This window comes from Lithobates pipiens, unplaced genomic scaffold (assembly GCF_037356315.1).
Source record: "Lithobates pipiens isolate NorthernLeopardFrog02 unplaced genomic scaffold, aLitPip1_a1.2 Scaffold_18, whole genome shotgun sequence".
Classification (NCBI taxonomy): domain Eukaryota; kingdom Metazoa; phylum Chordata; class Amphibia; order Anura; family Ranidae; genus Lithobates; species Lithobates pipiens.
This window is the reverse complement of record NW_027507758.1, coordinates 532,838,257-532,982,435: the sequence shown is the minus strand read 5'-3', so window position 1 is coordinate 532,982,435 and position 144,179 is coordinate 532,838,257. Positions and strand designations below refer to the sequence as shown.

At 43.2% G+C, this 144,179-nt stretch overlaps 1 protein-coding gene across 1 annotated transcript; it reads right to left on the bottom strand.

Moving 5' to 3' along the window:
- Positions 1 to 66,013: 66,013 nt before the first annotated feature.
- Positions 66,014 to 130,394, bottom strand: DDX1 (DEAD-box helicase 1). Its single transcript, XM_077488812.1, has 26 exons — positions 130,289 to 130,394; positions 125,624 to 125,675; positions 123,767 to 123,830; positions 122,249 to 122,278; positions 119,815 to 119,911; positions 116,889 to 116,936; positions 114,705 to 114,788; positions 111,461 to 111,544; positions 102,916 to 102,992; positions 101,330 to 101,402; positions 101,173 to 101,249; positions 98,765 to 98,879; positions 94,858 to 94,996; positions 92,188 to 92,248; positions 88,289 to 88,387; positions 88,075 to 88,164; positions 86,428 to 86,616; positions 80,550 to 80,601; positions 80,236 to 80,382; positions 77,723 to 77,814; positions 74,990 to 75,062; positions 74,843 to 74,915; positions 72,617 to 72,659; positions 70,067 to 70,162; positions 69,456 to 69,576; positions 66,014 to 66,455 (listed from the first exon to the last, which is right to left on the bottom strand). The coding sequence occupies exons 1-26, from the start codon at positions 130,302 to 130,304 to the stop codon at positions 66,325 to 66,327; spliced, it is 2,223 nt and encodes a 740-aa protein (XP_077344938.1). The 5' UTR covers positions 130,305 to 130,394; the 3' UTR covers positions 66,014 to 66,324.
- Between the last annotated feature and the right edge of the window lie 13,785 nt (positions 130,395 to 144,179).

Here is a 144,179-nt window from a genome sequence, read left to right as displayed (position 1 = left end):
CATTACTAGTAAAAAAAAAAATATTATTAAAAATGCCATAAAACTGTCCCCTATTTTGTAGACGCTATAACTTTTGCACAAACCAATCAAAAAACGCTTATTGCAATTTTTTTACCAAAAATATGTAGAAGAATATGTATCGGCCTAAACTGAGGAAAAAAATTGTTTTTTTATATATATTTTTGGAGGATATTTATTATAGCAAAAAGTAAAAAATATAGCATTTTTGTTTTCAAAATTGCCGCTCTATTTTTGTTCATAGCGCAAAAAATAAAAACCGCAGAGGTGATCAAATACCACCAAAAGAAAGCTCTATTTGTGAGAAAAAAAGGCCACCAATTTTGCTTGGGAGCCACGTCGCATGACCGCGCAATTGTCAGTTAAATCGACGCAGTGCCGAATCGCAAAAAGGGGCTTGGTCCTTCAGCTGCAAAATGGTCTGGGGCTTAAGTGGTTAAACCAAAAAACAATCTTTTATTATATTATTTTTCATTTTTTTATATATTTTTTATTTTATTATATTGCAGTTTAACAATTCTTAGATGTGACTGCTGCATTTGTTTTCTTTTTAAGGCTTTCTTTTCTTTAGTTTGATCTGGTGATCTAGCCAGGAGGTATGTTGTTTTTCAGCAGAACAACTGATAAAAATGTATTAGTGTCAATACAAACCATTAGTCCCCTTTCATACTGATGGACCGATCAGATCGGATGACATCAGATCGAAACGGACAGGCTGTCTGTTTTCATCTGACTGCCCCATAGAAGAGTGTGGGCTGTGCCTGTGTCCGCTCTGCATAGCGAAGCAAACACAGACCTGTCATCCACCTGGTCAGCGGGGATCAGTGGAGAGATCTCCTGCTAATGGAGTCCACCCCATTTGAAAGGGGCCTTTACCACTCCACGCCCATGCTATAGCCGAAAGACGGCTACAGTGTGGCGCTCAATTGGCAGGAGGGTGTCTCTGGACTTCCTCCTGCTTACTTCCCCGATGCGTGCTAAATTCTGTGTTGACCATTTCACACAGAGACAGCGTGTGAGGAGGGAGAGCGACCTGATGCAGCGTGAGTGTTAAAAAAAACTGAAAATACAGTGCCCCCTGTCCCCAGTGCCATCTGTCCCCAGTGCCACGTATAAGTGCCATTTGTTATCAGTGCCACCTATTAGTGCCATCTGTCATCAGTGCCTGACTTCACAGGTGCTTTGGGTGGGTAAGCCAGCACCACAACTTTTGAGAGCAATTTCAGATGTAAAGTTGGCCTCAGTCAAAACTGAGGCCAGATAGTTGGCTGCATTCTTCCTTAAAAAGTTGTGTAGAATGCAGCAGCACAACACAATGTGGTTCAGTTTATATTCAGCCAGGTTAATGGCCGTTAATGAAGAGACAGAACCAGCTTACCATTATGCCAAAGGCATTCTCCACCACTCTTCTGGCATGAGACAGCTGGTGATTGAAAACCATCTGCTCGTGAGATGTTCCCCCAGAGCAAAGGCCTCATCTACTACAAAAAAAGAAGTTGAGGCCCGCCACATTCTACTCAGGAGGGGGCAACCACAATGTGCCATTTTGTAGCTGCTGGTAGAACCCTGTCTGGGTGATGACTCCTCCATCAGAGTTTCTGATGTTCTTCCCAACGTCCAAGTGTAGAAACTCATAATTGGCCGACACCACCGCCAACATGACAATACTACAAAGGCCCTTGTAGTTGTAGTAATAAGAGCCAGAGTTGGGTGGTGGGATGATCCTCATATGCTTCCCATCAATAGCACCACCACAATTGGGAAAATCCCACTGGTGGTGAAACTGGGAAGCCAGTCTGCCATTCCTGTGGGTTTGAAGGAAACTGTGGAGTCAAACAAGAAAAAAATAATTAGTACTTTTGCACATAACATTGCAAACAGATTAGACACAAACATTCTTGGCCAACATAAGTATAACATTTATTGAAATTAGGGCAGCACAGTGGTGTAGTGGTTAGCACTCTCACCTAGCAGTAAGAAGGGTCGCTGGTTCAAATCCCAACCATGACACTACCTGCCTGGAGTTTGCATGTTCTCCCTGTGCCTGCGTGGGTTTCCTCCAGGTACTCCGGTTTCCTCCCACACTCCAAAGACATGCAGGTAGGTTAATTGGCTTCTGTCCAAAATTGTCCCTAGTATGTGAATGGGGACCTTGGATTGTCAGCTCCTTGAGGGTAGGGACTGATGTGAGTGTGCAATGTACAGGGATAGGGACGATTGTAGATACTCACTCAGGTTGAACTGGATGGACTGGTGTCTTTATTCAACCTAACTAACTATGAAACTTTTTAAAGACAAAAGTATAAGGTCAACTTATCATATTCCTCAGCCCCTCTGGTGTCCCATTTGAAAAATGGTGTGTGTGTGTGTGTGTGTGTGTGTGTGTGTGTGTATGGGGGGGTGGGTAGATGTTTGGTAACCCTCTCCACTTTATTGAGAGCTGAATGTGTTACTTTGGCCAGCCCCTCCTTACTTACACTATCGATAGCTCACTGGACAGGAAGTGTCATAATACAAAAATATGGATACGCACTATCCAAATTGAAGCACATTTTTACATTCTTTTATTACCTATCAAGATAATAGGAGACCAAAACTTTCAACAGAACCATTTTAAAGTATTCAGGCAGGCCCTTGCACTACATGCTTTGGTGAATTCATCCATAAATATGACCACAAAAGAGGTATATGGTTTGGCAAAGTCAGCAGATACAGTATTGGTATTGGTTGACTTAGCGGTTGGGGGGGTTTCCAAATGAGTTTGGGCCCCAAAAAAATAGCCTCTTGCACTCTGCCTGAATTTAAGCACAACAATAACATTTGTACACATTTTAGGGGGTGTTTAGGGTAAGCACTAACATGGAGCTGACTAAATACATTGTTAAGTTACTAGGCTAGGTGTGTATGGGCCCAGGATAGCGTGCTGGAGAGGTTAGTGAAGGCAAATATGCACGAAGGACAAAAAAGGAGCGTTATAAGCTTTTAGCATGCATGTGGACAAAGAGGACATTCACAGCATATTACAATAATGGTAATTATGGAATGAAGAAGTTAATACAATACATTATCAAACATTAAATACATAGAATGTGATGTTAAAGGATAAAACTTACCCGAATATAGTCCTTCTGCAGGACTTGAATGATGGCAGAACAGGTCTCTGGAATAATGATTCCCAGAGCCTGGGGGGAGATCCAATTCATGAACTTGAGGTCCTGGAGACTTCTCCCCATCACCAAATACCGCAAGGTGGCGACGAGCCTTTATTCGGGCATGATGGCTTGCTGCATGCATGTGTCCTGCTTATTAATATAGGGGGACAGCAAAGCCAATAGACGGTGACAGCAGGGGTCCGTCATCTGGAGATAATTTCTGAAATCATCAGGATTATTCTCCTGGAGCTCCCGCTGCAAAGGCATATGACAGAATTGGTCATGATTAAGCAACCAATTCTTGGTCCAGGAACTCATCCTCCCCCTGTTCCTGGACCGGACTTGGGTCAAAGCAATAACTCCAAGCCCAACAATAGTAGCAGGATCTCTCTGACGAGAACACCACATGGCTAGTATACGAACGCCCGTTGAGAATGCACTGAAAATCAGAAAGGACCCGACAAGCAGGACCTGAAATCAGAGAGGACCTGACAAGCAGGACCTGAAAATCAGAAAGGACCTGACAAGCACGCACTGAAAATCAGAAGCGAACCAAAAAGAACGCATTGAAAAACAGAAACGAACTGAAAAACAGGAACGAACCGACAAGCACAACCTGAAAAACAGAAATTAACTGACTGAAACTGAGGCTGAAAAGTGCAAATCGACACTCACCAAACTTCTACTAACAGGGCTGCGCATGACTAGTGAACTTCCTTTTTATCGGCTCGTAGTACGCCTAGTACGTCACTACGTTTGTATTTGTTGGCCAACATTTGTGTGACCATGTGTATTCAAGACAAGTTTGAGCCAACGCCCTACGAACAAAATTCCACGGTTTTGTTGGTGGAAAGTCTCATTGTGTGTACGAGGCATAATAAAAGAAAACAAATGCAGCAACTACATCTGATGATTGGTAAATAGATAAGCAGATAAATACTGTATATTATTATTACTTGCTTTCAATTTTTTTTTACATGTCTTCAGTTTCTTCCTGGTTTCTGGCCTAGAGGCAAAATGTTGTCATACATCCCAGGAATCTTCATGAGCATTTTTTTCTTTCATCTGGAGGAGGGGCTTTCTCAACTAAGTACACCCTCCTGCCTGCATGCCTGAGCTAAGGGGCATATGGATTCCAGGAAATAAATGCTACATGAATCATCTGCCCTTTCTCAAGAGGGCCACAGCTAGACATGCTAGAGGGGTGTTTTTAAAGTGATTTCTCAAAAAAATAAAACATGTAGGCATGAATGGATGGGCGAGTTTGCTTTGAATATTAAAAAGGAATTCAGCAGGGTTTTCAGATTGTGGTGCTCAGATGCAGTCAAGTTCCACTTTAAGCCTTTGTTTTGTAGAACATTTCCTAATGATGATATGGAATATGATAGAACATCATGCTAAAACATGCTGTCAAGACTATCAGATTTGCTTATGCATGCATTAGCGCTTTGAATAAAAACATGTAATCAGTGGGGTGTTACACAACCCTAAGACAGAGCAGAAGGAATAAGAGTAATGTTATGTATGATCTGAGCACTGCATTCCATCCAGGCTCTGTTCTGTATAATGTTTCACAATGTTCTCAGACTCTTTTGAACATTTGATTTGATTTGACTGTTGCTTAGAAACAATTACTTTACATAATCTTTGCATTGGCAATATACAGTATATGAATGAAATACATTAACAGCACATTCTTACTTATTATGCTCCACTTATATAACTTTAACATATTATATTATCAATAGAAATAAGGCGATAACAGCCTCAGTGCCACGTAAGTAGCTGCAAAAATATTCTGGGGGCCATGACACTTCTACAACAAATGTATCTTTATGTGGAAGCACTAATAATACATTAAGGGCCGGTTCACACAGCGAGGCGCGGCGAGGCGTCTCCGACTTGCCTCGCCGCGACCTGCGGGGACCTCAGCGGCGACTTGCAGAGGACTTCTGTATAGAAGTCAATGCAAGTCGCCCCCGAAGTCGCCCAGAAGTAGTACAGGAACCTTTTTTCTGAGTCGGAGCAACTCGAGTCGCTCCTCTCAGAACGGTTCCATTGTACAGAACGGGGGCGACTTGCGGGAGCGAGGCGAGGCGAGCCGTGTCGCCTCGCATCGCCTCGCTGTGTGAACCAGCCCTAAAAAAAAAACTTTGTAATGTATTTTAAAAAGTAATTTTCAAGTCTGTAGCTTTCACTAAAGTTCTCTGTTCACTTGCACAGTGAGTTACAAGAGGTGGATACCATACCAAATTAGGCAACTTACATTAGCTGCATTTAAAAATGTATTAACGAATATATAATATATGAATACATTATATTAACCTGGAGTTCAGCATTCAATTTTACTCCCTGTTAAGCCAATATCATGTAAATCAGGGGCCTCCAAACTTTCTAAACAAAGGGCCAGTTTTCTATCCATCAGGCTTAAGAGGGGCCAGACTGTGGACAGTGGCAGTAGAACATGTCCTGGCGTCGGTAACAATGCCCCGTCATTGGTGTCAGTCGGAGGAATAGTGCCCCGTCCTTGCTGTCAGTGGGAGTAATAGTGCCCAATCTTTGCTATCAGTTGGACAAATAGTGCCCCATCCTGGCTTTCAGTGAGAGAAATAGTGCCCCATCCTTGGTGTCAGTGAGAGGAATAGTCCCCCATCCTTGATGTCAGTGAGAGGAATAGTGCCCCATCCTTGGTGCCAGTGAGAGGAATAGTCCCCCATCCTTGATGTCAGTGAGAGGAATAGTGCCCCATCCTTGGTACCAGTGAGAGGAATAGTCCCCCATCCTTGATGTCAGTGAGAGAAATCATGCCCAATCTTTGCTGTCAGTAGGGTTACCACCTGTCCGAGATTCAGACCACCTGAAAGCCGGACACATTATTTAGACCAGACTATGGCTTCCCAGTGGGGTTGCTGGCTGCCATTGTGTAAGCTGAGAGTGTGTGTTACACTTTCTTTCACACTGCCCAAAGCCAGCATTAACAATCCCCCCCAAAAATGGGAGAGGAGAGAGTGCTCAATCTGCACCTTTTCCATCCGCCCCTACCCCTCTGTGTCTGCCCACACTCCAATCCCCGGCGCTGTGGCTCAGAAAAGGAAAGTGGGGGTGGGAGATTTAAAGTCCAGTAGCCTCAAATACATCCGATGAGAGGTTCTGACTACCAAGGGGTGAATGAGCTCACCATCCATCCATCCATCCTGTCTGTGACTGAAGTCTCCCCCTTCTCTCTCTGGTCTCTGAGTGAGTACACTAAGGCATATTAGGGCTCTCAGAGCACCCCTTACATCAGAGTTCCCCTTTACACCAGAGGCCACAGTGTTTCCTCTTACATCAGAGTCCTCTCCGTACATCAGAGTTCTCAGTGTTCCCCCTTAGATAAGGGTACCCAGAGCATCCCTTATGTTAGAATCCCCAGAGTTCTCCCTTACATCAGAGTCTGCAGTGTCCCCCCAGTGTAAGGAAACTCTGCGAGTTCAGATGTAAAAGGGGAACTCTGTGGACTCTGATCTAATAAGGGGACTCTTGTGATTAATTTCATTTGATTAGAAATGTTATTTAACTGCAAAATATATGTATAGTTTATGCTATATATAAAAGAAAAATTGCTGTGTACCGCTTCAGTGTTCGGGTTTCACTTGAAGAAAAGGTGGCAACCCTAGTCCTGACTGGAGTGTTTTATTTCCCAATCAGATGAAAGGGACTGTGTTGCTACTTGCTAGTTTTCTTTTTCTTTACTTGCTAGTAGCTCAAGGTCACTCTGTAGAGGCTGCAACCCTTCCCATGCCAGAAAATAGAATTATGTGATATGGAAGGGCTGCATGTAGGCAGGGCCAGTTCAATTCAGGGTATACTTACTCTAGTTTGGGCACTGCTAGAAGGCTTCAAGCTTCCAACAGACAAGCATGGACCCACACCACCAGAAGCTACAGTACCCTTTCTTAAACCCATGTTGCACACCTAGCCCCTAAAGCTGTAGGGTCCGGCACAAACCAAACATTTCCCACATCTTCCTGCTGGATCCTGGGGCATGCCTACTCTACTAGGTATAGGCCATAGAAAATGTGACTAAGGAGAGTTGAGTTCACTTCTGTCTTTTTCTTGCTTCTCTTTACTGATGTGCAACAGGCGACATTACAGTCTTTCAATTATTAGGATGATGGTGACAACTCCTGACAACAAACAGGTTTCTATTGACAGTGTCCATGATATCCCTTATCCATGCTAAGTCTAGCCCACCAGGACGAAGGCTTTTATGACATTTCTCAGCCAGGGAAGGCAAACATCGGAAAACACTATATCTATCTGCTGATAGCCCTAGGCATTCCCATAGGTGCTAAACAGAAAATACTGTACTTCCTTGCTTTCATGACACCTCTCACTTCTCCAGCCAACCCCATTACCTTGAAGCAGCACTGTGTAGACCCTATAATAAAGGGGAACTATTCAAAGTTGAAAACCCCTGTTTGTCACTTAATTCCCCCCTACACTTGTGGCTCCTTAGAAAATGTTTCCATTGCACCTCCTGGACTGTGATAGGCTGTCAGTCAATGGAGAATGGTACCGGTTATGCCAGAGGACCCCCCCCCCCCCCAGCTAGATTATATGACTGACTGGTACTATATACTGTGTTGTGGTGTATTGTATGTGCTGTGCCCAGAAAAGCTTTTATTTTGGGAAATAACTTATAAAGTGTAATACATTTAAAACAATAAGACAAAATTCTCTACTGGTATCTGCAAAGAGTTTCCTTAAAGTGGGTAACAGCTACAAGCTTCTAAATATCTGTAATTTCAGGTTCATTTTAAAGTGGCTGTGGCATGCTGAACACACGATTTTAATGTGTGATTTGATGTGACATTGGGTATGGGCATTATGCCAAGAGTGAATAGGAAGTATTTAGGAACCCTGGAAAAAGAATAATTTTTTTTTTTTTTAATGGCTTTTCTACAGAGTGAAATTGTTCAGTACTGTTTACAGAGAACCTATAATGTATATCCAGTAAGTACATACTCTGAATGATTACTCTGACATTTACACTAAACCTAGAAAAGACTTTCATATTTTCTATTCTTGCCGTTCCATATTCTGATTATTCTATTCCACATAAAGATTTTTTATGCCCATTAGTGATTTGGGAATGTTGTTTGCATTTTCTGCCCAAATGGAATCTAAGGTTCACGTTATTGTTTTACATTCTTTAGATATACACATAAAAAAAGTCAAGATCAGTTTAAATTTAAGCAAGCTTATTCATCGTTTTTCTTTTTGTAATTGCTTTATTTTCTGAAAGGTGCAATTCACAGTCAAACAAAAAAAAGGAAGAAACCCAGCATAATCGAATAACAATGCAAAACTCTCAATCAAGTACGCATGCCATATTGTTAGAACACAATATGAATGGTCAAGTAAAACATGTCAAAAATGAAAATGACCGCAGTGTACAAAGCCTGTATGGCAGATAGAGTAGCGATAAGAGAGACCAACAACATAGACTTGTGTGCATAAAGCTGTACAACTATATTTTAATAAAGTGATGTATTGTACCGGGAAGTGTGCAGCACCCAGAACTGAGCCAGGTAAACGGGAGGGGAGAAGGAGAGGTAGGGGGAAAGGGAGAGATAGAAGGAAAAGTACAGTTAGGGGATCAGACGTCCCATGTACAGAAGGAAAAGACCAGACATTAAAAAAGAAAGATAGAACCTCTCGACCAGGGAATAGGACTATGTCCAGGGGGTCAGCCAGGTTGTGAGCCCTCCTGAAGATAGGCATCAGTGGACACAAAGTGATGCCAAGGTCTCCAGGTGTCGCAGAAGGTCTCCTCCCGGTTGTGCAAAGTAGCTGTGAGGTCCTCTATGGGGGTTACTTACTAAAGGAAAATCCACTTTGCACTGCAAGTGCACTTGAAAGTTTTACTGAAAGTGACACTTGGAAGTAAAGTCGCTGTAGATCTGAGGGGGGCATACAAGGAAAATAAAAAACAGCATTTTAGCTTGCACATGATTGGGTGATAAAATCAGCAGAGCTTCCCCTCATTTCACATCTATCCCTTAGATTTAGAGCGACTGCACTTCCAAGTGCACTTGCAGTGCAAAGTGGATTTGCCTTTCGTAAAATAACCCCCCATGTCCCTAAGTTCATTCATTTTGGAAAACCACAAGGATTTTGACAACGGGTTCTCAAATCTCCAGCATAGGAGGATGTATGCCTTGGCCGCATTCAACAACTGAATTGTGAGGGAAGCCTTATATTTCTTAACCACTTAAGCCCCGGACCATTTGGCTGGCCAAAGACCAGAGCACTTTTTGCGATTCGACACTGTGTCACTTTAACTGAAAATTGACATCCTTTTTTCCACACAAATAGAGCTTTCTTTTGGTGGTACTTGATCACCCCTGCGTTTTTTATTTTTTGCGCTATAAACCAAAAATAGCGACATTTTTTTTCCTCAGTTTAGGCCGATACATATTCTTCTACATATTTTGGGTAAAAAAAAATCACAATAAGCGCTTATTGATTGGTTTGCGCAAAATTTATAGAGTCTACAAAATAGGGGATAATTTTATGTAATTTTTATCAATATAGTAATGGCGCCAATCAGTGATTTTTATCGGGACTGTGACATTATGGCGGACACATCGGACACTTCTGGCACGATTTTGGGACCATTCACATTTATACAGCTATCAGCGCAATTAAAAATGCATTGATTACTGTGTAAATGTGACTGGCAGTGAAGGGATTAACCACTAGGTGGCACTGTAGGCGTTAAGTGTGTCCTAGGTAGTGATTCTAACTGTGGGGGGAGGGGCTGTGTGTGACACGACAATGATCACCACTCCCAATCACAGGGAGCGGTGATCAGTGTCAGTGTCATTAGGCAGAACGGGGAAATGCTTGTTTACATTAGCATTTCCCGTTCTTCCTCTCCGTGAGACGATCGCGGGTGTGTGCGTGCTTGCAGAGCGCTTCTTAAAGGGCAACGTATAGGTACGGGATTCTGCCTGTACGTGTTCATCTGCTGCAGTATATCTTCGTGAAGCGGTTGGGAAGCTGTTAATAGGACGGTTCAAGAGATGCAACAAACAGGCTGCAGGGTTGCCCTCCAGGTTATTCATCTTTTTATTATACTAAAAACTTTGTTTTCATGTATAATGTGCAATTATCCACATACAAGGGGCAGCACTATTCATCCTGTTTCACTGCTAATTGAAGATAATAGTGTATTACTACTAACTGCTGGAATACTTGTTCCCTAAGCTTGCCACTGATTATCCTGCAGCCAGTTAAACGGTATTTCACACAGCCAGGTGCACACACTCTTCCACTAGTTGTCTCCAATGACCAGTGTAAGGGATTTGTTTTTATGTTTTTTTTGGAGAACTTGGATAGGAGAAGGGAATTAGTAGGATACTCTAAATGAACTATTCACAGGTGAGGACAACTCTCTCTGAAATACTGTGGAAGCAGATGATTTTCAGGACCATACAGGGTCTTTATGGAAGAATAAGTCCCTCAGTAGCAGAAAAGACTCAGTGGGCTTTGTCATTAGACTCAAGTCTTCAAGACACTAGCTAGTGTCTCCTTTAGCTCACACACCCAGTATGCTGACTTCTAGGACCAGAGGGAGATTTCAGCAACACACTCAGTCTCAAGGATCTCTTCAGGGTCTGTGCTCACAAAATGTCCAGGGACAGCTGGTAGCCTTCCTACTTCCAAGCAACATTCTATACCAGTGATACACAACCAAATCCATAGACTTTTTCCCTCAGTTTGCATAGGAACCCTGGGTTGTAGCTTGCAGGCTTCAGGCCCTGAGATCTGCAATCTGGGGCCACATGGCCTTCCACGCTGGGAAGGGGCAGCCGCCTCCTCCCCACCTAAACCTTTCTCCTCAGAGGTGGGCTGGACTGGAACCCTGAGCCCATGTGCTCCTCAGACTTAAAGTGATTGTAAGAGTTTGTTTTAAAAAAAATAAAGATAACAAACATATCATACCTCCACTGTGCAGCTCGTTTTGCAGAGTGGCCCTGAACCTGCTCTTCTGGGGTCCCTCAGTGGCTCTCGCGGCTCCTCCCCACATCAGATAACCCCCTGGGAGAAGCCCTCTCCCAGGGGGTTACCTTGCGGGCGCGTTCCCGAGTCCCGCATATAGCGTCCGTAGATGCCGAATGCAGGACTCGGCCCCGCCCCCGGTGCCCGCATCATTGGATTTGTTTGACAGCAGCAGGAGCCAATGGCTGCGCTGCTATCAATCTATCCAAACAAGAGCCAAGAACCCCCACCAGAGAGACTGAGCGTCCCTGTGGGTCAAGTTCTAGGGCTCAGGTAAGTAAAATGGGAGGGCCGGGGGGGCGGTCACTGCCTCTTAAACTGGCCATGCACTGTTAGGGTTCATGCATATTGCATCTCAAAGCTCAAAGAAGCGGCTCCTACAGGCTTTTGAGCTTTTTCGAGCCAGGAAACACCCCCTCCATATTAGCCAATGTGTTCATGCACACTATGGCTTTTTCTGGGGATTACAGGCATATGCTCTTACAGGCAGAAAACAAAACCTGACCAAACTCATGTTTTTGGGAGGCGCTTTTACGCAAAAAAGGTGCCCAAAAATGCATTAAAAAGCTCAAACAAGCTTGAAAACATACAAAAAAATAGGAAAAATTTGCTGAGGGGAGGGTTTGTGAAAGAAAATGCTTATGCTCAAAGAAGCTCAATAAAAACATGCAAAAGAGCACAAAAAAGCACACGTTTCTTCAAGATTAAATAAAAGCTCAATTGCTATAAAATGCATTTTTTTTTTATTGAGCTACAGTGTGCATAAGCCCTTAGAATTGTACAAAAATCTAATTGTGGATGCACATACTGGTGCTGCCAGGCTTCACAAACTGAAAAATTGAAAAATCGAAGGAGCTGGTCGAAAACAGTGACTGCAGTCACCCAGATGCCGTCATTGGTTCAGGTATTCTGACAGCTGTCGATGCTTTGCTGTCAGAATACAATAGCTGAGAGGGAAAATTCATCTGTCTAGCATGGATGGGGGAATTGAGTGATTTCTCTCATTCAGCCTGGCCGAACAGAGTACAAAGTGTGTACAGCCTGATTTGGTCAGGGCTTTCAGGTAATGCAATTTATTATCAATGCAAAGAAAGAAGCACTTTCTTACTCAAACCTATAATGTGCCTTTTGATTATTATAAAGTGTGCACATTGAAGCTCCAGACAGCTTAGAAATTGACGTGTGCCTGCCTCCCCTACCTCCAAACGTCCCAATTATTCTGTATATACATGATGGCCTAGGTTAGATGGGAGATGATACACCTGGAGAAAAGGAACAGCTTTGTGGGACCAGTCATCCATATTGAAAGGGGGTGGGGGGGTTCAGCTTTATAGAACCAATGTCACCTTGCTCATGTAAGGCAAAATAACAATGGCTCTTGTAGGGCCCTCTAACCCCATATACTCACCTTACCAGTGATCCCTTGCTGTTCCTTTCTCCTCCTCAGCCTGCATTGGAACCAGGAGCGTTGGTGACCTAGGGGTAGCAGGGGGGGCCGTAATATGACTCTGCCAGTTATGACAATGCTCGGGCTTAAAGATTGGTTGCTAGACCTGAGCACCATTACAGGTGATGCAGTAACATAATCCCCAATACCCCTTGTGTGCTGGGTATTGTGATGGCTGTTGAGAAGGAAGGAGCATTGTAGGGTTTCAGGGGTCGTGGAGGGGGACCTTCTTAGAGAAATCGTCACCCTACCTTGAATTGATCTACAGTTTTTAGTTGAGTCAGATCCCATCTACAGATTTGATACTAAGAGGAGCAGTCAAAGGCAGTCGCTACTCAGTAAACAGGGAGTAGAGCCAGTCCTGTATATTCAACTATCAAATATAGCTGCTCTCATGTAGCCACAAAAAACAGATTTTTTAAACATTGCATGCAAGAGCCTGATGAGGGCACCAGCCTGTCATGTGAGAAACAATAAGGACCTGCCAAGATTATTCATCTGAACCAATCAATTGTCACCCAAGCCCGCTTAGCCAGGAAGCATTGTTCAGGTTTATATAGGGGCCCACACTCACACAAAGTTTTCCTATATAACTATACATGGCTGCAATACGCTTCTAAAGTTAGGATAAGGCATGCACTAATACAGCGTAGCCACACAACCTCACATAAATACTGGATGTAGGATGTACTTGTGAGGTATGTTGCTATAAAACAAAAAAAAGGGGGAAGGTACGCATAGACATCCTTAAAATCAGGAACAGGGTGGATGTAGTCAAAATGGGTGTGCTATATATTGCTTATATTGCCTAGTCAAAGCCTAGTCAAATATTGCCTAGTCAAAGCCTAGTCAAAGCCCTCATTCAGTAGTCAGTGTAATCACATACCAAAGTCACTGCAACATTAATGCTTATGTACTGTGCTACCGTAAAAAAGTGTCAGGGCCCTGACACCTTTAGAGATGTTGTTTTGGGGCGGCTTTGCAGCTAACCAGGAACCCCTTCTTGTCAACAATAGTGGAACATGTTCTTTGGGTGTGAACGTGAGTCTCTGGAAATTATGTCAGTCAGCCATATCTTTTGTTGGTCTTACTGCTGCCACGTGGAAGAGGAGAAGACAACCCATGTGCATAGATACTGGCTGTAGAGCTGGGCACCACCCTGTGAGGATTGGATGAGCCTTTGCCTAAAGGTTCATTTGAGTCCCTTGGAGGTTTGTGTTCTAGAGGACATTTGCCCAGTGTAGTGGTTTGGAGGGAATAGATAAGCCTTTCTCAACCAGGGTTCCATGAAGCCCAAAGGTTCCTCCAGTGGTTGCTAGGTGTTCTTTGAGCATTAAGCAACTTCTGTCTCTCAGATGAGTAACCACTGGCAGCAATGATTTTTTTAGGTATCTGTAAGGAGGTGATTCTTCCAAATTACCACAAATGTAGGGAGCATTTTCCCCAGTGACCAGCATACTTATGTACCATATAAATGTGGATATAGTAATTATTAGCAGGGGTTCCCTGAGCCTGGAAAGTTAATTCAAGCATTCCTCCATATTAAAAAAGGCTGAGAAAGGTTGGAATAGAGCAGTGATGGCGAACCTTGGCACCCCAGATGTTTTGGAACTACATTTCCCATGATGCTCATCCACTCTGCAGTGTAGTTGAGCATCATGGGAAATGTAGTTCCAAAAAATCTGGGGTGCCAAGGTTCGCCATCACTGGAATAGAGCATAAGCCCCGCGCCATCCACGCTAATCCACCATAACTGTGAGCTAGTGTTTTTAATTGTTGTAGGCATAAAATCTACTAGTAATCTATGGTATTTTAGTGCTTTGGCACATTATATTTAAATCTTTGAAAACTGCACTGAGCACATAATTGTTTATTGCTGGACCCACAGTGAATTTTCTGCTGCAGACTGTTGTAAAGCAATTCTTAATATCCAACTGGTTGCTATAGGCAAAACAGATTATTTTTATTCTCCCCCAGCTTCGAAAAACTGTGCAGCAATGAAATGCTCTTTGGAATACCAGCATCCTTCTGGGACTTCCTATGCTGTATAATATAAATACATAAAATTTTGACATTGCTCATGCATGTAGACAGAAAATACGACGATACATGTCCCGGAAAGACAGATTTGCAATCAAAAGAATCCTGTTCATACAGACATAACTAAAATTCCACACCAGTAATGCTGTTTTCCTGATATTAAAAGGACACACCTTTATCAAAACAACAGCAATACATTTCCCAGACATAAAGCAAATGCCAACCAAAAGGTTCAACTTTTGCTGACGATAAGGAAATGTCTTCTGTATTAGCACATCACTACTTTATATTTTTACACAGAAATAGAAAATCATCATAGATCTTGTCATTTCACTGTATGTGGCTAAACGCCCTGCAAATAAGTTGTTTTTACAGTTGAAGCACTCCTATAATAGTAGAGTAGAGAAAAGAGTAAGAGAGAAAGACAGAGAGTATGATGAAAATGAATGAAAATAAATTTGCAAATAAAAAGTATATCTAAAGCCAGATGAGGAAACATTAAAACTCCTGTTGTTTGCCATTGTCTCCCATTGGGGAAATTTCCCTCTACCTTCTATCTGTAGACACAACAGGAAGTGAGAGGAAATTCCCTCTTACACAGTTGTCACTGGAACAAATGTGAAGATTTACTCTCTGTTCCTGTTCTGGTGACAAATAGAGAGAATACATTTTCATAATGGGGATGCAGACAACAATAAAGCACAGACAGGGTTTGAACTACTTGCTTTGCACATATCTTTGGCATTAGATACACTTAGAGAGGCTATCCCCTAGTTGGTTTGCCATCTTACAATGTGAATTATTATAAATTGCTCACTGGTAAACAAGATAAATTCAGAACTTTGAGGGGAAAGAGGCGTAACCTTGAAAACAAAACATACAACTGTGAACATAGAATATAGGATAAATTTCAAAGAGAACCTATGCCTAGGCTATGTTTAGCAGAATAAGTACAGAGTGACCTCAACTTGTGGTTTACTAGATACAATAATGCAAACCAAACTCAAGATGGCATAGAGCAGGGGTGTCAAACTCAATTTCATCGTTGGCCGCATCAGCATTATGGTTGCCCTCAAAGGGCTGGTTGTATCTGTAAGACTATATAAATGTATCCACTCTTTATCATATGAAATAATTGCATCAGCATTCGATTACTACTGGTCTTAATATTAATTTAAGACTTAAAAGGGTTGTAAATCTACATGTTTCTTCTCCTAATGCATCCTATGCATTAAGGTGAAAAAGCGCCTGGCAGTGACTGGCTTCCCAGCCCCCCCCCCGTTTTACTTACCTGAGCGCTAGAACTTGACCCACGGGGAATGAACTGTCTCTCTGCCTGGGGTTCTCGGCTCTTGATTGGATAAATTGATAGCAGGCGCAGCCATTGGCTCCCGCTGCTGTCAATCAAATCCAATGACGCGGACGCTGGGGCAGGGCCGAGTCCTGCGTTCGCCCTCTATGGATGCCGAATGCTGGATTCCGGAGCGTGCCCACAATGTAACCCCCTGGGAGAGCGTTTCTCCCAGGGGGTTATCTGATGTGGGGTGGAGCCACAAGAGCCACCGAAGGAACCCAGAAGAGCAGGTTTGGGGCCACTCTGTGCAAAACGAGCTGCACAGTGGGATAAAGTATGATATGTTTGTTTGTTTGTTTGTTTGTTTGTTTCTTTTAAAACTAACCCTTACAATCACTTTAAGCTTTGAAGATCAGGTGGAGACCAGCACAGAACCATCATATGTCAAGCATAAAGTGCAGGGTCTGGAGGGGGACCAGAGTAGGCCTGCAGTCAGCTGAATGCTGAGACCAGGAGAGGTGGAAACCATGGGGTGCTGCTGCTGCACAGAGAAGCACAGGATCTGGCAAGGGGGGGGGGGCTTCAGCTACAGGAGAGGTGCGAGGGCCACATGAAATGGCCTGGTGGGCCAGATGCAGCCAGCAGGCCTTGTGATTGACATGTGGCATAAAGCATGCATACACTGCAGAATTATGGTAAACAGATTATGGAAGTAGCACAAGGCAAGAGTAAAAGAGAGAGAGCACTGGCCCTAGTGTCACACCGTTTATTAAGAAAGATCTCCTGAGTCCAGAAATCCAAGCTGGATGTAAAGCAAACTGACAGTCTCTGTCTGATGGTCCACGAGCCGCCTGCTCTCAGCGGGGATTCTGGAATGCAGAGAGACTCCACATATGGACACGTGCACGTAAGCCTCAGAAGTCAGCTGATAATTGACACTTGGTGGTTGCTACGACTACACGTTTCAGAGGAAGTGGCATCCTTCTTCAGGTTTACCATGATTACTGCATGATGTCTGACTATATGGAAACTGCATCTAGATAATGCAAGAAATCCATATGTCATACGACATACAGTGTCTCCTCATTATATTTTGGTGACCCTACAATTGAAGCATCCCTATGTATTACATAGTTACTAAGGTTGAATAAAGACACCAGTCCATGCAGTTCAACCTGAGTGAGTGTCTACAATTGTCCCTATCCCTGTACATTGCACACACACATCGGTCCCTACCCTCAAGGAGCCCACAATCCAAGGTCCCCATTCATATACAAGGGACAATTTTTTTTGGACAGAAGCCAATTAACCTACCAGCATGTCTTTGGAGTGTGAGAGGAAACTGGAGTACCTGAAGCAAACCCACACAGGCACAGGGAGAACATGCAAACTTCAGGCAGGTAGTGTCATGATTGGGATTTGAAACAGTGACCCTTTTTACTGCTAGGTGAGAGTGCTAACCACTACACCACTGTGCTGCCCAAATATAATAGTATTGCTTGCTGTGCTTGGACATTTTTTTTGCACATATGATATTCACTTTTATACTGAAACCATCTGACCCCTTTGGATCACTGCTCTGGCACTGACCCTCAGCGCCCCCTGGCGACACTCAGAGGACAACTTACACTTTATTTTAAAACGTTGGGTATTTTTTCAAGACACATTTACCATCTCAAAATAAAGCAAATTGTTCCTTTTTGCTCATGTTCATGCACCCCTGAAGAAGAAAATACATTTTTGAAATGCGTTGGGTGTTTTCTATCATCATTCTTTGTTCGATTACTTTTTTGCCAATCCACCGTATCTAGTCCTAGTGCCCAACCTATTTTTAATATGTATTGTCAGTTTTTTGTAATTTTTGTATAACAATAAAGAATCTGTAAACTTTTACCAACCTTTCCAATCTTTTCTTTCTACTAATGTACTCTTTGACTCGTTGCCTAAAAAGTCCCGCTATGAGGGTGCTCTTCATTTGTATAATATAGGGATATTGCCACACCATCAGCTACTCTCTTCATTTTCAGCCGTAAAGGGTAACTCCACTTTCGAGGGGAAAAATAACAGCAAATAAAGAAAAAATAATATAGCAAATACAATTGCAACACGATTCATATTGCAATTGAATGTTATTAACATTTACCTTTCCTTTTCAATCTGCAGCTCTGTATTTTTCTGTAAAATGCAATGCAATATGGATACCTGGAGGTGTTCAGTATACAGCAGGGATATGCAATTAGAGGACCTCCAGCTGTTGCAGAACTTCAAATCCCATGAGGCATAGCAAGACTCTGACAGCCATAAGCATGACACCCAGAGGCAGAGGCATGATGGGACTTGTAGTTTTGTAACATCTGGAGGTCCGCTAATTGCAGATCCCTGGTATACAGAATGTGTACAGAACGCCCCCCTCCCCCCCCCCCCCCCCCCCCCCCCGAAACATAATTTCCTACTTGTGTGATTGGCTCACTGATTCTGCAACAAAGTTTGTTGAAATCCTTGTAATGTACATAGATTACACAGAGGGGAATGTTTTTTTCTCAACAAAAGTGGAGTTACTCCTTAAAGCTTTATAACCACTTTAAATAAATACAAAAAAGAAACAGCACTCAAAATGCCTCATCCGTAAATTTGTAAAGAAATAAAGAAAAAGAATTCCAAAAAAAGGAACCTTAAAGGCACAACAAACAATAGAAATATACAAAAATATTAGCATTTATTGAAATATATATATAATACAAACAACAGGGACATGAAAGAAGCATCGGTAAAAATCATATATACAAAAAGAATGTCCTTCTCTCTCCCAGGGGATTTTCATTACATTGCCATATCTTTATCTATCTTGCATAATAACAGCCCAGATCTGGATTCATTACTGTTGATATATAGTCAAAATTCTTTATTTTGTGGCTACCTCTGATTGAGAGATTCCTATATTTTCTGATATGAACAATCTATGGTTATATCCGGTCTTCTATGAGTATTCAATTTGATACGGCATCCCCTGTTTGAAAGTATCACACCTAGACACTCGTGATCATTGGTTCATAGGTGGTTCCTGGGTGTTGTTTGCCTGGTGATTCACTTTGACCTCATTGCGCTACCTTGCTTTTTCCCTTTTTCCCTTTTTTGGAAATTACTAAGCCCAGGTCTTATATTAATTTTGGCAACAAAAGACACAGTAGGGCTTATTTTTGGGGTCTTACCATGAAATGCACATTTTCTCTCCTCCTCTCTCTCCCTGCCTGTCAGGAATCCCCAGTGTAAACTGAGTTAAGATGTGTAAAATCCTATAATCCACTCTATTACAGTAGTATATAATGTACAATCTGTGTGTTTCTGTAATATAATTGCACCAAATACCTTTGTTTTAGCGTCGTTCTGCGTTTCTGTGACCCCCGGAGCTCTCTTCCCTGGAATTATATTACAGAAAAACACACATTGTATGTGTATTATATATTACTGTAATAGAGAGGATTATAGTATTTTACAAGCATTTTAAAATTGGGCTTAGTTTCTGGGTAGGGCTTATATTGCAGCCCTCCTGGAAAATAACATTAGGTCTTATTTTCGGGGTAGGTTTATTTTCGGGGAAACACAATAGAAGCCATACTTACAGTATTCCTCATCGCTTTGCACCGAGATATGAGCACCAGTAACTTCTGATTTTGATTGTACAATTAATGTGCATTACACTAGATCAGGCATCATTATATGGTAGACCATGGTCTGGTTCTGGACTCCAGCCAGCCAGTCCCCAACACAGGTTGTCCTCTTCTTGTGCAGTGATTGGTTATTAAGACTGCCAATGTCGTAACAACAAATTATGTCATGTGTGCGTCCAGTATCACAGGAAGATGGAAGTAAAACTTCCAGACCTGCAGCTTGCTCCACCCCTTGCCCTCTGCCTTGCCCATCTGCTGCTGAAAGGTATGGATGCATTCTGATGGGGACACCTGATGTAAGGGGGCCCTCTGTTGGAGACAACTAATGTAAGGGGGCCCTCTAATGGGGACTCCTGATGTAAGGGGGCACTGTGAAGGGGACACATGATGTAAGGGGGCACTCTGTTGGAGACACCTAATGTAAGGGGGCCCTCTAATGGGGACTCCTGATGTAAGGGGGCACTGTGAAGGGGACACATGATGTAAGGGGGCACTCTGTTGGAGACACCTAATGTAAGGGGGCCCTCTAATGGGGACTCCTGATGTAAGAGGGCACTGTGAAGGGGACACATGATGTAAGGGGGCACTCTGTTGGAGACACCTAATGTAAGGGGGCACTCTAATGGGGACTCCTGATGTAGGGGGGCACTGTGAAGGGAACACATGATGTAAGAGGGCACGCTAATGGGGACTCCTGATGTAAGGGGGCACTGTGAAGGGGACACATGATGTAAGGGGGCACTCTAATGGGGACTCCTGATGTAAGGGGGCACTGTGAAGGGGGACACATGATGTAAGGGGGCACTCTGTTGGAGACACCCGATTTAAGGGGGGCACTCTGTTGGAGACACCCGATTTAAGGGGGGCACTCTGTTGGAGACACCTGATGTAAATGGGCATTCTGTTGGAGACACTTGATGTAAGGGGGCACTCTGTTGGAGACACCTAATGCAAAGGGGCACTCTGTGGGAGACACCTGATGTAAAAGGGCACTCTGTTGGAGATACCTGATGTACAGGGGCACCCTGTTGGAGACACCTGATATAAGGGGGCACTCTAGTGGACTGGACACCTGATGGGGACTCCTGATGTAAGGGGGCACTGTGAAGGGGACACATGATGTAAGGGGGAATTCTGTAGGGAATACCTGATATATGGGGCACTCTGTTTGGGACAGCTGATGTAAGTGGAGACTCTGTTGGAGACACCCGATGTAAGGGGGCACTGTGTTGGAGACACCTGATGTAAGGGGGCTCTCTGTTGGAGACACCTGATGTAAGGGGGCACTCTGTTGGAGACACCTGATGTAAGGGGGCACTCTGTTGGAGAAACCTGATGTAAGGGGGGACTCTGTTGGAGAAACCTGATGTAAGGGGGCACTCTGTTGGAGAAACCTGATGTAAGGGGGCACTCTGTTGGAGAAACCTGATGTAAGGGGGCACTCTGTTGGAGAAACCTGATGTAAGGGTGCACTCTGTTGGAGAAACCTGATGTAAGGGGGCACTCTGTTAGAGACACCTGATGTAAATGGGCATTCTGTTGGAGACACTTGATGTAAGGGGGCACTCTGTTGGAGACACCTAATGTAAAGGGCACTCTATTGGAGACCCCCGATGTAAGGGGCACTCTAAGGGAGACACCTGATATAAAGGGGGACTCTGTTGGGGACTCCTGATGTAAGGGGGCACTGTGAAGGGGACACATGATGTAAGGGGGAATTCTGTAGGGAATACCTGATATATGGGGCACTCTGTTTGGGACACCTTATGCAAGGAGGCACTCTAATGAGGACAGCTGATGTAAGTGGAGACTCTGCTGGAGACCCCTGATGTAAGGGGGCACTGTGATGGGGACAACTGATGTAAGAAGGCACTGTTATAAAGACACCTGATGTAAGGGGGCACTGTAAAGGGGACACATGATGTAAGGGCCATTCTGTTGGGGACACCTGATGCAAGTAGGCACTCTTATGGGGACAGCTGATGTAAAGGGACATGGTGTAAATTGTCAATACATATTATAGAAGTGCTTGTACATTGCTTATTTTTTAATAGGTATAAAATTATTAGAAATATACTAGGATCTGAGACATGACACAAACATGAACTTTGAAGCCGATCTTGTTGAATTTTAATCCAATACCCCTGCAGTAGATCAAACATTCTCTTCAGTATTTTCAGTGGTACACGCTGCATTTGGACTTCTGATCAAAGTCCCGCTTCAAGCAAATGATTATTAATTGCTGTATAACTGACTCACCTCGCGATGGCGGATTTTATCTTAAATGCATTTAATGTAGACTAAAATGTCAAACTCAATCTGAATTAAATGAGCATTACCTTAAAACAGCATCAAGGATGCTAAAGTGATAAATAATTTGCCAACTCTAGAACATATTCCGACAATATGTCTTAGCTGTTGTGGAATCCCACAGTAATATAAATAACATTTACTACTTTGTTTTTCCTTATTTTGTAACAATCCTCTGGATACCAGGTTTCCGAAGAATCGTTTGGCTGTATTGTGAATGCCTGATTTGCTTTAAATTGCATGAAACATTAGCAATGAGAAGTCCCTGGTAAGGTCAGAATTCCAATAGACAAAAGTAAAATGAGACAAATCAGGGACATTGGTGGAAGGCTTCTATCATCAGAAAGTGATTTCTACATCCCACTAAGGAAAATTGCCTTGGGCTAGAAAAGAAGACTTTGCTTTCTCTTCTGCTAGAGAAATTTATTCCATGTATTTAGACTCCGTAAGAGATTTTTCTCTTTTGTAGCGATATTTAAACACATAATATATGGTCCCCTGTCTACCGGTAAGGCAAACACAGATCCCTTCCTATAACATTTCTAATAGGTTGGGGCCACCAATAATAGTTAAAGTGTCATTAAACTCACAGCCACAATAGTTTGAGCTTTCACTAAAAGCATGCAGTATATGTCACCTCACTAAATACCTTTTTCCCCTCTTTTTATAATTATCTATATGGAGTAATGCAGTAATTCCATATTTGTGAAGCATGAGATGTGACATTGGTGGTCTGGCAGTCATGTGACCAGTTAACAAAAATTGTGTGTGTGTGTGTGTGTGTATATCTCATTACATATCTGAGTGTGGATGCCTCCTTAGATCAGGATACCCAGAGAGCCTCCCTACTTACATTAGGATCCCTAGAGAGCTCCCTCCTTACATCAGGGTCCCCAGAGAGCCCCCCCTTACATCAGGGTCCCCACAGAGCTCCCCCTTACATCAGGGTCCCCAGAGAGCCTGCCTTTGCATCAGGGTCCCCCGAGAGCCCCTCCTTACATTCCCCAGAGAGCCTACCTTTGCATCAGGGTCCCCAGAGAGCCCCCCCTACATCAGGGTCCCCAGAGAGCCTACCTTTGCATCAGGGTCCCCAAAGAGCCCCTCCTTACATCAGGGTCCCCAGAGAGCTCCTTCCTTACATCAGGGTCCCCAGAGAGCCCTCCCTTTCTTCAGAGTCCCCAGAGAGCTTCCCCTTACACCAGGATCCCCGGATAGCCCCCCTTACATCAGGGTCCCCAGAGAGCTCCCCCTTACATCAGGGTCCCCAAGGAGCCTGCCTTTCTTAAATCAGGGTCCCCAGAGAGCCCCCTTACATCAGGGTCCCCAAAGAGCCTCCCCTTATGTCAGGGTCCCCAGAGATCTCCCCCTTACATCAGGGTCCCCAGGGAGCATGCCTTTGCATCAGGGTTCCCAGAGAGCCCCTCCTTACATTCCCCAGATAGCCTACCTTTGCATCAGGGTCCCCAGAGAGTCCCCCCCTTACATCAGGGTCCCTAGAGAGCCTACCTTTGCATCAGGGTCCCCAGAGAGCCCCTCCTTACATCAGGGTCCCCAGAGAGCTCCTTCCATACATTGGGGTCCCCAGAGCCCCCCCCCCTTACTTCAGAGTCCCCAGAGAGCTTCCCCTTACATCAGGTTCCCCAGAGGGCCCCTCCTTACATCAGGGTCCCCAGAGACCCTCCTTACATCAGGGTCCCCAGAGACCCCCCTTACATCAGGGTCCCCAGAGAGCCCCCTTACATCAGGGTCCCCAGAGAGCCCCCTTACATCAAGGTCCCCAGAGAGCCTCCCCTTACATCAGGGTCCCCAGAGAGACCCTCCTTACATCAGGGTCCCCAGAGAGCCCCACCTTACATCAGGGTCCCCAGAGAGCCCCTCCTTACATCAGGGTCCCCAGGCCCCTCCTTACATTATGGTCCCCAGAGAGCCCCCTTATATCAGAGTCCTCAGAGAGCCCCCTTACTTCAGGGTCCCCAGAGAGCCCCCCCTTACATCAGGGTCCCCAGAGAGCCCCTCCTTATATCATGGGTGCCCAGAGAGCCCCCCTTACATTAGGGTCCCCAGAGAGCCCCCCCCTTACAGCAGGGTCCCCTCCTTACATCAGGGTCTCCAGATGGGACTCCCTTACTTTAGGGTCCCCAGAGAGCCTCCCCTTACATCAGGGTCCCCAGAGAGTCATCCTCCCCTTTCAGAGGTTCCCCTGTACCTAGCTGGTCTCCACTGTGCACACCAACCCCCCAGCATATCTCTGTACCCCCACCTGAGAGTAGGTGAGAGGCAGCGATCGGCAGCTCTATGGTTCCCGTAGACCGCATAATCTTCCTGGGGCTTGTAGTTTTCTCTCCCACTGTATCCACTGGAGAGGGGAAGGGCCTCTTACCCGGGCATGTATCATCAAGAGTGTAGAAGCAGAACAACTCACTGAAGAGTGAAGCCCATACATGCCTGGGTCAAAGGCCCCTCCCCTCTCCACTGTATGCATTTGGAGAGAGAACTACAAGCCCCAGGGAAATCCTGTGGCTCGCGGGCACCATAGAGCTGCCGATGTCCTCCTCCCACCTCCCCCCTGCATGTTAAATGAACAGCCAGGGGTGCAGGGGGGGATTTCAGGTCTTTTGGACCCTCCACAGCAAAAATGACAGGGCCCAGTTGCAAGTGCGACTGCAGCGACCCCTATAGTTCCGCCAATGATCTGATCTTCATCTACATATACAACAGTAAACAAACACAATGTGCTTTTGAATTCCACCCAAAATTGGAATCTTCACTTATTTGTCTCCTCCCCCTCCAGTGCCACATTTGCCACCTTTTGGGGGGGCGGGGGAACGGGTACCTGTTTTTGACAGGTACCCATCCCCACTTTTGGGAGATGGCGCCATCCCTCAGAAGTTCAGCCCCCTCCTCCTTCCTCCGCCGGGCCAGTTAGAAAGCGCAGCATAGTAGGGAACCGGCTGTGAAGTCGAAAGCCTTCACTGCCAGCGTCCCTTAGTGGAGATGACGGCAGCAGCACCCAACAGTCAATCTGAAAATTGGCCAGGGTGCCGACATCACAGGCTCCCTGGAGAGGTAAGGCCGCGTACACACGCGGGGACTGTTCGTTCAACTTTGTCCGCTGAACAGTGTTTCGGCGGACAGTCCGCTCGTGTGTGGGCTTCAGCAGACAGTTTCAGCGGACAGTCTGCTGAACAAAGTTTTTCGGAATTTCCGAAAAACTGTCCGCTGAAACTTTGTTTCAGCGGACAGTCCCCTCGTGTGTAGGCTTGTTCGTCAAACTAAGTTCCGCGCATGCTCAGAAAGAATTTACACGCCGAAGGTTGCATTGCAGTGTATAGGACGTCGTTTTCTAGTCCCGTCGTACGTGCCGTTCACGTCATCGCGCACGGTTTCAGCGGACTGTTCGTTCGTCGTGTGTGGGCAAGTCCGTCCATGCTATTTTTGAGCGGACTGTCCGCTGAAACTGTTTGATGAACAAAGTTGAGCGAACAGTCCCCGCGTGTGTACGCGGCCTAAGTGTCCAGATATTAACAGTCAGTAGCTACAGTATTTGCAGCAGCTGAATTTTTTTTTCTCTAGGTGGAATACCACTTTAACCTCTTCCGGACCGCCCACCATACATATACTATGGCAGGGTGGCCCGGCTGCGCAAAATCACGTACCTGTATGTCATTTCCCGAAGGCGGTAAAGGGGGCACGTGCGCGATGCCGAAGTGCCGTACCTGCTGTGATTGGACCGCAGCCAGAACGATGCTCGCGCTGTGATCATGTCCGGTGACTGCGATGGCTGCTGCAACGCGCCGATCGTTCTGTGAAGAGACAGATCAGTGGTGTGTGCCTGTAAACAAGGCAAACCGCTGATCCGTCAGGGAGGAAAGGTGAGACCTTTGTGTTTCAGCTAAGCCTGTCCTCCCCCACACAGTTAGAAAACACCTCCCTAGGACATACTTAAACCCTTGATCGCCCCTGTTGCTAGCATATTCCCTGCCAGTGTCATTTAAATTGTGACAATGCATTTTTTTTTTTTTTAGCACTGATCACAGTATTGGTGTCACTGGTCCCCAAAATGTGTCACTTAGTTTCACATTTGTCCGCTGCAATTTCGTAGTCCCGCTAAAAATCGCTGATCGCTGTCATTACTTGTAAAAACAATTAATTTTTTTTTAAAAAAGTTCCTAAATCTATCCCATAGTTTTTGCGCAAATCAATCAATATACACTTATTGGGATTTTTTTTTTTACCAAAAATATGTAGCAGAATACATATTGGCCTAAATTGATTAAGAAAAATTTGACTTTTTAAAAAAAAATATTGGGAATGTTTTATAGCAGAAAGTAAAAAATATTGTTTTTTATTCAAAATTGACATTATTTAATTATTTATAGTGCAAAAAATAAAAAACGGCAGAGGTGATTAAATACCACCAAAAGAAAGCTCTATTTGTGGGGAAACAAGGACATACATTTTATTTGGGTACAAGGTTGCACGACCACGCAATTGTCAGTTAAAACAACTCAGTGCCGTATAACAAAAAAATGGCCTGGTCAAGAAGTGGGTAAAACCTTCCAGAGCTGAAGTGGTTAAAGTGATAATAAGCCTATAAAAAAAAAAAATGTATATATCACATCTAGGAATTGGTAAGCTGACATATAATGAATGTTTGCTTTTGCTTTTAATACCACTTTAAGCTGATAACATAAAACCAATTCTAATTTCTTGTGTTTTTACTAAACACACCCATTAACCACTTCAACCCCTTCATGACGAGGCCATTTTTTTTGCGATATGGCACTGCATTACTGATAATTGCGCGGTCTTGCGACGCTGTACCTAAACAAAATTGGTGTCATTTTTCCCCAGAAATAGCGCTTTCTTTTGTGCTCTAAACAAAAAAGGCCGCTAATTTAAAAAAATATATATTTTTTACTTTCTGCTATAAAACATACCCAATACAAAAAATGTAAAAAAAAAACGAATTTCTTCATCAATTTAGACCAATATGTATTCTGCTACAAATTTTTGGTAAAAAAAATCCAAATAAGCTTATATTGATTGATTTGGACAAAAGTGTCTACAAATTGTGGAATATAGTTTTTCAAATTTTTTTTTTTTTACTAGTAATGACGATGATAAGCGACTTATAGCGGAACTGCGATATTGCGGTAGACAAGTTGGACAAACAGCTGACACTTTTGACACTTTTTGGAACCAGTGACATTATTAGAGTGATTAATGCTAAAAAATATGCACTGTCACTACACTAATGACATTGGCAGGGAAGGGGTTAACATCAGGGGCGATCAAAGGGTTAAATTCTTAGGGAGTGCTTTCTAACTGTGTACTGTGGGAAGGCAGAGATCAGTGTTTCTGCTTAGCAGAAACACAAGATCACTACCTTCCCTTGTCACAGAACGCGATCTGCCTTGTTTACATAGGCAGATCGCCATTCTGCCTGTGCTTCAAACGATCAGCAGGTTCCAGCAGACATTGTGTCCACTGGACCCGCTGATTGGGTCCCACTGTGTCCAATCACAGCAGGAGCGGGTCGCCAGCAGCGCGCGAGCACGCCCCAGATCCGGAAGTGTAGAATCACGTATCTGTGCGTGATTCTGTACAGAGAGCAGTTGCCCTGCTGCAGTAAATGTGCGTGGGGGTGGTCGGCATCAGTTTATACATGCACAGTAAAATAATATAAATGGTGCACTATTCCAGTGCAACGCAAAGTGACTAAATGTAGTAAAAAAGTAAATATTATAAAAAGACAATATATGCCCAACAATTGTACTGAATACAAAGTGGTGTGTCTCAATATAGTAAGCCAGTGATTAATAAAGTGAACAATGATGATTAAGGTGCTTATAAGAAAAATATCAAAATAATATGTGTACACATCCAATAAATCTTTCAAAATGAAATTGGTGTCTGTGTGACTATTGATACAAAAACACAAAGTTTGTGCCCATAAATGTGATACAATGTATCAAATGCAATCTGTTCAGACAATCTCCTGTGCTGATATATAACACTGAATGTTGCAAGGTGTCTAATACATTTTACTTTAGGATAGTCTTCTGTGTTTTGAGATATGAAGTTCCATATAATAAAATTGGCCTCTTACCAGATATGATGAATCCCTATGACAGAGATCAAACTCATTGTGTGAATATAACCATTGGTATGGATGTTACTTTCCCAACTCTCTTATATTCATGTACTTCAGAAGAGACTTGGTGATTCAGAAGACCACAGCATTGGAGTTCTCCCATGGACCTTCAGGCCAGGTTCACACTGGTACGACACGACAGGAAAAGGGGTGGGAAAGGGGTGGGAACGAGCGAGTGCCCTCCCCTGAACCATATCAGGCCGCATGCCCTCAACATAGGGAGGTGGGTGCTTTGGGGCAGGGGGGGTTTGCCCCCCCACCCCAAAGCACCTTGTCCCCATGATGATGAGGACAAGGGCCTCTTCCCAACAACCCTGGAAATTTTCTTTTTGACCCTTTTTTTCAGGTTAATGAGTAGGGGTACAATGTACCCCACACTCTCTTACATAGGGTGGGGGGTCGGGATCTGGGGGGCTCCTTGTTTAAGGGGGAGTACAAATTACAATAAGCACCTTGCCCGCAGACCCCGATAACCAATAGCCAGGGTTGTCGGGAAGAGGTCCTTGTCCTCATCAACATGGGGGCAAGGTGTTTTAGGGTGGGTGGTGCAAACCACCCCCCCGCCTCAAAGCACCCATCCCCCATGTTGAGGGCATTCGGCCTGGTACGGTTCAGAAGGGGGATGCTCGCTCGTCCCCATCCCCTTTCCTGACCTGCCGGGCTGCATGCTCGGACAAGGGTCTGGTATGGATTTTGGGGGGCCCACGCTGTTTTTTGGGCATGGGGGTTCCCCATAAAATCAATACCCAACCTAAGGGCTTGGTGTGCTCTTGAAGGGGCAACCCCTGCCGTTTTTTTTTTGGCATATAGTTCCCCTTCAAGATCATCAGAACACAAGTTGCATTCCAAAGTCGGATCAGTTAAATCTGCAATCTGACTTTGATCCGACTTCATATTCAATGGGCTGGAGTACGATCAAAGTCGGACCAAAGTAGTGCAGGGACTTGTGTCAGACCAGTTAAGATGGCTCTCATAGGGAAACATTGATTTTCACACATCATGCAACATGTGCTCCAAATGTCGAAGTGTTTGTCGTACAAGTGTGAACCCAGCCTGAGCTGTATTATTTATCGGCTTGGATGTTTCAGGTGTATTGATTGGCAGTAAAAGGGTTAGGAAAAAAAAAATTGCTGTGGCAATGAAAGGGATAAAATATGAAAGAAGGAGAAAATAAAATTGTTTTCCAGCAGTGCCCGCTCACCACTGAGACGGCTGACATCTCCCCCCAGTGTTTCTTCTGAGTTTGTGGGCTCCGGTGCTGTGAGTGTCCAGAGCCGCACTGACTTTACTCTCGCATATGGGCACGGGAGTCGCCGTTCCTGGCACAAGCTCTGATGGTCCGGCACTGTAAGTGATGATGACATCATTGGCTGCATGCACTCTGAATATCTCCTAAACTGTGCAAGTTTAGGAGATATTCACAGTACCTACAGGTAAGCCTTATTATAGCCTTACCTGTAGGTACAAGTGGTAGTATAGAGTTTACAACCACTTGAATTGACTTTGACTGTATGCAGTATTTACCGAGCGTCTTTGCATTATCCAGTAAATACCGCATAAAGTAATAGTAAATTGATATTTTCAGAATCACATGTGGTATTTGGAAAAACACCTAAATACCCATAGCTCCCAACTGTCCCTGATTTCAAGGGACTGTCCCTGATTTGGAACAATGTCCTTCTGTCCCTCTTTCCTCCTCATTTGTCCATCACTGTGTTCTGATATGTATAGTTGTAAATAAAATGCACTATTTATCTTTCAATCTCCGTGCAAAACCTTTCATCCAATTTCTAAATTGCTGAATTTGTAAATTTCAAAAGCCAGTATAAAGGTAGTAGTGGTACAAAAAAAAAACTTTTGGTTTTAACTCAACTTTTTTTTGTATAATTCTCCTTTAAGGGGGCGTGGCAGGAGGTGTGTCCTATGTCTACCTGTCTTTGCTAATAGGTGTCCCTCACTCCCATTACAAAAAAGGTGTGAGGCATGAATACCTCATGAGATCTGTTTTTGTGAGAAAAAAAACCATGAACTATAATTCAATTGAACTATAACCTAAATATTATAACAAAGAGCTCTTAGAAGCAATTCTTGCCTCTACCATCAGCCTTATTTAAAGGCACACTATGTTCTTTATGATGATTTCAATGCTTGAGGTGGAGTTTAAGTATATTAACTAAGAGGCAGGGTTTATGTGGATTGACTGCTTTTGTCACACTCTGCACACAGTAAGACTCCCATTAGCCCACCACTCAGATAAAATTAATGATCTCCACGTCAAACAATGAAATCATTGTAAAGAATATTCTATGCCTCTGATTAGCATTGATGTTAAAGGCAAGCATTGATTCTAAGACCTCTTTGTTACATTATTTAATATATACAGTATGTCAGTCTTTATTACCTGTAGCACACTCTAGTGTGCTATTAGTGTAAGTGCAGGAAAATTTATGCCTGACTCATGCTTAAAGCTGTGAGTCATGGGTGCCGGGTAGTAGGCCTGGCATTGGGCTAAGCCAACCCTTAAATACGATTGAGTCATGCTTACAAGGGATCGGTGGAAGATGGAGTGCTGAGGGAACTGTCGGTGGCCCTTGAGGCGAACACCCTCGTCTGGGGCGGCATAGTTGGCAACATTGTAAAAAAATGTATAGGGACACTTTTTTGGCTGTAGGCAGATTCTTATTATAATTAGAGGGCATGGCATGTGTTTGCAGGCGTGACACAGCAAAAAAAATGCTGCGCGCTGTGAGTGCCACGTTGAGGGATAGGCGTGGTTTATGTTAAATAGTGGGTGTGGCTTATATGCACGTGGTTCAAATGAGGGTGTGGTTAGAGTCTGAAATGAGAGATGGAGAAAGAAAGGGAAAAGAGGGAGGGAGGGAGAGAGAAAGAAGGAAAGAAGGAGGGAATGAGAGAGAAGGAAGGAAAGAGGGATGGAGGGACAGCAGGCCCAGATCCTACACCACAATAGAAATGTGTATTCCAGAGTTTAACAAACTAGCAGATAAAGATAGTCCAAACAACTGGTGTTAGCGCTTCAATGATCCCAGCACCATGGTTGTTGTGGTGTCAGGATGATTGAAGTGCATTATTACTATTACTATTATTACATTGTAATATAGAATGAAATCATTCAACTCACCATAATCCAAAATCAGTGAGACCCCCTGCCACATTGCCTTCCACCAGATGCCATCAGGTGCCCTCAGCAGAGTCCTTCCTTGCATCAGGTGCCCCCAGCAGAGTCTATCCTTACATCAGGTGCCCCCAGCGGAGTCTGTTCTTACATCAGGAGTACCCAGAAGCAGAGGCCCTCCTTACAGATCTGTGTCCCTGGCAGCGGAGCCCCTCCGTACATCTGGTGTCCCCAGCAGTGGAACCCTCTTTTACATCTGGTGTCTCCAGCAGCGAAGTCCTCCTTTATATCTGGTGTCCCCGGCAGCGGAGCCATCCTTAGAGATTTGTGTCCCCCAGCAACAGAGCCCTCCTTCAGTGTCCCCAGCAATTTGGTGTCCCCGGCAGTAGCGCACTCCTTTACATCTGGTGTCCCCGGCAGCGGAGCCCTCCTTTACATCTGGTGCCCCTGGCAGCAGAGCCCTCCCTTACATGTGGTGTCCCCCAGCAGCGGAGCCCTCCTTACAGATCTGTGTCCCCCAGCAACAGAGCCCTCCTTACTTCAGTGTCCCCAGCAGTTGGCAGCAGCGGAGCCCTCCTTACAGAGTGATCTGTGTCACCAAGCAACAGAGCCCTCCTTACTTCAGTGTCCCTGGCAGTAGCAGTGGAGCCCTCCTTACAGAGCAATCTGTGTCCCCCAGAAACAGAGGTCTCCTTACTTCAGTGTCCCTGGCAGCAGCAACGGAGCCCTCCTTACAGAGCGATCTGTATCCCCTAGCAATGCGGCAGCTACAGTTCCCGGCAGTTCCTGGCTTTCTCGTGTGTGTGTTCAGTGGAGAGGGGAGAAGCTGATTGGCTGCCCCTCTCCACTGAACACAAGTGGCAATAATCCTCATGATGGCCATCTTTTTGTAGCCCGCCAGCTGTTTTTTACCTAAAACATTCCCGATTTTCCCGGGACAAAGGCAAAATCCCAGGAAATTCATTGGGACAAGCTCCGATCGGGACGAGGATCCCAAAATCAGGATTGTCTCGGGAAAAACAGGACTGTTTGCAAGTATGGGACGGTGCTCAGGTGCAGGCCTAGGAGGATCCTGACAACAGGAGAAGCTTGGAAGGGGTCTTCCCTGAGAGACAGCGGGAGCAAGAAGGACAGTGTGAGTACCAGAGCACTGTGCAGGGACTACAAGGGCGAGACTGGCACGTAGCCGGTCTCGCTGGAAGATAGCGCTGTGTTTAAGTCGTCTTTAACCAGTTGCCGACCGCTGCGTGCCAATTTACGTTGGCAGAATGGCACGGGTGGGCAAATGGGCATACCTGGACTGCATATATGACGATCCAACACTTAACAAATATATCTGTGATCGCCCTGAGATCATTTTCAAAGGCGCTGTGTCTCTACGTGACAAACTCACCAATAGCCATTATGTTCCCACCCATGGGCAGGGTACCCATGAGAAAGAGATCCACAGATGTGGCCATTGTACCTTCTGTCCATAGGTGTCCACGGGCTGTAGATTCAAACTGCCCAACGGGGAACTCTTTTATCCCCATTTTTGGGCTGACTGCAGCACCCTGCGTGTTTTACGTTGGTAAGACCATCCGCCAACTACACCAAAGAATAAATTATTACATTTATTCTTCTACTAATGGTAAGATGCACCGTCATGGTCCTAGCAGTTATATAGCAGGACCCTAGGGGAGGTGACTGGGATAAAAGAATATTGCAACAAGAAACCAAATGGATAGAACGCTTAAATGCTACGCATTTGCCTGGAATTAATGAACTACAATCCTATCTTTCGAAAAAAAATTATCAGAAACCCCAGGGTTCTATTGATCTCACGCCCAAAGAAAATCAAGCTATCTACCAGTTGGTGTCGCTCCTGGAAGAGAGCGATACCACTGATCTAATTGATCGGTTTGATTTACCTACTTTACTCTCTCTTCCGATTGACAACACTGGAAGGCGGACACAGGATTCTATTAAAGGGTCAAAATTTAAGAAAAAATCGATACAGTTCCCACCCCCCAATTCCAATCCTAATATCTCCACGTTTCTGAAGTTGGTTAATATGGAGATCGATAATCTCACCATTCGATCTCCAAGGTTAACCAATGTCAACACATCGGATAAGCAGGTTCTCAAAAAGCTAAGCGATAATACATTAATCACCATCAAGCCAGCCAACAAGGGGGGCAACATTGTCCTCATGGACAATGCCCAATATACATTTTTATGTGTTTAAAGATCTAATGAATAAAAACTGGTATAGGAAGATTACCAGAGACATTGTGGATATATTCCATCAGAAATATTATTCACTGATCGATTCAGCTTATAACAACAATTTCAACAAAACTATATGGGAGTATATTAGAATTAAATATCTGGTTGTAACCACCTTTTATTCTCTACCAAAAGTCCACAAGGACAGTTTAAATCCGACAGGCAGACCCATTATATCAAAGAGGGGATCCATTAGCGAAAAAAGGCAAGTCGATTGGTCGATGAATATTTGAAACCCCATGTTACAAGTCTACGCTCTTTTGTAAAAGACACCATTCACTTTCTTAAGATTATTGAAAATCCTGTGGTACATGATAATGCTTACAACATGAACAGAAACCAATTTAATCTTACTTTTACGATGTCCTCTAGCTGCAGTGAGATTTATTTTCTGGATGTACTGGTTTCGAGGAGTGAGGATGGTACGCTCTGCAGTGGCCTCTTTTGGAAGGCCACTGCGGGAAATACCATACTAAACGCTTCTAGTTTCCATCCACAGAGCCTAATAAGATCAATACCATACAGCCAGTACCTCAGGGTAAGAAGAAATTGTGCCAATCATGTAATCTTTAAAGTAGAAGCAGATAATCTACGTGAAAAACTTCTTCTTCGAGGTTATTCCGTACATCTTTAAAAAATGCTTTCAGACAGGCCACATCCCATACTCAACATAAACTTATCTATTCACAGAAACCTGAAAATCAGGATAATCCTCTTCGTATCATTAGAAAGTACTGTAATCAACATGCAGAAGTGAGAAAAATTGTGTCTAAATTTTGGCATGTCCTAACGATGGACTCCAATTTGGGTAGACTTCTTCCTAAAAGTCCTCTGTTTACTATTTAAAAAGCCACATCAGTGGCATCTAGACTAGTAAGGAGTGAATTCAAAGGGGATCATGACATGGAGCATTGCAAGTATAAAGGCACCTTTATGTGTGGGTCATGTGCGTACTGTAAATTTATGTATATATGTATTAATTGTTAATAAAAATCTATTGTTTATTTCTTATGATTGGTGCCTGGGAAAGTCTATTTTTTCCACTTTCTATATTTGATCAATTGACATTTAGGACGTGGCACTGCATTACCTTAAGCTCCCACAGTTCCATCCTGTGTTGGTGCTTTGTTAACTTTTTGATTCATGACACAATATCAGTTTTATTATGGGTTTTCCCTCTTACTTCTTTTTGTGCACTCGTAGTGGACTAAATTTAGAGGAGCTGACCTATCTGTTCCAGAAAGGTTACAATTGGTGGTTGTGTGTATCACTCTCTTTATTAATGTTTTATACGCAAAGTACAGAGCTTGACTGTTATCTTAGATGATGAAGTGGGCATGGACCAGTGAAACGCATCAAAGCCACAGCATGCATTCCATCGCCCACGTTTGACGGGGATGATGAATGATGATATATAATAGTATATCAAGTACTTGCAATGTTTACATGCAATATCGTTGTCTTCTTAAATGTCATATGTTTTTTAATATTTGTATAATAAAATATTGACCTTTTATAAAAAAAAAAGCATGTGGTCATTTTGAAGTCCTCTTGTCCATAGTTTTTTTTCTCTGTATATATAATTTATTAAAGGATGTGGTACCGGTGGTAAAAAATAACTAGGAGGTCTCCCATTGGATTGATTCCTCCCAATAGTTTCATTTTAAGGATTAGCCAATCTGGACACTGATTCATCTCTAGAACAGAGATCACGTGACCAAATGCCTAGGCTTTTATGTGAGCAGTAGAAACTGGAACATAAATGTTGTATCATCTGTAATACAAGAAATGACAGAGAAATCTCTAGCACGGTACTTGTACTTCCCTCTATTTTCCCCAAAAAAATAAAAATAGAAAATCCTTCTTTATTCTATGCAAAAGGGATTTTATTTGAAGTATTTGATTATTGTACTTTGTTTGCACCAGAACACATGTGGCAGACGAGGCGAGTGGTAGATAGTGGAGTGTGCAGCACAATAGAGTGTTCTGTCACAAGATGTTCCTGTGCTGATAGAATGTTCAGCGAACAATAGAAGAACCTTGACTGGCAGTAAACATGCATCAAAACAGACACACTGGAGCAAAGCAATTAGTCTTTTTCATATCACTAATCAGGCGAGAATGTCATCTTGTTAATGGCTCACATGAAAAGCTGTGTAAATAACACTGTTGACAAAACAATACCGTGGACAATTCAAACCAAATACAATGTAGCATGTCAGGTTTTTTTTGTTAGGATATAATACCGACTCTTACAAGATCTACACACAGGTAAGAATGCCAGATGCATCATACATGCTTTTTTTTTTCCTTTTGGCATATAAAGTAAACCACTAGAGTGGAATAACACTTCATGCATTACCGCAACACACATTAACGCACATAAGTGTATCTGTTACTACACAACTCTAGGAATTAAAAAAAAATTGTACTGCGTATGGTCAGAACGTAAAATCATATTATTATTTCCACATTGTATTTCAATTATTTTTCTAGCCTTCTTATTTAACCATTTGCCTACTGGGCACTTTCACCTCCTTCCTGCCCAGGCCAGTTTTCAGCTTTCAGCGCTGTCGCACTATGAATGACAATTGCGCGGTCATGCAATACTGTACCCAAATGAAATTGTTATAATTTTTTTCAGACAGAGATTTTGTTTGTGGTATTTAATCAACATTGGGCTTTTTTTTTTTTTCCTTATAATCAAGCTTTATTGAGGTTTTACAATCCAAAAGGTGAAAAAGAAGCACAAACAACGCAGTATACTTGCAGAATACGTACACAATTTGTAGTAACAGGCTCAGATGTACAGAATCTTTTTTTATAGCTAGACATGTGCATGGCAAAAAAAAATAGTGTTGTTTTGTTTAGATTCGTTAATCTAGTTATTTAGTTTAATTAAATTTGGTTAATTCGTTGAATTCGTATCCGGGATTCATATTCGGAAATCGTATCATGCCTTTTTCTAATTTTCTACGAATCTTCAGATTTTTGTTTTCGTTTCGAAACGTTCGAATTGATAAATTTTGAATTGTTTAGAATTGAAAACTTTTGATTTTTTTTTTATTATTCAAATGTGAACAAACAAAAGAAAAATCTTCATCAAATGATTACAATGATTCTTTTAATCACCTTTTGGCTTAACAAAAACAGCATTATTTCAAAATGGTACTGTAATGCCCTGTATACACGGTCGGACTTTCCGATGGAAAATGTGCGATCGGACTGTGTTGTCGGAAAATCCAATCGTGTGTGGGCTCCATCTGACTTTTTCCATCGGAATTTCCGACACAAAAAGTTTGAGAGCTGGATCTAAAATTTTCCAACAACAAAATCAAATCGTTTAAATTCCGATCGTGTGTGGACAATTCTGACGGACAAAGTGCCACGCATACTCCGATTAAATTATGAGACGAAAGCTATTGGCTACTGCCTTCTTTATAGTCCCGTCATACATGGTTTACATCACCTCATTCTGAATGATCGGATTTTCCGACAAGTTGTACGACCGCGTGTATGCAAGACAAGTTTGGGCCAAAATCCGTCGTATTTTGTCGTCGGAATGTCCGATCGTGTGTACAGGGCATAATACACAGTTTTTAAATTCAGCAATATGTGCGCAGTTAGAATTCAACAGGAGTTCTCTGTCAAATTTGATTCAAATTTCAGTCCGAATTTTGTTTCATTATTCGGAGCATTCGGTATGTTTATATTGTAATTCGAGTATTCGGATTTATATCCAAATCTCTGAATAATGAAAAATTTGTCCGAAAAATTATTCGTAATTAGTGATGGCCGAACGGTTCGCCCGGCGGTCGTTTCGCGGCGAATTTCCGACTTTCGCCGTCCGCGGGTTCGAACGCCTTTTTCCGTCGTTCGCCCCGGCGGACTTACGTGTTTAATGTATACAAGAACTTTAACCTTTCGTGACACGTTTATCATGTGTTACAGGACAACCAATTGAGACATGACAGCTCATGGACACTTGGACATTCCCCCTAACCTATAAATACACCCGATCCGGTGGCCATTTTACATTCTTTCTTCTGTCACTGTAGGGAAAGGATCCTGTGTGGAGTAGGGACAGAGAAAACGCTAGCTATTTGGTACACAAAAGTTCTTTTCAGGACTGGTATAGGTGTTAGGTCAGCAGCCTGAGTTTCTTTTGTCAGTTTAGATAAAGGGACAGAGCGCTGTATGCTGCTATTTTAGGGACAGCTCAGCCAGATTAGTCTTTCTTCATCATCATCATCATCATCATCATTAGCTGTTACTATCAGGTCCACAAAAGAGCTGTTCCAGCTAATCGTTCCAGCCTACTCTTTTTTGCCAATTTGTATAGGGACAGGCAGGAAGCAGTGTGTCAGGCAGTGAGGATAATTTTAAAGACTTGCTGTTACTATTAGTTCCACAAAGGTTCTTTTCAGGACTGGTATCAGTGGTACGGTAATAGGCTTGTACACGTATAATATTCTTTCTTCCAAATATAGAAAGAATATTATACTTGACTGCTGCCCTTCTGCTGCAGTCTGCTAATCATTCACAACTCACTTGTTCCACAAAGCTCTTTATCAGGACTGGTAACTTGGTCTGTCTAGGGTGCTACGGTACATAGGCTTGGGTGCGGTACAGTCTGCTGTTCTGTAAGGACCGCTATCGGTCCACAATACATAGGGTTGCCGTGCACTACTGCTGACCGCTGCCCTATACTGCAGCAGTCCTTCAGCGGTATAGGGACTGACGCACAGTCTGCTAAACACTAATACACAACCTGCTTGGTCCACAAAAGTTCTTATAAGGACTGGTAACTTGGTATAGGGTGCTACAGTACATAGGCCTGAGTGCAGTACAGTCTGCTGTTCTGTAAGGACCGCTATCGGTCCACAATACATAGGGTTGCCGTGCACTACTGCTGACCGCTGCCCTATACTGCAGCAGTCCTTCATTGGTATAGGGACTGACGTACAGTCTGCTAATCACTAACACACAACCTGCTTGGTCCACAAAAGTTCTTATAAGGACTGGTAACTTGGTATAGGGTGCTACGGTACATAGGCCTGAGTGCAGTACAGTCTGCTGTTCTGTAAGGACCGCTATCGGTCCACAATACATAGGGTTGCCGTGCACTACTGCTGACCGCTGCCCTATACTGCAGCAGTCCTTCATTGGTATAGGGACTGACGTACAGTCTGCTAATCACTAACACACAACCTGCTTGGTCCACAAAAGTTCTTATAAGGACTGGTAACTTGGTATAGGGTGCTACGGTACATAGGCCTGAGTGCGTTACAGTCTGCTGTTCTGTAAGGACCGCTATCGGTCCACAATACATAGGGTTGCCGTGCACTACTGCTGACCGCTGCCCTATACTGCAGCAGTCCTTCAGCGGTATAGGGACTGACGCACAGTCTGCTAAACACTAACACACAACCTGCTTGGTCCACAAAAGTTTTTATAAGGACTGGTAACTTGGTATAGGGTGCTACGGTACATAGGCCTGAGTGCAGTACAGTCTGCTGTTCTGTAAGGACCGCTATCGGTCCACAATACATAGGGTTGCCGTGCACTACTGCTGACCGCTGCCCTATACTGCAGCAGTCCTTCATTGGTATAGGGACTGACGTACAGTCTGCTAATCACTAACACACAACCTGCTTGGTCCACAAAAGTTCTTATAAGGACTGGTAACTTGGTATAGGGTGCTACGGTACATAGGCCTGAGTGCGTTACAGTCTGCTGTTCTGTAAGGACCGCTATCGGTCCACAATACATAGGGTTGCCGTGCACTACTGCTGACCGCTGCCCTATACTGCAGCAGTCCTTCATTGGTATAGGGACTGACGTACAGTCTGCTAATCACTAACACACAACCTGCTTGTTCCACAAAAGTTCTTATAAGGACTGGTAACTTGGTATAGGGTGCTACGGTACATAGGCCTGAGTGCGGTACAGTCTGCTGTTCTGTAAGGACCGCTATCGGTCCACAATAGATAGGGTTGACGTGCACCACTGCTGACCGCTGCCCTATACTGCAGCAGTCCTTCAGCGGTATAGGGACTGACGTACAGTCTGCTAATCACTAACACACAACCTGCTTGGTCCACAAAAGTTCTTATAAGGACTGGTAACTTGGTATAGGGTGCTACGGTACATAGGCTTGAGTGCGGTACAGTCTGCTGTTCTGTAAGGACCGCTATCGGTCCACAATACATAGGGTTGCCGTGCACTACTGCTGACCGCTGCCCTATACTGCAGCAGTCCTTCAGCGGTATAGGGACTGACGTACAGTCTGCTAAACACTAATACACAACCTGCTTGGTCCACAAAAGTTCTTATAAGGACTGGTAACTTGGTATAGGGTGCTACGGTACATAGGCTTGAGTGCGGTACAGTCTGCTGTTCTGTAAGGACCGCTATCGGTCCACAATAGATAGGGTTGACGTGCACCACTGCTGACCGCTGCCCTATACTGCAGCAGTCCTTCAGCGGTATAGGGACTGACGTACAGTCTGCTAAACACTAATACACAACCTGCTTGGTCCACAAAAGTTCTTATAAGGACTGGTAACTTGGTATAGGGTGCTACGGTACATAGGCTTGAGTGCGGTACAGTCTGCTGTTCTGTAAGGACCGCTATCGGTCCACAATAGATAGGGTTGACGTGCACCACTGCTGACCGCTCACCTATACTGCAGCAGTCCTTCAGCGGTATAGGGACTGACGTACAGTCTGCTAATCACTAACACACAACCTGCTTGTTCCACAAAAGTTCTTATAAGGACTGGTAACTTGGTATAGGGTGCTACGGTACATAGGCTTGAGTGCGGTACAGTCTGCTGTTCTGTAAGGACCGCTATCGGTCCACAATAGATAGGGTTGACGTGCACCACTGCTGACCGCTGCCCTATACTGCAGCAGTCCTTCAGCGGTATAGGGACTGACGTACAGTCTGCTAAACACTAATACACAACCTGCTTGGTCCACAAAAGTTCTTATAAGGACTGGTAACTTGGTATAGGGTGCTACGGTACATAGGCTTGAGTGCGGTACAGTCTGCTGTTCTGTAAGGACCGCTATCGGTCCACAATAGATAGGGTTGACGTGCACCACTGCTGACCGCTGCCCTATACTGCAGCAGTCCTTCAGCGGTATAGGGACTGACGTACAGTCTGCTAAACACTAATACACAACCTGCTTGGTCCACAAAAGTTCTTATAAGGACTGGTAACTTGGTATAGGGTGCTACGGTACATAGGCTTGAGTGCGGTACAGTCTGCTGTTCTGTAAGGACCGCTATCGGTCCACAATAGATAGGGTTGACGTGCACCACTGCTGACCGCTCACCTATACTGCAGCAGTCCTTCAGCGGTATAGGGACTAAGAGTTTTGTCACAGGGTCATTTAAAAAATGACATGCAGAGGAAGAGGCAGGCCCTTCCGCAGGGGTGGTAGGGGTAGGGCAGGAGCAACAGGCTTGAGCCAAAGTGGGAAGTTGCAGAAGGTGCGTTCAATTACTTTAAAGGATGCACCAGACTTGGTTGAGTGGCTCGCTCAGCCTTACTCTTCTGCACCCTCCTCATCCTCTCGATCTGCACCCTCTTCTTCACTCTCTGCTATGTGCACCCCCAAAGACACTACCACCAACAACACGACCACCACCACCACCACCACATACCTTCCGCTTGAGTCACTGGAATTATTTTCCGATCCATATCAAGAGGACATTTCTGATGCGCAGCCACTCTTGGTATTGGATCAGGAAGAGGAGGTAGCAACAAGCGCTACTCAGCAGTCTGACGCCAGTACCCAGATCAGCCCAAGGAGGAGGTTGGTCCCCGGTGTTGCTGCCTACTCTACTTATAGCGGTGGGGAAGGTGACGTTGATGATGACGTGTCTAGTGATGTCACGTGGGTGCCCACAAGAGAGGAAGAGGAGGGGAGTTCAGAGGGAGATATGGACCAGCAGATAGGGAGGAGAAGCAGCAATGACTTACATTGCACAGCAGGGACAAAGCAGACTGCAAATGTATCAGGAGCGAGTCATCGACCATGTACGGTCACATCTGGCGCTCCCAGGACACCGGCACATGGCTCCGCAGTGTGGGCTTTTTTTAACGTGTCCGCTGCTGACAATAGCGTTGCCATCTGCAATCTTTGCAGTCAACGCGTTAGTCGCGGTAAGCCCAATACTCACCTAGGGACGACCGCCTTAAGAAGGCACATGAGCAGCCATCACCGAGCCCAGTGGGAGCAACGGAACACACAAAGCCACACTGCAGGCTCTCACCGTCCAGCCTCGTCTTCTACTTCTCCTTCTCCTCTCTCCTCACAATTGTCCTCCACTCCACCTTCCATCACGCCAAGCTCACATTTTTCTGCAAAAAGGCAGGCTTCCGTGGGCCTAATGTTTGAGCGTAAAAAAATGATGACGCCGGATAACCCTCTTGCCCAACGGTTGGCGGCTGGCTTGTCAGAACTCATAGCCCGCCAACTACTGCCATATAAACTGGTGGACTCGGAGGCCTTTCGCAAATTTGTGGCCATTGGAACACCACAATGGAAGGTCCCAGGAAGGAAGTATTTCTCAGAGAAGGGCATCCCAGAGCTATATGGCCATGTTCAGCGGCAAGTGAATGTATCTCTGGCACACAGTGTCGGTGCCAAGATACATCTGACCACAGACACGTGGTCTAGCAAACACGGGCAGGGAAGGTATATCAGTTTTACTGCCCACTGGGTGAACCTTCTGACGGCCGTCAAGCATGTAACCCGTGGCACCCGTGTAGATTTGGTTTTACCGCCACGGATTGCATGCAGGCCTGACTCTTCTTCTCCTCCTCCTACTCCATCCTCCTCCCTCTCCTCCTCAGCTGCCTCCTCCTTTTCCGCTGCTAGCGTCTCTTCCACTGCACCGCCCAAGCTCCCCAGAACCTATTCCACATGCCAGGTGAGACGTTGCCATGCCGTGCTGCGTCTGTTGTGCCTGGAAGCAAAGAGCCACACTGGCCCGGCACTCCTTTCAGCTTTGCGTTCACAGGCAGATGAGTGGCTAACACCGCTCAATTTGACAGTTGGTAAAGTGGTGTGTGACAACGGTGCCAATCTGCTTAGCGCATTGAAACAGGGCAAAATCACGCACGTGCCGTGCATGGCACACGTCTTAAACTTGGTCGTGCAGCGATTCCTTGTCAAATACCCTGGGGTCCAGGACATCTTGCGGCAGGCAAGGAAAATCTCGGCCCATTTCAGAAGATCTTACACGGCCATGGCTCGCCTTGCTGACATTCAGCGGCGACACCATCTGCCGGTCAGACGTCTTATTTGCGATTGCCCGACGCGATGGAACTCAACCTTCTATATGCTTGATAGGCTGCTCCAGCAGAAACGTGCAGTTAACGTCTACCTGTATGAACTCTGCGAAAGAAACGGTTCTGGGGAGCTGGGTTTTTTTTCACCGCGCCAGTGGCTGCTCATGCGCGACACATGCAGACTTCTGCGGCCATTTGAGGAGATCACCAAACTGGTCAGTCGCAGCCATGGCGCCATCAGTGACATGGTACCTTATGCCTTCTTTCTGGAGCGTGCATTGCGTCGTGTCATTGATCAGGCTGTGGAGGAGCAGGAGCGGGAAGATGAGGAAGTCGCAATGCTGGATGAATTCCCAGGGGGGGCTACTCTATCTGAGACAAGTCAACAACAGGAGTCTGATGAGGAGTCAGAGGAGGATGGTGCCGGGGCGGATGAGCAGGAGCAAGAAGAGCATGCTTTAAACCTTTCTGGGATCCCTGTTGTGCGAGGATGGGGAGAGGAGAATGAAGAGGACGACATTATCCTGGATGATGAGCAGGAGCCAGGCCACCACACCGCTTCCACTTTAGTGCAAATGGGGGCCTTCATGCTCCAGTGTTTTAATAGGGACCCCCGTATAAAAAGCATGAGGGTCAAGGACCAGTACTGGGTGGCAACGTACTTAGACCCCCGGTACAAACACAAAATGGCGGAAATGTTACCGCCGTCGCAGAGGGCTGTCAGAATGCAGCACTTCCAGGCCTTGCTTCGAGAAATGCTGCATTCTGCTTTTGCGTGCGCTGGCAGAGGAGCAATTCCCACTCCCAGAGAAGGATTTGCGGGTACCAATCCAACAGCGCCTGCAAGAAGAGGCCGGTTTGAAGATGTGTTGGTGACTTCGGATATGAGGTCATTCTTTCAGCCGACCCATCGACAGGTGTCATCCGGATCCAGCATCAGGGAACGCCTAGACCGTCAGGTGTCCGACTACATTGGGTTAACGGCCGATGTGGACGCTCTGAGGAGTGATGAACCCCTAGACTACTGGGTGGGCAGGCTTGACCTCTGGCCAGAGCTTGCCCAATTTGCAATCGAACTGTTGGCTTGCCCCTCATCCAGTGTCCTGTCCGAAAGGACGTTCAGCGCAGCAGGGGGGATTGTGACCGATAAGCGTACTCGCCTAGCTCACCACAGTGTTAACTACCTCACATTTCTAAAAATGAATGAGGCATGGATCTCGGAGGAATTCAACACATGTGATCAGTAGACCATGTATATGTCTATAAACAATTTTTGGAATCAAGCACACAGACCTTCTTAATTCATTTGGCTCACTTCCCTGACCCAAAAAAGCACACCGTACTATATGCCCCTACCCTCCTCTTTGAAGAGGTTGAGCGGTGTCATATTTCTACTGGGGCTGCTTATTATGAGGGGTTCCCACCATCCCTGTGCTGTGCTGACTTCCTCCTGGGTGTTCTTATTATGAGGGGCTCCCACCATCCCTGTGCTGTGCTGACTTCCTCCTGGGGGTTCTTATTATGAGGGGATCACACCATCCCTGTGCTGTGCTGACTTCCTCCTGGGGCTGCTTACGGTGCTGCTGTCAGCGCTGTATGTCACGGAGCTGCTGTCAGCGCTGTATGTCACGGAGCTGCTGTCAGCGCTGTATGTCACGGAGCTGCTGTCAGCGCTGTATGTCACGGAGCTGCTGTCAGCGCTGTATGTCACGGAGCTGCTGTCAGCGCTGTATGTCACGGAGCTGCTGTCAGCGCTGTATGTCACGGAGCTGCTGTCAGCGCTGTATGTCACGGAGCTGCTGTCAGCGCTGTATGTCACGGAGCTGCTGTCAGCGCTGTATGTCACGGAGCTGCTGTCAGCGCTGTATGTCACGGTGCTGCTGTCAGCGCTGTATGTCACGGAGCTGCTGTCAGCGCTGTATGTCACGGAGCTGCTGTCAGTGCTGTATGTCACGGAGCTGCTGTCAGCGCTGTATGTCACGGAGCTGCTGTCAGCGCTGTATGTCACGGAGCTGCTGTCAGCGCTGTATGTCACGGTGCTGCTGTCAGCGCTGTATGTCACGGAGCTGCTGTCAGCGCTGTATGTCACGGAGCTGCTGTCAGCGCTGTATGTCACGGAGCTGCTGTCAGCGCTGTATGTCACGGAGCTGCTGTCAGCGCTGTATGTCACGGAGCTGCTGTCAGCGCTGTATGTCACGGTGCTGATGTCAGTGCTCTGTATTACGGTGCTGCTGTCAGTGCTCTGTATCTCCTGCACCCTCTTGTTTGCCTACCCTGGTCCCTGACCTTCCCTCTCCTCCATTGCCTTCATTAGCTCCATAGTCCTGAATTGTCAGAACAATTTCCCAAATAAAAAAAAAATGCTTGTAGTTATCGATCCCAAATTCACCTCATACATGTATTATGCTATTGTCCAGGTGGTGGGACTACGTGCTACCCCCTAATAATTACCCCGTGGCCGCAAATTCGACCTAAAGGTTTGCGAAATTCGCCTCCCATTGAAGTCAATGGAGCCCGCGGCGAACGGTCGTTTTCGCGAACGTTTGTGTCCGTTCGCGTTTCGCGTTCGCGAAACGTCCCGTCGGAAGTTCGTCCATCACTATTCGTAATGAAACGAACCGCACATGTGTAGTTATAGCTTGAAAACTAAGACATCAATACAGCCCAAAAAACAACAGTAACAATGTGTATTGGATGTGTTGTGACACCCAAAAAGAGAAAAGAAAAACAAAAGAAGAAAGAAAAAAAGGGGGGGGGGATGGGGTGGGGAAGAAAAAAAAGGGGATATTTATGCTAAAAACTGTCTGAAACTGGCTCTAGAGATAAATCTGGGAGTGAGTCTACAGGAAGTCATCAATAATTATCCATAGGAATATTAAGCATGGGGTCACACCTTCACAATTATGTGTCAACTATCTCAGTAGAATAATAAATCCAACCTGTCCAAATATCCCTGAATTTATCCTGTTGGTTTTTAATTGAGTGTGCCCAACGCCCTGCTTCCATGATCTTATCTACTTCTCTCTTCCAGTATAGTAGAGATGGGCAGAAATCTTGTGTCCAAAAACGTAGCATAAGCAAATTGGCTGCATTCAGCAAATGGGGAATAACACTTTTCTTATAGGATTTGCCAGAAGGTGAGATATCATGAAATAGAAATTGTAGAGGGGTACCAGTTACAAGTCTAAGGGTCAATTTCTTAAACCAGGGGGTGACAGCTTTCCGGAGGGCCCTAACCACTGCGTTTTTAATTTTTTTGTTAAACAAAAGAAGCCTGAAAAATGTCTTATAGGCACTGATTGGCAACACTTGTGGGCACTGTTGAGGCTGCACTGATCGTCAGGACACTGATTATCAGTGTGGATGTCCCCTGTTTAGAATTGCCGGTTATCGGCTCTCCTATCCTCACGAGCTGTCAGCGTGAGAAGAGGACTGACGATAACCAGCAAATACTGTTTACACTGTGATCAGCTGCGATTGGACACAGCGGGTCACATGGTAAAGAGCCACTATGATTGAATCTTTACCCCGATCACAGATCCCTGCCGAAGCGTGCCGCAGGTGGCGTGCAGTAGGTACGATTACATCCATAGACGCCCTCCCAGCAATGTGAGCCCGAGCTGTAGCTATCTTTTGGCTATAGCGCTGGCAGGAAGCTTTTTTCTTGAAGTTTGTAGCTCTAAAATGCTCAATAAGCCAAATTCCATTCATTTCAATGGCTCCTGTTCACATCTGAGCATTCAGTCCCCTGAAGCTCAAAAAGGTACATGAAGTACAAAAAGTACATGTTTTTTGTTTGTTTTGTTTTTTGGCAGATTACAAGCGTTTTGGCCCCATAGACCTCAATAGAAAAGCCTGACTTGACCGTTTTGCAAGTATTTTCTGCTCAAACAGCAGCTCTTCACCCTTAATTTCCTCTCCCTCTCCTCCCACGAGTGCTTTCTATTGGCTGAACAAAAATGCCTGAAGATGTAAAATGCTTGTAATAAGAAAAACGCCAGCAAATCAATATGCTCAGGTGTGAATGGAGCTTAAAAGCTCATGTCACACTTTTCAGGCATTTCCATTGAAGTCTAAGGGGGCAAAAACACACAATTCTGCCTGAAAAGAAGCTCATGCACTTTTTTGAGCTTCAAGCTACTAAATGCTCAAGTGTGAACAGGGTCTGAATTCTGTGGCATGCATAGCTTCCAACTGTCTCTGATTTGGAGGGACTGTCTCGGATTTGGGTTTAGCTAATTTTTTTTGTATAATCCTCCTTTAAGCGGGAGTGGCAGGGGGTGTGTCCTATACGTACATCATTTTTCAAATAAGTGTCCCTCGTTCCCATCTCAAAAAGTTGGGAGGTATGGGCATGTGTTCACTATACGCTAAATGGGCATTGTTGTGTCACACATTTCAGAGAGCCTGCGTTCTGAACTATAGAGGTGCTGAGAGGAGTTGTTTCGGGAGGCGGAGTCAGTACAGGAATCACTGCTGCAAGAGCAGAAAGGTACCATGGGATATGTAATTCTTAGAAATTGAAAGTATACAGCAGAGGAGACACTGCAAAGCATGCAGGGTGGAAAGAGATGTCCAGCTGACAGGTAGAACTCACAACATGAAAGGATATTTTTTAGGTAATCTTAACCACTTGCTTACTGGGCACTTAAACCCCCCTCAGTCCCAGACCAATTTTCAGCTTTCAGCGCTGATGCACTTTGAATGACAATTGCGCGGGCATACAACACTGTACCCAAATGAAATTTTTATCATTTTTTTCCCACAAATAGAGCTTTCTTTTGGTGGTATTTAGTTACAGCTCGGAGTTTTATTTTTTGCTAAACAAACAAAAAAAGATGCAAAAAAAAAAAAATCATGTTTTAATAGTTTGTTATAAAATTTTGCAAACGGTCATTTTTCTCCTTCATTGAAGTGCGCTGATTAGGCGGCACTGATGGCTGCATTGGTGGGCACTGATGGGCTGCATTGGTGGGCACTGATGGGCTGCATTGGTGGGCACTGATAGGCTGCACTGGTGGGCACTGATAGGCATAGTTAAGGCGGCACTAATAGGCACAGATAAGGCGGCACCGATGGGCACAGATAAGGCGGCACTGATGGGCAAAGATGGGCACAGATAAGATGGCACGGATGGGTGGCACGGATAAGTGGCACGGATGGGTGGCACGGATGGGCACTGATAGGTACCACAGATAGATGGGACTGATGGGCACTGATAGGTGGCACTGATAGGTGGCTCTGATAGGTGGCACTGCTGGGCACTGATGGGCGGCACTGCTGGGCACTGATGGGCGGCACTGCTGGGCACTGATGGGCGGCACTGGGGTGCAGCACCTTTGAGGCAGATTTTGGGTGGCACTGTGGGTGGCACTGTGGGTGGCACTGTGGGCACTGCTGGGTGGCACTATGGGCACTGCTGGGTGGCACTGACAGGGGGGCACTTACTTTATTTCAGGATGGCACTGCGGGTGACAGGTGGGCACTGGCAGGGGGCAGGTGTCCGCTTGAATTGTTGGCCGTGATCGGGACTGATGTCCCGAACACGGCCGCCGGCGATCGGCTTTTTTTTTTTCTCCTCGCGCTGTCAGCGCGAGGAGGAATACTAGCCGATTACCGGCTCCGTTTTATCACATGATCAGCTGTCATTGGCTGACAGCTGATCACGTGATAAGGGGTCGGGATCGACCCCTTACACGGATCGGTGATCAGGCGAGTCTCACGGACTCGCCGATCACAGAGCGCGCCGCGCGCGCCCCTCAGGGGGCGCGCAGGCCGCTCGTAACCGGGACGACGTCAATAGATGTAGTCCCGGCAATCTAGGTCCGCGCTAATGCCGTCATTCGGCAATAGCGCGGTACCCAAGTGGTTAAATTGGGTTGTCAATAATAACTATTGTTTGTATAGTTATTACAATGGCAATGTTATAAAATGAAAGTACATGATGTGACCATAGCTTTCTTTGAAATGATTGTTAATTCAAGTCTAGGGAATAAGGAATATAGTGAAATACTCATTCCTTGCTCCAGCAGGCTCCTGTGCTCCCCTCCACTCAGGCCTTTGGGTGGTCCTTCACTATTCTCACTTTCAATACAGGGCTATTGGCCCTACATTGCAATTCATTATGTCATTGTGCCCAAAGTGTCGGTTACATAGTTGGAAGGAGCCTGCCAGAGCAAGGAATAAGGTAAGTATTGCTCCATTTTCCCCATCTCCTAGGGTTAAAGAGTAAGTAAACTCTCCCACTCGAATGCTTCTTTTCATTTAGTTCATCATAATAAGTAATTATCAAACTATAGCCACTGTAATCCAGCCCAAATCGCATATTACTTACTGTTTAAAGAAACTTTAAAAAAACTTGTTTCCAGGGGTTAAGCAGCGCCATTTTAAGTATTGTTTTCTGAGTCCACAGTGGAGTGGATTTCTGCCCTTATATTGAGCACTTCCTGTACTGTTAACCAAGCCTCCTTCTCAATCACCGTTTCTATGACAACCTGGCTTTCCTGTTCATAGCTGACTTGTTTTATTTCATAGTATTTACGATTGTCAAATATTTGCCTTTGTCAGTCTTATCAGCTTCAACTGATAGGACTGCAGTAATGAACAGGTTTACACTGCATGCGATGTCACATGATCACATGGTGTGTAGGAGGAAGCTCTAAATGATTCTGCAGCCTCCTGGGATATCAGTGGTGTGCCGTAGTAAGTCCTGATAACAGATAGACAAGCACATAGAGAGTGTTCTGTAAATCAGGGGAGTTATGGGCATGCTCAGTGATGTCATTCTAAAGAACAAAAAGGATTACAACTGTAGCACTAACCTTCGAAGGAGCTGCTGAATTTTTATGGGCTTACCGATTACCTCCTCCAGCTCGTACTCGTTGTCCTTGTCTAGGGGTTCCCAGGGTTGATAACTCAGTAACTGTAGAGACCAACACTTGAATTCCTTGTTAGGATTTTTATTTTGCATAAAACGATTGAACAAACTCAGTCCCTAAATTGGGAATAGAGGGTATCAGGGTAGAGTTTAGCCCAGGTGCTTGGAACTGCTGACTTCAATACAAGACTCTTTCTATGTCCACAATCCAGGGAACAGCCACGCGCAACTAGACTGTTGGATAAATCCTTAAGTTTTGGGTTTAGCAGCCAACAGGTAATTCTAGCTTTTCAAAGTCTTAGTTACAACTGGAAGAGTAGAAGTAGGAACTTTTCTTACTGTACCAGAATCTTTCAGCGATACCGTAAGAATTGTGGATTCAATCAATGTCCATGGCAGTTCAGCTTGCAAGCTCTTACCAAGCAGCCAGCCTTGTGCATGGCTCTCTTACCGAAGAGTCCTCCCCTGGTCGCATGTAGAGTTGCTGGGCCTCTCCAAAACAAGAGACGGCACCGGAAAACACCTTAGAATCCTCCTTCCAGTTACTGCGCCTCGAACTAGCCAGTTTTGAGGCTCGGAAACGGATGGATCCGCACCCCAGGCCACGAGGGCCCCTGGGGGCTGGTCAGGAGGACCAGGACCACGGAGTCAGCAACAACTTCTGGACCGGAACCCTGAACCACGTGACTTCAGCACCTTAAGTACCCCTTCTCAGATTATGCAGTGAGACAAACTCCCACTGATTGGTTCCGAGACAGAGATTGGTGCCCAATGCGTCCAACCAGACTGTTCTATAGCCTCCCACAGGTGTACAACCCCACCTATGACCAGGCAGAACTTCTATACAGCCCAGCCAAACTGATGCCAAAGTACAATTTAGCACAATTAGCCCCAAAACTCATTACAGTTTTGGGCAAAAAACTAAATTTAACATATACCAGCGCTACACAACAATACTAAGTAAGGAGATATCTACAAGCAGTGTTCATTGGGGTTTTTTAATGTTGATTTACATGGGACAAAGTTGTGGGGGGAGTTTACAACCACTTTAAGTGTGACAGACCCAACTGGGACAGAGGCTTTTGGGTGGGACTAAGGGAAGCCTCCGACCCACAGATTATGGCCCATGGAGGAGATCGGGGATTTTGTCTGCTTCTCCTGGTCGGAGAATGGTAGAGAGCTCAGTTTCTCTGATTCCATGGAGAGAGCAGATCATCCACTAATGATGGACTACAACGTGATGAACACTGAGAGCAAGGTTTGGATTAATTCTCTGAATAAAGACAATAAAGCTTTCCTTCTGGAGTGAATGGAAAGGTTTAATAATAATCTTGTACAGGTTAATTGTCCAAGGAAATATGGTGAAAATATATGAAGATAAATTCCACTTTTTCAGACTGCTGGAACATTGTATGAGATTTGGACAGCTCTGGGTCATCTTTCTGAGGACATGGTGCTGAACTGTTTGGGCACCAACCTGAGTCACCTAAGCTTGTCTAGGGGAGTAGTCGTTAACTAGCTTACTGTTTAATTAAGATCACTGTTAGCTGTTAAATGAATTGCTCTGGAGTCTGGAGTTTGCTAATATCCCCAAGAGGAAAATGCCCTAATAAAAGCACCTCCCACAGCACACATAAACACAGGCTAGGCCAGTGGCGGCCACTCCACAAGGGGCGCCGATGTAGTGTCACAGTTTGATGCCTATCACAGGATGGTGCGGAAGTGACGTTGTTGCGTACTGCGCATGCGCGATGCGCTCCAAACGCTCGCGCCGTGCGTTCCAACATAGTTTCGGCAATACAGTTCAGCGAAACCATCACATAATGTTACGGAAGTGATGTTACACACAACACAAACACGGGCCACGTTGTTGCGTACTGCGCATGCGCGATGCGTTCCAAACACTTGCGCCGTGCGTTCCAACATAGTTTCGGCAATACAGTTCAGCGAAACCATCACATAATGTTACGGAAGTGAAGTTACACACAACACAAACACTGGGCCGTTCGTTACAACACTAATACTTCCCTTGTTACCTAGTAGGTTTTGCATTGCTGGGACTTGTAGTGCCTATCCTGAGCTACATGCTTCAATGTTCAGTGTCCTCATCCCTATCCCCATGCTTCAATGTTCAGTGTCCATCCTTATCCCCGTGCTTCAATGTTCAGTGTCCTCATCCTTATCCCCGAGCTTCAATGTTCAGTGTCCATCCTTATCCCCGTGCTTCAATGTTCAGTGTCCTCATCCCTATCCGCGAGCTTCAATGTTCAGTGTCCTCATCCTTATCCCTGTGCTTCAATGTTCAGTGTCCTCATCCCTATCCCCATGCTTCAATGTTCAGTGTCCTCATCCCTATCCGCAAGCTTCAATGTTCAGTGTCCTCATCCTTATCCCTGTGCTTCAATGTTCAGTGTCCTCATCCCTATCCGCAAGCTTTAAATGTTCAGTGTCCTCATCCTTATCCCTGTGCTTCAATGTTCAGTGTCCTCATCCTTATCCCTGAGCTTCAATGTTCAGTGTCCTCATCCCTATCCCCCTGCTTCAATGTTCAGTGTCCTCATCCCTATCCCCCTGCTTCAATGTTCAGTGTCCTCATCCTTATCCCCGAGCTTCAATGTTCAGTGTCCTCATCCCTATCCCCATGCTTCAATGTTCAGTGTCCTCATCCCTATCCCCGAGCTTCAATGTTCAGTGTCCTCATCCCTATCCCCAAGCTTCAATGTTCAGTGTCCTCATCCCTATCCCCGAGCTTCAATGTTCAGTGTCCATCCTTATCCCTGTGCTTCAATGTTCAGTGTCCTCATCCCTATCCGCAAGCTTCAATGTTCAGTGTCCTCATCCTTATCCCCATGCTTCGATGTTCAGTGTCCTCATCGAAGCAGGGGGATAAGGATGAGGACACTGAACATTGAAGCTCGCGGATAGGGATGAGGACACTGAACATTGAAGCAGGGGGATAGGGATGAGGACACTGAACATTGAAGCTCGGGGATAAGGATGAGGACCCTGAACATTGAAGCAGGGGGATAAGGATGAGGACACTGAACATTGAAGCTCGCGGATAGGGATGAGGACACTGAACATTGAAGCAGGGGGATAGGGATGAGGACACTGAACATTGAAGCTCGGGGATAAGGATGAGGACACTGAACATTGAAGCACGGGGATAAGGATGGACACTGAACATTGAAGCATGGGGATAGGGATGAGGACACTGAACATTGAAGCATGTAGCTCAGGATAGGCACTACAAGTCCCAGCAATGCAAAACCTACTAGGTAACAAGGGAAGTATTAGTGTTGTAACGAACGGCCCAGTGTTTGTGTTGTGTGTAACTTCACTTCCGTAACATTATGTGATGGTTTCGCTGAACTGTATTGCCGAAACTATGTTGGAACGCACGGCGCAAGTGTTTGGAACGCATCGCGCATGCGCAGTACGCAACAACGTGGCCCGTGTTTGTGTTGTGTGTAACATCACTTCCGTAACATTATGTGATGGTTTCGCTGAACTGTATTGCCGAAACTATGTTGGAACGCACGGCGCGAGCGTTTGGAGCGCATCGCGCATGCGCAGTACGCAACAACGTCACTTCCGCACCATCCTGTGATAGGCATCAAACTGTGACACTACACCGACCCCTTAATCTCCACGCAGGGCACCAAACGCATGGATTTCAATGGGGTTTGTTTTGTTTTTTTGAAGCACGTGATTAGAGCCGGAGGCTCTAATTGGCTTCAAAAAGGGTGGACTTGGGGAGCAGAGCACTGCTCCCCGGGCCTACCCACTTGTGTGACAATAGCAAATTAATTATTCACTATTGTCTTCCTGCTTCTCCTCCTGGCCAATCAGGAAGCGGGTCTCAAGACCCGATTGGTTGAGAGGAAAAGCGACCGTATTGGCCGGTAGGAAAAGCAGAGAGGAAGCCGCCCAAGAGGAGAAGCAGGGGGGAAACCGCCCACAAACTGGATGGGGTAAATAGTGCGGGACAATTGACGGCAGGAGGGTTTTGTGGCTGTGGATGGGGGGGCTGGGATGTTGGTTTGCTGCCACCCCCCCAAAAAAATGATCACCCCTGATGTGTCCCAGCCAGTGTTAGCATAGTGACAGTGCATATTTTTATCACTGATCACTGTATTATTGTCCGATTGTCCTCCATAATATTGCAGTCCCGCTATAAGTCATTGATCGCCACCATTACTAGTAATAATAAATAAAAATATCCCATAGTTTGTAGTTGCTGTAACCTTTGCGCAAACCAATCAATATACGCTTATTGGGATATATTTTTTTTACCAAAAATATGTAGCAGAATACATACATATTGGCCTAAATTTATGAAGAAATTCGATTTTTTTTATTGTTTTATTTTATTGGATAGGTTTAATAGCAGAAAGAAAAAAAATATTTAAAGACAGGAATCACAGCCTATTGTTATCCCCCGACGAAGTCACGAGATGTGACGATACGCGTCGGGATTGGAGCAATAGGCGGAATCAGTAGTGGAGAAATTATACCAGCTTGGATTATTACCAGTCTTTTTAAACAAAAAGTGAGTGTATGTCTGTGTTTATGTTCTAATAAATTGATATAATAAGAAAGTTTAATAAATTGATAAATCTAATAAATTGATCAATTTTAAACGTAATTACGCTATTGGAACCTTTCTTCTATTTTCTTACCTCCCCAAACTGAGCTTACTAGAGGAGAAGACTATACCACAAGAGGAAAACCCTGAGGACTGCTGCATTTGATCCAACTATGCTGTAACCTTACAGCAGTAAGCTGAGGGGTTTGTACACATTCAGGTGTCACAGAGGATTGGCCTGACATCGGCCATCTTTTATATTCATGGTGGAGAGATATATTATTCATCTTAATATTTCGTTAGACTATCACAATAACCGTTTGGACCTTATCTTCACATTCAAGATTCCTTTATTTAGATTGCGCATTGGACTTTTTCATTACTCGGATTGTGATATGCTATTAACCATATCAGCACTTTATTTTATTTCAAATCTTTATCATTATTCGATTGGTTTCAAGCTGTCACTATCAGTTATGGATATTTATTGTGTGTAGAAACTTTATCTGCTTCATTTTTGCACCTTGGCAAGCAGCCATTTTTTTTAACCACATCAGCACGTCATTTTATTTCACCATTTTATCATTAATTGATTGATTTCAGGCTGTCACTATTAGTTATGGATGTTTACTGTGTGTAGAAACTATATTTGTTTTGTTTTATTCTTTGCACCTTGGCACGCAATCATTTTTTTGGATTATACTTTGTGTGCTCATTGCACTAGCACTTTAATCGTTTGAAGGTTCACAGCGCAGCATCATTATTTACTCAAGAATTATTATTTTTTCTCAGAATTATAGTTTTGTTTTTTTGTCTTTAGTGCAAAAAATAAAGGCTGTGTGTGTGTGTGTGTGTGTGTGTGTGTGTGTGTGTGTGTGTGTGTGTGTGTGTGTGCTGGTCGTGAAGGGGGGTAGACCTTCCGGAGGTAAAGTGGTTAAAAAACATTTTTGCCAGAAAAGTGCACCAAAATTGCCCCACATAATGGAATTCTATGGCAAATGTGTGAAACGGGCCTACACCTTATAAGAGTCTCATGTACTTTGTGTCTTTTTGTTAGTGGTTTTATCTCAAACACAGTAGACTTATTGAACTTTTCTTACAATATACTTATTTCATAACTCAAAGAAGAACTGAACTCTAGAAGCTGTGACCACAAAAGGGCATGCAGAGGGCACCATTTTTGCTTGCGGTCTTCCTGCCACTGATCATTTCACCGTTAATGACTTGCTATACCTTGTTCTGCAAGTTTGAAAGAAACCAAACAGAAGCACAGGGACCTTAGGTTTACACCTATATTTGGACTGGGGCTCTGGATTAAAGGCTGGCAGCTTATTCACACCAAAGAAATTCCACTGCTTCCGTTCCTTGGCTTGTGACTAAACCAACCCAACCTAAGGTTGAAGTGTCCTATCAGACATTTAAATGTCCATCTCCATGAGGACTAAAGAATGAAGATAATGTACTGAATATTTAAATCCAGAACACTAATGCCCTGTACACACGATAGGATTTTTCAACAACAAATGTTGGATGTGAGCTTGTTGTTGGAAATCCCGACCGTGTGTAAGCTCCATAGAACATTTGTTGTCGGAATTTCCACCAACAAATGTTTGAGAGCAGGTTCTCAAATTTTCAAGCAGAAGAGCTGCACTAGCTATTGAACTTAACTTTTCTCGGCTCGTCATATGTGTTGTACGTCGCCGCATTCTTGACGTTCGCAATTTCCGGCATTTGTGTGACTGTGTATGCAAGACAAGTTTGAGCCAACATCCTTCCGAAATCCACGGTTTTGTTGTCGGAAAATCCTATCGTGTGTACAGGGCAGACAGACTTTAATGAAAGTCGCCTCCAACTCGGATCCTCATCTTAACTGATGTGAATCTGATATTGCAGAAAGATTACCTAGGCCAGTGATGGCGAACCTTGGCACCCCTGATGTTTTGGAACTACATTTCTCATGATGCTCAACTACACTGCAGAGTGCATGGGAGAGCATCATGGGAAATGTAGTTCCAAAACATCTGGGGTGCCAAGGTTCTCCATCAGACCTAGGCATTCCCTGAAGTTGCTTCAAGGTCGCACTGTGATGGAGAAATGTCATTAGCACATCAAGGATTCCTCAGAAGTGTCTAAAGCTTTATTCAAATGGTCACACGGTACACATCCAGCAACATTTCGGAGCCATGCAGGGGGTCCCACATGGCTCTGAAACGTTGCCAGTGTGTACCGTGTGACCATGTGAATAAAGCTTTGTACCCTTCTGAAGAATCCTTGGTGTGCTGAAGACATTTCTCCATTCAGATTGCCTGTGGTCATCACAGCACCCGGTATTATTACAGCCATTTCCATGAATGTGTGCGTAGGGAATATTGAGATTAAAGTTGCACTGCAGGTCTCGGCAGTGTGAACCGAGCCTAATGCCGTTTACACACGATTGGAATTTTGGTCGGAAAAGGCTCTGATGGGTTTTCCGCACGGAATTTCGGTCAAGCTGTCTTGCATACACACGGTCACACCAACTTCCGACTGTCAAGAACGCAGTGACGTACAACACGCACAACGGGACTAAAAAAAGGAAGTTCAATACCCAGTAGCCAATAGCTTCCATCTCGTAGTTGAATATGAACATGCGTGAGTTTTTGCACGTCGGAATTGCATACACACGATCAGAATTTCCTACAGAAAGTTTTTCCGTCGGTAGAACATGCTCTCAAATTTTTGCTGGCGGGAATTCGGCCATCTAAATTCCGATAGAGCATACACACGGTGCGCATTTTCCGATGAAAAGCTCTCATCTGTCTTTTGCTGGCTGAAATTCAGATCGTGTGTACGCAGCATTACACTTTCTGCCATTGAAGTTGTGTCAAAGTCAGATCAAAGAAGTGCAGGAATCTTTTCTGAAGTCGGAGAAATTTCAGTAGTGTCAATTGGAACGGCTCTCTTAGCGATGCATGGCATTTGACATGTCCTGTGACTTGGGGTCTCACAAGTCATATCCTAAGTCGCACAAGTGTGAATGGAGTTCAAATGTCATTTCTGTCTGCTGCTATCAGCACGAGTCACTTCTGACAAGTTTTTTTGACACCAAGAGAAAAAAAGGTGACGAGAGGGAGCTCCAGCCGATTGCCAGCCCCAGCTCTGTTCCTGTGTGGAGGTGATGTGTCCCTTTCATCCAATCAGCCCTCAGCCCACTTTTATTCTGAACTCTCAGACAAGCATTTAAATGTTTGCATTTTTGGATGTAGAGAAGATGAGACTGCAGATAAACAGATACAACTTGTGTAGGATGATTTTTTTTGAATCTACGTGTATCACCTAAAGCAAATCACTTCACTGGGTATATGAAAGGGTTTACAATCACTTTAAACTAGTTTGTGCTCTGACAGATTATTTTATCTCATTTTTGGAATAAATTGAAATCTGGGATTTACATTTACATATTGTGAGGCTTTCGGTTAGAGGCAGGGCTTTGCTTCTTCATGTCAGAGCCTTCATCAAGGAGAACATTGAGCAGCAGAAGAGTGACATCTCCAAATCTCACTCCAAATTTGGTAAGTCAGAGGCAGTAGTGCCTTAGAGCTCATACTGCAGATATGCAGCTATGAGATTGTAGACACATTCACATACCAGAGAATTCTAAATATATACGGTGTCTATATATCAATCCATATAGATATATATTTTCAATACAGTTGTTGCAAACATATAGCATTAGCCAAAACAGAAGATTAAAAAAATAAAAAATAAAAAGGGAGATGTAGAATTAGTCTTAGCGTACAGTGAAAAGGGTATACATTTAAAGAGGAACTGAACTCAATAATGAAGATGTGCTGTGTTATAGGGAACACTTAGAAGTGTAAATTATGTTTAACTACCTGAATACCCAAATGACGGCCACAGCGTGGATGTGAATTCCCGGGAGGCCGTCATATGACACGCTCCCTACAGGGCGCGTGCGGAGCGCGCTGTGATCACAGTGTCACCGAGACTCTGGTGATCACCAATCTGAGTACAGGGCCGGTCCCGGCACCTTACCATGTGATCAGCCAATGACAGCTGATCACATGACAAACAAAAGCTCAGCGATCTTTTTTTCTCTCCTCACGCTGACAGCGGAGGAGAAAAAAAAAAAAAAAAAGCTGATCAACGGCTTATCTTAAAGGGACCAACAATGCCCACAAGTGCCACCTATCAATGCCCACCAGTGGTGCCAATCAGTGCCACCTAGAAGTGCTGCCTAACAGTGTAATCGATCAGTGCCCATCAGTGCTGCCTCCCTCATCAGCGTACATCAATGACAGACAAAAATTACCCGTTATAAAGTTTAAAAAAATAAAAATAAAATCGGTCTTTTTAATTTAAAAAACAAAATCGCACAGGTGATCAAATACCACCAAAAGAAAGCCCTATTTGGGGGGGAAAAAATTATAAAAATTTCATTTGAGTAGTGTTGTATGACCGCGCAATTGTCAAAGTGTGACAGCACTGAAAGCTGAAAATTGGTCTGGATAGGAGGGGGGTTTAAGTGCCCAGTAAGCAAGTGGTTAAGCAGTATCCTGAAAAAGTATAGATACACACAAACTTAACAAAAAAAAAAAAAAAAGATCTGACAGCTGTGAATCAATTAAAATAATAAAGTAAACTTTCGACAACACGCAAAATGTGGCCTATTACTGAGCAAATAACTAGAAGGGTCTGGAAAACCAGTCTGAATTTTTACAGACACCAGAATGCAACAACACAGACACCAGGAACTGGATCAGTAAGAATGGATTATTAGCGCCATCATGTGGTGAAGGCAATAAAGACACACGAGACCTACAGGTAAAAATACCTTAACATCACAGTAATCAGTAAATAGTTTAATTCCTTTTACTCAATTTTTTTTTCCTTTTTGTTCTTTTCTTCTTTTTTTTTCTCCCCTTTTGATTTTTTTTCTTCTTTTTTTTTTAGACTAGGTCATCATAAGAAAAACATGTCATGTGTAATTTTAAAGGGGGCATCACTATTGGGATCACCAGTAGCAGGTGCCAAATCAACTATATAGATCTTTAATGATCACTAGAGGGTTCACAAGCAGGAGGAAGGAGGTCCCAGTTTCTCCTATATAGATCTTTAGGTATCATGGGAGGGGTCACTAGCAGGAGAAAGGAGGTCCTATTTCCTCTATATAGATTTGTAATTATCACTAGAGGGGTCCCTTCTGGGAGGAAGGAGGTCTTAAATCCCCCATATAGCTCTTTGCTTATCACTAGAAGGATCACCAACAGGCTAAAGAAAATCCTGATTCCTCTATATAGATCTTTAATTATCACTGCAGGAATCAATAGCAAGAGAAAGAAGTCCTGATCCCTCTATATGCATTTTGTTGCTATACGGCACTGTTATTTTAACTGAATGTACATAAATCAAATTTATGTAATTTTTCACACAAATAGAGCTTTATTTTGGTGGTATTTGATCACCTTTAGTTTTTTTTTTGTGCTATAAACAAAAAACAAATATTTTCTACTCTCTGCTATAAAACATATCTAATTAAAAAAAAAAAAAAAAAAAAAGCCAATAAGCGCATATTGATTGGTTTGGTTTCAGGACTGTGGTATTGCAAGACAATCTGACACCAACAGACACTTTATGGGAACCATTGACACCAATACGGTGATCAGTGCTAAAAAAATATGCACTATCACTGTACTAATGACACTGGCTGGGAAGGGGTTAAACATCTAGGGCAATCAAAGGGTTGTGTGCTCAACCAGTGTGGGTGTACAGCATGCTTTTTTTTTTTTTTTAAACTAGGGGATGTGCTGGATTTTATTCCCAGCACTTCCCAGCTGACAGGACAGAGCTCTGCATTGTTTACATATCCAGAGCTCTGTCCAGTGTGTCTCATCACAGATCAACAGGTTTTCCAGCGGTCATCGATTGGTTTCTGCTGTGACTAATCACAGCAGAAGGGGTGCATGTGCCCCCTACCCAGAAGTGCAGAATCACCTTCTGTTTAAAAAAAAAAAAGTGCAGAATCACAGATATACACACGTGATTCTGCACAGAGCAACCACCCTGTAGCAGAAAAGCTGCAACTTTATATACAGTGCATCTTTAGTTATCACTAGAGGGAAGAAGGAGGTCCCAATTCTGCCTATATAGATCTTTAGTTATCACTAGAGGGATCCCCAACAGGAGGGAGGAGGTCCTGATTTCTTTATATAGATCTTTAGTCATCAATAGAGGGATCACCAGAAGGAGGAAGCAGGCCCCAATTACGTTATAAAGATCTTTAGTTATCATAAGAGGGATTCCCAGCAGGAGGAAGGAGGTCCTGATTCCTCTATATAGATCTTTAGTTATCATAAGAGGGATTCCCAGCAGGAGGAAGGAGGTCCTGATTCCTCTATATAGATCTTTAGTTATCACAAGAGGGATTCCCAGCAGGAGGAAGGAGGTCCTGATTCCTCTATATAGGTCTTTAGTTATCACTAGAGGGATCCGCACAGGAGGAAGGAGGTCCCGATTCTGCCTATATAGATATTTATGTATCACTCGAGGGATTCCCAGCAGGAGGAAGGTGGTCTTGGTTTCTTTATCTATATAGATCCCAAGTTATCACTAGAGGGATCAGCAGTAGGATCCTCCCCATGTAGATCTTTAGTTATCACTATAGGTATCCTCAAGCAGGAGGAAGGAGTTCCTGATTCCGCCTATATAGATATTTAGGTATCACTCAAGGGATTCCCAGCAGGAAGAAGGTGGTCCTGGTTTCTCTACCTATAAAGAGCCCAAGTTATCACTAGAGGGATCAGCAGTATGATCCTCCCCATATAGATCTTTAGCTAGACTTTAGAATACAGTGTCCAGTTCTGGAGACCTCACTTACAGAATGATGTTGATAATACAGAACAAGTCCAGAGATGGGCAACAAAAGTGATGGCAAGTCTGAGTGATAAAATATAACAGGATAGACTTCTAGAATTTAATAGATAGTGTTGAAAAAAAGATTACATGAAGGGGGTGAATAAGGTTCAGGAGGACAATATTTTCAACCTGATGCCAGGATGAAAAACACAGGGACATGACCTCAAACTAGCAGGAGGAAAGCTCAAAACTAACGTTAGAAAGTATTTCTTACTAAAAGAGTAGTTGATGCTTGGGATGGCCTTCCAGAAGTTGTAATGAGTCATTCAACAGTAAGTGGATTCAAACATGCTTGGGACAAACCTAGATATTTACTCTATAAAACTAGACGCAGGCTCGATGGACCACAATTTCTGGCATCTCTCGTCTACATTCTATGTAATTATACTGTACATTTGCGAGGCTGGGTCACAAGGCTGGAAAGGGATTGGTCCTTCATGGCTACTTGTTGACAATCCTCTAGGATAAACAAAGCTATGTTACCACGGCAACATCAGCAGAGCTCAGAAAGTAGGCCAAACATCACTTCCCATTTACTCGTATGGAAGAGATGGCTCCAAGACAGCGTTAACATGTAGCCAAATCCCACACACAGGTTACAGCCTATGGAAAGCAATAAACAATTCTTTATCTACTCAAAACAGTTTTAGAATATATTTTTAATAACGGTTCAGCAACAAATCCTATAGATCTCACTCCTCTTTTCTAAGAAGTGTGGCAATGTAAAGAAATAGGAAAACCAATACGATTTAAACTGCATTCATTATAAATAGTATTTATCAACACCATCGGGTACATTTTAATATGGATAAAAGGGAACATTGCTCCTTGTAAGTAATTCAATCTGAAAAGAAAAAGAAAAACTGCTCCTCTGTCTTCTCTGATACAAGAGCCCTGGTTCACACTGAATGCGGCTTTGAAATTGTGCAACTTCACTTGAAAAAATCGCACAATTTCAAAGCTGCACATCAGTGCGACTTCAGGTGCTACTTCGCTGACATCCGTATGACTTCATGCACAGATGTCTACGCAAGTCCCACCTGAAAAAAATCGCCAAAAGTAGTGTAGGGACTATGTTTTTTAAATTGGTGGGCACAGCAAAGACACGTTGCACCAATTTAAACAGTTCTATTGCAGACGATAGGGTGCGATTTGACCTGCCAAATTGCATTAAAAGTTGCAACAATGTGAACAAGGACTTTTGTCAAATTTACATAAACACAACTGCCCCCCTAAATTGCAAAGGCAGCCATACCAGGGCATACACGTGCCTTGGTGATTTGCATCGCAACATGGCAGAAATGATCTCATCACATTCGGTGGATGTGGGAAACTTTTTTTATTCCGAATCATAAAAATAGAAATAAATAAAAAACACAAGAAAAAAAAAACCACAATGGCTAGTAGTTGTAATAATTGACAGGTCCCCTGGATCCTCGTACATGGCATTGTGCAAAATATACACAACGATTCCAATTTGGTTTCTTTTTTTTTTTATAAACATCTAAGCAACATTGCTTTCTAATAACATTATCACAAGAACTACAGTTGGCTCATTTCCACACATGCTTCCACAATCTCACACACGTACAGGTACATGTACGTCTACATGCATTAACATAAGGGACAATTATTCACTAGACCACTAAGATAGTGTCTTGGTGCATTATAAAAGGTGTATGTATGGACAAAATGTCTATAGGTTTGGGAAGGAGTATAGAACGGTCAGAACCCCCATCAGGTTGTCACTGCTGATGCACCCTCTTTTTGGTGACCATCCCAAGAAACAAAATTTGGGGGCTATACATACATTTTAAAAAGAAGTCCAAACCTTTAATTTGGCCAAACTTCTTGGTCATAGCAGTACACTTATTTCTGCACTCCTGTGACCCAGATTCAGCTGACAGCGGGCTAAACTCCGCTGTCAGCTGACCTTACAGAGGTGGTCCCAGGCTCTGAAAGGATCCCAACATTAAGGATGGGATCCACCCAGATGCCTGACTGAAAGCTGGCTCAGACCCACAACATGCTGCTCAAAGCCTGAGCCAGCTGCTCTTGCACCCTCCACAGTCCGTTGCTCCAGTGAGCTGTGAATGACAGTCACCGCTCTCTCCTCGAGCGGTGACTTGGTAAAGACCAAGAACTGAGAACCCAGCAGTCATGTGATCGTTGAGTTCAGTCTTTGAGCTGGTGAGGGACAGCTGTAGTATTGAACCAATGTTGCAATCACACAGGTGAGCATGTATGTTTTTTTATTTTTGTTATTTTTATTATTCCCTTTGTGTGAAAGCCCTGGTGTTCCTGCCAGTCCCTCTTGCTTTTCTATTAAAAACTGACAACACTAAGCAGGAAAGCAAACCGTGGTCAGTTCTCTAGGTATGATGGGAACTCAGTGTGATCTCCAATGATCAGACTTGTCCTAACAACCGCCTACCCCCACCCTCCCCCCCCCCCCCCCCCTGCACAGCCTTTTACTGGGAAGCTCAGTGTGCTGCTGTTTCCCCACCCACCAGCTTATGCAGCTGAGAACAGAGAGATGGTGATCACTTTATAAAAAAAGGTATTTACAATTATTTTTTAATCTATACACAAATAGCATGCCTTTCATTTCTATTTCAAACTGAGTGGGCTGTTTTACAAGGTGATCATTTACAATCACTTTAAGGCCTGCCTCACTCGGATGGAAATCTAATACTAGCAGATCACAAAACGAATCTGTGCATTATCCCTGCAGGGCAAAGAAGCAGTTACACTATAAAAAGAATGATATAGGCCTTTTAGGGCCAGTGATACCATTAACATATTGCTTTTTGGGGGGTTCCTGAACAGGTTGAGTGCCACAGACAATTTTTCCCTGTTCTTGTCACATTAACCCCTTCCCGACCAGCCGCTGCAGTTGTACTGCGGCAGGTTGGCTCCCCTGGGCAAACCAACGTTACGTCGCTTCGCCTTTTGACCACTAGGTGGCATGTGCCCGTGGCTCATCACTGGAGCCGAAGAGAGTGCCTGGTGGGCGCGATGACTGCGAACGAGGATCTGTGTGTGTAAACACACAGATCCCGGTACTCTCAGGGGAGAGGAGACAGATCGTGTGTTCATACGAAGTATGAACACAGATCTCTCTCTCTTTCCTCCTAGTCAGTACCATCCCCCACAGTTAGAGCACACACTAGGGAACACAGTTAACCCCTTGTTCGCCCCCTAGTAACACTTCCTCCAACCCCCTTCCCTGCCAGTGACATGTATACAGCAATCAGTGCATTTTTTATAGCACTGATCACTGTATATTTGTCACCGGTCCCAAAAATGTGTCAAGTGTGTCCGCCGCAATATCGCAGTCCCGATAAAAATTGCTGATCGCCATCATTACTTGTAAAAAAAAATAAAATAAAAAAAAAAAATAATAATAATAATAATAATAATAATAATACTCTATCCCCTATTTTGTAGACGCTATAAACTTTTGCGCAAACCAATCAATATATGCTTACTGCGATTTTTACAAAAAATAATTTTTCGTTTTTTTAAATGTGGGATATTTATAGCAAAAAGTAAAAAAGATAGTGTTTTTTCAAAATTGTCGCTCTTCTTTTGTTCATAGCGAAAAAAACAAAAAACAAACAAAAAAAAAAATGACCACCAGGAAAACTATTTGTGGGGAAAAAAAAAGGAGGTAAGTTTTGCTTGGGTACAGCGTTGCATGACCGGGCAATTGTCAAAGTGACGCAGTGCCATATTGTAAAAAATGGCCTGGTCATTGAGCATCCAAATCTATGGTTAAAAGCAGCTCAAGCACATATATATACTTTAGTGGGGTTTTTTTTGCAGTTTGCTACTCCATTTAACGATCAGGATTGAAAAAAAAATGGAATCCCTGTACTATAAGATGGAGATTAAACAAGTCTAAGCCCTTGTACACACGGTCGGAGATTCAGACGGAATGTTTCCTATCGGACCGTTTTGTCGGATATTCCGATTGTGTGTGGTCTGCATCGGACTATTTCCGTCTGAATATCCGACGGACCAACTTTTCCAACTTGTCGGAAAAATTTTCCGACAAAATGCTTTGATCGGACATACTCCGATCATGTGTAGCCTACTCCGACGGACAAAGTGCCACGCATGCTCAGAACAAATTCCTAGACCAAAGCTATTGGCTACTAGCCTGAACGTAGTCCCATCGTAACGAAATAACGTCATCACGTTATGTACAATAGGATTTTCCGACAACTTAGTCCGACCGTGTGTATGCAACATCACTTCCGGACCTCTTCCAGAATTAATCCGTTGGAATTACTCCGATGGATTTGGTTGTCGGAATCTCCGACCGCGTGTACAAGGGCTAAGAACGCTGTCCCTGACACCTCTGCCTGTCCTAGTATCCAAGCACCAATCCCCAGTGCTGTCAACTCTTATTTATTAGAATTTAATAAAAAGCAAAATGTATATCTTCTACTACGCAGTTGAGAGTGGTGCACTCAGATATTCAACAACCTTTTTCCTTCTTTTTTTTATATTGCCGAGTTAATAGGCTGGTACCCACATGTAAAAACGGGAAAGTGAGACTTTCACCTAGTTAACTGATATAGAATATATACTGTTCTACAAATTTAATTTCTGTATACTTGCAATTCATTCTGTACCTGTTTTCAGAGACGGTTCAGCAGGAAGAGGAAATCAGCAATTACATGATGAAGCTCTATAGCGTGCAGTTCTGGATTGTTTTGTGCTTCAGTACTCAGTACTGTTGTATTCACCAATCATAAAATAAAACAGACTTTGCATGTATGTTTGTATTTTTATTGTTACAGCATGCACAAAAGCACTGACAAACATCTCAACCAAAAAAAGGAAACTTCGATGTACCTCATTACTTAATACCAGGCATTAGCTGGTATAGAAGAAAGACAAACCATGAAAAAAAAAAAAAAAACCCAAAAGGAAATATACTAGTGTCTATATTCGCTTAATTCCTGGATGTGTAAGTGCAGCTCCAGGCGTAGTGACCGTTGCTCAGTTTGATGTTCCATGCTGCATAGGATGCTCTATTCAATGGGTCTCTCCATTGAAGAGCACATTTACTGACACTTCAGAGGATCAGAAGGTTCTGAAGAGCTGGTTGGGCAGATAACCCAGATGTAAAAAGGAGGTCTGAGCCTCTTTCTCCAAAGAAGCCAGCTCTTGTACAGTAGGCGCCAACATGTCTACATGCCCTTTATAAAGTCCACCTGCAAAGAAAGAAAGAAAGACTCCAATGTGAAATGGCTCAAGTACAAGGAACAAACAATGTCTGCATGCGCATGGTGCCGTGCATAAAATGAACCTGTCACCAGATGCACATTATGTAAAAGGTATTGTTTAGCACAGATAAACATATGCTGGGGATGATATCAATGTCGTTGCATCATTAGCGACTTAGAAAACCTATGTAGGACAGGAGTCGCAACAATTCATTATCTTCATATTTGTCCCTGGTATATGACTTTAGCTAGTCCTATAGGGAGTATATAGATGGTAGTCCTAGAGCTTGTATCTTTAACAAGGGAACAATGGCAGCTCCTATATAGGTCTACCTATTAGAGAGCTACACTTGCTGAACTTTGGCTCTCATTATTTAGCAGATATCTTACTCGTTTGGCAACCTTACAAGGTGGCTGCAACTTTATCAGAAGTCAGTGACACTGCTTGGGTTCCTAACAGCATAAAAGTCATTGTTGATTGTGTTCTTCTGTAGCAGACCAATGGGCCTATGGGCTTAAAAACGTAGACATTCCAAGGCCATACAAAGGGTAGCATCACCAAAACACCCGATCAGCAGGGAATCCTTTACGGACGATTCAAAGTTAGGTTTTCCATTGTAGCACGTTAACACGTATTGCATTAGGGCAGCTCATTCATTATGATTGAGCTGTCAGTACACGCCAAACAAAAATAAATACACATGCCCCTTTTATAGTATCTCACAAAAGTGAGTACACCCCTTTCATTTTTGTAAATATTTTATTATATCTTTTCATGTGACAACACTGAAGAAATGACACAATTGCTACAATGTAAAGTAGTGAGTGTACAGCTTGTATAACAGTGTAAATTTGCTGTCCCTTCAAAATAACTCAGCACACAGCCATTAATGTCTAAATGGCTACAAATGGCAACAAAAGTGAGTACACCCCTAAGTGAAAATGTCCAAATTGGGCCCAAAGTGTCAATATTTTGTGTGGCCACCATTATTTTCTAGCTCTGCCTTAACTCTCTTGGGCATGGAGTTCACCAGAGCTTTACAGGTTGCCATTGGAGTCCTCTTCCACCCCTCCATGATGACATCACGGAGCTGGTGGATGCTTGTGCTCCTCCACCTTCCATTTGAGGATGCCCCACAGATGCTCAATAGGGTTTAGGTCTGGAGACATGCTTGGCCAGTCCATTACCTTTAGGCTGGATTCACACCTATGCAGTTTTAGTGCTTTTTGCAGATTTGCACTACAGATTGTGTTCCATAGGAAACCATGATAAATGGACTGTAGTGCAAATCTGCAAAAAGCACTAAAACTGCATAGGTGTGAATACAGCCTAACCCTCAGCTTCTTTAGCAAGCCACTGGTCATCTTGGAGGTGTGTTTGGGGTCGTTATGTTGGAATACTGTCCTGTGGCCAGTTCTCTGAAGGGAGGGGATCATGCTCTGCTTCAGTATGTCACATTACATGTTGGCATTCATGGTTCCCTCACTGAACTGTAGCTCCCCAATGCTGGCAACACTCATACAGCCCCAGACCACACTCCCACCCCCATGCTTGACTGTAGGCAAGACATACTATTCTTTGTACTGCTCACCTGGTTGCTGCCACACACACTTGACACCATATGAACCAAATAAATTTATCTTGGTCTCATCAGACCACAGGACATGGTTCCAGTAATCCATGTCGTTAGTCTGCTTGTCTTCAGCAAAGTGTTTACAGGCTTTCTCATGCATCATCTTTTGAAGAGGCTTCCTTCTGGGGCGACAGCCATGCAGACCAATTTGATGCAGTGTGTGGCGTATGGTCTGAGCACCGACAAGCTGACCCCTCCCCCATCCTCTACAGCAACGCTGGCAGCACTCATACACCCATTTCCCAAAGACAACCTATGGATATGATGCTGGACATGTGCACTCAACTGCTTTGGTCGACCATCGCGAGGCCTGTTTTGAGTGGAACCTGTCCTGTTAAACCGTGGTATGGTCTTGGCCACAGTGCTGCAGCTCAGTTTCAGGGTCTTGGGAATCTTCTTATAGCCTAGGCCATCTTTATGTAGAGCAACAATTCTTTTTTTTTAGATCTTCAGAGAGTTATTTGCCATGAGGTGCCATGTTGAACTTCCAGTGACCAGTATGAGAGAGTGAGAGCGATAAAACCAAATGTAACACACCTGCTCCCCATTCACACCTGAGACCTTGTAACACTAATGAGTAACATGACACCAGGGAGAGAAAATGGCTAAATTGGGCCCAATTTGGACATTTTCACATATATATGTTCCTTTCTTTTGAAAGATCAAACACCGCAGAGCCCAATGACCCCTAAATGATTGCACTAGCGATCATCAAGAGTGCCTTTCCACCCAACTTCGCCATTTGTAGAAGTCTGCACTACAGCTTTTATGAATGAAAGGTCCATTCTCTCCATTCATAGATTGTGTTGGCTGGACTAAAAGGACGGGCATAGATGCGCATTCTTGATGACTGTCCATCAGAGTTCACTCAATTCTATTAAACTCTGCCACACCAAAACGATTACAGCAACAGAATGTGTGGGCACTGGAGGAGGAAGATTTCTGCATAACCAGGAATCGTGTTTTTTATTTAAACTTCGGCTTTAAATGGAAAAGTCTGAAGCAAAGTTTGCTAAGGTTTACTCAGGGGAGTTATGTTTTAGGGTTTAGGTAAGGCAGCGGTAAGCGCTGGGGATCAGTTTAAGGATACATTTAACGCTAGGACACGTGGGATAAGCTTATTTTTGTTTCCAAAAGGCCCACACAGAGGACTTCAGTGGGTCCCAGTGTTGACCATCAGCATTGCAGTTTTCAGTGTGACCTATAGAGACACACTTGTTTTGAATTGTGGTATGCCACATTACACCATTTACATAGCCATAGAAAATAACCTCATATGTAATAGAATACAACCGTCTGATGAATGGGAAAAAAAAAAAAAAAAAAAAAAAAAAAAAAAAAAAAAAAAACTTACCACCAGTAGCTCTCCGTTTTCCATATGATACTTTTCCATCAAATTCATCCACAGGCACCTTCATGTCCTGATCTACATGTGTTATGGTGCAAGTCAGGTGCTCCTCAATTTCTGACAGCAGCTAAAGAAAAATTACAGATTAGTAACAGCCATTGACAGGGGATGTATTTAGCACAGCAAGGATTACCATTGCATTACAGGAAAATAAAAGGAATTTTCTATATTAGAGCAAAAAATAAAAATAAAAAAAAAACTGGACGTTTTTGGGTGCAAGAAGGGGACAAGAGAAGTGTACAACCTGCTGCCAGAACCCTGTCAAAAATCAATGATACGCTTAAAAACACAGCTGGACATGGTCCCGATTGGTACTCATGGTTAACGGTGTGCGTTTAGGGATGTAGGTCTCCAAAAACCATGAAATGAGTGTGCTTGGGGCATATGCTTCTAAACTCATACGGTCAGACCAGCATTCAGCCACGGGCTGTATGCTGCATCCGTTCCTCCTTGTGTCAAACAACATCCAGTTTTAATGTTCTATGAGTCTGTATGCATTGACCATCTGCCCAAAAGAGACTAGAATTGTAGCTGAAACAATGTATAGTGGAACATACCTGCATCTCATTGTACCATATGGTACAGCCACCTTCATCCTTCAGCCTGGTATTATAACAACCTTTACCACGACTGCTGCACACATGATACCAAACCTGTGGCCAGAAAAGAAAGGAGGTGAAAAGTGATCACACCTACATAAAGACACGCAAAAACAGAACTTTGTTTCATGTTAATCAAGCATGGATTAGAACAGAAACCCAGGAAGGGGGACAGGTTTTGGCAGTGCAATGTCAATGGTGTGCTTGAAAGGTGAATGTATTTCTTTTAGATGTGTGTTTTTGTTTTTTGCATAAAACTTAAAACTTTGAGTAGTTCTAGCACTTGACTCCATAATCTGAACTAAACAGCTTGATTTTATTAATTCAGCATTCAGATAAAAGGATCAAATAATGCTCCCAGATATATATTCTTCTAGAATGATCCTGACTAGATCTAATTCTCTGGTTCCCAATAATGTAATCTGGAAGCCGAGCAGAAATTGATGTACTAGATTAAATACCAATATGAGCATGCATCTGTAGGATAGTCTAACAAAGTATTTTTTTTATCTTTACAGTATGGGGTCATATGAAAGGAAAACTGCTATTTAAGTGTGTAATTAAAGGAAACACACACTTAGAAAGGTATGGTGGCTGCCATCACTGGCCTTTTTTTAACACTAGTTGCCAAACTCTGGCGTTCATATTTTCGGAGTCACCACCCTGGATTAAGTATCCATAGTATAAAGTCAGTGTGAGATCAGAATGCCTGATCTCCATACTTGTTAAAGGTCAGTGACTCGAAAAGTATTGAAGCCAGAGGATCAGTGTGATAGCCAGGCAACAAAAAAGGTGCGGATAGCAATGGCAGCCTCCACATTCCTTTAGTAGAAGTTTCCTTGGAATATATACATAGGTAAAACTAATATACCATGCATATTAAAATGCACTAGTAAATACCGATGTGAAACGAAATGCTGAAACTTCACCCAAAAGGGGAAGTTCCACTTTACCTCCACCTCCCTCCTCTCCCATATTTAGAATGTATTTTTTTGGGAGGGGAGAGGGTACACGATTATGACACGTTACAAGCCCCAAGAGACTGCAGGTCCATTCATATGCACAGCCTGCTGTGAAGCCGCAAGGAGTCAAGCGTTGCCCACAGTTAAGATACCGACACCTCGGCCCAAGACTGGCAAAAAGCCGCGTCAACTGAGGACATCACTGGATCCTGGGAAAGGTAAGGGTCAGTTTTTAAAAGTCAGCAGCTACAGTATATGTAGCTGCTGACTTTTACATTTTTGTTTACAGGGTGAAGATCTTCTTTAAAGTATACCTAAAAGGCAAAACTTTTTTTTTCGAGTTTTGGATAGAGTGTAGAGGGATTTGAACCCATCGATCGATTTTTATCACCGTCTGTGCCCCTGTTAAGGAGAGTCACCCTATTATGTTCTGTTTGAAAGTGAAATGAAAAGAAAATCCCACATTTGGGTTGTACCCAGAAAAGTAATAGAGGGGAAATCTTCTAATGGGGACACCAGTTCTGGTGACCTGGGGGTCCCCAAGGAAGTCCCTTATTTTGCAGAGATTTTCTCTCACTTCCTGTTTGGCTATGAGACAGGATATGACGAAATATCACCAATGGGAAACAGATGGTGAAAAAAAAAAAGAATAATAATCTGGCGTGTTAAAACCGTTCTTTGTTCTATCCAAAATGGAAAAAAAAGCTCTCTTCCTCCAGTGCATCCCTCCCCCACACAGTTAGTAATCACCTCCCAGTGACTAACTTAACCCTTTGATCGCCTCTGGTGTTAACCCCTTCCCTGCCAGTGCCATTTATACAGTGACAGTGTGTTATTTTAGCACTGTATTGGTGTCACTGGTCCCCAAAAATTGTCACTTAAGTGTCCAATTTAGTCGCCACAATGTTGCAGTCACGCTAAAAACCACTGATCCCGGCCATTACTAGTAAAATAAAAACACCATTAATCTATCCCATAGTTTGTAGACGTGATAACTTTTGCACACACCAATCTATATACGCCTATTGAGAATTTTTTTTCTTTTACCAAAAATATGAAGCAGAATACATATTGGCCTATACTGATGAAGAAATTAGATTTTTTTTTTATTACGAAACGCTTCATAGCAGAATGAAAAAATTGTTTTTTTTTTTTTAATTCAAAATTGTCAGTTTTGTTTATAGCGCAAAAAATAAAAACCGCAGAGGTGATCAAATACCAGCAAAAGAAAGTTCTGTTTGTGGGGGAAAAAAAAGAAGGTAAATTTTATTTGGGTACAACGTCGTACGACCGCGCAACTAAGTTAAAGCAAAGCAGTGCCGTATCGCATAAAACGGCCTGGTCATTAAGAGGGTAAAGCCTTCCGGAGCTGAAGTGGTTAAATAAAATTTTGTAACAGGTCACCTAAAAATTAAATATTCCTCTTAAATGTAATAAAATTCTTTGCAACTTTCTGCCAGCCCCTTATATGTTTAGAAGAATTTGTACAGCCCCTGTAGAAACATGCAGTGATTACAGCGCATAATCATTCCATCAAACTCCTTACCTTCTCTTTTTCCGCTGCCACCAGAGAAATGGCCAATCCCATTCTGAAAATGGAAACATCTGTTAAGCAAGCCAGTAATAGACAAACTCACCATTAAATACAAAGGTGTGTGTTTTTGCTACATTTTCCAGCACGGTGTTAAGTAAAATTTTTCAAATAGTCCAATATTCAGTGGCTGTCTGTATCCAATTACAGCACCAGTTCACTACACAATTCACCTCTAAAAAAAAAAAAACAAAAAAAAAAAAAACAATGGAAACCTGTGGGATCAGTACACAGGACAAAGTGGCAGCCCGCAGTGAATAATGGAAATCTTTGCAGAGAGGGAAAAGGCGGGCTTGCTCCTCTCTGGAAGAGATGTGTGTGTGTGTGTGTGTGTGTGTATATATATATATAAATATATATATATATATATATATATATATAAAATTTATATCAGAGTAAAAAAAAAAAAAGTGTGCATGTATGTTTGCATCAGTACTGCCCCTAAACATCACCCTTCTAGGTCAGCACTGAGGAGAGAAACAAGGCCGCCATCATCCATCTGAGTAAAGCTCTGTTGAACAGTCCAAAGCACGGCTGTACAAAAAAGTTACAAGCAGGAGTGCATGCTCAGTAAGTGCCCACCAACACCAGGGCGGTCCACTGCGGTGCATTTAACACGTTAAGTGTTTAGCAATAGAACAGCTCATGTATTTGAATAGGCTGCCAACGCACCGCAGGAACTCAAATTGTTCATGCACCAAGATTTGGCTAGAGCAGAAAAGCTTTTGAATCACATTAAGAGAACTTACCGATAACAGAAAAGAAAAATCCCTCTAATCGCTGCCCACTGGCAAAGCCAGAGTGAATCTTGAATGAAAGCAGCTTCTGCCTGGCTCCGTCCAGCCTCCAACATGATGCGTTTTACCCCCCCCCAGGGCCTATTCATCCCTGACTAAGCCCCAGGGCAAAACACTGCAGGGGCATGGTCTGGATAGAGCAGGGCTGAAGCTGCTTTCATTCAGGAAAAAAAAAAAAAAAACAATGGGTCCTCTGTAAATGGAAAAATACAAGTTCCAACAACCTTTGCGGCTGTCAGCTTGTAGTTCTCAAACTGCCATGGTGCTGTGGGGTGCTGTGGAGCGCTGTGGTAGTTCGAATCCTCCTGTCAGATTGTATCTGCTTGACGTACAAGGATACACCGACAGGTCTGCAGGAGACCTGCATGGCACCAGTGACTTGCTGATCGCTGGTGTAATGCTTTAGAGGCTCCAGAAACAAAAAATAAATAAAAGCACATTTTTTTACCTGCAAAAAAAAAATATGCATTTATTCTTTTTTGTTAAAAGGTGAACTTATCCTTTAAGCCAGGGCAGCCCTTTTCCATGCCAGCACCCTCCTCCTGTATGGGTCACCGGAACCTGAAATGGAAACCTTGAGCAGTACGCAAAGTTTCTTTAGCATATGGCCACATTAAAAGAGAAGTACAGGGTTTTTTTTTTTTGATTCATACTTACCTCAGTGGATGGAGCATCAGACCGATGCTGCAGTTGTTCCCCACCGTCTCTGCACTCAGAACCGAGCCACCGAACACAGCTCGTTTTTCACAGATCCGAGAGGAAAGCTGCCAACAATCAGCATCTCTCCTCTCTGATCCTTCACGCTCACTGGAGCGCTGAGCTGTGGAGGGGCAGAGAGGCAGTCTCATCGGCTCGCTAAGACTGCCATCAATCAAGGCAGCAGGTGGATCCAGACTTAGAAGTCGGAATGATGTGATGCCCCGACTGATGGTAGTGACATCAGTGGACTTCAGACCGTTCTCCTCTGAAAACGGGTCACAGGAATGTAAAACGAAATGTACTTCTGTGACCCTTAGAAGAAGCCCAGCCTAAAAAGCTTAGGCTAGACTTCTCCTTTAAGGGTGCGTTTATAGTTGTGGTGCCCGCTGAAAAGCATTCTGCGGTGGATCGCTCTTCACAGGATGGTGAGGAAATGTGATCTTACTGTGTCACTGTCCTTTTTTAACCCCCCCCCCCAAAAAAAAACAAAAAAAAAACAACACCACCATGCCACAACAGTGTGCATTGCACGTAGTTGTAGTGTACCTATTCAGGTGATTGTGGCGGGGAAGGGGGCAAATCTATGTTATTGTCCTCCAAGTGTAAACTAGGCCGAAAAGAAAAGCTTCCAGCGATTAAAAAAAAAAAAAAAAAAGGGAGAGGATACTTCACAACTATACAGTACCTCTCAGCTCTTCCAACTCTTCCAATGCGATGGACATAGTTCTGCTTCTCATCCGGAAGGGTTACGTTGATAACTGAATGATGAACAGATATCATTATGGCCAATCATTCTTACACAAAACAATCAAATAACCAGAAACCAACTCACCATAAGGAACTCCATGGATATCAATACCTCTGGCAGCCACATCTGTGCAGACCAGGAATCGAACTTCATTTTTCTTAACACAAAATAATGGGAGTAAGAAAAAGTGAATTGACAGGCCTAAGACAAAGCGGTAATGCAATTTAATCACAATGTTTATTATTTCAAGATGAGAAGAGGTGTACTGCAACTAAACTAATAGATTTTTGAAGGGGGAGGTTCCATTTTGGGGACATTGTGTCTCGTATTTGTTCGTGTGTTGTATATGCAAGGGGGGGGGGGGGGGAATCTCCAAAAATAATTTTCTATAAAAAAACTTTGATTAAAAAATAAATAAAACAGACTTGGAGGAAAATACCTCCAGCTCTGCATCTCTCATTGGCTCTCTTATGACTTCCCTCTCTTCCTGGCAAAATCTCACAAGAGAAAAAGACAGCTAAGCATGATGGCATAAGCCTAGGCTAATGACCAGACAAGAAAGAGTAAGTGGACTGTATAAGGTATTAACTGGCAGAAAAAAAAAGGTTTTACTATTCAAAGTTAAAACAACAAGGACAGAAGATTTAATAGATGGAAAGCTGAAAAAAATAAATAAAATAAATAACTGAAGGTCCACTTTAAACAGCTTAATAGATCTGCCAAAGGATTTGTATTACTCTTTATCCAGCTCTGCCCTACCATACAGATCTGTCTAGCAGGAGAGGGGACCTAATCTTTCTCTGCTGCAGTTCAGACAATGAAAAGAGAAGATAAAGACAGATTCTCTCATCTCTCTGCTTTTTCCTATCTACATGTTTCTTGTACTTCAGCACAATTGATTGGCTCCCTGTGTTGCTTCGCCCTATTTGAGCATGCTGTGCAAGAACAGACTGATTTCAAGTCAAATTCAAGTGCTCACACTCCATTAAAAAGAATAAGTTCATCTGTCTAAAGAAAAATAATAAATGCACTTTTTTTGCAGGTAAAAACAATGCGCTTAATTTTTCTAAGCCTGTATTTATTGCACCCAAGATCAGATCACATGTGCAATCTCAGGCTCCTGCAAACTATTGGTATAAAGCTGTCTGCTCGTACAGACAGGCAGTTATACAATGACAGAAAAACACAGAACACTTGGAGCGCTGCGAGTCTAGGGGCCAAGTAGAGCGCTGTGATGAGGAGTAATCAGATAAGTAGATCAGAACCATTATAGCCAGCACAGCATGGAAAGAGATGCGACAGTCAAAAAAACCAAAATGAAGCGCACTGAAGGAATGATCAAATAAATTCCAACGTAGTACTGTATGCATAAACAATGCTATTTAAGACTTTGACAAATCAACAAGCACATTTTTTTAATTAATGACAGAAAGACTCAATTAACTACCTAGCGCACTCACTAGCGTCCCGGTAGTTTGAGAACTACAAGCCGTCAGCTGCGAAGGCTGTTGGTACTTGTAGCTCATTAATTTAGAGGTTTGTGAATAAAAGATGCGGCCATGTGGGCAGAGGCCCACACGACCACGCTCTTTTAAAAATGTGACAGCAAGTGTGGGGAGAAGATCTCCAGCTCGTTGTCACAATAGGGTGGTGGAATTAGCAACAGGCTGCAGGTGTGGGAACATGTTGCATGTTCCACCTTAGAAACAGGTGGAACATGTTCAACGGCAAACTATATATATTAAAAAAAAAAATTATAATATATATATATATATATATATACATATACACACATATATACACACATACACACACACACACACACACACACACACACTTCAATAAAAATCTGTATTCATTTGTGCCTATTAGTACTGTGATGGAAATGATAATCCATTGATACATTGGGGTCGATTTACTAAAAGCAAATATACTGTGAACTATGCAAGTGCAGTTGCACGCATTTTCCCAAGAACTTAGAAAAAAATTAAAAATAAATAAAACTGCTGATAACCATCATCCAATAATGCGCAAGAAATAATGCTGCTTTTTATATTTTCTTTGTCTCTGATTGGGTATGCTTTAGAAAGTGAGGCTTTAAACCATCTCAATGTATTATCATGTTAGGTGCGTCCAGTGGTTAGCGAAGTACTTGAGAATGGCATACTATATTTGTGTGTTGTGTCTCAAGAGTCCTGTTTTGTATTATTTCTTCTTTGTGATGCATCTTATGTAACAGACGTCTTGTTTTTGGAAAATAGAGGTTGAAAAAAAACGATAAAAAAATAAAAATAAAGAAAGTGAAGCTTTACCACATTACATTTACTAAGAAACATGAGTGCAACTGCAAATTGCACAGTCTCCTTTTAGGCCTGGTTCACACCAATGCATTTTTTCAATTTTGCAGAAATACACTACAGTCCATTTAACATGGTTTCCTATGGATGTAGTTTTATGGAAAGGGCCAGGGATTTTTTTTCCAAGTTTTTTGGTTCCATAGACTTTAACGGATCAAAGGTGTGTACTGAAAAATGCAAAATGCACCTGCAACATGCAAACTGCAACCTGCATAGGATCAGGCCTTAGTAAATCAACCCCAATGTACCATTAGGAAGTATCAAAATGTATCTGTGTAACCAAAGAATTGTAAAGCAGTTGCATATGCTGCATTTGTTTTCACTGCTAAACTCCCTGCTATACATTGACAACTGCAGGCCACATCAAATAATGCAGTTCTGTAAAAAGCAACAATGACATCTACAGGCCATATCAAATAATGCACTGTTCTCAGCACAGCAGTGGCTCCCAAGCACATACCTTAAATCTCTCCAAGTTTTGCTTTCTCTCCTGTGGCTTCCTGTCACTGTGCAGACATACGCATGAGAATTGGTGACCTTTCCTGTCAGGCCCTGAAACATTATTTCAATAAATAAACATTTGAGATTAAATTAGTTCTTTTTTATCTGAGATGGCAGAATATATATATATATATATATATATATATATATATATATATATATATATATATATATATATATATATATATATATATATATACACACACACACACACACACACACACACACATTGTAGATTCACATCAGTCCCCAACTCACATTCATACATACACAGGATCCAATTAACCTAACAGGTCTTTGTAGTGTGGGAAGAAACTGGAATACCCAGAGGAAACCCATGCAGGCACAGGGAGAAGATGCAAACACCATGTAATGTGGTTGAGATAAAAAAAAAAAAAAAAAAAAAAAAAAATCAGACCCTTGTAGTGCAAGCCACCTTCAAGTTTTTGGACACTAGCAAAAACATTTCTTGGGCTGCCCCTAATGCACACAACTCCAGTTTTGTGCAAGAAGTGACCACATAAGAGAGGGGAAGGCTTGAAGGACCTTGAGGCCAAAGCTTGCATCAGCCGTGGTGTGTGAAAACAGGATCGGGAGGCAGCCTTGCAAATCTGGGATAAAGATGCTTGAAAGCACAAGAGACACCAACAGACCTGGTGGAGTAGGCTCTTATAGGGTAGAGGGAAATATTTTCTTGAGGGCATAAAAAAGCTGTACGTCCACTTGGCAATGGTGGACCAGGAGGCAGAATGGCCTCTACAAGAGTCTACAGATACGACAAAACGGGAGACCGTTTTGAGAACAGAAGACCTGCCTGCTAGGTAGACCAAGACAACCTTCACAACATTCAAGTAGTGTAGGGAAATTTCTATGGTGTGTTTTGGAGCATGATATGGGGGAGGGAAGGACAATGTCTTCATTGAGGTGGAAAAATAGAGACCACCTTAGGCAGAAAAGATCCTGGTCTCAAGATCACTTTGCCCCCGTGCAATACAACAAGTGACTCTTTACAAAAAAAAAGGGCTGCCAGCTTAAAAGCCATACATAACAGATGGCCACCAGGAAGGCAACCTTACATGTCTCCCAAATGGATATCTGTAATCAGCTCAATGGGGGGGGGGGGATCTCTGGAGTACCAGGAGCACCAGGGTGAGAGTCCCAAGGCCACATGGGGGGGTCCCAATATTACAACAGATTTTTGATTTGTGATTTGTGCTCATTAACTGGATAAAAAACAAACAAAAAAAAAACACATTTATTTTTTGTCTAGTGTATAGGCACCCTTAGTGTAGCACTACAACAAAATTCCCTATTTCAGTGTGTATAGCCAAGAACAGGTCCCAAAATACAGCAAAAACATGCCTTACCTTATACACACTGCTGCTGGGACCATCCAGGCTTTGCCCATCATGGTGGGCAAACCTTAGAAGTCTGCAGGGTCTGAGAACCATTGAGATAGCCCACAACTCTGGATTTGTACAGTGTCATGTCACCAACTACACACATTGCACTCATGCCAAGGAGAGCGCCTACAGCAAACATTATAGGCTGGCCCCACAGGTCCAGGTACACTCCAAGGTATAACACCAAGGGGGTGCTGATCAGGAAACTGCTTTAAACCCAGGGCAATAAGCAGTCAGCTCTTGATAGAAAAGTCAGAACAGAAAAAAAAAAAAAAAAAAGAAGAGGGAGGGAGGTCCAGCACAGTATCCAAGTGGTTAGCACTTCTGCTTAGCAGCACTAGGGTTGTTTGTTTGAATCCCAAGCAGGACACCACCTGCACGGAATTTGCATGTTCTCCCTGTGCCTGCGTGGGTTCCCCACCCCACACTCAACAGCCATGCTGGTAGGTTAATTGCCTCCTGTCTAAATTGGCCCTAGTACGTGTATGTATGAATGCGAGTTAGGCACCTTAGACTGTAAGCTCCTTGGGAGCACGGACTGATGTGAATGTATACTATAAATGTAAATTACTGCACAAATTGATAGCACTACAGGAGTACCTGTAATAAATAAAATGAGTGTGTATTGGGGTAGCCACAGTTTATCTGACATTTCACTTTAAAGAAAACCTAGTAGCCAATGAGAAGGTAGTAACCATGTGATGGTAAAAACCTACAAGTTCCGTTATCTTTTACAGCACCGCAGAAACTCCAAAACCCCGCGGTGCTTTACTACACAATTGCTGAAATCATCTAGGAAGTTAATTTTTAGATCTACCACTCCCCATGCAATATACTACTAGCCCAGCAATGTGATGACCAGTCTATCTGATCAATCGTGAAGCAAGTAAGGCAGGATGGGTAAAAACAAACTAGGTGCAAGTTATAAAAACATGAATGTCATGTGAATATGACTTAAATAGGTAAAACTGTGTTTTAGCAAAACATACAATAGTAACGATTTAATTTGATTATAAACATTTGCTGCCATTCTCTATATAAGAAACGCTGCTATCCGTGCAGTTATTACCTCCTCCATACTGTATAAAATATTGCTCCATGTTATCACAGTCCAGCTTGGTTCGGCAAAAGATGATGGCTTGGTCCATGTTGTGTTCTTTGATGGCACGAACTGTGTACTCTCCTTTCAGGATCTTAATAGCTTCGGACATGGTTTCTGGAAAAAATAACAAAAATCAGTTATGGATTCCAGTGACTTTTCACCCATATGCTGCTGCATAACAAAGGGGGCCAATTTACTAAGCTATAGCTACTGGTATTTGTCATAACAGCTTTTGTGGTTAGTGAACGGTGCTTACTGTGTTACAGGACGTCATACATTACCTGGGGAGCTTCCTCCTGGTCTAGTGTTATCTTTATCGTGGACTCCATCAGTCTATGCAACAAGTAATATTTAGAAGAGAAAAAAAAAAAAAACACACACAATTAAATGAGAACTTCATTGCAGAGAAAAATCAACAGTGAACCCACATTATGCTCAAATTCACAATAGAGTCACAGATGTTTTACACAACAGTAAAACATCTGTTACTGCAGCAAAACAATCGTATCCCATGTTCCCCATTTACACTGCAACACATCAATGTGCTGTGGTAAAGTGCAGACATTCTTCATTTTGTCGCAGAGCACAGCCCAAATTGGAACATACAATGTTCTATCCATCTTCCCATCAACTCTGACCAGATTCCCTGTCCCTGCTAAGGAAAAGCATCCCCACAACAAGATGCCGCCACAACCATGTTTCACGGTGGGAGTGGTGTGTTCAGGGTGATGTGCAGTGTTAGTTTACCACCACAAATAGCGTTTTGCTTTTAGGCCAAAAAAGTTAAATTTTGGTCTCATCTGACCAGAGCACCTTCTTCCACATTTGCCGAATCCCCCAAATGGCTTCTCGCAAACTGCAATGGGGACTTCTTATAGCCTTCTTTCAACAATGGCTTTCTTATTGCCACTCTTCCATAAAGGCCAGATTTGTGGAGTGCACGACTAATAGTTGTCCTGTGGACAGATTCTCCCACCTGAGTTGTGCATCTCTGCAGCTCCTCCAGAGATACCATGGGCCTCCTGGCTGCTTCTCTGATTAATGCTCTTCCTTGCCTGTCCTGTCAGTTCAGGTGAACGGCCATGTCTTAGTAGGTTTACCGTTGTGTCATACTCTTTCCATTTTCGGTTGATGGATTGAACAGTGTTCTGTGACATGCCCAAAGTTTAGGATTTTTTTTATGACCTAACCCTGCTTTATACTTCACAACTTTATCTCTGACCTGTCTGGTGTGTTCCTTGGCCTTCATGATGCGGTTTGTTCACTAAGGTTCTCTAAGGCCTCATGCACACGAGACGCAGATGAAACCTCTGTTAAAAAAAAGCTGAAACGCGCGTTTAGAAACGCGCATTTTGCCGCGTTTGCATGCCGCGTTTAGACGCGTTTAGACGCGTTTGCGTTTAAACGCGTTTATAAAGATAACATCATGTAGACCCTCCCCAAGCTCTCAAAGCATTTTTTTTAACTATTTCTGCTATTTTGATCAGAGTGAGCAGCAGCAGCATAGAGAGCAGTTGTACACTTGCATTTGCCGTGTCACTTGCCACGGCACCTGCCACAAGTTGTGGATTGTCCACTTGCCACGTCACTTGCCACAAGTTGGGGATTGTCCACTTGCCACATCACCTGCCACGTCACCTGCCACAAATTGTGGATTGTCCACTTGCCACGTCACTTGCCACATCACCTGCCACGTCACTTGCCACGAGATGTGAATTGTCCACTTTCCACGTCATCTGCCATGCCACCTGCCACAAGCTGTGGATTGTCCACTTGCCACGTCACCAGTCACATCACCTGCCACAAGTTGTGGATTGTCCACTTGCCACGTCCCTTGCCACGTCCCCTGCCACGTCACCTGCCACAAGTGGATTGTCCACTTGCCACATCACTTGCCACATCACCTGCCACAAGTTGTGGATTGTCCACTTGCCACGTCACCTGCCACAAGTTGTGGATTGTTCACTTGCCACGTCACCTGCCACGTCACCTGCCACAAGTTGTGGATTGTCCACTTGCCACGTCACTTGCCACAAGCTGTGGATTGTCCACTTGCCACATCACTTGCCACGTCACCTGCCACGTCACTTGCCACGTCACCTGCCACAAGTTTTGGATTGTCCACTTGCCACGTCACTTGCCACGTCAGCTGCCACGTCACTTGTCACATCACCTGCCACGTCACCTGCCACAAGTTGTGGATTGTCCACTTGCCACGTCACTTGCCACATCACTTGCCACATCACCTGCCACGTCACTTGCCACGAGATGTGGATTGTCCACTTGCCATGTCACTTGCCACGTCAGCTGCCACGTCACTTGCCACGTCAGCTGCCACGTCACTTGCCACAAGATGTGGATTGTCCACTTGCCATGTCACTTGCCACGTCACCTGCCACGTCACTTGCCACGTCAGCTGCCACGTCACTTGCTACAAGATGTGGATTGTCCACTTGTCACATCACCTGCCACATCACTTGCCACATCACCTGCCACGTCACCTGCCACAAGTTGTGGATTGTCCACTTGCCACGTCACTTGCCACATCACCTGCCACGTCACTTGCCACAAGATGTGGATTGTCCACTTTCCACGTCACCTGCCATGCCATCTGCCACAAGTTGTGGATTGTCCACTTGCCACACCACTTTCCACGTCACCTGCCACGTCACCTGCCACAAGATGTGGATTGTCCACTTGCCACGTCACCAGCCACATCACCTGCCACAAGTTGTGGATTGTCCACTTGCCACGTCCCTTGCCACGTCCCCTGCCACAAGTGGATTGTCCACTTGCCACATCACTTGCCACATCACCTGCCACAAGTTGTGGATTGTCCACTTGCCACGTCACCTGACACAAGTTGTGGATTGTCCACTCGCCACGTCACTTGCCACATCCCCTGCCACAAGTGGATTGTCCACTTGCCACATCACTTGCCCCATCACCTGCCACAAGTTGTGGATTGTCCACTTGCCACGTCACCTGACACAAGTTGTGGATTGTCCACTCGCCACGTCACTTGCCACATCACCTGCCACAAGTGGATTGTCCACTTGCCACGTCACTTGCCACATCCCCTGCCACAAGTGGATTGTCCACTTGCCACGTCACCTGCCACAAGTTATGGATTGTCCACTTGCCACGTCACATGCCAGTCACCTGCCACAAGTTGTTGATTTTCCACTTGCCACGTCACCTGCCAAGTCACTTGCCGCGTCACCTGCCAGGTCACTTGCCACGTCACCTGCCACAAGTTGTCTATTGTCCACTTTCCACGTCACTTGCCACTTCTCCTGCCACGTCACTTGCCACAAGTTGTGGATTGTCCACTTGCCACATCACTTGCCACCTGCCATGTCACTTGCCACAAGTTGTGGATTGTCCACTTGCCACGTCACTTGCCACAAGTTGTGGATTGTCCACTTGCAATTGCAATTGTTTAAAATATTTTTCTAATGGTTTTTCATCATTTGCAATCATTTTTGAGATTTTTAATGTAAAAAAAAAGGTCACCTTTAAAAACGCATATAAACGCAAACGCGGCTAAACGCGGCTAAACGCGGTAGCGGCGTTTTGCCGCGTTTTGCGTCTGAAACGCAGAAATTTTTGTTTCTGAACGCATTTTTTTGCTTCTGGAAAAACGAGATTAAACGCAACTGCATATAAACGGAAAAAAACGAGACTGTGTGCATGGACACATAGGATAACATTGAATGAGTTCAGGTGCAGTTGAAAAAACTGTCCAACTGCATCTGAACGCGCGTTTAACTGCGTCTCGTGTGCATGAGGCTTAACAAATCTCTGAGAACTTCGCAGAACAGCTGTATTTATACCGAGATTAAATTACACATGGGTGGACTCGATTTACTAATTAGGTGACTACTAAAGGAAATTGGTTCCATTAGATTTTAGTTAGGGGTATCAGAGTAAAAGGGGGCTGAATACATATGCACTGCATACTTTTCAGATATCTGTAAAAAAAATCTGAAACTATTTATCATTTTTCTTCCACTTCACAATTATGTGCCATTTTGTGTTGGTCTATCACATAAAATCCCAATAAAATTAATTTACGTTGTTGGTGGTAACAGGACAAAACGTGGAAAATGTCATGGGGTATGAATACTTTTTCAAGGCACTGTATGTATTGTACACTTCAAATAATGCTTCTACAAAATGAAAAAAAAAAAAAAAAGAGCTGTGTGATGCACCGAATCATGCACCACACTGCCCCCTAGTGCAGCCAGAAATGCAGAGTGGTGGAGAGGTGCGGCGCTTCTGCTGCACTGCAGTGTAAATTGACCCTAAATTAGCTTATGCCCAGCTGGTATTGCTATATTTTAGATTGCAAGTCCTATAGATCCTTGTACTGAAGTTACCTCCCTCAAATCAAGAAGCCTGGATGCCCAGATCACATTTAGCTGCTTTAGCATGCATCGGTTAATAGGACAAGAATTATGGCTAAAATACCCCAAATACAGCTGTGAGAAACACTCCCTTTCACAGAATCTTAGCTATCCTCTCAGACTTCAATTCTATAAAAGAGACTTATATTTTTAAACTTGCCATAAAAGTTGTATTAAACCCAAAATGGTAATATTACATCTTACCAATCATTAGATGTGGTGGCTGCATTCGCTTTCTTTTATTCTGCTTTTTTCCCCCCTTAGTTTTCACCTGGTGATATGGCCAGTAACACACCTCCTGTATTAGAGCTCCCACCCTCTGGATGAAGGAGAACAGAGGCACCTTTGGACAGCAGCATTGTCAGTCTGGAGGGAGGGGAGTGTTAGATGTACTAGCAGATTTAGCTACACTAAAACTGAATCCACCCACCACTAACACTTTACAAGCAGTTAAAGAAAACAGTTGCTTTCCTTTAGGGATAAAAGTCTTACATAAATAAGCAGAAGCTGATCTTTGCAAGCACATCCATCAGTGTTAAATGGTTTATCTCATCTCTGTAACTGACACATTATACACATTGTGGGCGGCACAGTGGTGTAGTGGTTAGCACTCTCACCTAGCAGTAAGAAGGGTCGCTGGTTTGAATCCCAACCACGACACTACCTGCCTGTAGTTTGCATGTTCTCCCTGTGCCTGCGTGGGTTTCCTCCGGGTACTCCGGTTTCCTCTTACAATCCAAAGACATGCAGGTAGGTTAATTGGCTTCTGTCCAAAATTGTCCCTAGTATATGAATGGGGACCTTGGATTGTGGGCTCCTTGAGGGTAGGGACTGATGTGAGTGAGAAATGTACAGGGATAGGGATAATTGTAGACGCTCACTCAGGTTGAACTGGATGGACTGGTGTCTTTATTCAACCTTACTAACTATGTAACTATGTAACTATACTGGAGAGCTTGTTTGGAAAAACGAACTTGCAGGCTGGATCACCAGGTGAAAAAATTAAGAAAGCATCAAAAAATAAAACTAACGCAGCCACCATATCTAAGAATTGATAAACCAAAAAGCACACATTTATTATTTTTCAGCTTATAATCGCTTAAAAATCTTTTCAAAACAAGCTTTTGGGGCCTACCACCTTCTTCAATGCAGTAGTGATACAAAAAGTATTGGTACAGCTGGGTCCTTAGAAGGAGGGGGGTAGACTGAAAATGTAACTATACCTGCAAATAATATATAACGGACAGTACTCAACTGTGCTGTTGCAACAGTGCACTAATATGGGATAATTCACCTTTAAAGTGGTGTTGCCACCAAAAAAAAAAAAAATAGTTTAAAATTCTTTAAAAAAAAAAAAAAAAATAATAATAATAAATTGGAAAAAATAAAATTTAATCACCTCTAAATGCCTGTTACTAGGGGGTCCCTCGTAGTCTGCCTTCTTCATTGCCCGGGCTGGTGACCTCACTTCCCCTTGCGCCGCACAGTCATCTGGGAGCCGTCACGTGTACCAGATGACTGTGCGGCGTATCACTGCACCCTGCTTCGCTCGCGCATGCGCAGTGGGTGCCCAGCTGTGAAGCCACAGTAAGAATGACGGCGCCACAAGCGAAGCAGGGAATATTTCTACACTAACAGGCTCTTCTATTTCTATTTTTTTAAGGAATATAAATCCACCATTGCCTCTCATTTTTTGTAATTCAAGTGTCTAAATAAATGATATACGGATCCCCCGGAGCACTGCACTTACTCGGATATGTTTGCTGCCCAGTCGCTCCCACAGTTTATCCTTCTTGGGGTTGACTGGCACAACAACATGGTGAACGGTTTCAGGGACAGAATCTTCTCCTTTCAGATCCACCCAGGTAGGGAAGTGCATGATCTTCTCAGACAGTTTCTTCACATCGAACGAATGCAGAGTGGCTGAACACACGATCACCTGAGCAGAACAAAAGTCAATACATGAACTCAGGCTTTACATCCCTGGCAGAAAAATGTCAGTACTCCTTTTATAGAGTTAACGAAAGACGCATCTTTATTTTGCTTGAAAATTCCCATTCAGATCTATCTCATGTCTGCATACTGAAACTATACAGGAATCAAAACCACTGCAATTCATTGCATGATTCTCCACAGACTCAAATAGTTTGCCTAAATAGACGTAGGTGCATAAGTCTGGCCATACATAATACAATTTTCTTGTACAATTTTCCAAAAAAATATAATGAGGGAAAACCTAAACACTTTCAATTTGTTTGCAATCAGGCAGGCCCTTGTACTATATAGTTGAAGGTAAATCTAAAAGGAAATTGAATAAGAAAATGGTTTAATAATGAGAATTTGCCGTCTGCGAACCTATTTACACATCAGGCAGTTTGTGGTACCACTTATGCTTCTTTGAAGCAACCTCAGAACCACTTTTCAGCGAGTTATGGTCAGGCTCTGACCAGCCCACTTTTATTTTTTTTTTTTTATTTTTTTTTTTGGCATGACGGTTTAATTTCACCGATCTGCAATATTATGACCACCACTGATAGGTTAAGTGAACAACATTGATTATCCCTTGACAATGGCATCTGAAATTGGATGGGATTATACAGTAAAGGAACATGTTGGCCCTGAAGTTGATGTGTTGAAAGCAGAAAAAAAAAAAAAAAAATTGGTAAGTGTAAAACTTTGAGCAACTTTGACGAAGACTGAATTGTAATGGCTAGACGACTGGGTCAGACAACTAAAAAGCTGCAGCTCTTGGGATGTCCCCATTTGCAGTGGTCAGGACCTACCAAAATTGGTCCAAGGAAGGAAAACCAACGACAGGATCCTGGGTGGCCAAGGCTCACGTGGGAAGCGAAGGCTATGAAGTCCAATCTAATAGAAGAACTACTATAGCGCCAATTACTTTAAAACATAATGCTGGTTCCAACAAAAAGGTCAGAACACACAGTGCATTGCAGTTTGTTGTGCATTGGGGCTGCGTAGCCGCACACTGATCAGGGTGCCCATGCTGACCCGTGTCTATAGCCAAATATTCCTAAAATGAGCACGAGCATCAGAAGTGACTACAGAGCAATGGAAGTAGGTGGCCTGGTCTGATGAATTCAAGAATGTTTTGAGGAACAGAATGAGTTTGAGAAGTTGAGTTGCACTCCAAATTCTCTAGATTTGAATCCAATCTGGAATGTTCTTTAAAAAACAAGTCAAATCTATGGAGGCACCATCTCACAACTTACAGGTTATTAGGGATCAGATACTGACTGCTTGATGCCAGTTACCACAGCGGTCTAGTAGGGCAACAGATACCTTCATAGGACTAGTGGAGCCCATGCCTCAATGGGTGGGTGGTCATAATGTTAAGGCTGACCAGTTTTATATAGCAGATGTTTGGCCTTAGTCTTACCTGCAGTCTTTTCCCATCGGAAGTGATCTGGGGAATTTGTTGATGAATTCTGTTGATGAAGTCTGTATATCCCTGAGAGAGGAGGCCATCCTACAACACAGAACCAGAGAGATGAGCAAGGAGAAAACTAGACACCACTATAGAACAAGACATATCATTAGAGAGCACCAGGACATTGGCATAAAGCCACTGGGTAAAGAAAGTGAAAACTTACAGCTTCATCGAGCACCAGGAAGCGCACTTGTGACAGGTTCAGTTTTCCAGTTGAGATGAGGTCATCAATTCTGCCTGGAGTGCCCACTACAATATCCACCTATTGGGGAACACAAGTAAAGTTTTATCAAGTGTCAAAGTAGACTATTCCTGACAGAAGAGCAGTACTTTTCAGAAACAAGATCATCTACAGCCATTTGCAACATTAGATGATTGTAAAGCAACCATGTCAGTTTTGGGTGCTTTCACACTGACGCCTTCCATTCAGATCAGCAGGAGATCTGAGCGGATTCCCCTGCTGATCGGAGCAGAGGGGTGGATGACAGGTTCTTGTCTGTTCAGTTTATACCGAGTGAACACTCTACTCTATGGGTGGCTGATGTCCTTTTACACTCCGCTACATCCAATCCAATCCACCCAAAAGGAAGAGGTAGGCGGGTGTAAATGGACACAAGTCTGCTTACACCCGCCGAACCATAAGAATGCATTGACCTTTTGATCGTGTTCGCCTGAAAAACTGACAGGTGGGCTTGATCGGGTCGCCAATGTGAAAGGGCCCTTTATCTAAAGTATATCTACACTGTAGAAGTACTGACAATACCATATGAATCCAAATGCCAAACTTTCCTTGATAGAGGTTATAATCCTTCCTTACTCCAAAAAAATAAAAAGGTTTTGGCTGTTTGCGATGTTTCATTTTGTGACGGAATAGGAAGCCACTCAGCACAGAGCACTTCCTATTCTTCCCTGTCCAGTGCAGCTGAGACTGCAGAGAAAGACTGGGGAATCTATGTTCAGACCCTTCTCTGTCTCAAAACTGAGAGACATCACCAAAGACCTCCATTGAGGATCCTTAAAAAAAATAAAATAAAAAAAAAGTAAATATTACAAATTAAAAAAAAGAAATAATTAAATTATATTATATACAGTACAGACCAAAAGTTTGCACACACCTTCTCATTCAAAGAGTTTTCTTTATTTTCATGACTATGAAAATTGTAGATTCACACTGAAGGCATCAAAACTATGAATTAACACACGTGGAATTATATACTGAACAAAAAAAAAAAAAAAAAAAAAGTGTGAAACAACTGAAAATAGGTCTTATATTCTAGGTTCTTCAAAGTAGCCACCTTTTGCTTTGATTACTGCTTCACACACTCTTGGCATTCTATAAATAAATGATGGTCCAACTAAACGCAAACCGGATGGAATAGCATGCCGCTGCAAGATGCTGTGGTAGACATGCTGGTTCAGTATGCCTTCAATTTTGAATAAATCCCCAACAGTGTCACCAGCAAAGCACCCCCACACCATCACACCTCCTCCTCCATGCTTCACGGTGGGAACCAGGCATGTAGAGTCCATCCGTTCACCTCTTCTGCGTCGCACAAAGACACGGTGGTTGGAACCAAAGATCTCAAACTTGGACTCATCAGACCAAAGCACAGATTTCCACTGGTCTAATGTCCATTCCTTGTGTTCTTTAGCCCAAACAAGTCTCTTCTGCTTGTTGTCTGTCCTCAACAGTGGTTTCCTAGCAGCTATTTTACCATGAAGGCCTGATTCACACAGTCTCCTCTTAACAGTTGTTCTAGAGATGTGTCTGCTGCTAGAACTCTGTGTGGCATTGACCTGTTCTCTAATCTGAGCTGCTGTTAACCTGCGATTTCTGAGGCTGGTGACTCGGATGAACTTATCGTCCGCAGCAGAGGTGACTCTTGGTCTTCCTTTCCTGGGGCGGTCCTCATGTGAGCCAGTTTCTTTGTAGCGCCTAATGGTTTTTGCGACTGCACTTGGGGAAACTTTCAAAGTTTTCCCAATTGTTCGGACTGACTGACCTTCATTTCTTAAAGTAATGATGGCCACTCGTTTTTCTTTACTTAGAATTTGTATTATGGCAAAAAAAAAAGCAGGTAACAGTCTATTCAGTAGGACTATCAGCTGTGTACTGTATCTACCTCCTGCACAACACAACTGATGGACCCAACCCCATTTATAAGGCTTGAAATCCCACTTATTAAACCTGACAGGGCACACCGGTGAAGTGAAAACCATTTCAGGTGACTACCTCTTGAAGCTCATCAACAGAATGCCAAGAGTGTGTGAAGCAGTAATCAAAGCAAAAGGTGGCTACTTTGAAGAACCTAGAATATAAGACATACTACAAAATAAAGTGCTAGTGCGCACAACCCCAAAGATAAAATCTAAAACTGATATAAAAAATAAAAATACTAGTGCGCTCCACTTATGCCAAAGGGACCCTTTGAAAAAGTCACGTGTGTGTGACGCAACGCGTCAGGGAGGAGCCAGGTGTCACGATTGTCACTTCCGGTCGTGGCCGAGACCGGAAGTTCCTGTGTTTACCATTTTCGCAAGTGTTTCTACCCAACTATAAGTGTGGATATTATTTGAATAAAGTGTTTTAGATTACGTTCTACACATGGGATCCCCCCTCTTGTTTTTTTTATTATCCGGTGCATGGCTGGTGGACTTACTACATTGATGGGCTGATATTACGAGGAGAGGAGAAAGTAGCCAGTGGGACACATGCATTACGCTGGATTTGGCCATTAATGGTCTTCATTGGAGGTGAGAGGCTGGGGGAAATAGGTTGGGCACAAGCCTAGCACTGAATTATTGGTGGCCTGTCACAGTTTTTTTGGAGCAGCTTTATCTGTATTCCACTGCATAGATTTATCATAGGATCACAGCATCTTGGAACTTATATTGCACCGATCGTTTGTGTGGTTTATGAACCATTTGCACTTTTATGAACACTGCTGCTATTTGGATACTGCACTGCACTGATTATTAGTGTGGATATTACAGACTACATTGCACTTTGATTTTGTATTAGAGTATATAGTATTTTTTATTATATTGTATTTTGAATTTCATTGCTTGCATCATGTTGTACATATCACTTTTTGTTGTTATTTTGATTTTGCTGATTTGCACATTTTCTTTGCATCAGGGTTATCGTTATTTCTTTATTTTTTTTATATTATTTCAGTTTTTTGAGGAAGCGGGGTAGCGCTGCATATTTCTTTATATAGAATATAAGACATATTTTCAGTTGTTTCACACTTTTTTGTTCAGTATATAATTCCACATGTGTTAATTCACAGTTTTGATGCCTTGAGTGTGAATCTACAATTTTCATAGTCCTGAAAATAAAGAAAACTCTTTGAATGAGGTGGTGTGTCCAAACTTTTGGTCTGTACTTTTGGGGTGCATACCCTAATGCAATAGGCTGAGCACCTACTGTATGCAAGATCTAACACTAGTACTATAGAGCAGCCTTTTCCAACCAGGGTGCCTTTCAGGGGTGCCTGGGCAAAATGCCTAATAATTCTTTAAAAAATGTATACAAGGCAGCAAGTGGATCAAGCCTGCCTATTAGTTACACAAAGCCACAGGTTTTCATTATGCACCATTATGACTGGTCTTACACTAGGGCACTCAGACACCAGGGCAGGCACAGTTTGTGAGTGTATATGCACTTTGACAAGCTGCTACAACATTTCTCTGCGCTCTGACAGTTGATCTGTGTGAAAGTAGAGAGAACCAATGTCTACATTCGTTTTCCATGGAGTACTGGGTCATTGCTGTACAAGACCATGTGATCACCCGGACACAGCAGTAATGGCAGCCTGCATCAGTGGCTCACAGATCACACACCAATCACTGGGCTCTCGGGTGTGTGTGATCTGTGAGCTGCCGATGCAGGCTGCCGTACAGCTACATTAACAAGCATTGGTGTGGCCTATAAAATGGGAGAGAGAAAGCAAGAAAAAAAAAAAAAAAAAACACATGTATGTAATAACGTCTTTTTATTTGCCTGGTATTCAGCTTTGACAAAAAGCACTCTGAAGAAGACGAAAAAATGAAACATACCCCACTCTCCAGCATTGCCAGTTGCTCCTTTGCTGCTACTCCTCCAATAATCAGGAGCTCCCTACATAATACAATTATATCATCATCATCACCTTTTGAAACAGGTGTTTTAATTAAACAACATTCAGGCAATACAGATAAAACTAACTTTACCCATTCCCTCAAAGCTCTCTTTTCCTGTCCCAAATCTCAGTTCCAATAAAACAATAGTGATATGGTGTGACAATTTATGGTCATCTCTTTTCTTAAAGCTGTATTATTCCCAAAACCAAACATATATTATAGCTTACCAAATCATTACGTGATGGCTGTATTGGTTTTCCCTGTTTTCACCTGGTGATCTCCATTAAACACAACTCCTATATTAGAGTGTCCTCACTCCAGAAGAGAGCAAACGGGGGCATATTTGGACAGCAGCAAGGTGGCTCTGGTGGGGGCGGGAATGTTTGATGTACTAGCAGATTGAAAGACACTAAACACATTGAAGCCAAACTCCGGCTTACTGTACAGTCACAGCGGCAGTCACAGCAACATCTTTCTTTTGGGATAAAGGTTTTTTTACATGAATAAATAAAAGTCGATTATTTTAGGCACCCCTGTCAATGGTAAATTGTTTGTCTCAATACCAAGGGTTACATTTTCAGGAGAGCTTGTTCTGCTGAAAAACAACAGACTTACTGGCTGGATAAGGAAATGGAAATAAAGGGAAGGAAGCCTAAAAAAAAGAAAACGAATGCAGCCATCACATTTAATAGGGGTTGTAAGAATGCATTAGGCTCCATGCACACTGGAGCTCATAGAGTGCAATTTATTGGAGTTTGGGTGTTTTTTTTTTTTAAAAAGCCCATAAACTCCACTCTATGTTAGCCTATGTGTCCATGCACACATGGACGTTTTTTAGCTTTAATGAGCAGTGGATTTTATGGGCTTTTTTCTGAATGCCAGAAATTTGCGTTCAAAGTGCCGCTTTTTTGACCGCCAAAAACGACAAATGCAGACAAACGCTTGTAAACACGCATTAATTAGTGTTCGGCATTCTATTTTTTCAATGCATTGTGGGAGTTTGGAATGCACTGTGGGATTTTTGGAGTGTCCTCTGTGTATTTTTATTGAAAACGCCAATAAACGCTAATAAACGCTAATAAACGCTTAAACAGTAGTACAAAACGCTGTTAAAAGCACATTTTTCAACCAGCGTTTTCTGCCAGCAATCTGGTGTCCAGAAAAAGCTTTTTTGAGCTTCGGTGTGCATGAAGCCTTAGGCTGGGTTCACACTGCTGCGGGGGGAGATCCGGATGTGATTCGCACAGCAAAACACATCCGATCTCCGTAGCACTGCGAGTTCAGCCATACAGATAGTATGGCTGAACTCGCAGCTGTCCCGCAGCAAACTCGCACAGGACCCTTTTTTGGGTCCGCAACGGAATCGGATCGCATGGGGGTTCACACCATGCGATCCGATTCCTGTGCGAGTCGGCAGATCGCACTGCGATATGCCGACGGATCTGGGGGTGTCATTAACATAACATTGACACCCCCAGCCGTCCGCATAGGGCAGTGTGAACTGCCGGCGGGAGGTATGCGATGCGGGAAAACGCCGCGGATTCGCGGCGTTCCCGCATCGCAATAGTGTGAACCTAGCCTTAAGGTGAAAAACCTCCTATGCTGCAGCAGCGCCTCACTTATACTTACCCAAGCCCTGAAATTCCTACAATGGGAATGAGCACACCAGCTCCAGCCGGTGTCTCGTGTCCTGATTGGATAGAATGATAGCAGTGCAGCCATTGGCTCCCGCTGCAATCAAATCCAATGACGTGGGGGCGGAGCAGAGTCCTGCTGTCTACGGACGCAGCAGCAGGACACAGGAGCGTGCCCGCACGGGTGTCCTGTGATAGCGCTTCTCCAGTGGGACACTTGAGAAGAGGAGGAGCCAGGAGCGCCACGGAGGGACCTGAGAAGAGGATCGGGGCCACTCTGTGCAAAACCAACTGCACAGTGGAGGTAAGTATGACATGTATGTTTGTTTTTAAAACTGAACGTTTACACACTCACTTTAAGAGTTGAAAATGTTTGCTTCTGGGTTTGTTACCGTTTTAAATAAGTTCTAAATGAAGGATAAATAATGCAATAGGGCCATGTGTAAAATAGTAATCACAATACACAAAAAAGTGTAAGGTGTTGTCATAAGGAGAAGCAAAGGATATATAACAAGCAGTCATTGCTTTGTTCAGAGAATAAGAGGGTAAGGGGCAAGGACAGTCCAACCTCCACAAGATATTTCATGCATGCATATTAAATGACTAGAAAGCAGGAGCTATCAATGACAGGGGGAAAGATCGGATACACCAAGCCAGATGTCACTTTGTTTTTAAAATGCAGGCAGGTTCTCTGTGTGTAGGCTAATCTTTCTTTAAAAAAAAAAAAAAAAAAAAAAGGTATGTCATTAACAGTCTCTATCCACATTTTGGAATCTGATGAAGTAGGAGCAATCCAACACTGCAGCAGAAGTTTATAAGCCAGCAACAAAATTCTACGTATATGTATTTGTACATCAGGCGGAATATCCTTGCTATTCATCAGCCCAAGTAAACACAATTTAAAGTCAAAAGCAAAATCAGTGCGGCGCAATTCTTTTTTAGAACCGTTCACAAGTCGGCCCATAGCAATCACCTTAGCTTTGGATTGTCCACATATTTCTTGAACTGCTTGACGTTATTGAGAGTCTGCTCCGCCAGCTCCCGGGATGGTTCAATAATGAGGGCTTTTGGTGCATTAGGCAGATTCTTTGCCTGACTCACTTGGGCACTTCCTGAAATAAAAACACCACATAACAGCAGATGTCAGTAAACATGGTAGAACAACATCAGACTTAGAAAATAGTAAATACAGGTGTCAAGGAAGGACCCAAATCCTAAAGGGCCATACATACGGGCCATATATCAGGCAGCATCAGCCAGTTCAATAGAAACCGGAAGATATTCAGCCAGTGCATACAGCAGCCTCTTACAGAAGCGGAAACGGATGGAGGAGGCCACTGTGCTCATTGGGACCTTTAATTTACCCTTCCCCAGATCTGTGCCTCGATACCGTCTCAGAGGTCTACAGACAATTCCTTGGACTTCATGGCTTGGTTTGTGCTCCGACATGCACTTAACTGTGGGACCTTATATAGACAGGTGTGTGCCTTTCCAAATCATGTCCAATCAACTGAATTTACCACAGGTGAAGTCCAATCAAGTTTTAGAAACATCTCAAGGAGGATCAGTGGAAACAGAATGCACCTGAGCTCAATTTTGAGTGCCATGGCAAAGGCTGTGAATACTTATGTACATGTGATTTTTTTCTATTTTTAATAAATTTGCAAAGATTTCAAACAAACTTCTTTCACGGTGTCATTATGGGGTATTGTTTATATAGGAAAATAATACATCCTGGAATAAGGCTGTAACATAACAAAATGTGGACAAAGTGAAGCTCTGTGAATACTTTCCGGATGCACGGTATGTATAGCGATTTTTGCTTTATATTTCTACATAGGTTAGTCTTAGATCATGGCTGCAAGTAGATTTTGAGATTTTAGTTTAAGGCTGAACTTCTACTTTAAGTCTTGTAAGAACTTACAATTCCGCAGTGATTTGCAGAGCACGCTTCTGGCCCACCCCCCAAAAAGACAAAAAGCGAATGAGCCTACCGGAGTCACAAAGCTTCCATTTGGGTGGAAGTCTACAAACCTACATGTAGGTTTACAGAGAGGGGGATGGACCAAAATGCACAAAGGAAACCGGGAAAACAACCAGAGCACATTAGCTAAATGTAAATTTTGTCTAAGAGGGGACTGACCCCAGGATCAAGGTGCTGAAAGTAAACATTGCTAATCATTTGTTTGTATATGCAAACTCTCCATAATGCCATAACAAAAATGGATGTCACCAGACAGGCTACATTTTAGTGAGATATTTTACATCCGGAAATGTAAATTCATTAAAGCAGAACTTCGCCCAAAAGGGGAAGTTATGCTCTCTTTCTCCTCCACATTTGGAACTTTTTTTTTTTTTGGGGAGGGGAGTGAATACCTGCTTTTGACAGGTACCCGCTCCCACTTTCAGTCAGATCATCACAGTGATCCGAGCAGAAGTTCGCTGTATCATTAAATTTACTTTCCACCATTCTATTTATTTTGTTATCTTGAGCTTCATATAAAGTCCCACTTCCTTGCTTACATCACTGCTGCCCTTTGCCGCAATGGTGCATTTGTTGTTAATTATGTGAGAGGTCTTGGTTAAGTGTGGATTATCATCAGCTCCTAATCTCAACTTGTCACCTGTATAAAAGACACATGTCCACAGAAACAGATTCCAATCTCTCCACCATGGCCAAGACCAAAGAGCTGTCCAAGGATGTCAGGGACAAGATTGTAGACCCACACAAGGCTGGAATGGGCTACAAGACCATCGTCAAATAGCTTGGTGAGAGGGTGACAACAGTTGGAGTAATTATTTGCAAATGGAAGAAACACAAAACAATCTCCCTCGGTCTAGGGTTCCATGCAAGATCTCATCTCACAGAGTTTCAATGATCATGAGAATGATGAGGAATCAGCCCAGAACTACACAGGAGACTCTTGTCAATGAGCTTGAGGTAGCTGGGACCATAATCACTACAAAAACAATTGGTTACATACTACGCCGTGAAGATCTGAAATCCTGCAGTGCCTGCAAGGTCCCCCTGCTCAAGAAAGCACACATACAGGCCAGTCTGAAGTTTGATAATGAACATCTAAATGATTCAGAGGAGAACTGGGTGAAAGTGTTGTGGGCAGACCAGACCAAAATCAAGCTTTTTGGCATCAACTCAACTCGCCACGTTGGGAAGAGGAATGCTGCCTAAAGCCGCGTACACACGGGCAGACTGTATGGCCTACTTAGTCCGTCGAAACACATTTCAGCAGACAGTCCGCTCGTGTGTGGGCTTCAGCTGACTTTTTCAGCGTGCAGTCTGGCGTACTAAGTATTTCGGAATTTCCGTAATATTGTCCGTCATACTTTGGTTTCAGCGGACAGTCCGCTTGTGAGTAGGCTAGTTCGACGGACTAAGAATGGCGCATGCTCAGAAAGGATTTACACGGCGGAAGGTTGCATTGCTGTGTATTGGACTTCCTATTTCTAGTCCCGTCGTACGTGCTGTACACGTCATCACGCAAGCTTTCGACGGACTGTTTGTGCATCCGTGTGTGGTCAAGTCCGTTCATTCGAAAGTATGACGGACTGTCCGTCGGATTGTATGACGGACTAAGTAGGAGATCAAATACTTCCCACCTCAGTGTAGCTGCTAAAATATGGCCTAATGCCTGGGTCACACCTATGCAGGTTGCCGATCATGACAATTCATCCGTTATCTTAAGGGATAAAAAACGCAAAAATTTCTTACGATACCAGATCATACATTTTTGTTTATTCAGTACAGTCTTCCTTCGAAAATACAATACATGACATCACGTCCAAATTTCTATTCTATCACATGAGAATTTTTCGTAACTTTCGTAACCTCTGCATTTTCAATATGAAATAAGCATGCAAAAAAATAAATAATAATTTGCCCGATAATCTCATTGTGTGTATGAGGCATTAGGGGTTAATTTACTAAATCTGGAGAGTACAAAATCTGGTGCAGCTGTGCATGGTAGCCAATCAGCTTCTAAATTCAGCTTGTTCAATGAAGCTTTAAAAAAAATAAAAATAAAATAAAAACCTTTTAAGCTGATTGGTTTGCAAAATCTGATGCAGCTTTGAATACACTCTCCAGTTTTAGTAAATCAACCCCTTTATTGTCATGTGCTACAGGAAATTATCACCTTATAGATACTGAATCAACCATGAGATAGGCGCTATACAATTTTTTTTTTAATGGAAAAGCAAAGCTTATAGCCGAGCTTCAAGTAGATAAACCAGACATATTAATGAATACAGAGCTGATTTCATTTATCATAAGACCCCTTTCACACCAGGGCGTTTTGCAGGCACTATAGCATTAGAAATAGCGCCTGCAATCCAGCCTAAAAAAGCTGCACCATTGTATGTAGTGTGAAAGCCCGATCGCTTTCACACTACAGCGGTGCGCTGGCAGGACGTCAGGGAAAAGTCCTGCCAGCAGAGTCTTTGGCACAGTGAAGGAGCTGTGCGTTTACCGCTCCTCCACCGCTGCTCCCCATTGAAATTAATGGGGAAGCGCTGTAATACCGCTGCCAAAACGCCGCTATTGCGGCATATTGCTGACGGTTTTAACCCTTTCTCGGCCGCTAGCGGGGGTAAAAGCGTTCCCGCTAGCGGCCGAAATGTGGCGTTTTACCACCGACGCTATGGGCAGTGTGGTGTGAAAGGGGTCTAAGTATTTTTTTTTTTAATGTTTTAATGCAAGCTGTGCTAGTACCTGAATCTACCTTTAAAACAGCCGCTTGCAATCAATTGTGCAGCAGAGCTCAGACTAGGAGAAGAAGCAGCAGCACAACCGTTATGCCGCAAACCAATTAGCTTTCATGTCTTAACCTAGAAAACTGACAGAATCTGAATTTTATACATACCAGCATTCTGGGATTTGACCACGTGCCCGTCTGGGGCTTTGGAAAGGGCAACAAACCCGTCCTTAGGTGGGAATTTGAAGTCCTCATCTCCAAAATTAAATTTCAGTTCAGCATTCTGAAATGACCAATACGTTACACATAAGCTAGGATATATTTTTGCATCAAAGAATTTATGCAAGTCACCCACCAGCAATGGTAAAATAAATCCAAACTAAACTCTTCTCAGTTTTAGATAGATGGAGTGGGGAAGAACTAGAACCTCTGTCAGTTTTACTGCTATCCAGGGCTCCATTAGGCTATTTGTACTCTTGCATTTGGGCAGTGGTAAGGATAAGAGATGTTGTTAACACCACACCTCAATGCACTGTTTAACTGGGGGACTATGTGGCAGATGAGGTTTAATGTTGATAAATGTAAAGTTATGCCCTTGAGGGCCAAGAATATGCATGCATCATACATACTAGGCAGAGTACATCTGGGGGAATCCATAGTGGAGAAGGATCTGGGGGTTTTGTTAGATCATAAGCTTAAAAAATATTTAATCTCCAAATAAGGAAAGGTTTCTTCACAGGTAGAGTTGTGAAAATGTGGAATAGACTCCCTGCAGAGGTGGTTCTGGCCAGCTCAGTAGATTGCTTTAAGGCAGGCCTGGATTCTTTCCTAAATGTACATAATATAACTGGGTGCTAACATATATAGGTAAAGTTGATCCGGGGAAAATCTGATAGCCTCTCAGGGGATCAGGAAGGAATTTTTTCCCCTGCTGTAGTAAATTGGATTTTTGGGTTGGGGAATTGGGGTTTTTCACCTTCCTCTGGATCAACTAACTGTGGGTGTAGGATTGTGTTTTTTTTTTAATTATTTTTTTATTGGTTGAACTATATGGACTTTTCTTCAACCTAACTATATATGAATAGTTATCATTGGAAAAAAACATGGGGTATGACTTGATGTCCAAAGTTGTACAAGTCGCACACGTGTGAATGGGGTGTAAAGCCCAGCACTGGAAAGGGTTTGTCTAGATCAGGGATGGCGAACCTTGGCACTCCTGATGTTTTGAAACTACATTTCCCATGATGCTCCACTACACTGCAGAGTGCATGAGCATCATGGGAAATGTAGTTCCAAAACATCTGGGGTGCCAAGGTTCGCCATCACTGGTCTAGATGATTACTTTTGTAAGAGTCTGGAGTCATACTTCCTACATTTTCCAGGCACACAGCCTTCTTTTATATGAGGTGACAGCCTTGATAAAGGGAACCTAAAGAACTTTGAAACTTCACTTGTAGGAGAGCCCACTCCCAGAAAAGATCTTGATGAATCTCTGACCCTGCTTCACACTGATGCAGTTTGGGAAACGCAGTAATTCCTGTGCATTTCCCACACCACTATGTTTATGCGATCTGCTACGGGTGCCATTTAACCGCTTGAAAATCTGCACAATACATAACCCACATTTTTGGTAACAAAAAAAAGATGTCACACTGAGTAAATGGGCATCAAAATTGTGCACGCCCATGCAACAGTGATAGACTACGTACATTTTACTACTCATAGGCAAGGCTTTAAAAGCCTTTACAGGTTACCACTTTAGATTTACACAGGAGATCTGGTGCTAGAATTACTGCCCATCATCAGACGTTCAGGGCAATACCCTACATGTGTGGGACGATCGCTGTTTGCGTGTGTAGCTTTTAGTTATTTTTACACTGTCGTTTTACATTTTGTTTGATCACTTTTATTGCTGTCACAAGGAATGTAAACATTCCTTGTGACAGTAATGTAAACATTCCTTGTGACAGTATGTAAACATTCCTTGTGACAGAATGTAAACATTCCTTGTGACAGAATGTAAACATTCCTTGTGACAGAATGTAAACATTCCTTGTGACAGGTACTCTTTATGGAGAAACCTGGGGTCTGCAAGACCCTAAATCCCTCCTCTGCCCGTAAAATCCATTTGATCACACCAAGATCAGTGTTTTTGAATGCACTTGGTTTTTGAAAATGGCACCATTGACATCCAAGTACAGTATATTGTAAGTGATGTCAGGTCATCTCTTCTGAGTTACCATAGCCAGAAGATGAACAAAGCCGATCCGGTCTTTGTTCGGCTCTCCGATCAGCCAGTGAAAGCACCTACTGGTTGCATGGGTTTCCCAGTAGGATGGAGAGCCTGAAAAAGCCCTGGAAGGCCTCCCACTTCCTCTGCTTGTAAAAGCAATCCAGAGGATGGTTAGCCGCTAGGATTGCTTTTGCAAGAGAGCCAACCGCCGGCTCTAAAAAATATGGATTACCGGGTACGTCGCTGGCTGGCAAGTGGTTAAAAGTTGACACCCCAAAAAATAAAAATCACACGATTTCCATATACCAACAATGCAACTACTAAAAGACAACATTGTGCTAACCTTCAGAACACATGCCGCAAACAATGCTTGGTTCTTCAAGTGCGAGGGAATATCAAATGCATTTCCAAGGTCTTTGCCTAGATATAAGTAAACAAAAGATGAAAATCAAAAAGCTCCTAAAAACAGCAAATCCTAATAAAAAGATGAAATCACTCACCATTCTTGGAGAACTTCACACGGCCACCATCTATGTCCACGTAGCAACCAATGGTATCATGCATTGTAAACTCCTAGAGATTAAAAACAGAAGTCTAACTACTTGCAGCAATTTGCCACACGAAAAGCAGTAATGTTGGGTACAAATGCAAACACAGCTGTAACACGGGCCATACTCTAGATGAAAAATTGTTTCGTTTTAACACGCCGTGACAGCCAACTAAATTGCCATCATGTCATGACCGATTTATGAGCAATAAACCATTTAATCGTTTTGACGTGAATTTTTCCCAAAGAAAAAAAGGGAGTGATGAAATATATTTGAGCTTTCCACCTGAACTCCGGGAGATTTACCCCTTTTCATGACCAGGTCATTTTTTGGTATATGGCACTGCGTTACATTAACTGACAATTGTGTGGTCATGCAACGCTTTACACAAACTTTTTTTTTTCATTTTATTCCTACAAATAGAGCTTCCTTTTAGTGGAATTGGATCACCTGAGGGTTCGTTTTTTGCGCTATAAACCAAAATATATATATATATATATATATATATATATAATTCCAGTATATATCCCAAAGTTGGTAGACACGTTTGCGCAAACCAATATACGCTTATTGGGATTGTTTTTTAACAAAAAATATGTAGCAGAATACATATATGGCCTAAATTATGATTTATGTTATGCTCTCTGGTTATGGCAGCAGCACCCTACATAGTGAACGGTGAATGACCACTCTAAATAAGTGGATATACATGTGCTAAGCCCGCAACCCGCCTTTTTTTCTACCCATTGCAAGCTGCTTGCTGTGGGGGCAGGCGACAGCAGGGAAGGACCAGAAGCACCAAAGTGGGACCCAAGAAGAGGAGGATCTGGGTTTCTCTGTGCAAAACCATTTCACAGAGCTTCTTTTTAAAGAAAAAAAAAAAGAGAGACTTTAGTATCACTTTAAAGCCTAGGTCTATTCACAAAGTAAATGTTATGTTAGCAAATGGGTCACATGGCGTCAGGAAACACTGTGGTTCTCTAAATCTGTCTCTAATCAGTACATATCCTCCAGAAAGAGGTAAAGAACTGCATTTTTTTCAAGGCCAAGAGTTTCTTGCTAATATGGGTATAGAATGCATTAGGGAAAAAAATAAAAATAAACCCTTCTGACTTTACAACTCCTTTAATAATTTCCTGCCAAGTGTAATGTGTGATGTGTCATTAGATCTGTATTGATGGTTTATATTGCAGGAAGTTTGCCCAGTACCATGAACAGCAATACCCATGGCAGATTGGACTACTTCCCGTTGATAAGGACAGTTCAGAATAGCCGTGTATAGAGATGTTCTGGCTGAAAGATATAGAGCTTGGGTTTTATCTGCCTATGGTAGACATATTATTCTGTAAGCTACACCGAGGCAGAGACTAATGCGAGTGTCCCATGACAGTAAACATAAACAAACAGTCTATAAAGCTTACTTCCAAAAGATCAAGAAAAAATATGAATTTAGAAATAGCATATTAACCAGACCACTCAATGTTTTGTAAAGTCATGAAGCCTATATGTTCTCCACTACAAAGAAAGAAAGGAATTACCTCGCCATAATTATCAAACTGCTTATTGTGAGACTTCTTTCCTGTTCCTCCAAACCCAAAGCCAAACTTGTCCGTTCCTAAAGGAAGAGATCAATATTAGTTTTTCCTCTGGATGAAAGGAAATCTGAGCATTTCATGAATATATTAGATGTAAAGCTAACATCTAAAAAAAAATAAAACCCAAACAGATCCGGGAACGTAAAGTCCAAGGATAGAAAGGACAAAGCAGTGTGTGGACTACAATAACCGATCTGAACTTGCACATACCCAGTAAAGTGACGGGCCTCAGGTGAGATATACAGAGATAAAACAAATCCTATATAAGTTATAGCCGTTTTTCTGCAGTCTTCCCTTCTCTACAGCCAAAGTACAGAATTTATAAAAGTAGCCAAAACAGGGAAAGGAAAAAAAAAAAAAAAAAGCCCTGAGTACCTAATCAAGGAGCCTGGAGTAGGAGGATGTTTGGGGTGTCATAATACACAAAAAATACATATATAAATTCTTTATTAACCACTTTCAGACCGGACCATTTTGCTGGTAAATGACCAGAGGTCTTTTTACACTTTGGCACTGCGCTGCTTTAACTGGTAATTGCGCGGTCATGCAATGTTGTACCCAAACAAAATTTGCGTCCTTTTCTTCCCACAAATAGAGCTTTCTTTTGATGGTATTTGATTGCCTCTGCGATTTTTATTTTTTGCGATATAAACGTAAAAAGACCGCAAATTTTGAAAAAAAATGATATTTTCTAATTTTTGTTATTAGAAAAATCCAATAAACTCAATTTTAGTCATACATTTAGGCCAAAATGTATTCAGCCACATGTCTTTGGTAAAAAAAAAGTCAATAATTGTATATTTATTGGTTTGCGCAAAAGTTGTCATCTACAAACTAAGGTACGTTTTCTGGAATTTACGCAGCTTTTAGTTTACGACTGCCTATCTCATTTCTTGAGGTGCTAAAATGGCAGGGCAGTACAAAACCCCCCCAAATGACCCCATTTTGGAAAGTAGACCCCCTAAGGAAATTGATAAGTGGCATGTTGAGCCCATTGAATATTTTATTTTTTTGCCTCAAGCGATTGAATAATGACAAAAAAAAAAAAAATTTTTTTTTTTTTTTTTTTACACAAAGTTGTCACTAAATGATATATTGCTCACACATGCTATGGGCATATGTGAAATGACACCCCAAAATAAATTCTGCTGCTTCTCCTGAGTACGGGGATACCACATATGTGGGACTTTTTGGGAGCCTAGCCGCGTACGGGGCCCCGAAAACCAAGAACCGCCTTCAGGTTTTCTAAGGGCGTAAATATTTGGACTTCACTCCTCACTACCTATTACACAGTTTTGAAGGCCATAAAATGCCAAGATGGCACAAAACCCCCACGAATGACCCCATTTTAGAAAGTAGACACCCCAAGCTATTTGCTGAGAGGCATGTTGAGTCCATGGAATATTTTATATTTTGCCACAAGTTGTGGGAAAATTACAAACTTTTTTTTTTTTCACAAAGTTGTCACTAAATGATATATTGCTCACGCATGCCATGGGCATATGTGAAATGACACCCCAAAATAAATTCTGCTGCTTCTCCTGAGTACGGGGATACCACATATGTGGGACTTTTTGGGAGCCTAGCCGCGTACGGGGCCCCGAAAACCAAGCACCGCCTTCAGGCTTTCTAAGGGCGTTACAATTTTGAAGGCCATAAAATGCCAAGATGGCACAAACCCCCCCCAAATGACCCCATTTTGGAAAGTAGACACCCCTAAATTTAGGGGTACACTAGTGAGACTAGGTAATAAATGGCGGGTGCCCTGAAACTATAAAAAAATAACTAACCAACCAGCGTCACCTGTAACAGTTATATGGTGATCACTGGTGAAAGGGTTAACTAGGGGGCAATCAGGGGGCTTTATGCGGTAGTATATGGGGGTCCCTGGCGCTATAAAAAGCTGCAGCGAACCTAAATACCTACCTGCCTAACTAGCGTCACCTGTGACACTAATACAGCGATCAGAAAAACGATCGCTTATTAGGCTGGGTTCACACTGGAGCGATGCGGGAACGCCACGAATCCGCGGCGGGTTCCCGCATCGCATGCCTCCCGGCGGCAGTTCACACTGCCCTATGCGAACTGCTGGGAGTGTCAGTGAAATGTTAATGACACCCCCAGATCAGTTTGCATATCGCAGTGCGATCTGCAAACTCGGATCGCATGGTGTGAACACCCATGCGATCCGATTCTGCTGCGGACCAAAAAAAGGGTCCCGTGCGAATTTGCGGCGGGTGCAGCGAATGGCTGAACTCGAATCGCAGAGATCGGATGTGATTTGCACTGCAGTGCGGTGCGAATCACATCCGTTCTCATAAACCGCTGCAATGTGAACCCAGCCTTAGTGACACTGGCGACGGGGGGTGATCACGGGGTTAAACCTTTATTGGGGGGGGTTAGGGGGGTACCTTAGAACAGGGGTTGACAAATTTGCTTGGAATCTAGGAGCCAGCTTAAAAAGTTAGGAGCCAGGTCCGTGACGGCGATCCGGACCTGTCCCTGGCCTGACATGGAGACGAGTGAGGGGAAGATAGCAGCGCCGCCGCCCCCCCCCCCCCCCCCCCCCGTCTCCAAGTCATTGCCCATAGCTCTTATGCCCCGTACACACGAGCGGACTTAAGTCCGACAGACTTCCAAAGGAGTTCCGTCGGAGTTCTGCTGGAATTCCGACGGAGTTCTGACAGACTTTTCGGCCGAACGGACTTGGCCACACACAATCACACTAAACTCCGACGGATTCGAACGTGATGACGTACGACCCGACTCGAATAAGGAAGTTCATAGCCAGTAGCCAATAGCTGCCCTAGCGTCGGTTTTAGTCCGTCGGAGTAGCATACACACGAGCGGAGTTTTCGAAGGGGACCGGGTCCGGCGGAGTTCCTTCGGGAAAATTTGAAGCATGTTCCATATTCTAAAGTCCGTCAGACTTTGGTGAATCAAAAGTCCGTTGCAGCCCACACACGATCGGATAGTCTGACGGACTCGGTCCTTCGGACTTTGGATGTTGAAAAGTCCGCTCGTGTGTACGCGGCATTAGAGGGACATTTTATTTATTTTTTTCAAATGACAATTTTTTTTTCAATTGCATTTTAGTGTAAATATGAGATGTGAGGTCTCTCTGACCCCCCGGATCGCATATATAAGAGGACCCGTCATGATTTTTTTCTATTACAAGGGATTTTTACATTCCTTGTAATAAGAATAAAAGTGACACACTTTTTTTAAAAAAAGTTAAAATAAGCAGAACATTTTTTTTTTAAACGCGCCCTGTCCTGCCCGCATATAAAATCGGTGTTCGAACCACACATAGGAGGTAGCGCCGTGATCGGTAGAGCGAGAGCAATAATTCTAGCCCCAGACCTCCTCTAACTCAAAACCTGCAACCTGTAGAATTTTTTTAAACGTCGCCTATGGAGATTTTAAAGGGTAAAAGTTTGTCGCCATTCCATGAGTGGGCGCAATTTTGAAGCGTGACATGTTGGGTATCAATTTACTCGGCGTAACATTATCTTTCACAATATAAAAAATAATTGGGCTAACTTTACTGTTGTCTTATTTTTTTATTAAATTATTTTTCCCAACAAAAGTGCGCTTGTAAGTCCGCTGCACAAATACGGTGTGACAGACAGTATTGCAACAACCACCATTTTATTCTCTAGGGTGTTAGAATAAAAAATATATAAAATGTTTAGGGGGTTCTAAATAAAGGGAAGAGGCAGGTAATATAAAACAGGCAGCGGAAACTTCATTAGCATTGCTGGTTTGTCATACCAACAGCGACCACAAGAGGGCGCCAGATTCCATAAGGAATCATAGGACCGCAGAAGGCCTCAAAGCCGCGGCCTAAATTTTCGGCCGCCGGCGGAACGGCCCGACGCGATCACGCTGGGGGGGTCCACAGAGACAGGATACCACCAGCTGTGCTGCCCCAGGCGCGAGGTCGCTATTTCTAGTCGCCAATGCGACCTGGCGCCCGGGTTTTGTCGAGCCCTGCCTTAGAACTAAAGGGGGCTAACCCTAACTGCCCTAACAGTTATTACAGTCACAAATGACACCCGCCGGGTGATCAGGGGGTTAAACCTTTATTAGGTAATAAATGGCGGGTGCCCTGAAACTATAAAAAAATAACTAACCAACCAGCGTCACCTGTAACAGTTATATGGTGATCACTGGTGAAAGGGTTATCTAGGGGGCAATCAGGGGGCTTTATGCGGTAGTATATGGGGGTCCCTGGCGCTATAAAAAGCTGCGGCGAACCTAAATACCTACCTGCCTAACTAGCGTCACCTGTGACACTAATACAGCGATCAGAAAAACTATCGCTTATTAGGCTGGGTTCACACTGGAGCGATGCGGGAATGCCACGAATCCGCGGCAGGTTCCCGCAACGCATGCCTCCCGGCGGCAGTTCACACTGCCCTATGCGAACTGCTGGGAGTGTCAGTGAAATGTTAATGACACCCCCAGATCAGTTCGCATATCGCAGTGCGATCTGCAAACTCGGATCGCATGGTGTGAAGACCCATGCGATCCGATTCTGCTGCGGGCCAAAAAAAGGGTCCCGTGCGAATTTGCGGCGGGTGCGATGCGAATTCAGCCATACTATCTGTATGGCTGAACTCGAATCGCACAGAGATCGGATGCGATTTGCACTGCAGTGCGGTGCGAATCACATTCGTTCTCATAAACCGCTGCAATGTGAACCCAGCCTTAGTGACACTGGAGACGGGGGGTGATCACGGGGTTAAACCTTTATTGGGGGGGTTAGGGGGGTACATTAGAACTAAAGGGGGCTAACCCTAACTGCCCTAACAGTTATTACAGTCACAAATGACACCAATGCAAAAAAAAAAAAAAAAAATTACATTGGCGTCACTGTGACTGGGGGGCAGGGGTAATTGGGGGGGTGATCGGGGGGGTGTGAGTGTGCCTGGCATGTTCTACTGTGTAGTGTCGTGTTGGTGCAACTCACCGATCCTCTCTCCTCGGTGTCGGAACGAAAAATACCGACACGGAGGAGAGATTACATCACTTCCTCTCCTGTGTTTACATTACAGGAGAGGAAGTGATGTGACGAAGGATTTCTATTCGTCGGGAGCGATCGCGAGGGGGTGGCCATGAATGAATGGCCGCCCCCTCATCCCGGATCGCTCCCGAACGAATACCGACCGCCGCAGGCACCGGGCGGGGGCCCGATCGGGCCCCCGACCCGCGGGAAGGCAAGGACGTACATGTAAGCCCTTATGCCTGCCCGTGCCATTCTGTCGACGTACATCGTCGTGCGGCGGTCGGGAAGTGGTTAATGTAGAACAAATTAAATATATTACAAGACGGCAAGAGGCAGCTGGCAAATGCTACTTACTGTAAAAAAAAAAAAACAAAAACAAAAAAAAACACTGGATTATGATCCGAACCAGGATTTTATTATTAAGCAAAAGATCTCATTAACACTACCAACCCACCTACATTCAGAACTTATTATTCCAGAAATCGGGAACTTCTACATACTGCCCAAGATCCACAAGCCAGGAAATCCAGCCAGACCCATCATAACAGGTATAAATAAACTAAAATGAACAAAATGTCAGGCTGTGTAGAAAAATGTTAAAATCTTAAGTCATGAACACTGTGCAACAACAAACTACCACCAACACACTTCTAGTCACTATGGATGTAGAATCTCTGTACAGTAACATCCCTCATGAGGATGGGTTGGCTCCAGGTCACAGATTCTTATCCTCACCAAACCATAAATACACTGCTGAGGATGTTACACAGCTCATCAAATTCATTCTTACACACTACTTCACCAATGACATCTATCTTCAGTGTATGGGTACTGCTATGGGAAGTAAAATGGCACCTCCAATACGCAAACTTATTTATGGCTGACCTGGAAGACAAATTCCTGAACAGCATACAACAAAAGCCATACAGATAATATTGGCCAAAAAATAAAATAAAAAAAGATTATATTTTCATCATATGGACAAAGAAAATCAAAAATCTAAAACCGTTTAGCTCATTGATCAACACTTTCACCCATCTACCAAACTAAAAATGGATTTAAATACACGTTAACTTCCTAGACACCACACTAGAGCTGCACGATTCTGGCCAAAAAGAGAAACTATTTTTTTTTTTGCTTAGAATCCGATTCTCGCAACGTAAAATCTTTCACATTATACAAAAAAAATGGGCTAACTTCACTGGTTAGTTTTATTTTTTTTTAAATCATTAAAGTAATTTTGTCAAAATAAATATTGCATTTGAAAGATCGCTGCACAAATACAGTGTGACATAAAATATTGCAACAGCCACCATTTTATTCTCTATGGTGTCTACTAAAATATGTTTGGTGGTTCCAAGTAATTTTCTAGCAAAAAAAAAAAAAAATAATAATAATAATAATAATTTTAACTTGAAACCAACAAATGTCAGAAAAAGGTTTAGTGTTTAAAGCGGTTTTGTACCTAAAAATTTAACTTCATATTATTAAAAGCACAAGATAGCATACTTACCTAAATGAACCCTGAAAAAAAAAATATTCATTACTTAACCTTATATTTCAGATGTTTCTGCTGACTTCCGGGCTGTCCTCCCGTGGGAGTAGGCGTGGTTATCCTCCTCGCAATGGTCCCTGGGAAATTTCTAAGCTATTTCCCAAGAATCCATGGGGACAAAGAAATTGCGAAATCTCGTGAGATTTCGGGAGGACGCCGGTCACGTGACGAGGGCGTGTCCGAATTTGCCATTTTTTAAGTGGGCAGGCAGCTGTATCTGCCATTACCACCATTGCACACAAGGAAGTCAAACAAAACACACAAAAGGACACTATCAGTGAGCATGAGCGAGATGGAGCGGAGCATGCTGGGAGCCGAGCGTCAAATAGAGGAAGTAAATGCCTGTGGGCTTCAGACGCCCACACTTAAAATGGAAAACGCCTGAGTACTTTTTTAAAACTTATCCGAAGGAAAAGAATCGTCGCGCCGGGGGTCAAAAGCACGCCGATCGTGGATGCTAACCGACTGTAGCAATCGCCCACCTATGACACAGGTAAGAAAAAAAAAACAGCGGAATCCCGCTTTAAGTGGTTAAACTTTTTTCACTTACACACAAAGTCTAGTCCATTGACAAATTGTTAGTGTTTATACTCAAGTTCAACTGATAAATAATGTTTTGATTCTTGGCAGACTGCCCCCAGTTTTTCTCTTCCTTTCTTTTGACTGCTGTGGCTTCAAAAGAGCAGAGAGAATTCTTGGCATAGAAAGAATTGTGAAACACTTTTGTCAAGATTGCGATAACGATTCTTGACGATTAATTGTGCAGCTCTACCCCACAGTATACAGAGATAACAAGCTTCACACTTCGATATACAGGAAACCGACTCATCGATGCAACCAACTCCACAGTTCCAGTTTTCACCCCCAACACACTAAACGGGCCATCAGCTATCCCTGAATATGTTCAGATCCAGGAGACTGAGATAAAACAACTCAGAACACTAGCAAACTCCTTCCATAAGAAAGGACACAAAGACAAAAACCATCAACACCAACTCATACACAGCCTTGAAATCCAAAGAGAAAAAAAAAAAAAAAAAAAAGAAAAAAAAAAAAAAGAAAGCTGTGTACCTCTAGTAACCACATACAATCGAGTACTAGAAGGGATAAGAAAAAAAAAAAAACTGATAAAAACTATAAATCAAAGATTCACAACCTATCAGAATAGACGATAATACACTGAAATATTCCAACAGCCCCCCAATACTGGCATTCAGACAACCACCCAAGCTCAGGCAAACTAAATCAGCAGGAAACTTCATCCTGATTATAGAAAAAAAGATGGAAACAAACTGCAATAAAAAAAAATAAATAAAAAAAAAAAAAACACACGTTGCAAACTGTGCAACCAAAAAAATTCACACACCCAAAAGGAACCTTCAATATCAAAGGATCATACAATTACACCTCCAATAATGTTGTGTACCTCATCCAATGCATAAGATGTAGCAAAGGTCTTACATTGGCAAAACAGAACAGATGTTGTGAACAAGGAGGAATTTGCACAGACATACAATCAAGGAACAGAAGAAGGATTTTTTTCACAACTGTGGGACACCACTTCCTCTGTTTTAGTTCTTAAAAGGAAATTTCAAAACTATTTAGAAAAGGAAAGCTTTTGAAAACAAGAATGAGAGTTCCATTTGACACAAAAAATAAAAGCCTAAATTTAGATATGGGTTTTCTCATTCAATTATCCACAACTAGTCCATTATCTACTTTTATCACCAGAACGTGTACTGTCTGGTATGCTAAATGTGGAGAATAAAAATGTTAGGAGGATGAAAAAAAAAAAACTCCTAATGATTATATCCATTGGAGATAAAGCAAGAATATGCAAAACATGTTGTTATGGCAGTTTGGGTGAACATTGCCATTTCTGTAAGGTAATATGTAGCTTGCAAGGTACACCGTGCACTTACCAAGATCTAAGGAAGCCTGAAGTGAAGACCAACCAACTCGACACAAACCCTGGTCATGACAGGACACTTCATAGTAATACTTCCCTGTAAAAACAAAGAATGACATGTATTATTTTCCAAAGAACAGTTAAAAGCCAACCCGTTTCCAATTAAATTAACTTCTTTAGCAGCTCTGCACAATATTCTCTTAAAAAGTGCCAAAGCTTTTGACTTTTAGTTAAAGTAGGGAACTGATAAAACCATTGAAAAAGGTGACACGTCAGGCCTGAACACAGAGGATAATGACAGTTTTAGGTGAATGTGTCCAGTTAAAGATAGATTGTGTACGTCCAGGTCCGCAGCTTGCGCAACATTTCATAAAGTATATCTTACTTCTATTGCAGGTCAGTGGCCAGACATGATCCTATAGTTCTCTTTCAACATGTGTCTATTTCCTGCATTTTGGTTCTATATCTACAGGAGAATTTCGTAGAGCAGAGTAGGGACTGGCCATAGAGGGATTACTTTAACACTTATTGCAATATAAGTTAACTAAAAACTTTGTAACTTTGTTTTTAGTGTTAATGTGGTCACACCCTTTAGCACCTGATGTATTATAGACATGTAAAAGCTATTGGGATTTGAGCACATGAATATCTTATTTCTAGTGCATTGCAGTACCGTGACCAGACCTGAACCTTGTAGCTCTCCTACAACCAACTTGTTTATATCTGCCCCATACTGGCACGACATCCACTGAAGAATCTGCATTTTGCAAAACAGAGTAAGGACTAGCCATAGAGGGATTACTTGGACACAGTTGGTCAGCTTAAAGTGGTTGTAAACCCTCCTGAAGAAAAAAATAAATAAAAATAAAACACCCCGCAAGATAAAGGCATTATGAATTACTCACCCGAGAACGAAGCCCCCACAGCCGTCCTCGTCTCTCCCTCAGCCTGGTGGCATCTATCCCAGAGATTACTTCCGGGTATCGCGGCTCCGGCGTGTGATTTGCCGGAGCCACAATGAAGTCACTCCCGTGCATGCGGGAGCCGCCAGGAATGGCACAGTACAACGGAAGCAACGGCACGTACTTGCCATTGCTTCAGTTGGCTTAAGCCCGCATGTGCTGCATGACTTTGGCACATGCAAATACAGGTTTAGGAGATATCCAGTGCAGCTACAGGTAAGCCTAATAGTTTAGGCTTAATAGGCTTGTCTGTAGTTTAAGGTGGTTGTAAAGGGTTTACAACCACTTTAAAATCATGTATTGCAATATATGTAAACTAAAAATCCATGTTGTTGGCAAAGTTTGCCAAAAAGGGTATATAGCAGTATGCAGAGGGCCCATCCAGAATTTTAGGTATGCACAGCTTGGCCACCTTGCAGGCCATGGCAAGGAACATTTGACTGCATCTCAGAACTATTACTGATTTGATGAGCAAGTGTGAAAGATGGCAAACTGGATCTTGTTTAGAACTATAGTGGAATCCTGTATGGAACCCAGCGTGGTTAACGAGCGTTTCGCAATACGAGCATTTTTTAAAAATCCTGACTCAGTTTGCGAGTGTTGTCTCGAGCAGGATTCAAGCCTCTGTGGCGTGTAGCATTGCATTTGGCCAGATGTGCGGGGGCGCCGGTGACACTCAGAACGGTTAGGAAATACACAGTTCCCGAGGGTTTCCAGGTGTAGCCGAGCAGTCTCCAAGTATTTCAGGGGCCCCACCCCCTCCAGCCACATGTGGTATTGCATGCAACAGAAGTCAATGCGGAACAAGTAATCCAAAGCATGGAAATTAAGATAATAAGAATTCTCCTGGAACGGATTATGCTCATAATCCAAGGTTGTACTGTACATGTACCCTTTAGGTACTGTGACAGGAGTAACTTTGTGCGGGGGGGCCCGTGGAACCCAGCTTACGAGGTCAGGAAACTCTTTTCAGCTCCCCAGGCCCCTCTTATGTGTAAGTTACCCGGTGTCTATTAGGGGCACAGGGTGACCGAGAAGCCACACTTCTTTCAGCTGGGCCTATGAGGTTAATGCTGGTCACCAACACTACCTTACCCTCTTTAATGTGTGTATTATGCATGTTCCAAGCAATAAAGAACAGTGGTAGAGTAAGAAAGGGGAAAGTTTCCTCAAGTGTTCTTCCCACTGACAAAGTTGGCTGCATGCCCAGTTTTTGTTTATAACATTTGTTGAAAAGATTGAATGCACTTGTGCCTCATGTTATTGGATGTAAAGTTTACTCTGCCCTGTGTCTCTACACCAAGGGGGGGGGGGGGGGGGGGGGGGAATTGTCTCCAGGGATATATACTTGTGTCTATTCTTCAATAAAAGTCTTATGCTTTTATCCAGCCCCCAATGAGTTATGGCTAGTGACTGGGTGCGCTGAGGGATCTTGGATAGTGATGGTACCAGGCAAAGGAAGCTTATACGGCAGACATACTCCTTAGGAATATGGAGTCCATCACAGGTTCATTTTAAATTTAGCACCATTGACAGCGTCTCTGATAACCATAAAACAGTGATAACTTCAGCTCTACAAACATCATACATAATACTCTACAGAACATACTGTATGTTTAAACACAAAAGCATACAATACAACATTAAATATCGAAGGTAAAAAGTGCGTTCAACCATGATTACAGTATAAAAGGAACAAGTGTAGCCCAAGCTGCCTTCACCCACGCTTGCTCCCAATGATTAACAGTACAATCACGGTTGCTATAAAACTGGATTAAATTTGCAAGGGCAAGAATATGTAAACCCAAACAATTAACTTCTTGGCATGTTAAAAATTTAGTGAAGAGAGTATTGTTATACAGTACTGTATCTCTTCAATAAATGTAAATATACCTATTGAACCTGTCAGATATGTTGTGAGCTCGTAACTTTTTGAAGTGAGCAAACATAGTGCCTCTGCAACAAAGAATCTTATCAGCCTTGCACAGGTTGCCACTGAGCTACAGAACTCCCCCCCTTTTTATGTATACAAGAATGGTGTTCTGTAGACCTCAAGCCCTTGTTCTAAAGGTGACCATACCACTACTCCAAAAATATGGTACAGCAAGTAGGGGTTTTCATCCTAAGATAGGAAAGTGAGTTACTGGCAGAAATTACCAGATAAAAAAAAAATAAAATGAAAAGAAAAATGAATTAATTAATGTAGCCACTAAACCTAAAGACTGGTAAGCTATACAGTACGTTACCCATGTTAAATAGATTTGTATAATCCGAATGCTCTTTGGCTCCGTTTACCTTTGCTGACTCCACGGGTTGACCTACATCCATGCCACTCCTTCATTTCTCTGCTCTGACAACAAAGTCCATCAGAACCGATGGCTGTAGAAGATAAAAAAAAGAATATATAAATTAAAAAGCAACTTCCGACACCATATGAAATAAATTTGTTAACTGTAAATTTCTTCCAGGAAACCTGCAGCTGGTCAGAACGTCCACACAATTGTTTGTTTTAATGTACCAGTCATGAAAGACACATGGGAGTTTCTTTAGTTTTAAAACCTGCAAATTCTTGAGGTTCAATATTTAATTTTCCAATGTTTCAGATAAAAATGCATGTCACCTGATATGACTTCAATGGCTGCCTGCTTAATCTGATTCAAATAACCTTCTCCAAAAACATAGAAAGCAATTATACATACAGGTCTGCCTGGTAATACATGGCTTTAAAATCATTGTGAAGAATCTATTTTTTTAGTAATATAGCAAACATGTTGTACTTGCCTTCTCTGTGTAATAGTTTTGCAAAGTGCAGCCCCTTATCTTCCTCCTTTGTGGTGCCGCACTGGTGCTCCAACCTCCTGCTCTTCTCTGTACGATACCATAGCAAGTCACTTGTTATGGGGGTACACCTGCGAGCTCACTCCTGAGCTGCACTGCCGCCTGTGTCCAGCACGGCTTGGCCCTGCCCTCCACACAGCATTTGATAGACAGCAGTGGGAGCCAATGGCTCCTGCTGCTGCCCGAGTCCTTGTGAGAAGAGAGGGGAGAGAAGACTAAAGCCGAGCACAGCACTGGATTGCTGACAGGCTCAGGTAAGCGTTTAGAGAGGCAGGGAGGTAAACCACTTTAATCCTTTCTCCTTTTGTATGTGAGCGTTTTCCAATGAGAATGGCTTGAAAAAGCTCTTCTGTGCTCCATAATCCAGTGGAGTTAATTCTGGCTCACCAAAACAATGAAATCAGAGGATGGGGGGGTTACAGCACAGTGGCTTTTAAAACCAAGCATGCAATAGGAGCTACCATATTTCTATCATAATTGGTGCCCTTTCCTTTAAATAAAATGCCTACTGCCAGACTGAACAGACCTTTAGGAGGCCATCCAGGAGGGACTGCAGACTGCAACTGTGATCTATGCAGCTTCTCCACCTCACATATAATTTAGCGAGATCTCTTGTGATCGGGTAAACTAGGCGTTTCCAAACTTTCTAAAGAAAGGGACGGTTTACTGTCCTTCAGACTTTAGGGGGGCCCGACTGTGCCCAGAGGGAATAAATAACGCCCGATCTTTGGTATTAGGGAGAGGAATAGTCGGTGTCATTGGGAAGAAAAAAAAATAAAAAAAAAAAAAAAAAAAAAAGTGTCCCATTTTTTGTTCCCAGTGGAAGAAATATACCTATAGGTGTCAGTGGCAGGAATAGTGCCCCGTGGCAGGAATTATGCCCTATAATGGTGTCATTGGCAGGAATAATGCCTCAAGGTTCGGATAAAGACAGGCAAAGGGCCACAGTTTGGAGACCACTGGTATAAAGCCATACCATGAATATCTCCTTTTTGTGGGAATCCCTTAGCCAGAATAATTACACTACACAGAAACAGTATCAACTAGTAGCATGTTTTATAGAGTTTACCTACACCTGACTATGCTCAACATGCAGAATCCCAATGACTTAAGCTGGCCATACACCTATAGATTATCTGCAGATTTTCTATGGTTAGATGGAACCAGGGTGTTGCACATGACATCACAGCACCCTGCATCAGTACGCAGCCCAATCCCTCAGTCCTGATGCAAGTAGAAGGCTGGTTCTAGGAAGGATTTCTGCAAATATCATAGTGCCTTGATGGGTGGATTTCAGTGTAAAAGAGCGAGTACTCACAGACAGGCTATGGTTGTCTGAAGACCCCCCTAGGTAACACCCACAGTTGAGAGAATTGAAACATTGTACAATTTAAGTTTTATACAATGATACAAGAGATAAATGATAGAACTGGAGCCATGGCATTGACCCAATGTAGGCACGTGGCCAAATTATGTCAATGATGTCAGAAGGATCTCTGCCCCTGCAGCTCCAAAGTAAGGAATGCATGGGCTACAGCTGATTGGGGGGCAGAGACAGGTTCTTTAATGGTTCAGGATAAACCCAAGTTTGGGCCAAACCCACGCTCATCTCCAATTCTAAGCAAATGACAATATACTTACCAAAGGCAGAGCCCCTGTCATATGGATTCATCTGCCACTTATTCAGCACTATAAAAAAAATAAAAATAAAAAGTACAGTTTTCATTATACTACAAATTAGTCAAGAACATGGTGTTTTTTTTTTTAATACAGGGGAACTGCAGAAAATACTAGGACTTATGTCAGGTATACACAGTAAGTTTTATTTAATTTTCGCTCAACCTAGTGGGCTGAATGGAAGAAAAAACAAAACAAAAAAAAAAAACACAACACTGAGGAGGTAGCTGTACTAACTGTGCAATGTTAGTACAGCAATCTCCCCAAGTGCTAATGTGTTCTGACAGGAGGATTGCCCCACCTCCAGAATACACCTCCCACATGCTCATTCGACAGAAGCCGATCGTGAGATCGGAGATTGACGGGTTTGTGTCAGAACAGCTTTGCTTACATGTCAACAGAAATACAAAAGCAGACACAGCTTACAAGGAGGTCAAATGTTGGTCAGAGTGTTATATGCAACCGTGAAGAAACTCTGATCTCAGAAGCATCTCAAACTGATCCCTAAAGTAGGCTAAACACACTTAAAAAGCATGGGACATTTGGCCATCTACAATTTCTTAAGGCTCATGCACACAGCAGCAAGGGGGCCATATAGATTATTAAAGTGCAAGGAACCTTACTTCTATTCTACGCTAGAAAAGCCATTGTTTGACATGGAAATCAGATAGGCCCCTACTTTAGAGGGATGGAAGAAATGGGTTAATTTAGTGGTCCCATTGTATAAAACGACATCTCTCCTGAGGTTGCCCCCAAAAAATGTCATAAGGTGTGGGACATTTGAATTTAACCTCCCTGGCGGTACGATTATTTCGGATTTTAGGTGCTAAAAGCGGTACCATTATTTTGCATGAAAATTTGGCGTTTTATATTGTAGTCCTGCAATTCTTAGGAATAACTCACTTAAATTTGTCCAAACCAGAGTCTAGCAGACATCCCGGGTATAATAAAGTTTGAAAAATTAAATCATAAATTATAATATAATAAATAATTATAAATAATTGTACCAAATAATAATATAACAATAATAAAAATTATTCAATAATGTAATCAAATCAAAAACACTGAAATTTGCTCAGTTGCAGAATTGTCACTGTCATTACTTTTCAGTATTTGATGACGGATCTCCCCAAAAATCGCTATCGCTCAATTCTGCGAGTGATTCCAATTTATTATCGCTGTTTTCTAGCTGGTCTAAAACCATTTTTGATGTAAAGTGACAGTTTGGTTGCTATGGACAATCTCCAGTTTCCAGGCATAAAGAACAGTTTTTATAATATAAAACTGCATGCAGGACACTGGGCAGACCACTAGGGACAACGGGGATGTGAAATATTTACATACAGCAATGTAATCTGTAAGATTACATTATACTGTATGTTTACTGTCTGTTTCACTTTTTGAATTTGGCGCCGATCTCCGTCCCCGTGCGTCGCAACGCTCGCAGGGAACGGAGATCGGCGATGTGATGCATCGAGCGGGACACGGCTCGCTCGTACAGCGCGGGGACACCGCTGGATCCGAGGGAGAAGGTAAGTAAACCTCCTCCTGGATCCAGCGATGCAGTCCCGAGTCTGGCTTGGGGATACCGCTTTTGGTATGAAAATTCCACCCCGAGCGAGACTCGGGAATACCGTCAGGGGGGTTAATCTCCCTCCACTACTAATGCTAGAGACAGTACTGTGCTTGACTAAGTGGATGGTGTGTAAGTTCTAAGTTCCTTGAGAAGGAGGGGCTTTGCAGGGGTTAACCTGGTATGAGCCACCCCGGGTAACCCCGCTACCGTTTCTTACCTTCCTTCCTATGTATTGTGTTAATTTCTTTATTTCCTAGCTTGTTTTGCTTAAATCTGATATGTGTCTACTCACTATGATAGTGCCTACCTTGGTCATGCGATGCCGCTACCCTAGGTGATCAAGAGGTACTGGAGCTGTGACTACAGTTGGGATTGTTTTGATAGTTTATGTTTTCTGTTCAGCCAGAGAATGCCAAAAGGGTCTGTTTTGTAATGTACTTTAATGAAACTACTTGGGGGGGGGGGAAAAAAAGGAACCTTCATAAAATATTTGCCAGGAGCCACAGCAGCGGCATACAGTTTCTATGTAGAGCTGCAAGCAGGTTCTGTACACTCTTGCACAATGAGCACTCCCCTTGCAGCTTCTTAACCTCTTGGAGCAGAGCGCATGCAAACATGCCGGGCCGCAATAGCGCCAACAGAGCTGTACCGAGAGAGCACGCTTGATCGCTGCTTGCAATTGGGCGGTTTCAGACTGCCGTGACAGCCAATCATAGCACTCACATGGCCAGAAGCCCGACCCCCCCGGTAATTCACCTGCGCCAAAGGGTTAAAAAGGCCAAATAAAAGTCAGCAGCTACAAGCACTGAATGAACCAGCTGCTGGAGAAAGGAGGGGGCCGAACTACCAGCTCACCTCACCAAGGCAAACTGAGCCGGACGTGGGAGCAAGCACCTGTCAACACTATGTACGTACGTACGTTTCCCCCCCCCAAATCCGTCGCTTTACCAACGGATTTGTGGCGCTATTAGGCCGCTAGCAGGGTAGCTTTATTCCCCACTAGTGGCCAAGAAAGGGTTAAAAACCACTGCAAAGCACCTCTGCTGAGGTACTTTGCAGGCGCTATAGCTGCGGTGCCCCATTGATTTCCGCTCCTTCGTTGCACCAAAGATGCTGCTAGCAGGACTTTTTTTCCATCCCGCTAACGCACCGCTCCAGTGCAGCAGCGGCTGTTTCAGGCTGGTTTGCAGGCACAATTTTTAGCACAATAGCGCCCGCTAAACCACCCAGTGTGAAAAGGGTCTAATTTGCTTAATCTGGAACCTACTGCTAAAATATCAACAGATGAACTACTGTTAAATCATATACAATTACCGGAGCTGCCAGTCTTAACAGCGGCCTTTCCTTTCTTGCCTTCTTGATGATCTTTCAAGGTTTCATACACAATCTGAATGACAGGGATACTAAAAGCCTAAAACAAACAAAAAAAAAGGGATAAAAAAAAAAAAAAAACTGAAATTGACTTATATATAATGTTTTTTCTCTCTCTCTCTATATATATATATATATATATATATATATATATATATATATATATATATATATATATATATATATATATATATATATATACACACACACACACACACACACACACACACACACACACACACACACACACACACACAATAACACTCTTACGGAAAAATACAAATAAAAAAAAACTACCTCTTGGGTGGAGTAAAGCAGCTCTAAACCGAACTTTAATCCTTTTTTTCTGCAATCTGGGCCCAGTAAGTAGATCGCTTCCTGTCCAGGGTAGTCCTGATACACAGCTGACCACCCTGTTGTCATTGTATTCAATGTTCTTCATACACAATTTTTAGCATGCAGGAGAAAAATGTAACCCAAAATAGAAGGTCTGCAACACCATATAATGGTCTTAAAAACCTCATTTATTGACTAGTCCACAGTAAACACATTCTATAAACAGAGGCATTGACATGTTTCAGCCTTAATCATAACTGGTTATGACTAAAGCCGATTAAAAGATGTATAGGTTTCCTTTTTTTTGCTTACATCTATTTTATGTGTGCTGCTGCTGCTATCTATAAATCCTTCCAGGACTCTCAGAAGTGCCCTCATTCTGAGGGGGGGGGGGGGGGGACCTAGCTAATTACCTGTGGGAGGGGCTACAGACTTTCACACAGTGAAATACCAACAATGGTCTGGCTCTAGAGTCTGGATCCAGCCACTTTCCTGTAATTTTTCTTGACTGATGTTCCCAAGACTTCAGAGCGTAGCTACTCCCACCTCCCTTCTCTCTCTCTCTCCTCCCTCCCTTCTCCCCCAAAGCATGTTTCAATGGGCAGAAGAGTCAGCAGAGATAAGAGAACTTCAGGTCAATGACTAAGGTAAAAGTCACCTATAGTAATATGTAGAGGACATTTACATACACAGCACTATCTACCAGAGTGAAAACAAAATATATTTGTAAAGCAGAATACACTTATGGATGTGCCATCACACAGGAGTTCCATGCATTACTGGTATAGTAAAATTAAATAAAATCAGAGCTATTATTGTGAATTAATCCTTTTATTGACCATCTGGATTTTTATGAGACAATGAAACCTTCCATTCACATCTACTTGTATTTTCATACTGAAGCACAGAGCTCCTCAGACATGGACAGAGCTTTGCTCCCCCATAACTGATATATTACCTAGTACCCCCAAAAGCAATAATGTTCCCTTCATTGTAAAAAGAGTATTACAGGATCACATGCAATACAGGGATGGGGATGATGGCACTGTACAGGAGTACAATGACAGAGGGATGATATGTACAATAAAAGGAGACTCTGGGGACATATCGGGGTCAGTTTAGATGTGGGGGGTGTTGTCAGTCTCCTATGAACTGTACACCGGTACACAGCACTATGTACATTTCAGAGAACAGACACAGGGAACAGGTCACTATGATCCTCACCATATCTCCTCTTCTGATATAACACAGTACTATGTGTAGAGAGCATACCCGTGTTCATTTCAGGACATGAGAAGTGACTGCCCCTCTCCCCATTGGCTGGAGGAGACGGGGGGGGGGGGGGGGTCGGAGGAAACATGAACATCAAAGCCCAGGTGGAGGTGTTGGAGTCTCTCAGAGGAGAGCTTGCAGATAACAGCCAGAGAAAGGTGAGGAGACTTCACTTGTATCACATGGTCTCTGCTTCCGGGTTTTAGCTGTGGACATGCTGCCATGGAAACAGAGGCATGTGAAGAACGTGCTCGTTCTAGATAGCAGCTTGGGTGTGCACATCTTCACCAACCACACCCACCTGTCCTCCAGTGGGAGGGAGTGAAGGAGAGGCTGGATGGTGGAGATGTCTCCACCCCCTGAAAACGTTTGAACTGAAGGAAAAAAAAAAAAAAAAGTTAGAGGCTGCTTCAGGGATCTTCAAAAAACTATTCTGCAAAAACGAAAGAGCTGAGAAAGGAAAAAAAATGCAATGCAGGTATGATGGTAGCATCTACTACATATTTTTGCTTTCCCATACTTCTCCTTTAAGGCTGGAACGCATCAAAATCTCTGTATATAGGATGCGTTTACTGTGGAGCAGTCAATAAATGAACATTTTAAGAGTACTATATGATGTTGTGGACCTTCTGTTTGAATTACAATGCTGCAGTTGTGCGGCTTTGGATCGTGCACCCGTTTTCTCAAGGTATCTATCATTTGCAGCTTTTTATTCTATCTTTGTACAGGGGGGAAGAAATGTACTGTAAATAGAACCAAATACACTTACCCCTGTCTTGCCACTACCAGTCTCAGCAGCCTGTAACAAACAAATTCAAGCCATTAATATCACAGATCCCATATTAAACCAATTCATCTTCTATTACATCCCCCAGAGCTCCCATTTACACACAAATGTCACAGCCATTACAAAGCCATTACAAAGCCAAATGGTAATCCCATGTTCCAAATAATTCTCCATAACACTGGATAGGTTAGGAATCCTGCAGCGACAGAGGAACACCATTGTAATGCTTTTGTATGGAGGGGACAAGAGCACAAACTAGTGCATGAAAGCCTCCCTATTGGAGTCTCTGAGATATGGTGTATAAAAAGCAAGTGGGTGAAAATAACAGCTCTAGACGAAGCCCTTTGAAGCCAAGTTTAAATGCAATATAAAAAAACACACAGAATCTAGTAGTATATTCCTTTCTAAAAAAAAAAAAAAAAAAAAAAAAGGGAAAAATCCTGAAATTTTGCAGTATGGATGTCGACCTCCTGTAGGGCAGCACACTAAGCCAATCGATGCTCTACTGCTCCACAGTATACTTGTCACTGCTACACAGAAAATGCCCACAGAAGGGCAGAGCAACAATGCATTGCTGCTTCCTCGGTGACCAATCACATGCTAGGAAACAGAGGTAACTAAGCAGTGGCCATTTTTTCAGAGCGCCAATGTCATGAATTTAGGGGAGAAAGATGTTGATCTATGCACATGGAAGAGACTTACATCCATGTCAGGAAGGTAGGACTTTTATGTGAGACAGATCAGAATTTATGCAAACTTACTTTACTTAACCACTTCAATATCGGGCCCAGGCCAATTTTCAGCGCTGTCAAACTTTGAATGACAATTGCGCGGTCATGCAACACTGTAACCAAATTAAATTTTTAAAATTTTTCACACAAATAGAGCTCTCTTTTGGTGGTATTTAATCCCCACTGGGTTTATTTTTGCCAAACAAAAAACAAGTTTTTCTCTTTTCTGTAAATGTTTCTTCATAAATTTAGGTCAAAATGTATTCTGCTACATTTCTTCTGTGAAAATAACCCAAATCAGTGTGTATATTATTTAGTCTGTAGGAAAGTGCACAAACAAGGAGAATATAATATATATATATATATATATATATATATATATATATATATATACATACATATATACACACACACATACATACATCTCAATCCTGATGTACTGACGGTCTATATTTCTTGAGGCGGAAAACAGGACAGTACAAAGATCTAACAAATAACCCCTTTTTGTAAAGTAGACAGTCCAACGTATTCAGTAAGAGGCATGTCGAGTATTTGTTTTACGTTTTTCACAATTTTATTTTGTTACATACTTTTACCAGTGCAGCACAGCGTTATAACTGGTGTGGTGGCGATCAGAGACAGTATGTCTTGTGTTGACCTTACACCATTAAAATTAAAGGATAGTGTCACAAAAATTCTGCACAATGTTTAGCGACACAGTTTATGTTACTAGTCAGGGGTTCTCTGCCTTATAGGATACTAAACTTACCATAAGAACATCACCGCCGCCTAGAATCATTGGTATAGACTCCGCCTGAATGTCAGTAGGAAGGCTGTGCAGCAAAACAAAACAGTTGTTTTAACAAGAATAGAGCAGCACCATTTTGGATTCAATCTTCTAGGTAAAGAATTCTCATAAAATTATGACTCTGTCCCCATGTAGCAGGCATTTAAAAGCAAAAACTGTAACGTTTAACAGACAAAAAAATAAATAAATATAAACTCAGTCTCTGTATTAAAGAAACCCTGCCACTTTGCTCATACAGAACAAACTGATATTGTTATCCTCTGATAGCCCAAGGGGTGATGCAGCGAGGGGGTGGGCTATCAAGAGACACTCATTTTGACATGAATGGACTAACACTGCCCACTTAAATCAAAAGGAGACAGAAAAAAAAAAAGGGAGTACATTTCATTAAAAATGCCTTTTGAGTTTTCTTTTATAATATACAATACATTTTTATTTATAACTACAGTAAAATCAACAGTATGACATTAAACAGTATTTGCCAGGACAGACATAAAAGCTGCCAATGATTTTTTTTTATTTTTATTTTTAAAGGTGCAAATTTGAGCGCAGTCATTCTCCTCCTTACTCCACTACCTAGTAAGCCAGAAACCCTGACCTATATACTTGTTGCAAGTTCTTAATATTTTAACGTGATTAGTTATTTTAATTTAAAAAAATGATGCCTTTACAAACGTCATACTTAACTGCTCTGTGCAATGGTTTTAAACATGGCAGCCCCGATCCTCCTCTTCTCAGGTATCCGCCAGCACTCTGGCTCCTTCTGCCTGCCAAATGCTCCCATAGCCACTTGCTATGGGGTCACTTGTGCATGCCTGCTCCTGAGCTGGCCACACAAAGCGTGGCTTGGCACCCCCCACTGGTTGTGACTGACAGCAGCAGGAGCCAATGTCTCCCGATGCTATGTCTCAGCCATGACAGAGAGTGTGGGAGCTGAGAGATCCTCAGCTCTCATGCACATTACTGGTTCGAGAGCAGGCTCAGGTAAGTATAGAGGGGGTGGAGGCTCTGGTGAGGAAGCTGCTTGCATATGTTTTTTTACCTTTGTGCATAGAATGCATTAAGGCAAAACAACTTTCTGCCTTTAGAGCCACTTTAAGCCACAGACGAAGACTGATGAAGACAGCCTTGCACCATAAAAAATAAAAATAAAAAACGCAGCCAAGAAGATAGAGAAAAGGGAGAGGGTACAGGATTCCCCGTCATGGATTCTGACGAATATAAAAAGGTAGCCAAGTCTATGCAGACCAATGTCAGTGAAGACAGTTTTGGGACACAAAAGGAGTAGCACTGAAACCCATTTATCTTTCTGGTATAGGAAATGAGGTGCTATTAGGAATGGGTATCTAAATGCTGAGCTGGCATTTCCACTGGTTTGTAAGTAAATGGATCCAAGATTAAAGTGCAACACTGAGAATTAACTGTCCAGGTAAAAATGTATTCCAATATAAAAAATGATAAAAAACTGTCACAGAAACAACACATTTTGGGAGCCAGAAAACACCCCCTTCATCAGGGCTTAGATGGGGAAAGTAATGCTGAACAGAATGGAAGATGTGAATTTTACAGTATTTTACCAGACAAATACATCCGTCAGCCATCATAAAATCCCTCTTCCCCAAGCCCTGATGGAAGGGTTGTTTTCTGGTCCTCGAAATGCATTGACTCTGTGACCAAGTCTCCTATCCTAATTCATGTTGAAATCAGGCTACACCTGGACAATGAATTCTCTGTGTATAGTTTTAATCTCTGTTCCAGTGAGCACATATTCCATTCACTATTCCCAAAATTTTTGATACTTGAGGATGTACAACTTACAGCCAGTCCATCTCCTCCACAGCCTGAGCAATCTCCGGCATCACACCCATTTCTGTAAATAGAAGAAAGTTTATTATACACAGCATCCAGAACTGATCAGAGTATTCTTGTGAAATAGACCAAAAACTTTTTGGGGTGGCGCTGGAGGGGTCAAACTGTGAGGTGCTGTTCAAATCTGCTCATTTTTGGTGCAGTATGAATGCAGTGCGTTGAAGTACTGCCTGCTGCTTTTTTTTTTTTATTTAGTTTCTCAGCTGCACAGGAGGGCAGAAAGTCCATATGAACCCTCCTGCTTCATCGCATCGCCACACACACGGACTGCCCAAATTTATATATCAGTTTCCAACAGGTAAACGTGACCGTTGCCTGAACTATGCGATGTTGTGGCACAACGGAATTCTGCCGTAGACAACCTTTATGAATTTCCTAGATTTTTACACAAGATATAACAGATGAAGTGGCATTGAGTAAATAGATACTAAACATAAAATTGTGTGCACCTGTGAAACAGCTACAAACTTCAGTACCCAAAATCACCTATAGGCGATACTTTAACCACTTTCAGACCGGACCAATTTGCTGGTCAAAGACCAGACCACTTTTTGCGATTCGGCACTGCGTCGATTTAACTGACAATTGCGCGGTCGTGCGACGTGGCTCCCAAACAAAATTGACGTCCTTTTTTTCCCACAAATAGAGCTTTCTTTTGGTGGTATTTGATCACCCCTGCGGTTTTTATTTTTTGCGCTATAAACAAGAATAGAGCGATAATTTTGAAAAAAACGCATTATTTTTTACTTTTTGTAATAATAAATCTCCCCCAAAAATATATAAAAAAACATTTTTTTCCCTCAGTTTAGGCCGATACGTATTCTTCTACATATTTTTGGTAAAAAAAAAAATCGCAATAAGCGATTATTGATTGGTTTGCGCAAAAGTTATAGCGTTTACAAAATAGGGATAGTTTTATAGCATTTTTATTAATAATTTATTTTTTATTTTTTTACTAGTAATGGCGGCGATCTGCGATTTTTATTGTGACTGCGACATTGTGGGGGACCCATCGGACATTTTTGGGACCATTGTCATTTATACAGTAATCACTGCTATATAAATGCAGTGATTCCTGTGTAAATGACACTGGCAGTGAAAGGGTTAACCAGTGGGTGGCAGTGTAGGGGTTAAGTGTTCCTAGGGGTGTGTTACTAACTGTGGGGGGGTTGGGCTTTCATTTAGTGTACACTGATCTCTGCTCCAATCACATGGAGCAGAGATCAGCGTCACTAGTTGCTAGGCAGAATGGAAAAATGTTGTTTACACAGCATTTCCTCCATTCAGCCGCTCCGTGAGACGATCGCGGGGATGCCCACGGCGATCGAGTCCGCGGGTCCCGCGACCGGACTCACGGGGGTCCCGACCAGCGCGGGAGCGCGCCGCCGGCGGCGCACTCCCGATGGCACGGCGGCATCGAATATTGTACGCACATGTACGCCAATATGCCTGCCCGTGCCATTCTGTCGACGTACATCGTCGTGCGCTGGTCGGGAAGTGGTTAAATGTACTATTTAACCTGTGGAATAAACTGTATATTATAAGAGTGGAATGACTTCTATATAAAACAGTAGAAGAGTGAAATGAACCTTATACATACAGAGCATAAGAGTAGAATGAATTGTATATCTATACACTATATTAACAAAAGTATTGGGACACCTGCCTTTACATGCACATAAACTTTAATGGCATCCCAGTCTAAAGGCCTGTACACACACACGATACAAAAATCAGAAGTCAAATTTCATCCAAACGATCTGCCGATTGTCAGATCATTAGTATGGTGCTTTCGACAGCCGATTCCAAATTCGTACGACAAAAAGCTGGATGTGCAGACTAACATTTTTGTCCAATGTGAAGACAATGTCCGTTTTTCATTTAATTAGTACAGTTTGCGTCCAAAAAAAACAATGGTAAGAGCAAGACTACGCATGCTCAGAAACAGAAGAATAAATAGAAAACTATTCAACACATTCTGAAGTAGAATTCTGTCATACGAGAATTTTCGTATGGCGAGTAACCGCTTCACTTTCGACATGAGACTAGCATGCAATAAAAAACAAACGTTCGTCTGAAAATCTGATCGTGTGCATGTGGCTTTATTCCGTAGGGTTCAATATTGAGTTGGCCCACCCTTTTCAGCTACAGTCCCTTGCAAAAGTGTTCGGCCCCCTTGAACTTTTCAACCTTTTGCCACATTTCAGGCTTCAAACATAAAGATATAAAATTTTTATTTTTTGTGAAGAATCACCAACAAGTGGGACACAATTGTGAAGTGGAACGAAATCTATTGGATATTTTAAACTTTTTTTAGCAAATAAACTGAAAAGTGGTGCGTGCAAAATTATTCGGCCCCTTTACTTTCAGTGCAGCAAACTCACTCCAGAAGTTCAGCGAGGATCTCTGAATGATCCAATGTTGTCCTAAATGACTGATGGTGATAAATAGAATCCACCTGTGTGTAATCAAGTCTCTGTATAAATGCACCTGCTCTGTGATAGTCTCAGGGTTCTGTTGAAAGCGCAGAGAGCATCATGAAGACCAAGGAACACACCAGGCAGGTCCGTAATACTGCTGTGAAGAAGTTTAAAGCTGGATTTGGATACAAAAAGATTTTCCAAGCTTTAAACATCCCAAGGAGCACTGTGCAAGCGATCATTTTGAAATGGAAGGAGTATCAGACCACTGCAAATCTACCAAGACCTGGCCGTCCCTCTACACTTTCAGCTCAGACAAGGAGAAGACTGATCAGAGATGCAGCCAAGAGGCCCATGATCACTCTGGATGAACTGCAGAGAACTACAACTGAGGTGGGAGAGTCCACCTCCATAGGACAACAATCAGTCGTACACTGCACAAATCTGGCCTTTATGGAAGAGTGGCAAGAAGAAAGCCATTTCTCAAAGATATCCATAAAAAGTCTCGTCTAAAGTTTGCCACAAGCCACCTGGGAGACACACCAAACATGTGGAAGAAGGTGCTCTGGTCAGATGAAACCAAAATCAAAACTTTTTGCCCACAATGCAAAACGATATGTTTGGGGTAAAAGCAACACAGCTCATCACCCTCAACACACCATCCCCACTGTCAAACATGGTGGTGGCAGCATCATGGTTTGGGCCTGCTTTTCTTCAGCAGGGACAGGGAAGATGGTTAAAATTGAGGGGAAGATGGATGCAGCCAAATACAGGACCATTCTGGATGAAAACCTGTCGGAGTCTGCAAAAGGTCAGGACTCTGTGCAGGCCAGTCAAGTTCCTCCACCCCAACTTCGCTCATTCATGTCTTTATGGACCTTGCTGATTCCAGCGGATTCTCATACCTTAAAACGGACATAGACTCTCACTTCGCCATCTAGCTCCCTATGGGCACACCACATTATCCCAGGATATGAGCATGATCAACTTTTTTCACAACACAGTTTACAGTCTTCATAAGGCCAGCCATGGTCATATTCATATAGGATATGGATCTTTGACATTTTTTGGCTCACGGAACTGGAGTAGCCATATATGGACTCTTTTTCATAAGACATTTTCTGGGTATAGATAGGTTTTAGATATGCACGATAGGTACAGGATTCTAGCATTTACTGTGTAGAGCTTCAGTGCCCCATTCACCCATTGTTGTTCTAAGGTGGGATCCTGGCTCTTCAGGGTACAGGCAGGTAACATTTATTCATACCAGTTTTTTGTTGTACAATTTTGTGTCCGTGCAGGTAGACAGGAGGGGGGGGGGGGCGAGATACACTGGCTGCCACTGGGGGGATTTATCAGGTAGGGTGTATATAGGGAGGGCCATCACCAGTTAAATGGTGGCACAGTGTGGTGGGGTTTGTATCGGAGGTAGTGTCAAATTTGGGGGGGTGTTCATTATCTTCTTCCCAAATTGCAGCACCCCGCTATCCATGTGATGGGAAAAAAAATGTGATCAGATCAGGCCACCTTCTCCCATTGCTCCATGGTCCAGTTTGGATGCTCATGTGCCCATTATAGGCACTTTTGACTGTGGACAAAGGTCAGCCCGGGCACCCTGACTGGTCTGCAGCTTTGCAGCCTCATGCACAACAGTTCTCCTTCCTTGGTCCATTATTGGTCGGTCCTGACCACCACAGACAGGAAAATCCCACAAGAGATGCAGTTTTGGAGTTGCTCTGACCCAGGAATCTATTTGTTAGAATTTGGCTCTTGTCAGTCACTCAAATCCTTGCTCTTGCCCATTTTTTCTACTTTAATTACATCACATCGTTTTCATTTATTGCCTAATATATCTCACACACTTCCATATGCCTTTGTAAGTAGATCACCAATACCATTCATTGACCCAGCCAGTGGTGATACTGATATGGATGATCAGTGTATATATGAATGCAATGAATTGTATATGATATACAAGACAGAAAAGATTTGGATCTAACTGCCCACACACATTATATTCCTCATCCATGAAGTGACACATGTCAGATCTGGCCATGGCACTATAGCAGGCCTTGCACTGTGCCACTCTTGCTGTCAGCGCATGCTCGAGCTTGTACTTAACCAGCAGATGCAGAACTACAATCACTAATGCATACGACACGTATTTATATCTAGGTCACTATACGATCCTCACCTCCAAACGCCGCCATGTCTACCGGCTGCCAGCACACACACAGAACACGGGAGGAAATGACTACAAGTACCGGAAACCCGCTGCCAGACGTGGAATGAGACTATCACGCTGTCTCCAATCCCCCGCCATTTTACTTGAGCCGCATTCTGTAGAAACATATACGGCTTGTTCTCCAGGAAAATGGCCGACGTATTAAAACATCGAGGACACAAAAGCATACACGACTAACAATGCCCTAGGGTTCCATATGACATTTTCTCTGTGTGTGCACAGATTAGACGTTCTCTTACTCTGCTCTGTCTCTTCACATATAGGACTATATTGTGTGAAATAAATGTCAGGCCTCTACATCCATCTGATGGTTTTCTGAACAATAAAGTACCCGTTTTGAAAAATAAAAGTTTGCTTTTCAAATGTTTCCCGCATAAGTATAAGCGCTTACCAATAATTATCTGGCGTCTAATCAGTGAACAAACCATTTCCTTAAAGTGGTGTTGCCACCAAAAAATTAAAACTGCTTAAAATTCGTAAAAAAATAAAAATAAAAAATAATTGGCAAAAAAAAATTTTTTTACTCACCTCTAAATACCGGTTGCTAGGGGGTCCCTCGTAATCTGCCTTCCTCATTGCCCGGGCTGGTGACATCACTTCCCCTCGCGCCGCACATTCACCTGGGACCTGTCATGTGTCCCAGGTGACTGTACGGCGTATCACGGCGCCCTGCGCCGCTCGCGCATGCGCAGTGGGTGCCCGGCTGTGAAGCCACAGCCGGGTGCCCACAGTATGCATGACGGCGCCGCGAGCGGAGCGAGGGGGGGGCTTCGTTCCCCCGCATCGCTGGACCCTGGGGCAGGTAAGTGTCCGATTATTAAAAGCCAGCAGCTGCAGTATTTGTAGCTGCTGACTTTTAATTTTTTTTTTTTTAGGGGGTACCCCACTTTAATGTAGAAACAAAAATAAACGTTTTTGTTTTGGAAGGGTTGGAGAGGGATTAGAACCTTTGTCAGGTATTTATAACTATCTGTTTGGGAGATTCACTGTTGTTATATGACATTTTTGCTTTTCACTGAGTCTTCTTTCAGGTCCGCCTATCAGTTTTTTAGGCGGACCTGAACGGACACTTCATAGACCTCTATGGAGCGACGGATGTTAGCGGTGACATGTCCGATGGCACACTGCTTTTTTCTGTGCAACCGGTTCCCCAAAGCTGCTTCACTTCATGGCCCAGCCAGCTGCAGTTCTCTGACGTCATCCTGTACATTGCAGGATCAGCAGTTTTACATTGTGTACAGGCCAGGGGCCACCCACAACCTGGGAGTGTCGGAGGGAAAGAGGAGAGCACCGGGTACCACCAAGCCAAACAAGTATTTAACTCACTGCATGAAGTGCGGATTTAACCACTATAGCTCTGGAAGATTTACCCCCCTCCTTCATGACTAGTTCATATTTTGCAATACGGCACTGCGTTATTTTAACTGACAATTGCGTCATCATGCGACGTTGTACCCCAAAAAAATGTATGTACTTTTTTCCCCACAAATAGAGCTATCTTTTGGTGGTATTTGATCACCTCTGCAGTTTTTATTCTTTGCGCTATAAACAAAAAAATAATTTTGAATATATATATATATATATATATATATATATATATATATATATATATATATATACATTTTACTTTCTGCTATAAAACGTGTCCAATTAAAAAAAAGAAAATGTAAAAAATTTAATTTCTTCATCAATTTATTCTGCTACATATTTTTGGTAAAAAAAAAAAAATCCAAATAAGTGTATATTGATTGGTTTGCGCAAAAGTTATAGCATCTACAAACTATGGGCTAGATTTATGGAATTTTTATTTATTTCTTTACTTGTAATGGCAGCGATCTGGGACTTATAGCGGGGCTGCGACATTATGGCAGACAAACCGGACACTAAGTGACACTTTTTTGGGGACCAGTGACACTAATACAGTGATCAGTGCTAAAAATATGCACTGTCACTGTACTAATGACACTGGCAGGGAAGGGGTTAACATCTGGGGTGAGCAAAGGGTTAAATGTGTGCCTAAAATGTGCTTGTGGGAAGTGCTTGTAGTATGGGAAGGCAGAGATCCATGTTCCTGCTTTGCAGAAACAAAGGATCAGTACCTTCCCTACTGACAGAACGGCAGTCTGCCTTGTTTACATAGAAGTAACATTGTTTTACTTCTGTCCCGAATGATCAGCGAGTCCTGGCGGACATTGAGTCCACTGGCTCCGTTGATTGGTTCCTGCTGTGTCCAATCACAGTGGGAGTGGGTCACCGGTGGTGCACGTGTACGTCCCAGAGCCGGAAGACCCTTGCCGCCGTATATGTACAGTATATGGTCGGCAAGCAGTTAAAGAGGAGCTCCAGACTCCTTCAGAAAAAGTTAAAAGTCAGCAGCTACAAATACTGTAGCTTCTGACTTTTAATATTAGGACACTTACCTGTCCAGGAATCCAGAGGTGTCCTCATCCAAGCTGATTTTTCAATTGGCTATCGGGTGCTGCCACCACTATCTCCACTAAGGGAAACCGGCAGTGAAGCAAACTGCTCATGCGTGACTGCATTGCGCTCTGTGAATGAGCCAGCTGCAGAGAGGGGGGACTGAGCGTCTGCCTGAAATCGCTTTGGCAAACTCAGCAGGAAGTGGGATCGGGTACCTGTCAAAACCAGCTACCCACTCAAAACTGATCAGAGTGAAAGCAGCCTAAAGAGGAACTTCAGTCCCCTTACTTCTGGCTTCAGAACAAGGCAGAGCCCTGCAACACATCTGTGAATGGGCATATGTACAGCCCAAAGAGGGGTCCTGAACTTTCTCAAATGCACCATCTTCAGGCATGCACAGATCTGCCGTAGGTCACTGCCAAGGACTGTGTTTTTCCTTTTGGCAGCCAAGTGTGGATTTTGAATGAAAATACCATGTACTAGCCACGAACCTACCAATTATGATGCGGCCCCATTCCTGTTATTTTGGCTGGGTTCACACGATGGGAATTGTATGTTTGTTTTCAATGGAAATAAGAAAAAGGATTTTTCAGCGGCTCAGGTGCATTTTTGCTGTGGTTCTGATTCAGATTTGCAAGGCTCATGGCCAGATTTTAGTTACAGCTGTGATTTCAGTGCTGGCCAATACATAGCAGATAAAAGGATGTCAACTCCCATGGTAGGAGAGTAATCTGTGCTGAAATTGTACACTGAACACATGTGCGATTCAGAAGCGTTCCCATAGAACTCAGTGAGCCTGGAATTCGCACCTGAACCGCACTGCGGTGCTCAGAAAACGCACAGGACTCTGTTTAAATTTGTATTGCAGATGCACCGCGTATATGTGAATAGCTGCAAAGGAAATCAATGTTATTTCATAATCATGCGAATAGGATATGGTTCAAAACGCATCCAATTTGCATATTTGTGGATCGAGCCCACTTTCATGGGCAGCTTCAACAGCAAATAGAAAGACAGATAAGGTGGGGGGATAGGGCAGATTGAAGCAAACTAATAAGGGGTGTGATCAGTATTTGCCATTTTGGCAGCATTGTGCCTCCTCATCTACCACTAGGCAGTATTGCTCCTCTCCACCCTTGCTGGTCACTATTGTTTCCCCAACCACAATGCCCCAAGCACAACCAGATAATACAAAAGGACACAAACACCAGGAATGTTTTCTTCCCACTTAAGGCGGACTTCCAAGAATTCATCTCCTTTGTAAAAAAAAATAAAGGCCCACTATGAGTTAAGTCCAGTGAGGTGCATGACACCTCGTGGGCTTAGCTCTATTATTTACTGTATATCTGACAGCATTATACTACTCTCCTTTTATATATATTCATTTTTTGTAATCTAATAGGTTTATATAAGTGGGACTTTAACTCTCTTACAATATTTTGTGGGTACAATGGCCTAAAGCAGGCAGGAAGGAGGTGAGAGTGGCTCTGGGAGCCTGACCGGCAGGTTAACCGAAGCTGGAGCTGCAGCCTGGGTCTCCCCCCCCCACCATCCCGCCGGAGGTCTCCCCTACTCCTCGCTGTGAGCCCGAGATATACTGGATGGGACATCCTTCTGGAGCTGAGGAGAGGTACATGGGTCAGGGAAACTGAAACTGAAAGTAGGAAGCCTTTAAAAGAAAATGATTTCTTTCCACCAGGTAAAAGGAATGGGGAGGGAACTGGATAAAAGAGGAAAATGTTCAACTTAGAGACATAATACATGGAGGGAAAATAATTGCACAAGAAAAGTTAAAGAGAGAGAAAGAAATGTTTGAATTAAATGAGTGGCAATAACTCCAGCTCAGACATCTGGTTTCGGCCTTACCAGGCCCGCTGAGAGGCGGAGAAGAACTTACCGCCTTTGAGCGTATATGCGATGGAAGAACAGCACGGACAGGGACCTCTCAGATATATAAGACCTTGGTGCGAGAAGATGAGCTGGAGGTACCTTCATACATAAAAAAATGGGAGAGGGAAATAGGTTCACGGACTGACAAACAAGAGATAGGGAAAATATTGAAAATTGCCCATAGCTCCTCAGTTAACATAGGGATGATGAAAACAAACTATAAGTGTTAGGTGAGATGGTACAGGACACCAGATATCGTAACAAAATACCAAAGTGGGCAATCTGGGGATTGTTGGAGGGGATGTGGGCAGAAAGGATCTATGGCCCACATATGGTGGAATTGCCCAAAGAACCAAAGATACTGGGAGGAAATAATAAAATATATAAAAGAGATAACTAACGTCCAAGTTCCCCAAAATCCATGGGTGTGTCTGTTCCACGAGACAGACTTACCCTTAAAAGAATATAAAAAGTCTCTTATACCTCAACTATTAAATATAGCTAAGAGTATGATCCCGAAAAAATGGAGGGAAGTGGAAGGACCTACGATAAAAGAATGGTTTGAGAAAATAGACGACACATTTAGGATGGAATACTTTGATAGGGAGGAAGAAGGAGATAGAGAACCCCAGAGAAATTGGGAAAGATGGAAAATCTTTAAGTCAACGAAGAAATATAGCAAGGTGTATGGGTTGCAGGGATAACAAAAAAAAAGGGAGGGAGGGGAGGGAAAGGAGGGACTAAAGTCATAAAGCAATAAAGGAACAGATAATAGGAAATAAATAGGCTAAGAACATGTATGGGTGAGCGAGAGGTTAGGGGTAAAAGGTAAAGAACATTTGGTATTGCCCCATATGTGTTATGCCTTGTTGGTATATATGTTCTATAACTATGATTCTGTCTCCCTTTTTTAGTTTTGTAATGATGAAAATTGGAAATAAAGAATTAAAAAAAAAAAGTAGGTAGGACTGATGAGCAGGATACCATCAGGAGCTGGCAATTAGCCTACAACTGAGCGGCCAGCTCAGAGAAGGAAGGGATGAGGACAGCCCTGACAGTACCCCCCTCCTCAATGACCCCCCCTTTGGATGACCACCAGGCTTGAGGGTAAATCACAGAGGAGGACAGGGGCATGTACATCCGAGCATGAGACCCAAGAGCGTTCCTCTGGTCCGAACCCTTTCCAATGCACCAGGTACTGTATGTGCCCACGGAACCTATGGGAGTCAACAATGGACTGTAATTCATACTCCTCATGGTTCTCAACTTGTATAGGGTGAAGATGAGGCACCGAGGTGGTAAAGCGGTTGCAGACCAAAGGTTTTAATAAGAACACATGAAATACATTTGAGATACGTATATTAGAAGGAAGGCCTTATGCGTAAGACACTGGGTTAATCCTGCAAAGAATACGGAAAGGCCCAATAAACTAGGGTGCGAACTTCAGACAGGAAACACGAAGTCGGAGGTTGCGAGATGACAGCCAGACCCTGTCCCCAACCTGGTAGGAAGGTGCAGGCAGGCGTCTGCAGTCAACATGGAGTCTGTACCTTTCATTAGCATGTTGTAAAACCTCCTGGACTTGTGCCCAAGTGGAACGAAGACCATGGAGATGCTAACGCGGGAATACTCTGCGGAACAAATGAGTCAGGCATCATGGAAGGTTGGTAACCATAGTTCGCCATAAATGGGGACAATGAGGATATTGTTGACATAAACCACCTAAACTACCACACATAACTGCAACAAATCTCGGAGGACATCGTTAATAAATTCCTGGAAAACTGCTGGGGCGTTACACAGGCCAAAAAAGCATTATGAGGTACTCATAATGGCTTGTTCTGGTATTAAAAGCAGTTTTCCACTTGTTGCCCTCCTTAATCCTCACGAGATTGTATGCCTCTCTCAAATCAAGCTTCTTGAAAACTGTTGCTCCCTTGAGGCGGTCAAATAACTCCGTAATCAGTGGGATTGGATAGGCATTCTTAATTGTGAAACGATTGAGACCCCTATAATCAATACAAGGTCTCAGTTCACAACTCCTCTTCTTCACAAAGAAGAAACTAGCACCAGAAGGAGAAGAGGATTTGTAAATGGAACCTTGAGAAAGTGCATCTGCAACATACTCATCCATAGCCTTATCCTCCAAGACTGACAAAGGGTAAACCAAGCCATGAAAGGGTATGGCACCAGGTTGAAGGTCAATTGTGCAATCACACGAGTGGTGTGGAGGCAAACTACCGGCTTGACCTTTGTCAAAGACATTGCTTAAATTGTGGTACTCCTCCAGCAGGGAGGAGAGAGAAGAAGTGCACAGGACCTTGGCTACCTTCAGTAAGCATGTCTTACTGCATTGTGGCAACCAGGAGAGAACCTCAGCACGGAGCCAATCAAAAGAGGTGTTGTGCCTCTGTAACCATAGATAACTAATAACCAGCAGAAACTTAGGTGAAGAAATAACTTGGAATTGGATTATCTCATCGTGAAGAGCCATGGACAACGGAAAAGTCTCATGAGTCACATGGGCGGGCTGTAGGGGACTCCCGTCAAGGGCCTTAATGGCAAGTGGAGTGTCATGTGCTTCGATACAAAGACAGCATCAATGAAAAGGCCTGCAGCCCCAGAGTTGATTAGAGCCTGTATCTCGACGGACGACTCAGCCTAAGAAAGTCTAACCGAAACCAGAGGCTTATCCTTCTAGATAACTGGGGACGAAACAACGCCACCTAAGCTCTGTCCATGACACGACCTCAAGATTCAGGCATACCCTGGACGAGACTTCAAAAAGTGACCTGCCTGGCCACAATAAAGGCACAATCTCTCCCTCCTCCTAAGGGTTCTCTCACCCGCAGAGAGCCCAAGTGCATGAGTTCATCTTCACTCACCGACTTGGTACCAGGAGGCATGGGAGGTGAGGGAGGCAAGGGTGGGACTGCAAAGATCAGAGACAAATATGCAGGAGGCTCCCGCAGGCGCTCATTAAAACACAGTCTTTCTCTGAGTCTCCAGCTCAGTGGGCATATTTCGGGCTGCTATTTCATCCTTGATGGTATCCGAGAGACCATGAGAAAAAGCAGCCACGAGAGCCTCATTGTTCCAAGCAACCTCTGCTGCCAGAGTACAGAATTCAATGGCGTAATCGGCAACATTTCTCGTACTCTGTTTGATGGACATGAGGCACTTGGCAGCAGAAGCAGAGCATGCAGGAATGTTAAATACCCTTTTAAAGGAAGCCACAAACTCAGGGCAACTCAAGACAACAGGTTTTTGCATCTTCCATAGGGGGTTTGCCCAGGCCAATGCTCTCTCAGAAAGCAAAGGTATCACCAAACCTACTTTGCTTCTGTCCGTGGGAAACGCCTGGGGCAGCATCTCAAAGTACATCTTACCCTGGTTGAGATACCCTCTGCATTGGACTGGATTGCCCCCAAATCACTGGGGAAGCGGAGCGGAACCAGACATACCTTTTATAGAGGTAATACTCGAGGCGGGTGCCTGCACAGAGACTGGAGCAGCAGCAGAAACAGCCTGCAACACAGGTTGCACCGGAGCAGTCACAGTGGGACATTCCAGGTGAGCTGTGCAGCTGTCCAGGTGAGCATTTATAACACCATGGCAAACCGATCCAGGCGGTGATCCTGCTCATTCAATCTGGAAAAAATGTTACCAACAAGTGGATTGACTGCATCTTCTGAATTCATGGCCTTCGCCTACTGTCAGAAACCATGAATCAGACTGAGACAGAAGTACAGTTAAATCTCACTTGTTTAATAATAATAAAAAAGTTAAACAGAGTAAACGTAGTCAAAACATAGCCAGGAACCGGAACAGATAGTCAGACAAGCCAAAACTTCAATAGCAAGCAGGATCTGGAGCCAGAAAGAATGCCAGCCAAGCAAGTCTTTAACACACACTGTGATTGGAAAGACTACAAGTCCCATCTTCCATTGCTGCAAAATGTGGTGACTGAACAGTGCACTGGGTGGTACTAATATTTAGGACTGCACTCCTCCAGGGAAGAATGCCTTGAATTGCAAGAAGTCTGCATTCCAGCCATCTGTCCCTGACTGCATATGACCCTAAGCATTAATACCACTTGTTGCACTGTCCAGCCGCCATATTTTCAGCATATCTTAGAGTGTTACAGGCGGTTGGTGGCGGAGCTGAATGGTGCACTCTTGCCTTCTGCCCACATGAAACCGCTGGAATCCCAGGCACAGAGGCTAAACGTCACAACACTTGTATTCCTGTAGGGTAAGGGCATGGGTGGGCCCAATGTATTTCTCATTTCTGGTCACTAGATGACGCCAGTATTAGCAGAATCGGTTAGGACCACTTTGATTAATAGGTACTGCCTTAGGAGCCACTAAATGTCCCTAATATGTAGGGTGCTAATATAGGCAGGAAGCAGAAATAAAGTCACAGATACTCACCTCCGCTGCAGCAATCCAACATCCATGAGGTCCCTCGCTGGTAATAACATGTTCTCCCCAGCTTCTTCTGGGTTTTTGTCTGACTTAGGTGCGTGTACAAGAGTTCATTCATTGTCACTGTGCTGAGAACGTGCCCCAAGCAGCACATGAGCAGCTCAGTGTACATTGTAAAGACTGAACAAGCAGGTGGCTTTGTTTTATTGCAGAAGAGGACGTACAGGCAGTCCCCGGGTTACAAACAAACAAGATAGGGTCTGTAGGTTTGTTCTTACGTTGAACTTGTTTGTAAGTCGGAACAGGTACATTTTTTAAGTGTAGCACCAGCCAAAAAAAATTATATATTTTTAGGCTTTTTGGATAGCAAAGGGAAGGGTTAACACCACTGTAACATTTGGTTTGCTGTCTGTGTCCCTGTTCAGAAGATTTCTCCTCACATTCTGTCCCTATGACAATTGGATTTTGAACATTTTGGGTTGTCGTGGAAACAAGGATTGGTGATAATGCTTCAGTGGAGAAATTTTTTACCCATGATAACTTATGGTTTTAATTTATAAGCCCCCAAAAGATCAGTCATCCCGTGCCTCATATAGGCCTATTGCTCTTTTGAATGTGGACTTTAAAATTTTGACAAAACTTATCTCCCAATGACTACAACCGATGATTCCTAACATTATTGATCCAGACCAGATTTGGTTTATGGCCGGTAGGGCCACTTATGTGAATTTGCGCAGATTGTTTACTAATATTTATGCTTCACATCTTAATGTAGGATCTAGGGTTGTTACCTCTGTAGATATAAAGAAGGCTTTTGATATTCTTGAATGACCCATTTTATGGGAGATACTCTGTAGAATGGGCTTTCCAATGGTATTTATAAAATAGTTGCAGGTCCTATATAGACATCCCACAGCTGCAGTGAAAATGGGGGGAGGGTTGTCAACTTCCTTCTCATTATTTAGGGGAACTAGGCAGGGCTGCCTTTGTCTCGGACCCTCTTCGCTTTAGCAATGGAGCCTGTAGTGGAGGACCTCCACATTTCCCCTTATATTAACGGGCTGCAGATTGGTTGGTTGGAGGAGAGGGTTGCCTTGTATGCAGATGATCTTTTATTATTTCTGAATGACGCTGTCCCTCTCTCCATGGGGCTTTACAGATATTGGACTCTTTTTCAATGGTTACTGGTCTGAAGGTAAATTGGACAAAGTACTTGTTGTTCCCAATAGATACAGCGGCTCGTAGTACAGCTTAGACTGATATTCCATTGAAGTGGGTAGAGAATTTCAAGTATTTAGGAGTTGTAATCTCTCGCCAAGCTTCTGAATTTATCTTCTTGAATTTGACTCCGATCATAGGAGATATTGGGTTAAAGTTGAAAATGTGTGAGTCTCTACTACTATCCTTATTGGGACGTATTAACCTCTTAAAAATGAAAATTATACCAAAATGTATGTACCTTTTAAGACATTCTCCTCAGTGGCTCCCTGTCTCCTTTTTTACAAAATGAAATCAACGTTTCTCATCCTTTTTATAGGGCCCAAAGAACCCCAGGTATAAATTGACCATCCGAATGTGCCCTTGTGACCAAGGTGGTCTAGCTTTTCCAGATTTATATAAAAATTCTTTAGCCACTCAGTTGGTTATGGTCACATTGTGGCTAAGTCCAGACTTATCTAACTCCTCTACTTGGTTGAAAGCAGTTTTGGTAGGTTCTATAGAAGCTCTTAAAGTACTTGTATTCGTTGGCCAAAGAACATCCTACCAGTTGACTGCTTCAATGCTCAACACTATTCAAGCTTAGGAGGCTGACCTTAGATGTGAGCATTATCTTAAGGATGCGAGCTCACCAAATGTCCTGTTATGGTTTAATCCTACCCTTTCTCAATTTTATAAATTACCTGACCCTTTTGCATGGACTAAGCATAATATGAAATTACTTTCTCAGGTAGACACTGATTGGAAATGGTCTACATTTTCTACACTTGCTTTAACTTTTAACCTGCCTAGTTCTCATTTATTTTGATATTTTAAGCTTTCCCATACCTTTTATGCCCAGTTTCCACAAGATAATTAAAAAATTATACAATCCACTCTAGAATCAATACTTAGGTCTAAATGTTTGCAGAGGTCCACCTCCAGATTATATTCTCATTTTACCTTAATTTACCTCCTGCCATTGGAGGGTCTTAGAGTTAGGTGGAATGTGAAACATACCAGATTTGGACTTAGAAGACTGGAAGAGTGTGTGGGATTTCCCTCTGCGACCATTGGTATCCTTGGGAAACCACATGATTAAATTTAAATTGGTACATAGAGCATATATCACGCCACACAGACTTCAAAAGATAAATCTCGTGTGCTCATCTGAGTGTTGGTGGTGTGGTGTGGCTTAGGGGGATTTCACACACATCTTCTGTACTTGCCCATACATAGTTACTTTTTGGATGGAAGTGGTGGATTTGTTGAATTCTATTACTTCTGCTCCTTTACAGCTCTCAATGTCCGTATTCTTGCTGGGTCTGGTGGAGGCTACTCTCCCTACAGTGCCAGAGCAAGTGTACGCTAATATTACATTATTTAATGCGAGCAAAGCCATTGCTTTACATTGGAAGAAACCCCCTTCTCCTATGTTTGTATACTGGAAACAAGAGACACCTACATGAAGAGGGGCTGCCCTAGTAAGTTTGACAAAGTTTGGGCAAAGTGGTTGGATAAGCCATATACGGCATTGTATGCGCACAAGGGTTATTGATCCATGGATTCAATATAGACATTATATATAATAATATAGGATGCATGGGGCCACTGTGGTTACAAGGGACTAAAGTCTATTTTTGCTATACTAAATGTGGATTGATATTTAATTTGTTAAATTAGATGATTTAGATCTTAGCCCAGGTAAAATACTCCTTTGTTAGTTATCTTTCTCTTTTTATTTTCTATTTTTGAAAAAGACTATGACTAAAATCGAAATTTGATGTCACAGTTAATACTGGCGAGAAGCCGCATTTCACCCTTGGCCATGGGAAGTAGTATGGAGACCAATCTACAGCAATATGGTACCTTGGTCCCCACACTACCTTAAGTTTCCCTGTAGGTTAGGGGTGGCAGGCAAGGAGAAGAGCAGGACTTGTGAGAGTGCCACGTCCTGCTACAGTACGAGTTTAGCAAATTGGTATAAAAAGAAAACAGGGTTCTCAAAGGTGCAGTTTGAGATGCTCCGGCATGTTTTTTTGAATGGAGAAAGCTGTGCTCTATGTTTTCTCCATATTTGGTAGTTCCTGATCAGGGCCTGGAGTTTGAAAGTGCCGAAGTGCCTTGGGTGGGAAGGAACCTTCAATCTTGTGTCCAGGCTTTGCTAGTTCCCTGCAGCCTGTGTGAGGGCACAGGTGTGCAGGATCATTATAAGCCATATCTGAGCATAACTCAGTGCAGTTGCTGTTGCTTGGAGACAGACCCCTGTCAGAAGACCTGGTTGTTGCCCTTAGAAACTGTATCCCTTGTGTGGGGAACTTATTGCCCAAAGGACAGGTCGGAAGGCTACCTGGGCCTGGGAGACAAAGAGAGATTGACACCTACTGTGCATGTGCGAAGCACGCTGCGCTCTGTGAATGGGTCGGCTGTGGTGGAAGGAGGAGGGGGGGGGGCGAACTTCTGTCTGAGTTCGCCATTGCGAAACCAGGAGGCAGACAAGTGAAACTTCCCCTTTTGGGTGGAGCTCCGTTTTAAGAGCCAGGTGGCTTAATACATTTCATTATTTGTGTTTGCTGGAGCAGAACCCCTGCGTAGGCAATTCATATGTGTTGGACTTTTACTTTGCCTTTCACTTAATTAAAGTGGGCTACTGAGCCCTTATAGTTCCTGTTTGACGTGAACTCACTGTACTAACACATCTACCACGAGAGCTAACAATCCCCAGATCACAGACTTTATGGACTATGTACATTTCCGACTAGGGGTGCAGGACTCTAGGCAATCCCTGTAACATATGGGCTATTCCTGGGCTAACACTCTTCATTCACTCATCAATTATTGTGCTTCTAACATAAGCAATGTGCCATCACCTGAGACCAAGACCATTTTAAGCATGTATATAAAAATGTCACATGGTCAAGTTGAAAAATGACACAATTCCATCTAGTTCAGCCAATAGAAAAAAACAAATAGAAAACCTCTGTATACACAATCCTTTGCCCACAGTTAATCCAGAGGAAGGCAAAAAAAGAAAAACCCAATAAAGCATAATCCAACATTATCCAGCAGGGAAGCAAATTCCTTCCTGATCCCCGGAAGACAATCGGATATTCCCTGGATCAACAATCTTTAGTGTTATTACCTACAAATGTTATTATCCAGTTATATTTTGTACATTAAGGCCTCATGCATACATGCTTTTAAAAAAATCTGCTGTAAAGCTCGTACCAGGAAAAAGCAACGTTAAAACCACAATTTTATTCGCGTTTTGCATTGGCGTCAATGCGCGTTTAGCCACTCTAGCTTTCAGCCACGTTTCTCTGCCTCTATTCAAATTAAATGGTTCCCTATGGGAGCACCCATTGATTTGAATAGAAGTCACACCAGAAGTTGGAACAAGATGATCCGACTTGCAGTGTGAATTGTGTGCAGAGAATCTTGAAGGGGAAGCCCACCAAAATGTAAAAACATGATGTGCCCACCCCCCTCCTGGACCATACCAGGCCACATGCTCTCAACATGGGGTGGTGAGTGCTTTGGGGCAGGGGGGTCTGTGTGTCCCCTAACACAAAGCACCCTGTCCCCAGATCCTGGCTCCCCACCCTAGGTAAATGAGTATGTTGTACATCATGCCCCTACTCATTCACCTAAAAAAAAAAGTGTATGGGTAGTGGTACAATGTACCCCATACTCATTGACCTAGGATGGGGGCCAAGATCCCCTTGTTAAAGGCTTATTATAGGCTTACCTATAGGTAACATTTAAAGATGGGAGTTTACTTCCTCTTTAATGTCATTTATTTTTTATTTTTTTTAAATGTGCCTAGCCATGTGACGTCATCACGCTTGGAAGTTGCGGAGCAACCATTTTTACATATCCTCTCCCTGATGTCCATGCTTAAATAC

Coding starts and splice junctions, on each gene's coding strand:
- DDX1 (XM_077488812.1), bottom strand. Junction 114,789..116,888: donor TGACAGGGGCTCTGCCTTTG/GTAAGTATATTG, acceptor TATCTTCTACAG/CCATCGGTTCTGATGGACTT. Junction 101,403..102,915: donor AGTTTGATAATTATGGCGAG/GTAATTCCTTTC, acceptor TTTAATCTCTAG/GAGTTTACAATGCATGATAC.